General features: G+C 38.4%; 1 protein-coding gene and 1 non-coding gene across 4 annotated transcripts; both read left to right on the top strand.

Annotated features, from left to right (window-relative positions):
• The first annotated feature begins 45,310 nt into the window (after nt 1–45,310).
• Nucleotides 45,311–45,414, top strand: LOC116858374. The gene has a single exon (XR_004380901.1). It is a non-coding gene; the product is annotated as a U6 spliceosomal RNA (small nuclear RNA).
• Nucleotides 45,415–48,528: 3,114 nt separating this feature from the next.
• GABRA5 (gamma-aminobutyric acid type A receptor subunit alpha5) lies at nt 48,529–133,671 on the top strand. Of its 3 annotated transcripts, none has more exons than XM_032843104.1 (11): nt 48,529–48,602; nt 50,147–50,206; nt 50,628–50,787; nt 64,872–64,993; nt 66,847–66,914; nt 67,025–67,245; nt 97,961–98,043; nt 120,686–120,829; nt 123,902–124,054; nt 126,898–127,109; nt 132,380–133,671. In XM_032843104.1, the coding sequence occupies exons 3-11, from the start codon at nt 50,702–50,704 to the stop codon at nt 132,680–132,682; spliced, it is 1,392 nt and encodes a 463-aa protein (XP_032698995.1). In that variant the 5' UTR covers nt 48,529–48,602; nt 50,147–50,206; nt 50,628–50,701; the 3' UTR covers nt 132,683–133,671. The 3 variants fall into 3 exon arrangements, with proteins under 3 accessions (XP_032698995.1, XP_032698996.1, XP_032698997.1); XM_032843105.1 differs by lacking the exon at nt 48,529–48,602 and adding an exon at nt 48,670–48,875; XM_032843106.1 differs by lacking the exon at nt 48,529–48,602 and adding an exon at nt 49,028–49,127.
• Nucleotides 133,672–144,179: the final 10,508 nt, after the last annotated feature.

Raw genomic sequence — 144,179 nt, 5'->3', positions numbered from 1 at the left:
GAAATATGTCATTTGCAAAAATCTTCTCCCATTCCATACGTTGCCTTTTAGTTTTTTTGATTGTTTCCTCCACTGTGCAGAAGCTTTTTGTTTTGATGTAGTCCCAATAGTTTATTTTTTGTTTACTTTCCCTTGTTGCAGGAGACATATCTAAAAAAAATATGGCTATGGCCAATATCAGAGACATTACTGCTTATGCTCTTTTCTGGGATTTTTATGTTCTCAAGTCTCACATTTAGGTCTCTAATCCATTTTGAGTTTATTTTTTTGTATGGAGTAAGAAAGTGGTCCTTTTTCATTTTATAGATGGGTGTCCAGTTTTCCCAAAACCATTTGTTGAAGAGACTCTCTTTTTCCCATTGGATATTCTTTCCTTTGTCAATGATTAATTAACCATATAATTGTGGGTTTATTTTTGCATTTTCTATTATTTTCCATTGATCTATGTGTCTATTTTTGTGCCAATACCATAGTGTTTAATTACTGCAGTTTTGTAATATAACTTGAAGTCTGTAATTGTGACACCTCCAAGTTTGCTTTCATTCTCCCCCCTCCCCCACCAAGTTTGCTTTGGCTATTTGGATTCTTTAGTCATTCATATAAGTTTTAGAATTGTTCTAGTTCTGTGAAAAATGCTCTTGGTATTTTCATAGGAACTGTATTGAATCTTTGGGTTGTATAGGCATTTTAACAATATTTGTTATTCTAATCTGTGAATGTGGAACGTCTTTCTATTTCTACTGCTTTTTTTCCCTTTTGCTCATTTGTTTGTTTTTTTGTTTGTTAAATTCCTCAAATGAGTGAAACCATGTGGTGTCTTTCTGTGACTGACTTATTTTGGGTATTAACTCCTTCAAATGTTTGGTAGACTTCACCTATGAAGCCCTCTGGTCCTGGATTTTTGTTTGTTGGGAGGTTTTGTTTTGTTTTGTTTTTGTTTTTGTTTTTGTTTTTGTTTTTCCTGATTCAATTTCAGTGCTGGTTATTGGTCTGTTCAAATTTTCTATTTCTTCCTTTTTGGTAGTTTACATGTTTCTAGAAATTTGCCCATTTCTTCTACATTGTCCAATTTGCTGCCATATGGTTTTTCATAATATTCTCTTAGAACTGTTCATAGTTCTGTGAGTCTGACTAGAGGTTTATCAATTTTATTGATTTTTTTCAAAGATCCAACTCCTGGGTTCATTGACCTATTCTATTGCTTTTGTTGTTGTTGTTTCTATATTATTTATTCCTGCTCTAATTTTTATGATTTCCTTGTTTCTTCTGCTTTTAGGTGTTATTTGTTCTTTTTCTAGCTCCTTTAGGTGTAAAGTTAGATTTTTACTTGAGATTTTTCTTGCTTCTCAAGGGAGGCCTGTATTATTATAAATTTCCTTCTTAGAACCACTTTTGCTGCATTCCATAGGTTGTAGGTTATTGTGTTTTCTTTTTCATTTGTTTCTATGTACTTTTTGGTTTCTTCTTTGATTTGTTGGTTGACCATTCATTGTTTAGTTGCGTGGTATTTAACCTTCATGTATTGTGTTGTTTCCAGATATTTCCTTGTGGTTGACATGTAGTTTCATATAGCATTGTGGTCAGAAAAGATGCATGGTATGAATTTGATCTTTCTGTATTTGTTGAGGCTTTTTGTTTGGTGTAATATGTGATCTATTCTAGAGAATGTTCCATGAACACTTGAAAAGAATGTGTATTCTTCTGCCTTAGGACAGGATGTTCTGAATATATGTATTTAGTCCATCTGGTTGAGTGTAATTCAAAGCTATTGTTTCTTTTTAGATTTTCTGTTTGGATGATCTGTCCACTGATCTAAGAGTGTTAAAGACCCTACTTTTATTTTATTATTTTTATTTATTATTTTATAATTAGTTCCTTTATGTTTGTTATTAACTGTTTTATGTATTTGAGTGCTCCTGTGCTGGGTGCATAAATGTTTATAATTGTTCTGTATTCTTGTTGGATTGTCCCCTTTATTATTATATAGTGTTCTTCTTTGTCTCTTGCTACAGCCTTTGTTTTAATATGTATTTTGTCTAATATAAGTATTGTTCCTCTGGCTTTCATTTGACATCAATTTCATGATAGGTGTTTCTCCATCCTGTCTCTTTCAATCTGCGAGTGTCTTCAGGTCTAAAGGCAGCATTTAGATGGATCTTATGGCTTTTGTTTTGTTTGTTTGTTTTTGTAATATATTCTGTCACCCTAGGTCTTTTGATTGAAGCATTTAGTCCATTTAAATTAAAAATAATTATTGATACATATATATTTATTGTCATTTTAAAATTTGTTTTGTGGTTGTTTCCGAAGATTTTCTTTGATCCTTTCTTGTCTTTCTCTCTTTCAAGGTTTGCTGATTTTCTTTAGTGATAGATTCGGATTTCTTTCTTTTCATTCTTTGCATGTTTATTAGTAGGTATTGATGTATGGTTATTGTTAAGTTTGTGTATAACATCTTCAGCATATAGTAATCTATGATAAATTGATGGCTGTTTAAGGAGTACTTTTTAAAATTTTTTTTTAATTCCTTGATGGATTTTTTACAGAAATATTCATTTTTACTGCTTTTGTGTTTCCAAGGTTTATACTACCACTTTTGGGCTATCCTTTCCACTCAAAGATTCATCTTTAATATTTCTGTCACATCTGGTTTAGTGGTCATGAACTCCTTTACTTTTTATTTGTGTGGAAAACTCTTTATCTCTGTTATTCTGAATGATGCTAGATACAATATTCCTAGCTGTAGATTTTTCCCATTCAACATGTTGAATATAACATGCTACTTCCTTCTGGCTTGCTGTTTCTGTTGACAGATCTGTAGCTAGCCTTTTGGGGTTTTCCTGATAAGTTACTTTCTTCTTTTTGTCTTGCTGTTTTTTAAGTTTTTTTTTCTATATCATAATATTTTGCCAATTTAATTACAATGTATCTTGGTGTGTGTCTGCTTTTGTTGATTTTGGTGGGAGTTGTCTTTGCTCCTGGGATCTGGATATCTGTTTCTTTCCCCAGATTAGGAAAGTTTTTAGCTATTATTTCTTCAAACAAACTTTCTACCCCTTTTTCTCTTTTTCTTCTGAGACTCTTATAATACGAACATTATTACCTTTGATAGAGACATTGCATCCTCTCAATCTATTTTCATTTTCATAACTTATTTTTCTCTCATTCAACCAATTATTTTCCATTTCTCTGTCTTCTAGGTCACTGATTAGTTCCTCTGAGTCTTCTATACTGTTGCTTATTCCATCAAGTGTGTTTCTCATTTCATTTATTATACCCTTTATCTCTCCTAAGTTATTCCTTATCCCTGTGTTATGGGGCTCATTATGTCTTCCACTCTTTTCTCAAGTCTAGTAAGTATCCTTATGTTCATTACTTTAAATTCTCTATCAGGCATGTGACCTATGTCTGTTTTGCTTAGATCTCTGGTTGTGGCCTTGTCCCATTCTTTCATTTCAGATAAATTTCTCTGTCTCCTGATTTTGTTTGTCTCTGTGCCTGTGTCTCTGTGGTAGGAAAGTCAGCTATATCTCCTGTTCTTGAGGGTAAGGGCCTTAAGAATATGAGGTCCTGGAGTGCCATGCAGTGAGCCCCCTGCTTCCCAGGGCCTGGCACTTCCAGGAGTGTCTCTGATGTGTTGCAGCAGGTGCTCTGCTGTTTTGTCCTGGCTGCTTTATCCTTTAAGTCATTCATCTGCAGAGGCTCTTTTTGCCTGTTGTAGGCAATGTTTTGTCCCTAGCCTGAATGTGGTGATTTTTGTTCTGTTTCAAATATTTTATTTATTTTTTTGACAGAGAGAGAGACAGAGACAGAGAGAGAGAAATCGTAAGTTGGCAGGCAGGCAGGGAGATGGGAAGGCAGGCTCCCTGCTGAGCAGACAGCCCAATGCAGACCTGGATCCCAGGACCCCAGGATCATGACCTGAGCTGAAGGCAGAGGCTGAACCCACTGAGCAACACAGGCGCCCTGAATATGGTGTGTTTTAACTAGGTACACCCTTGTCTGTTTGTGAAATTAGATCTGTTATCACTGCCATTGGAACTGAGATTTCATAAAACTCCTGCATTGAGAGACACTATGTTGGCAGGGGTTTTGACTGGTCTGGGGGAGGAAACCCATCATCCTGGGACTGTGGCGGTTCCACTGGAGCATGGCGGGAGGAGGAAGACAGTGGCATCGTGTAAGCAAGTGAGGTAGCAAATGTCTGCTGCACTGGTTCTCACAGGCGATCCTGTTCTTATGCTGAAGGGTGTGGGAGGAAAACATACCTGTCAGTTCCTTTTCCCAGACGTGTCTCTTTTGAATGTTTCCTCTCTGGGATGTGCTCCAGGATGATTGAATAACCTCCCCACTATATGTCCAATGTGCTCTTCAGATTACTGTTTCCATGCTGTATGTCTGAGGATTGTTTGCCTGCCTTGTCTCCAAGAGGAGCACAATGCCTCTGGGCTCTGTTCCAGCAGAGCCCACTAACCTTTAAAATTCCATGCTTTCTTTTGCCAGAAGTCATAAAATTCAGCTCCTCTTACTTTCCAAGCCAGTTTCTATGGGGATTCGTTTTTCCATGTGCACTCTCCTGAGTGCTGATCTGTCTCTTACCCTTCTTCATGATTGTGATTCCCTCACCCACAGTAGTAGTCACAACCCATTTCTCTCCCAAAAAATGTCTCTGTACTTTCTATCTTCTTTCATATGGCCTCCTCTCTACCTTTAGTTGTGGAGTTTGCTCTGTCGCTCTGCAGGACAATCTCTCAGGTATTTAGGGTGATTTCATAGTTATCTAGTTGTATTCATGGGATAAGAAGCTTAGGGTCCTCCTACTCTGCTGCCATCTTCCTATCCTGATTCTTATCAGATTTTTTTTAACCTTCCTTATATATAATACTGTAGGTTCTTTAAGAATAAATTTCAGAAAAAAATTACAGGCCAATATCCTAATGAACTTAGATGCACAGATAGAATGGCTATCACCAAAATGACAAGAGATAATGAGTTGGAAAGGATGCGGAGAAAAGAAACCCTTGTCTCTTGATGGGAATGTAAATTTGGATGGGAATGGGAATATAAATTCATGCAGCCACCATGGAAAACAGTTTGGAAGTTCCACAAAAAATTAAAAATAGAACCACCATATGATCCAGCAATTCCACTTCTGGGAATATAACCAAAGGAAGTGAAAACAGGATTTTGAAGAAATAAGTGTACCACCATGTTTATTGCAGCTTCATTCACAATAGCCAAGATATGGAAACAACTGAACTATCAATGGATGAATGGTTAAGGAAAACATAGTATATGTGTATTTATGCAATAGAATATTATTCAACCACAAGAATACACAAGGAGGACATCCCACCATTTACAACATGGATAGAACTTAAGGGCATTATACTAAGTGAAATAAGGCCAATAGAGAAAGACAAATAATGTATGGTTTCTGCTGTATTATCTCAATTATATTTGGTATTTTTTAAAAGTTGAACTCATAGAAACAGAGAGTAAACTCATGGTTACCAAGGGCTGGGGGAGGGGGAGAGAGGAATGAGGTGATGTTGGTCAAAGGTAAAAACTTCCAGTTATAAAATGAATAAATTCTGGGGATTTAATTTACAGCATGGTGATTATAGTAAATAATACTGTATTATATATTTGAAAGTTGCTGAAGGTAGATTTTAAAATATTCTCACCCCAAAAAGAAATGATAAATTATATGATATGAAACATATTAGCTAATGCTAAAATGTTCATTATCTTGCTAAATATATGAAATATGTTGCACACCTTAAACTTGTACAAAGTTAATGTCAATTATATATCAATAAACTAGCAAAAAAGGGTATGTTTCAGGTCTTTCTTTGGTATTGGTGTTATAATTGTGTTGTGTTTAATAAAAATACCATGAGTAGGCATCATCCAACATCTCATTTCTACAGCTGAACAATTCCTGCATCTAATTCATCACCTTGCTTTCTTAGAGAATAGATACTTTCCATTTTTTTTTAACTTTCATGCCTTGACAAATCAAGGCAGCTAAATTTGATATAAGTCCCATGACATTTCTTTCAGGAATTAACTCATTTTATCGGGCTTCAATATCAAGCCACCAATATCTGACCTCATCCAAACCTTGTAATATGTTGGCACTCAATAAATTGTAAATCTCAACAACACACAAACTCTCCTGAATAACAACCTTGGTGGGATGGGGGTGTAGGCAGACTTCCTCGGACCCAAAATACCCTTGATCATGTCTTGTATGTCACAATAGATAATGAAAATAGTAGCTAGTTTCCTTCTTTTTCCCTACCATTCATCAAGCCAGAGCTGCTTGTTTTCTTTCCAAGGAAACTGAACTTCACACTGTTGTGATTGAAGTGCCTCTGCAGGATTCCTCTGGGGTTCTTCATAAAATCTGGGTGATCCTTCAGAGTGACATTTACATTTTGTGAAATGTCAACTGATTGCTGAGAATGCTCATCATTCTTCTAGCAGATACAGTAAAGAGAGAATCACGTTTTTTATTTCCACATTTGGTTACTTGTTATGGTATGTGGTCAGGTCATGTTGAATTTTTACATTGAACATGTTGTCCCTGTCCTTCCCAGCCCTTTTATCCATTTACTTGCTTACTTATCTATAGTAAACTCTTTCTCTTTCTGGGGTGTGTGTGTGTGTGTGTGTGTGTGTTTAAGCTCCCAGACATCTCTAGAAGTATTTGCATTAACATTTTTAATACAGGCTGAGATGGCTATCAAGAGGATACAACAGGTGTACCTGGGGACAGTAAACAGAGTGTGAAGCACTATATCCTGTAAGAAAACCATTTCTACATGTCTTTTGAAAGGCAAAACATGTTTACAGCCTTTCTTGTCTTAATTTCCAGGATTCTTTCTAGATGTGCAGCCAACAAATACAAATACTTATGTAAACAAATATATCTTTAAGAATAGCATCATAGTATAGTCATTGTTGTGCAATTTGCTCTTTTTAACTTGAGAATATATGTACTGCAAACAAGTGGAATTTTTTACCAATAAAAGAGTATATCTTGGATTTGCTTAAATCTTGGGGAAGGAAGGAATGAGGTGAAGGTAGAGATGCAACAATGACCATGAGTTGAGAGCAGTTGAAGCTGGCCAATGTATAAAAGACTTCCCATGTTTTCTACTACTACCATGATATATATGTGTTGGCGGATGTCTATCTGATACATATATGTGCATATATATAATTATTTTTTACATTTTAAAACATTTTATTGTAAAACAAACACATACAGAAAAATACACAAAGCAAATATTTAGTTCAACAATTTATCACAAAGAAAACATCTGTCAAGAAATAGTGTTAACCATGTTCTTGCTCTCTTGTTCAATTATGGCTTTAGCAATTGATAATTGACCTTTTCTCTGAAACAACTGTTGATTTAGTATTTCCATTTTGTTTTCTATTCCATATAGTTCTGCCCTTACATATATTATTACCTTTGTGTTGTGTTGTGTTGAATTTTAGCTAACTTCTTAAGATGAAGTCTTAGGACAAAAATTTAGACCTTTTTTTCATATCTTGTCAGAACCATTTATAGTTATAAGATTCCCTTTATCTTCATTCCACAATTTTTGATATATTGTACTTTCATTATCATTCAGCTTTAAATATTTTAAATTTTTCCTTGTGATTTTTTTACCTATGCATTTTATAGAAATGTATTATTAATTTTCAAATACTTGAGGAAATTTTCAGAAAACTTTTAGTCATTAATTACTAATTTAATGTGATCAGAGAACATACACTGTATGATTCAATTCTTTTAAATTATTGAGACTTGTTTAATGATTCAGCATACATAATATTTTGGTGAAAGTACCAAGTACACCTGCTTCTTTAATTTGATCCATTCTGATATTTTTAAATTTAATCTTTTTTTTTCAGTGTTCTTAGATTCATTGTTTATGCATCACACCTAGTGCTCCATGCAATATGTTGCTTCTTTTTTTTAAGATTTTTTATTTTTATTATTTGATAGAGAGAAATCACAAATAGGTAGAGAGGCAGACAGAGAGAGAGAGGAGGAAGCAGGCTCCCTGCTGAACAGAGAGCCCGATGTGGGACTTGATCCGAGGACCCTGAGATCATGACCTGAGCAGAAGGCAGAGGCTTAACCCACTGACCCACCCAGGTGCCCAATACGTTGCTTCTTAATACCCACCACCAGGCTCACTGATCTCCCCACACCCCTAACCTCTAAAACCCTCAGTTCGTTTCTCAGAGTTCAACCTCTCATGGTTTGTCTCCCCCTCCGATTTCTCCCCTTCACTTTTCCTTTCCTTCTAATGTCCTCCATGTTATTCCTTATATTCCACAAGTAAGTGAAACTATATGATAATTGACTTTCTTTGCTAGACTTACTTCACTCAGCATAATTTCCTCTGGTCCTGTCCATGTTGATACAAAAGTTGGGTATTCATCCTTCCTGCTAAAGGCATAATATTCCATTGTATATATGGACCACATCTTTTCAATCCATTCATCTGTTGAAGGGTATCTTGGCTCTTTCCACAGCTTGGTGATTGTGGGCATTGCTACCATTCTCATATTTTATGTTTTTTTTTTTTTATAGCAGTGTTTATTCCATTAACACTCCATTAGCTATTGATATAATGAGATTTTGGTCAGGCATTTTACAATTTGTCCCCTTTTTTGCTTGTTGTTTTTGCTTCTGTGTTCTTCCTGCCTTCCCTGCTTTTGGATTAAATATATCATTCCACTTTTGTATATCTGATGTTTTTTTAGCAAAACCTCTATTGCATTTTTTTACTGGGCACTTGGAATGTTGAAATATCATTCTCAATTCTTTATTGTCTTCTTACACTTAAAATTCTGTGACTTTCCATAAAATATACAACACTTGCAACTGCATATGTCTATTTGTCACCCCCATTATCTATGTTGCCTTCGTGATATAAGCATTTATAGACATGCTCACAAAAGTATTATATTATTGCTTTTAAATGGTCATATGTTTTTCAAAAAATTAACAAATAAACAATAGTCTTTTGTAGTTACCCATATATTTACCACATCTGATTCTTCTTCTTTCTTCTTGACAATCTGAGTTCTAATCTACAATCATTTCTCTTTCACCAAAGAATTTCCTTTAGCATTTCTTGTAATGTAGATTTTCCTGATGCCAAATTCCATTTTTTAATATCTGAAAATAACTTAATTTCACTTCATTTATTAAATAGAATATTCAGCTTTTGCTGAATATAAGATTCTGGGCTCATTTGTTTGTTTGTTTTTGCTTTTTTCCTTTCAACTCTTTTTTTTTTTTTTTCCTTTCAACTCTTTAAAGAAGTCCCACTATCTTCCAGCCTCAATTATTTCTATTGACTGCACCTAGGTTTAATATTCATTGCAATTTTAACATTTGGGAACTTCTGAAATTCTTGGATATATAAATTTCCATTGTCTACTAAATTGGGAGAATTGGCCACTATTTCTGCATTTTTTTTCCTAACTCATTCTCTTCTCTACTGTGATACTTCAATTACATATACATCAAATATTTTGATAGAGTCCTCAAGTCCTGAGGGTTTGTTTATTTCTTTTTAATTTTTTCCTCTGTGTTCTGTAGGCTGGATACTTTCTACTGATCTGCCTTCAAGTGGGCTTAATCTTCCTTCTTTATCTTTTGTCTACGTTCTTGAGTTCAATGAAATTTAATTTTTAAATTGTTGATATTAATTTCTAGTTATATAATTTTCCTCCAGAATTTCTATATCTTTGATGATATTTTCCTAACTCTAATTCATGATGCATATATATATAATATACTTCATGTATATAATATACTTCATATATATAAAATACTTCATGCCCTTGAAATTAGTTATTATAGCTGCTTTAAAATCCTTCTTTGCTGATTTCAGAATCAGAGTCATCTTGTCATCTGTCACCATTTATTATTTTGGGGGGGATTCAATTTAATCATCTTTTTAAATTTTATTTAAATTTCAAGTAGTTAATATACAGTGTAATATTAGTTTCAGATCTACAATATAGTGAGTCAACACTTCCTTACAACACCTGTTGCTCATCTCAAGTGCATTCCTTAGTCCCCAACCCCTATTTAACCTATTCCCTAACCACCTCTTTTTGGCTAACCATCAGTCTGTTCACTATAGTTAAGAGTTTGTTTCTTGGTTTTCCTCTCTCTCTCTCTCTCTCTCTCTCTCTCTCTTTTTTTTAAACTTTGTGTGTTTGTTTTGTTTCTTAAATTCCACATATGAGTAAAATCATATGGTATTTGCTTTTCTCTGCCTGACTTATTTCGCTTAGCCTAATACTCTGTAGCTCCACTGATGTCATTTCAATGGCAAGATTTCTCTCTTTTTTATGGCTGAATAATATGCTATCTTCTTAATCCACTAATTGTCTCTTCATTATCCACTAATCTATCATAAACACTTGGGCTGTTACCATAATTTGGTTATTATGGTAGATCATGCTGCTATAAACATTGTGATGCATGTATCCCTTTGAATTAGTATTTTTGTATTCTTTGGGTAAATACCTAGTGGTGCAATTGCTGAACCTTAGGATAGTTCTAGTTTTAAGTTTTTGTTTTCCACAATGGCTGTGCCATTTTGTATCCCCACCAACAGTGTAAGAAGTTTCATTTAAAAAAAAAAAAGATTTTATTTATTTATTTAAGAGAGAAAGAGCATGAGTGGGGAAGGGAACAGAGGGGCAGAGAGAAGCAAAGTCCCCACTGGGCAGGGACTCTGATGCAGGGATGGATTCCAGGACCCTGGGATCATGACCTAAGCCAAAGTTGCCCCAAAGAGGATTCCTTTTTCTACACATCCTTGCCAACACCTGTTGCTTCTTGTGTTGTTGATTTTAGCCATTCTGATAAGTGTAATGTGATGTCTTACTGTGGTTTTGATTTGTATTTACTTGGTGAGGAATGATGTTGAGCATCTTTTCATATGTCTGTTGGCCATCTGTATGTAGTCTTTGGAGAAATGTCTGTTTATGTCTTCTGCCCATTTTTAAAATTGGTTTGCTTGTTGTGGGGGTGTTGACGTTTATAAATTCTTTATATATTTTGAATACTAACCCTTTATCAGATATGCCACTTGCAAAAATCTTCTCCCACTCTGTAGGGTTGCCTTTTAGCTTTGTTGATTGTTTCCTTCACTGTGAAAAATATTTTTACCTTGATGAGGTCCCAACACTGTATTTTTTTGCTTTTTTTCCCTTGCCTCAGGAGACATATCTAATAAGAATTTGCTATGGTGAATATCAAAGAGGTTGCTGCCTGTGTTCTAGTCTAGGATTTTCATGGTTTCAGGTCTCACATTTAGATCTTTAATCCATTTTGAATTTATTTGTGTGTATGGTATAAGAAAGTGGTCCAGTTTCATTCCTTTACATATTGCTACCCAGTTTGCCCAACACCATTTGTTGAAGAGACTGTCTTTTTCCACTGGATATTCTTTCCTGCTTTTTTGAAGATTAATCGACCATATAGTTGCAGGCTCATTTCTGGGTTTTCAATTCTTTTCTATTGAATGAGGCTGGGAGGGGAGAGGGAGAGAGAGAATCCCAAGCAGGCTCCATGCCCAGTGCGGAGTCTGATTAAGGGCTTGAGTTCATAACCCTGAGATCATGACCTGAGACAAAATCAAGGGTCTGGCTGTTAATTGACTGAGCCACCCAGGTATCTTGGTTAGGTTTATTATTAAGTATGTTATTGTTTTTGATACAATTATAAATGGGTTTGTTTCATCGATTTCTCAATTTGCTATTTCATTGCTGTGTCTAGAAACACACAGATTTCTGTACAATGATTGTATATCCTGTGACTTTACTGAATTTCTGTAAATTCTGTATTAATTCTGTAAATTCTGTATTAATTCTATCAATTTTTTTGTGGATTGTTTCTGGTTTTCTATAGAGTATCATGACATCTACAAACAATTACTGTTTTCCTGATTTGGATGCCTTTTATTTCTTTTTGTTGTCTGATTGATGTGGCTCTGACTTCTAGTACTATGTTAAATATTAGTGGTATGTTCTCTGTAAACCCACTTTTTTGAGGGCTTTGATCATGAATGGATTTCATATTTTGACAAATGCATTTTCTTCATCTTATGTTTCTTATCCTTTCTTTTATTGATGTGGTATATTCAAAAGGATACATGCACCCTGATGTTTATAGCAGCATTATCTACAATAACCAAATTATGGAAACAACCCAAGTGTCCATCGATAGATTAATGGATAAAGAAGATAAGGTAGGTGTGTGTGTGTGTGTGTGTGTGTGTGTGTATAAAATGTATATTTTATTTAATAATGTGTACATATATTATATATGTAATTCAAATATGTATTAAAATATACCATATATTAAAATGTATAGAGTTTTTGTGGTTGTATGTGTGTGTTTGTGTGTGTATATATATATATATATATAAAATGTAATATTATTCAACCATAAAAAGAGTGAAATTTTGTCATTTGCAATAACATGGATGAAGTTAGAGGGTATTATGCTAAGCAAAATAAGTCAGAGAAAAACAAATACCACATGATTTCACTCATATGTGGAATTTAAGAAAGAAAACAAACGAGTAAAAGGAAATAAATCAAAGAAAGAAGCAAACGACGGAGCTGACTCTTAACTATGGAGAACCAAATGATGGTTACCAGGCAAGAGGTAGGTGGGGGGAAAGTTAAATAGGTGATGGGGATTAAGGAAGGGTTTGTATGGAAATGCTGAATCATTATTTTGTGCTCCTGAATCTAGTACTACACTGTATGTTAACTAACTGGAGTTTGTTTGTTTTATTTTATTTTATTGTTTTTTTTTTATTTTTTATTTAAATTTGATTAGCCCACATATAGTACATCATTAGTTTTGGGTTTAGCATGCAATGATTCATGAATTCAAATAAAAACTTACAGCAATGGCCTTTTAAATCTCCTGGAAGTTACTTCAGCCAGAGGCCCAGGGATTTGAAACAATAAGGGCAGTACAAAAGCCATGGCCTGTACTTCTTTACTGGCACCTCTGTGATCAGGAGTAGCAATCAAGATCAGAGTACATATCCTCAATATTTGGAGGACATGGTGTTTTTGGCCCATGATGGCTCTTGCAAGCTATGTGCAAGTTACTCCTGGAATATGCACATATGTCTGCCATGTGGCTGAGGGATGGGAGATGAAAGCTGCCATTGTGCCAAAAGTTGAATTGACCAATATACCAACCAAGTTTTTCCCTGGAAATTGCAAGTCTTAGATCAACTCCAGAGTTCCAAAATAGTTACATCAGACATATTCTGTCAGTTCAATTTTGTAAAGGCCAAGAAAGATTTCTGGTACTTCCTACTAGTCATCTTCCCAGAATCTCCTTCTCTTAATTGAATCTTTTAGAATCAATTCTGTCAACACAATCCTGTTGGCATTTTGAATGAGATTGCATTGAATTCTAAAGAACTTTGGATAGAATTACTCTTTTACAATGTTGAATCTCCCAATCCATAAATGTGGTTGATTTCTATGCTTATTTATGTCTTTTAAAATTTTAATGAGTGATTTATTATAACTTCTATAAAAAGACTTTACACATCTTCTGTTATGTTGATTATTGAGTATTGGAAAATTTTTCTTTTTAAATTTTGTTTTTTAAATTGTATTGGTGGCATATGGAAATGAAAGCTAGTTTTGTCTTTCATTTAACAATTTTTAAACACATTTATAAATTATAATAATTTACATTTAGATACTTTGGATTTTCTATGGACAGGTAAGTGATGACAGTTTTATTTCTTATTTTCTAATATTTTAATTTCATATTTTTTGCCTTATTGCATAATGTTTAACAGAAGTGAGAAATAACAACTCTTTTATTGCCCCTCAATTTGAAGGAACTATTTTATCTAAATATGAAATTTCCTACTGTTTTTTAAGAGATTACTTTCAAATTAAGTGAATTCACATTTTTGTTTATTCACTGAGAATATCAGATAATTTTTCCACTTTATTATGAAGTGAATTATATTGACTGATTTTCAAATTTTATGCCCAGTTTGAATTCTAGAATAAGTTTTAACATTAAGTATTATATTGAGTTCTCGAAGTCTAACGATAATTGATATATTTGCTTTTTTCCAGGCTGATCTCCATGGCCTGGATGACTATAGGTTGATCTCCTACCCCAGACTGACCTTGTTATTCTTCAGTCCTTCTTTATCTCCTTTAGCTTTGCTATTGATACTGCACTATTAGTACCTTACTGCATATTATTTTATCCTTTGGTTGTCTGTTCCAGCTCTTTATTAGATAGTTCTGTTATTTATAATAGCCTCCTATTTAGGTATGTATGTGTATGAACAAGGTTCATGATTTTTTAATAATTAAAATGGTGAAATTAATGATGGGAACCAGTTATTGAGTGCTTTCTATGTATGCACAATATTTCTCAGAACCTTCCAAATACATTACCTTTTTGCCTTAATTTGGTCATTGAGATAATTTATTAGATGTTCCCATATTACTTTTTGATAGGATAACTTAGAAAGCTGACAATTTGTCTCCTTATCCAGGAAAGAAAACATATGTTTTGGAACTGTGAAATACTTTGCTTGCTTTTTGAAACCTTTGTGTAAATTTTTATTTTAATTGGGAAAGGACTACTCTGCACAACATTTGATCAACACAATTTTAAACATAAAAATAAGGTTATGAATTAAACTAAGATAATCTTCTTCCCAAATGGAACTAAATTAAAATAGTTATATATTGGAGTGCCTGGGTGGCTCAGTGGGTTAAAGCCTCTGCCTTCCGCTCAGGTCATGATCCCAGGGTTCTGGGATCAAGTCCAGCATCGGGCTCTCAGCTCAGCAGGGAGCCTGCTTCCCCCTCTCTCTCTCTCTGCCTGCCTGTCTGCCTACTTGTGATCTCTGTCTGTCAAACAAACAAAAATCTTTAAAAAAGTAAAAAAAAAATCATAAATTTTAAAAATGTTACTTCAAACACACACACACACACACACACACACACACACACACACACACCCCTAAATGGAACGAAAGTAAAAATAAGGTACAAAACTATTCCCAGGAAGCAAAGATCTGAACACTGCAGTAGATGGAGCAACACCAGTCTTGTACAGCTGAGTGACACCAGGACAGTGCTGTATCACAGCAGATGTTTTCTGATGGCATAAGAATGGCCTGCTCTCTACTGCCTTCACCTCATGACTTTGTTGTTACTGCTCTTTCCTCACTCCCAGACAACAAAGGATCTGAGAGGGCAGATGATATTACAAATCTAAGGACTAATGGCTGAGAAATGAATCTTACTCACCATGCCAGTTCTATAACCTGAGACCATGCAAGCACTCTTTCAAGACTATCCCCCTTCTACCTGACTACTGATCAATAATAATTTAATGATAATTTAATTTTCAAAGAAGTATAAAGTTTGGAAGGGCAGAAAAGAGATTTTTGTAGAATAAAGAGCTAATTTTCTCACTATATATTTTGTTAAGAAATAACAAGGTCTTTGTCTTTTATGTTTTGTTTTCAACTCACTTCTCACTGTGTGTAAAAGCATGACAAAGGTTTTTCTTTTGTTGTAAGACTAAAGATCTTGCAACTTGAAAATATTTTTTTGGTATTTTCTTCATCTGTAATAGCTATTGACTACTAAATGTTTTCTCTTAATATTACAGGGTATATTTATACAAAGATGTATATTCTCAGAGCGTAAAGTGATCAAAGACCTTACAATTTTGTTTAAAAAATAAACTCTTGCACTAAGGATTTTAGTTTAAAACTATTTCTTGATGTCTCTAGGATTCAAAGTTGGGCATCTCTAAGGCAATGGTAAAGAAGGATCTGTTGAATACCTGTTATTCTGGGGAATTAAGAAATTCTATGATGCATGTTGTCGCAATGCACAGAGGGGTTATGTTTCTGGGAAAGAACAGAGCACCAAAATTAGAGAAGAGAAAGGATGCTGATCATAAGATTTCTAAGGCTTGCCCTTGGGTTTGATCTCTACAATCATAACCTTGAATATGTTGAGTGCAAGCATGAAAGGCATGTCAAAGAGTACACAAACACATAGATCCATGTTTTAATAAAAATGGACATGAAAAAGACAGCTTGTCTAACTGGCAGCAAACATCATTGGTAGTGACATAAGATGGGGTCGTTGGAGGACACAGGGAAGTCAGAAAGGGGAAGTAGAAATTGGTAGATTCTTCGAATGGTGAAGATCCCTATAAGGGTCTCTAGATATGGGCAGTAGTGCTTCTGGTCAAAGCCAGAGCCAAGAAAAGATTCGGTGACTATTCCTGGACACTCTTTAGACCCAGGGTAGGAACAGACTGAAAATGTGGTTGACAGCCTGCTTTGTCCCTAACTATTATCTTTATTTGTGCATTATAACATTTTATTCCTCAGAGAATGGCTCTGAAAGTAATTTAATGACTTCTTAATGTAGGCATTCCTCTCAGCTAATTTCTTGTGCAGCACTTTTTTTTTAAATAAAATGTATTACTATTCCCCATAATAGAAGAGTGTACATAGAAGTCCCCCAAGAGAAAATGAATTAGTAACCAGAAGCTTAACCAAGGGCTAAGAGAACTCTACCATTCTATTTGATATAGTGTTGTGTCTATTTCTCTCAATATGTTCCTCAGTCTTAAACCCACCCAGAGTTCATTAACCATCCTTATTTCAGAGTTACACTTCCTTTACTGCATGGGGTTAGTGACGTTATTCAGTTCACCAAGGCACAGTTCAACAAATGGATATTCAAAATATTTGTTATTAATGCTCATATATTTACAGTTATATGGAATTCACTATATTTTCTAGCAGAGAACTATGTTGCTATATTTACATGTAATTATTTCCAATAGTAAGTAAATGGTTTTTGGAAGGAACATCAAAGAATAAACTCTTCAAGCCAAAAGGACCCCTGAATTACAACAAAGATACAACCACCTTTGCCAGATAAATTTTGTCCTCTTCTGCCTGCAAAGCAACTAGCCTATGCCCACAAATAGGTAGTGCTTCAAAAATTAAGGGTTTATAAATATTATAAATATTGCTATTTTTAAACAGAGCTTCACGTCAGTGGACTTGTATAAAAATTTGGGAGGAATTATTATAGCAGTAGTAGTAGACATCAAGATCCAGCACTGGCTCCTATATATAAAAAGATATGATAAAGTAGGGTGATCTATGAGAAACCCATTCCCGGGGCACCTGGGTGGCTCAGTAGGTTAAAGCCTCTGCCTTCAGCTCAGGTCATGATCCCAGTGTCCTGAGATCGAGCCCTGCATTGGGCCCCGCATCAAGCCCCCCATCGAGACCCACATCGAGCCCGGAATCAAGCCCTGCATTGGGCCCTCTGCTCAGCAGGGAGCCTGCTTCCTCCTCTTTCTCTGCCTGCCTCTCTGCCTATTTGTGATCTTTGTCAAATAAATAAATAAAATCTCAAAAAAAAAAAAAGAGAGAGAGAGAGAAACCCATTCCCACCTCATAGAGAAATTTAAAGCTCCTGTCACATTCTCACTACTTAATCATGTTTCCGGTCAGAAATTATGTAAAGTTCACTGGCACTTTATCTCATTGTTGCCTTTACACATTTGTTTCATTTATTTATTTTTATACCTTCCCCTGTACCAATAAAATTTTTGATGTGAGATCCAAATTATATTATAAATTTTTATTTAATATTGATCATCTTCACTTCAGCAGTGAGATTTCATCTATGATACTATATACGACATTCATCACAACGTACACCATGCTTCACTGATTTTATTCTAAGAGTTTTTCTAATCACAATAAATGAGTATTTGAAAACTGAGAATGCTTCTTCTTTAAGTAGGTGAGTAACATAAACAGATCAATACAGGCACCTTTTACTGACACTTTAAAAGACAAAAACTTCTAAGAAAGATGACCAAAAATTTACTAAAAGCATATATACAAGACTAGGCTTTGGATCTGACCAAAGTTTCCCTGAGTTTGTTTGTTTTCTGGTTTTTTGTTTTGTTTTGTTTTATTTTGTTTTGTTTTACTTTCTTCTATGTTTAGTATTGCTTGAACATCTTTAAGGTGGGAATTCCTTGGTAGGGGGAGCTAAGATGGCAGCATAATAGGAGAACCCTAGGCTTGTCTTGTCCCTCGAACACAACTGGATAAATTTCAAATCATTCTGCATATTCAAGAAATTGACTTGAAGACTGACAGAACAAACTCCATAGGTAGCAGGAGAGGAGAGACCACATAGAGGAAGGTAAGAAGCATGAAGGTGTGGTTTGAGGGAGAACTGGATCACAGGTGCTGCAGAGAGAGGAAGCGATAGTTGTGGAGAAAGATGAGAGAGAGACAGAGAGGAGCACACAGGGAGCACACAAGGAGAACACTTCCGCAAAGCCATTGGCTGGGAAAATGACAGGAGCTGGTTTCCATGAGTTTTTGCAACCAGGAAACACAGCTTGAAGACTGAAGTTTTAAAGGTTGGCAGGCTTCCCTGGGATAGAGCCCTGAGTGTGGTGCCCAACTTCTGAAGAGAAGGCAGGCAAACAACCCAGGGTAGATAGCACAATCTGAGGAATGTCTAAGGCAAACAGGGGAGAAATTTTTTTGCTCTTCTTAGAGTGCATCTGTTAGAGGAGGCATTCATAAAGATGCCTCTCCTGGGATAAAAGAACCAGTGGATACCATTTCCCCTATGCCACCCCTCAACATAAATCCTGAGCAACCCTCTAAGGTAGCTTTCCCCAACACTGGCTGCCTAACCTACTTGTTCTAAGTCCCACACCCCTGCAGCCTTGCACAACTGCTCTTCTTGATCAAACCTGTATCAGTTCCAGCACAGTGAGACCCTACACCAGAAGACCAGCACAGAACCCTTCATATACCACATCGCTAAGGTTTGGAGTTTTAAAGTCAGCAGGCTTGACTGGCGTAAAGCCTGGAGTACACGATGCTGCTTCTGGAGACAAGGCAGACAAATAACATGGAGACAGACAGCATGAAAATGGAGATCTGAAAAATGCCTGGGATGCAAAGGGGGGAGATTGTTCACTCTTCTGGGAGTATTTCCCTGACAAAGGTAAGCACAAAAACCTCTCTCTGGGGTCAAAGGAGCTGACTGATAGGAATTCCTTCCCCCACTCCTTAGCATAAGCAGAGAGCCACCTACTGCAGTAAGTACCATAGCACTGACACTGGCTGCCTAACCTGCTTACACCAAGTCCTGCCCCATGGCACTCTGCCAGTACTGCCCTTCTTGGGCAAGTGTGCCTCAGTCCCAACACGTGGGCCTCTTTCCCAGAAGACCAGCAGGAACCCCTGCCCATGCCATGACTCCCAACCAGAGCTCTGCAAGGCTTCAGTTCAGTGGAAATAACATCAGGTCTCATTTAACAAGGAGACTGGAGCACATCTAGTTAAAACTCGCAACAGTCTGACCAAGGTCCAAACACTGTCCACTGTAGGCAAGGAGAGCCTCTGTAGGTGACCTTGGCTGGAAAATAGACCAGCCAAGACACAGTAGCAGCACACAGCAACACACACCAGAGACAATTCCTGAGGCTCCAAGCCCTAAACATTCTATGACTGCTTCTCCATAATACCATTACTCTTGAAACAGGAAACATACAGAAGATAGAGACTTAGACAAAATGCCAGGACAGAGGAACTCATCCCAAAGGAAACAAGATAAGGTCACAGGCAGAGATCAAATTAAAAATATATATACAGCAGCAATGTCTACAATAGCCAAACTATGGAAAGAACCTAGATGTCCATCAACAGACGAATGGATAAAGAAGATGTGGTATATATACACAATGGAATACTATGCAGCCATCAAAAGAAATGAAATCTTGCCATTTGTGACGACGTGGATGGAACTAGAGGGTATCATGCTTAGCGAAGTAAGTCAATCGGAGAAAGACAATTATCATATGATCTCCCTGATATGAGGGAAAGGAGATGCAACATGGGGGGTTAATGGGGTAGGAGAAGAGTAAATGAAACAAGTTGGGATTGGGAGGGAGACAAACCATAAGTAACTCTTAATCTCACAAAACAAACTGAGGGTTGATGGGGGGAGGGGGGTTGGGAGAAGGGGGGTGGGGTTATGGACATTGGGGAGGGTATGTGCTATGGTGAGTGCTGTGAAATGTGTAAACCTGGTGATTCACAGACCTGTACCCCTGGGGATAAAAATATATTATATGTTTAAAAAAATAAATAAAATAAAATTTATTAAAATATATATATATACAAGTAATATGCTTGAATAAAAATTTAAAACAACAATCATAAGGATATGTGCTGGGCTTAGAAAAGCATGGGAGACATAGGGAGACCCTTACCATAGAGATAAAAGAGTCAAAACAGTTAGAAATGAAAAATGCAATAACAGATTTGAAACAGACTGGATGTAATGAACACAAGGATGGAAGAAGCAGAGTAATGAATAAGTGATATAGAAGATAAAATGGAAAATAAGGAAGCTGAACAAAGGAGAGAAAGCAGGATTATGAATCACAAGAGTAGACAGGGAACTCAGTGACTCCATTAAACATAATATGTGTATTATAGGACTCCCAGAAGAGAGAGTAAAGGGAGCAGAAAATTTATCTGAGGAAATCATAGCTAAAAACTTCCCTAATTGGGGGACAGAAACACACATCTAGATCTAAGAAGCACAGAGAACTTCCATCAAAATCAATAAAAGCCAGCCAACATCAAGAGATATTGTAATTAAATTTGCAAAATATAAAGAGAAAGGTGGGAATTGCTTGGGAATTTGCAAATTTCCCTAACAACTACTCGACAGATTTTTTTAAAAGTATTTAAATATTTATTAAAGTAACAGGAAGTAGTATCAATTTATAGAACTACTTAAGTGAAATATGTATTTTCATTCTTATGATAAATATTTTATAACCCATTTAGTCATTTTTGTGGCATTTATACTAAAAGAGTTTAGAGTTGAGAGAACTCAGGACGATGGCAAGTTAGAAGTACCTGAGCTCACCCTATCCCATGTTTACAACTACATATCATCTACACCCAACTCAATAAACCAGAGAGCAATCCAAGACAGGCAGAACAAACTCCACAGCTAAATGTAAAGAAGATGCTTCAGAAAGATTAGGAAGGTCAGAAAGGGGAAAGGAGTCTGCCCACAGGAGAAAGGGAGCTATGAATGCAGAGAAGGCAGAACAGGCCCTTGCACCCAGGAGTTCACATGGAGAAGACTAATCTTCATTTGCTTTAAAATCCAGAGAGGCTGAATTCTGTAACTTTGTAAAACCAGTGGGACATGGAGTCTGAAGATTTAAAAGTCAGCTGGGACACAAAGGGACAGTAGCCAGCATGGAGAAAGAACACAAATATGGCAATTTACACAATGCCAGGGGCAAATGGGAGGTAGATCTGTTCATACTGATTTTGGAGTGTATTGGTTGACTTCTTTGAAAAGGAGGGAGCTGGCTGGTGCCATTTTCATCCCTCTCCCCAGGATAAGCACAGAAGCACCTATAGGAGGCAGGGCTGCACAGACACTTGTAGCCCCAACCCAGGGCTCAGAAAAAATTGTGTCAAAACTGAGCCACACATCCTGCCCAGCTGCAACACAGAGCCAGTCTGCATATCCCAAGCCATTGCAGTGCATCATGCCCATCCACCAGATGGAATGTTTTATGCCATGTACAGCCAAGGACCCCAGCCACCATCCCATGCTAGAACCATTCACACTCAGCCATCACTCATGCTGCACACAGCCTCCTTACCCATAGCCATCCAGCGTGGATATTTCAGCTGCCGCAGTGTTTTGGGGAGCCCAGCATAGGACTAGTGTCCCAATGCAAATTTTGCTATACACGTGCCTGTTCCCAAGCTCCCCAGTGAGCATACCCACTCAGAATTTTCCTGCCTGGGTCCCACTAATGTCACAGAGAGCAAGCACAACCCACAACATGGAAACCGTCAGTGCAGAAGACTACACTGAAAGAAAAAGTGAGTTGGACACAGCAGCAGGACATAAGAAACACACATAGGCTACTCCCCTGACATGCCAGTTACTGATGTACAAGGAACATGGCACTGAGGGCACGCCAGGACTTCTTCATGAAGTCACTGCTTTCAAGAGAAGACACACTTGGCTTTCTTAACACAGAGAAAGAGATGCAGAGAAGTAGACAAAATGAGAAGACAAATTTATCTCAAATGAAAGAACAGGACAAGGCCATGGCTAGAGATTTAGGTGAAAGAGATATAAGCAACATGTTTGAGAACTTAAAGCAATGATCATAAGGATACTCACCAGGCTTGAGAAGAGTGGAAGACATGAGTGAGACCCTTAACACATGGATAAGGAATAATACAGCAGAGATAAAAAGGACATAAAAGGCTTAATAAATGAAATGAGAAACATGCTTGATGGAATGAACAGCAGAATAGAAGAAGTAGAAGAATTTGTGACTTAGAAGACAAATGGAAAGCAGTCTGCTGAAAAGCAAGAACAAAGAATTACACAAAAGGAGGATAGACAGGGAATTCAGTGTTTCCATCAAATGTGATAACATTAATGTTTTAAGAGTCCCAGAAGAAGAAGAGAGAAAAGGGGGCAAAAAATTAATTTGAAGAAATAATGCCTTAAAATTTTCCTAATCTGGGGAAGGAAACAGATATCCAGAGCCAGAAGGCACAGAGAACACCCATAAAAATCAACAAAAGTAGACATGCAATAAGACATATTGTAATTAAGTTGGCAAAATATTGTAGTAAAGAAAAACCTTATAAGCAGCAAGACAAAGAAGAAAGTGACTTCTAAGGAAAAACCCATAAGACAGATAGGAGATTTTTCAATAGAAACATAAAAATCCAAAAGAGAGTGGTATAATATATTCAAAGTGCTGAATGGGAAATATCTGCAGCCAGGAATATTCTCTCTGGCAAGCCTGTAATTCAGAATAGAGAGAGAAATAAACAGTTTCCCAGATAAACGAAAACTAAAAGGAGTTAATGACTACTAAGCCAGCTTGGCAAGAAATATTAAAGGGGACTGTTGAATGAAAAGGAGAGACCAAAAGTCAGTATAAATTTGGGAAACACAAAAGCATTAAAAATGAATATTTCTGTAAAAAAAGCAAAGAACTCACAGAAACAAAGAATGTAATATATGACACCATATACCTATAATATGGAAAAGAGAAAAAAGTAAAGAATGGGTTTAAACTTAAACTATCAATAACTTAATATGCAATGCTATATGCAGAAGAAGTTATATACAAACCTAACAGTAGCCATATATCAAAAAACACAAATAGATATGCAAATAATAAAGAGAAAGAAATCCAAATATATCAGTGAAGAAAATCAACAAACCATGAAAGAGAGTGACAAGAAATGATCAAAGGTAGCCCTCAGAAACAATCACAAAATAAGTAATAAGACAAATAAATACATATCTATCAATAATTACTTTGAATGTAAGACAACTGAATGCCCCAATCAAAAGACAAAGGATGAAAGAATGGATTAAAAAAAAAAAACACACCCCCATCTATATGTTGCCTAGAAGAGATTCATTTTAGACTAACAGACACCTGCAGATTGAAAGAGATGGGATGGAGAAACACCTATCATGAAAATGGACATCAAAAGAAAGCCAGAGGAACAATACTTATATTAGACAAAATACATATTAAAACAAAGGCTGTAGCAAGAGACAAAGAAGAACACTATATAATAATAAAGGGGACAATCCAACAAGAGTACAGAACAATTATAAACATTTATGCACCCAGCACAGGAGCACTCAAATACATAAAACAGTTAATAACAAACATAAAAGAACTAATTATAAAATAATAAATAAAAATAATAAAATAATGTAGGGTCTTTAACACCCCACTTACATCAGTAGACGGATCATCCAAACAGAAAATCTAAAAAGAAACCATGGCTTTGAATGACACTCAGCCAGATGGACTAAATACATATATTCAGAACATCCTGTCCTAAGGAAGAAGAATACACATTCTTTTCAAGTGTTCATGGAACATTCTCCAGAATAAATCACATATTACACCAAACAACAAGCCTCAACAAATACAGAGAGATCAAATTCATACCATGCATCTTTTCTGACCACAATGTAATGAAACCAGAAGTCAACCATAAGAAAAAATCTGGTAACTGCACAAGGCATGGTGATTAAATAACACGCTACTAAACAATGCATGGTCAACCAACAAATCAAAGAAATCAAAAAGTACACAGAAACAAATGAAAAAGAAAATATCATGACCTAAAACCTCTGGAATGCAGTGAAAGTGGTTCTAAGGGGGAAGTTGTGGTAATACAGGCCTCCCACAAGAAGTAAGAAAAATCTCAAATAAAAACCTAACCTTACACCTAAAGGGTCTAGAAAAAGAACAACAAACAAAATTTAAAAGAAACAAGGAAATCATAAAGATTAGAGCAGAAATAAATGATATAGAAACTAAAAAATCTTGCAGTAGAATAAGTCAGTGAACCCTGGAGTTGGATCTTTGGAAAAAAAATCAATAAAATTGATAAACCTCTAGCCAGACTCGTCAAGAAAAAAAGAGAAAGGACTCAAATAAATAAAATTACAAATGAGAGAGGAGAAATAACAACCAATACCACAGAACTACAAACAATTCCGAGAGAATATTAGATGCCAACAAATTGGACAATGTAAAAGAAATGGGCAAATTTCTAGAAACATATAAACTACCAAGACTGAAACAGAAAGAAATAGAAAACTTGAACAAACTAATAACAAGCACTGAAATTGAATCAGAAATCAAAAAATTTCCAACAAACAAAAGTCCAGGGCCAAATGGCTTCATCAGTGAATTCTACCAAACATTTAAAGAAGAGTTAATACCTATTCCCAAACTACTCCAAAAAGATAGAAAAAGAAGGAAAAGCTCCAAATTCATTCTATGAGGCCAGCATTACTCTGATACCAAAACCAATTAAAAAAATTGTAAAAAAAAAAAAAGAGAACTACAGGATGATATTCCTGATGAAAATAGATGCAAAATGCTAGGAAACTGAATCCAACAATACAGTAAGAAGAAAAAAAAAATCTAGTGGGATTTATTCCCAGGTTGGTGGTTCAATATTCCTAAATCAATTAACATGGTATGTCACATCAATAAGAGAAAAGACAAGAACCATATGATCATTTCAATCAATACATGAATAAAAATCATTTGACTAAATACAACATGCAATCATGATCAAAAGCTTCGATGAAGTGGGTTTAGACAGAAAATACCTCAACATAATAAAGGCCATATATGAAAAACTGACAACTAACATCATACTCAGTGGTGAAAACTGAGAGCTTTTCCCCTAAGGTTAGGAACATGACAAGAATGTCCACTCTCACTATTTTTTATTCAACATAGTACTGGAAGCTCTGGCTATAGCAATCAGACAACAAAAAGAATTAAAATGTATCTAAGTTGGTATCACTATTTGCAGATGGCATATTACTATATGTAGAAATCTCAAGATTCCATCAAAAAACTCCTAGAACTGATAAAAAAATCAGTAAATTCACAGGAAACAAAATCAATGTAGATAAATCTCTTGCATTTCTATGCACTAATAATGAAGCAGTAGAAAGAGAAATAAGGAAAACAATCCCATTACAAAGGCATCCAAAATAAAAGCATACCTATGGATAAACCTAACCAAAGAGCTGAAAGACCAGTACTCTGAAAACTGTAAGACACTGAAGAAAGATATTGAAAAGGACACAAAGAAACGAAAGACATTCCATTCTCATGCATTGGAAAAACAAATATTGTTGAAATGTGTATACTTTTCAAAGCAACCTATAGACTTAATGCAATCTTTACCAAAATACCATCAACATTCTTCACAGAACTAGAAAAAACAATCTTAAAATTTGTATGGAACCACAGAAGACCCCAAAGAGCTGAAGCAGACTTGAAAAAAAAAAAAAAAAAAGCAAAGCTGGAGACATTACAATTCCAGACTTCAAGTCATATTAATCAAAACAGTATGGTACTGCCACAAAAATAGACATATGTCAATAGAACAGAATAGAAAACCCTGAAATGAACCCAGAACTATATAGTCAAGTAAACTTTGACAAAGCTGGAAAGAATATCCAACATGAAATGGACTATCTCTTCAACAAAAGGAGTTGAGAAAACTGGACAGCAACATGCAAAAGAATGAGACTGGAACACTCCCTTACACATACACAAAAATAAACTCAGGAGTGTTTGGGTGGTGCAGTGGCTAAGTGTCTGACTCTTAGTTTCGGCTCAGGTTATGATCTCAGGTGGTATTAAGCCCCATGTGGAGCTCTTTGTTCAGCATGCAGTCTACATAAGACTCTCTCTCTCTCTCTCTCTCCCTGCCCTCCTGCTTGTGTGCACTCTCTTTCTAAAATAAATAAATCTTTAAAAAGAACTCAAAATGAAGTAATAACCTAAATGTGAGACCTGAAACCATAAAAATTAGAAGAGAACACAAACAGTAATGTGTTCCTTGATATCATCAGTAGCAGTAGCAACTTCTTTCTAGATAAGTTTACTGAGGCAAGGGAAACAAAAGCAAAAATAAACTACCTCAAACTGAAAATCTTCTGCACAGTGAAGGAAACAATCAACAAAATAAAAGGCAACCTATGGAATGGGAGAAGATATTTGCAAATGGCATATTTGACAAAAGGTTAATATCCAAATTATATAAAGAATTTTTACATCTCAACATCCAAAAAACAAATAATCCAATTAAAAAATGGGCATAGACATACAGATGGCACAGACATACAGATGGCCAACAGACATATAAAAGGTGCTCAACACCACTCATTATTGGGGAAATACAAATCAAAACTACAATGAGATATCACCTTACACCTGTCCGAGTGGCTAAAATCAACATCATAAAAAATGACAGGTGTTGGCAAGGATGTGACTAAAAAGGAACACTTGTGCCCTGGTGGTGGGAACGCAAACTGGTGCAGCCACTGTGGAAAATGATATGGTGGTTCCTCAAAAAGTTAAAAACATAACTACCTTATGATTCAGCAGTTGCACTACTGGTTATTTACTGGAAGAATACAAAAACACTAATTCAAGGAGATATACATTGTACCTATACTAATATATACTAATTCAAGGAGATATACATTGCATATACAATGGAATATTACTCAGTCTTAAGAAAGAATGAAATCTTGTCATTTGCAACAGCATGGATGGAGTTAGAGAATATGCTAAAAGAAATGTCATTCAGAGAAAGATAAATATACCATATGGTTTCACCCATATGTGGAATTTAAGAAACAAAATAACCTAGCAAAGGAGGAAAAAAAAAAGAAAAACAGGAGAGAAAGAGAAACCAGGAAACAAACTTTGATTACAGAGAACAAACTGATGGTTACCAGAGGGGGAGAAATTGGGGAGATGACTTAAATAAGTAATGGGAATTAAGGAGTGTACTTGTTAGGAGCACAGGATGAAGTATGCAAGTGTTGAATCACTAAAATCTATACTTAAAAGTCATGTAACACTGTATATTAACTAACTGGAATTAAATTAAAATTTAAATCATAAAAAAAGGGTTTATAATTGTAGTTACTCTATATACAATTGGAGAGTGACCTCCAGTCAGATTGGAAGTATTACTACTAACTCCTGAGTAATTCATTAGATAGAATTTTCATTCTACAGATGAGAATAGCAGCTAATAAAATGTTGGTTTGTGTACAAAATACAAATGTAGTTGTTGAGGTTTCTGTCTTGCTTTTTCTTTTTTTTTTCTTTTTTTTTTTTTTCAGTTTTGAATTAACATTGTGAGCTAATAAGAAGCAAACTAAATCTGTGTGCTACCTGATCACTGTCAGGCCATGGACAGTGACAGAACTGCCACATGTTTGGGCACAGGACGGATTAGACACATGAAAGCAATTCTGTGATGTTATAGCTTAAGAATCCGAATGATCAATGCTCCGCCCAGAGGGTCCATGTTAGGTCTGCTCTTTGCTTGTGAGGTGAGTGTGATTAGGCAACACTCAGAGAACAAAAATATAATAAATGAACAGAGTACACTATTGATGACCAGTGGTCTAAATTCCAAATATATTTATCATTTTGAATACTATAACAAATTGTTTGTTATGGAAACCCCTAAATAATCCAAGATAAAATAGTCTATGAACGTGAATGGGTGCCCTGAGTTTGACGGCAATGTCTTTACATTTATGTTTTGCCTTATATCTGTGAAAAGGCTTTCATATACAACATTGCATTTGATCTTCTAGGTACATGTATGGAACAGGTGTGCCTTTCACTTTTACAGAAGAGGTGGTGGGAAATAAAGAAATTAAGTAATACGCTTAAGTTTTTGAGGTTAATTATTGGGGAAAATCCTGCACTAAAACCCAGGTTTTTCTTTGCAAATCAAGTGAGCTCTCTACTGCCTCATTTTGAATGAATTCTTCAGGCTAGGTATAATAGAAATACTACCTTAATTAATTGATTATCCAATGTTCTGAATTCACAAAATATGTGTTTTGTTTCTGAGCCCTTCAAATAAGTCAAGAAAAATAAATCTTGAACATTTTATATAATTAATGAGGATTGTCAAAAATTCTGTATTTCCCCCAGTCTACCTGGGTGACATCAGAAATGAATCCAATACACAAAGAGCAAATATTTATAAATTTTTATCTATCAGATCAATTCAAGCTCAGGCTCACCCTCAACCCATAAGCATATATGTGCAACTTTGCTTTGATTTTATAGTTCATTCTGCTGATGATCCAGTTCTACTTGAGGCTAATAAACTTAGATGTCACTAGATGCATTTTCACTAAATACAATAGAAAAGAAAGTTTTCCTTTTTATTTTTAAATAAAAAGTTTTTCCTTTTAATTTTTTAATTTTTTATTTTCCTTTTTATTTTTATTTATTTCCTTTTCCTTTTTATTTTTCTATACCATAGAATCATAAATGTAGTCCCTGAACTTGAAATCACATTTCAGGGGTTTCAAGACCCAGACTTTTCTGGTCTTTTCAATATAATTCTAATAATAGGTTATTTTAGTTGCCAACATATAACACACTTATATGTGTAATTGTCAAATTTGCATTCCACCAAGAACAGTCTTTTACAGTCAAAATTTAAATTTCAAATCCTAAAAGAAAAATTTAGAATTTATCTAATATTTACATCAGACATGAATGCATTTAATCCTTCCAATCACCTTAGGATAAAATGTAATGAATCCAATTTAGCAAAATGAGTACAAGAATCTGAAGAGGCAAAGACCACCCACACCTATCACCGGCTTTGGTTGGAGTCTTTCCCTCCTGTGTGACATCTACTCCATGCTCCTGTGGGAACAGACTCACAGTCCCTATGGCAGATCCAGGTGCTGAAACTTAAGTGTAATGGGTTTGGATCACTGGGGAAGTGGTGGAGTCTGAGAAGGAAACAGCAACTCATCAGGTCAGGGTAGATGCTGAGTGAGAATCATAGTAGTACATATAACCAAGAGCATCTGCCTGGCTGGATGCTGATTCTCCCAAACAGACTTTCTGAGCCAAAATTTTAACAAATGTATTCTTCCCTTCATATTTTCCTGAATTTTAAAATGTAATTGCAAGATCCACTAGGGAATTCAGCAGCAAAGCTAACTTCCAATAACAACCTCCACAATGTCATGGGCCTGTAACAGAAGAGAACTCCACCAGAGTAGACCGTTCTGAATGTGCAAAAATATCTTTCTGAAGCTCAAATGTGGCAGTCTAATATTTTTAAACATTCATATAGATGTATAATCATAAGAGAGAAAAGTGCATAAATCATAAGCATATAGGATGATCATATCACAAAATGAAAAAATACAATGTTACCACCAGGCAGACAAATAAAATGTTAACAGACTGCAAAAGTCCCCACATGCCTTTCCTCATCACTAATCCTTCTTCCTCCCCACAGGAAACCACTACAGAGACTTCTAAAATAGTGTATTACATTCGTCTGTTTTTGAACTTTATATAAATGGCATCACACAATAAATAGTTTTTGTGCCTGATGATTGTTTAGAAGATTTCTGCATGCTGTTACCTGGAGCAGTTATTCATTGCTGTGTGGAATTTGATTCCATGAATATACCATAATTTATTTATTCAACCTATTATAGATGGACATCTGTTTCCAGATTTGTCTACCATAAATAATGCTGCTCGGAATATTTCTGAGCCTGTCCTTTGGGACACAGATGCACCATTTATATTGAGTATTGAGAGTATTGGGTCAGAGAGTGTATGGATGTTCAATTTCAGTCAATTTTAGTAAATAATGTCAAGCAGTCTCCCAAAGTAATTATATGAATATGTATTTCAATTAGTATATAAGAGTTTCAACTGTAACACATCCTTGTTGATGGTTAAGATTGCCAGCATTTCTAAATTAAGTGCTTCTCAGGCTAGAGAGAGTTCTCTCACTGTGGTTTCATGTGTATTCCTCTGGTGACTAGGGACACAGAGCATCTTCAGATCTTTACTGACCATTCAGATTCCATCGGTAGTAAACAAACAAACAAACCCCAAACATCCCCAAAAAAAGCAAACCTGTTCACATTGTTACTGATTTTTTTCTATTGGTTTTAGGAATCTTTAATATATTTTCCACATAAGGCTTTTGACAGCTAAAATTATTGCAAATATTTTCCCCACTCTTTGACTTTTCATAAACAAAAGTTTTACATTTTAATATAGTTCAATTTATTGGTCTTTTTTGCCTTTGATATACAAGTTACTGGGATTGATTTTTGTGAGTGGTATGAAGTTGGGCGCAAATTTTTTTCAACATGAATGTCAAATTGAACCAGCAACACTTATTGAAAACACTTATTAAAAAGACTCTTTTCTCCACTGCACTATAGTGCCCCTTTGTTATATAGGAGATAATTGAGTATCGCCGTTCCCATTTGTCTGTTTCTCTGTCCTTGTGTCAATACCATATTAAATAAGTTACTATACCGTGAAGGGTTCTGGTTCAAGATGGTGAGGTAGAAAGATCCTCAATTTACCTCCTCCCATGAACACTCCAAGTCTACAGCTATATAAAGAACAAGTTCCTCTAGAGGAAACAAAATAAAACAAAACACAGGTAAAAACTGGCAGAACAACCTCTTCACATCAGGGGGAAACCACCCTAAAGTGGGTAGGAAAGGCTGAGGCATGATCTTGCTAACCTTCCTCCCACACACATACACGGTGACCCACAATCTGGAGGAAACTCACAAAACAACAGCTTCTCTCTGCAGAATGAAAGGTTTGTACACCACATCAGACACCCCAACTTTTAAGACCAGTACCTGAAATATGAACCCCTGAAACATCTGTCTTTGAAGACCACAGGGTTGTGCTGAACTGAGGAAAAGCTCTCAAAGGGCCCACAGGTAGACTAACCTGCCTCAGAGAACAGGGCAGAAGTAGCACTTTGAAAAGCACCCAGACTCCTTGTGAAAGAGATTCATTTGCTAAAGCTTTGGTCTGAAGGTGGAGGCCTGCTGAGATACTCTCTGGTATCTGAGGACAATGTGCAACATCTCCTTGATCTCCCCCTGACTTGCTAAAACTGGTGGGCAGCAGTTTTTTTTTTTTTCTTTTTAATTTTCCTTTTTCCTTTTCTTTTTCTTTCCCTTTCTTTGTCAGTTGCCATCTTTGTACTCCTTGTCTGCCTCACTCCAGCCACTAAGTGCCACCTTTGCGCTTTCCCTCTATTGCACTCCAGAGTTGAAGTATCTCCCAGAGGGGAGCTTCTACACATGTCTGGAACCCTGGTTTTTATGTCTGGTGACCCAGTTTTTATGGCTGCTACTCAGAGGACACCTCTTGATTGTCTGACTCTGGAGGCCAGGGGGTCCTGCATTCCTGGTCCCAGCACTGTAACAATCAGAGAGGCAGTTCTTGACAGACTCCCACTATCAGGACTCTACACAGACAGCAGACTGAAATACACACAAGTCTTTCTGAGAAAGAGGCCTATTTGTCTTATAGGAATTTGACCTCAGGGACAGACTTCCAGTCTTGCAAACTTCTAGGAGCCTCTGGAAGCACTCTGACAGAACAGAGACCAGTGGACACAATCTTTGCACTGCCCTTCACTGTCATCTTCCAGAAAGGATCTTATTCCTTTGGTGCATGATTTTTGTGGTTATTGCTAAGGTAAACCTCCACGTTGTCTGGCTCTGGTGGTAAGTGGGACTTATGTTTGTGGGTCCATAAATATGTAACCTACAGAAAAAAAGTTCTGTAAATGTTTACCAACCCAGGGAATAATAAGCAGCAACAGTCCCAACAGCTCAATCTTTCTGTGAAAGAGGCCTATTCACTTATCATCATATCTGCAGCCTGAAGAGCAGGCTTCTTATTAAGCACACATCTAAGAGTTGCCTATAAACCTTCCCTGAGAACATGGAGGGTGGGCGTTATCTCCACTCTCACCTACAATGCTCCAGAGTGCCACTGTCTCCTAAAAGGGACCTCTTATATGTGCCTGGTACTCTAATGTTTATACCTGGTGCCCTGGTTTTTACGGCTGCTGCCCAGGGAATATTCCTTGATCATATGGCTCTGATGGCCAGGGGGTTTGCAATCCTGGATCCCACAAAACTGTAACAATTAGAGAGACAGTTCTTGCCAGGCTACCACCCCCAGGGCATTGGACAGACAACAGACTAAAATATACCTCCAGCATGTCTGTGAAAGAGGCCCACTTGCTGGTGCTGGAGTTTTGGCCTTAGGAGCAGGCTTCAGGTTTGGCATACCTCTAGAGGTTACACTGGTACTCTCAGGAAATAAAAGCTGAGGAGGCCACCTTTGCATTCTTTCTCTGCCTCACTACAGCTCACTGGTATCCACTGAAAAGGAGCTGGCACATCTGGAGGCATATTTTTTGGTGGCTGCCACTCAGAGGACACATCCAGATTGTCTGGCTCTGGGGTCTAATGGGACTTATGCTTGTGGTGCCACAGGACTGTGAATATTTGCATTCTTTAAAAGCTGCTGTCTGAGAGTTGGGCTTCTAGTCAGCCTGAATCTAGGTGTTGACTGAGACCTTCCTTTTTCAGACACCAGCTGGTCTTGGTACACCTGAACTACTCAGAAATATTAAAAATAAAATAAGGTGTTTGGACAAGCACAGGTTTTAGAGACAACCAAAAACTAAGATAGGGTTGAATGAGAAGTTTCATCTCCTACACAAGGCTAACACTTCAAGACTGGGACGCATGGTTGTTTTTTCTAATGCATAAAAACCAACACAGATAGTCATGCAAAATGAAGAAATAAAGGAATATGTTACAAATGAAAAATAAGATAAAACCCAGGGCAGGGGGAAATGGAATGGAGATCAAGAGTTCAATGTAATGGTCAGAAAGATGCTTACAGAACTCAGGAGAATAAATGAACACAGTAAGACTTTCAACAAAGAGATAGAAAATATAAAAAGGTTCCAAACAGAAGCCACATTACTGAGGAGTACAGTAACTGAAATTAAAAAATACACTAGGGGGACTCAATAGCAGACTAAACAAAGCAGAGAAAAGAATCAGTGAAACAAAGACAGGATCTCACCCTAATCATAGTAGCAAGAAAAGGAAAATGGAAAAAAAGGAAAGACAGCTTAAGAGGTTTATGGGACATTAAGTGTACTAACAGTCACATTAAAGGGATCTGAGAAGAAGAGAGAGAGAAGGAGACAAAAATGTATTTGAAGAAATAATGCCTGAAAATTTGCCTGATATGTGGAAAAAAACAGACATCTTGATCTAGAAATCCCAGAGAGTTCCAAATAAGGTGATTCTGAGGATACCCACACCAAGACATATGATAATTATTTTTGTCAAAAGTTAAAGACAAGGAGAGAATCTTTAAAGAAGCAAGAGGGAAAAAAAAAAGTTTTTATATACAAGGGAACCCAAATCAGACTATCAGCAAATTTTTAAGCACAAACTTTACAAGCCAGAAGGGATGGCATGATTAGTTCAAAGGGCTGAAGAAAGAAAAAAATTCAACTAAGAATACTCTACCCAGAAGCGTTATCTCTCAGAATTAGAGGAGAAATAGTTTTCCAGATTAACCAAAAGCTAAAGAAGTTTATCACCACTGAACCAGCTTTAGAAGAAAAGTTAAAGGATTATCTTTAAGCTGAAAAGAAAGGACACTAATTATCAACAAGAAAACATATGAAAGTGTAAATTGACTTGTAAATGTATATTTCCTTTACTTCATTTACTTTACTATATTTAGAAAAAGTAGTGGATTAACCACTTATAAAGCTAGTATGAAGATTAAAAGACAAAAGTAGTAAAAATAACTGTAACTATAATAATTAGTTAAGGGATACTCACAAGTTAAAAATAAGCAAAACATGACATCGAAAATGTAAAATATGGAGCCTATAGGGCTTTAGAATGCATTCACATTTAAGTTGTTATCAATTCAAAACAGATTGTTATAAATATGAATTGTTATATGTAAGCTTCATGTTAACCAACAAGCAAAAACTTAGATACACAAAAAATAATGAGGAAGGAATCTGAATGTACCACTAAAGAAAGTCGTTTAACCACAAAGAAAGAGCTCAAGAGAAGAAAGGAACAGAAGAATTATAAAACAGCTTAAAAACAGTTAACGAAGTAACAATAAATATATACCTACAAATAATTATCTTTAATATAAATGGAATAAATTCTCCAGTCAAAAGACACAGGATGATTGAATAGATAAAACACAAAGAAACAAACAAATAAAAACCCAAGATCCATCTTTATGCTGCCTATAAGAGACATATTTGAGATTTAAGGACACACAGAGACTAAAATGGAAGGTATAGAAAGAGATGTTACATGTAAATGGAAACAAAGAGAGAGTTGGGATAGCTATAACAATATCAGACAAAATCAACCTTAGAACATTCTGTAATAGACAAAGAAAGGCATTACTTCATGATAAAGGGTTCAATCCACAGAGAATATAACATATGTAACATATAATGCATATAACATGTGTACTTACATATATATTGATGCACCCAACAAGCGAACATCTAAATACATGAAGTAATACAAACATACCTAAAGGAAGAAAATTACAACAATCCAATAATAGCAGGGGACTTTAACATCTCACTTACATCAATGGATAGATCAAGCAGACAGAAAGTCGATAAGGAAACATAGGCTTTAAACAACAGGTTAGACCATATGGACTTAACAGATATTTACAGAACATTCCATCCAAAAGTAACAAACACACATTATTCTCAAGTGTATATGGGACATTCTCCAGGACAGATTATGTGTTAGGCAAAAAACCAAGTCTTAACGAATTTAAGACTGAAATCACATCTAGTGTCTTTTCCAACCACGATGGTATGAAACCAGGAACCAATTACAAGAAGGAAACTGAAAGATTCACAGATATGAAGAGAGTAAACAATATGCTACTGAACAACTAATGGGTCAAAGAAATAAAATATTACCTCAATATAAATGAAAATGGAAATACAGGATATCAAAACTAATGGAATACAGCAAAAGCAATTTTAAGAGGGAAGTTCAGAGCCATAGATAACTATATTAAGAAACAAGAAAAACTCAAATAAACAATCCAATTACACCTAAAGGAAAAACAACAACTACTACTACAAAAAAAAAATGCACTCCAAAGTTAGTAGAAGAAAGGAAATAGCAAAGATCAAAGCAGAAATTAAAGAAACAGAGACTAAAAAGACAATAGAAAAGATCAATAAAACCAGACTTGGCTCTTTAAGAGATAAACCAAATGACAAAACTTTAGCTACAGTCACCAAGAAAAAAAGAGACGGCTCAAATAAATGAAACCAGAAATGAAAGCAGAAACTTTACAACTCATACCACAAAAACGCAAAGGATCATAAGAGACTACTATGAACAATTATACATCAAATTGGGAAACCAGAAGAAATTGATAAATATATATAAAAAAAAAATACAACCTTCCAAGACTGAATCATGAAAAAATAAAATACTCAAAAAACCCCTCATTACTAGTAAAGATATTGGATCTTAATAATAATAGTCCAGGAGCAAGCAGCTTCACTTGATTTCTACCAAAAAGTCAAAGAGTTGGGGCACCTGGGTGGCTCAGTGGGTTAAAGCCTCTGCCTTTGGCTCAGGTCATGATCCCAGAGTCCTGGGATCGAGTCCCGCATCGGGTTCTCTGCTCAGCAGGGATCCTGCTTCCTCCTCTCTCTCTGCCTGCCTCTCTGCCTACTTGCGATCTCTGTCTGTCAAATAAATAAATAAATAAATAATTCAAAGTGTTAATACCAATCTTTCTTAAACCATTTCAAAAAATACAAGGGGAGCAAACACACCCAAACTTATTTTTGAAGCCAGCATTACCCTGATACCAAAACAATAAAGAACACAAAAAAGGGTCAATATCCCTGATGAATATAGGTGAAAAAAATCATTAAAAAATACTAGCGTATCAAATTTAACAATACATTATAAGGATCATACACCATGATCAAATGAGATTTATTCCAGATTTGTAAGGATAGATCAAAATCTACAAATCAATCAATCAATCAATGTGATGTACCACATTAAGAAAAGGAGAAATAAAAACCTTATAGTATCCAAAGATGCAGAAATAGCATTTGACAAAATTCAACATTCATTTATGATAAAAACTCTCACCAGAGTGAATATAAAGAGGATACTCCTCAACATAATAAAGGTCATATATATATCAAGTCCAGTACTAACATAATACTCAACAATAAAATGCTGAAACCTTTTCCTCCATGATCAGGAAAAAGACGAGTATACCTAGTCTCACCAATTTTATTCAACATAGTATTGGAAGTCCTAGCCATAGCAAATAGTAAAGAAAAATAAATAAAAGGCATCCATCAAAAAAAGAAAAACAAACAAACAAATATAAAATAAAAAATGAAATCTTGCCATTTGCAATGACATGGAGGGAACTAGAGGGTATTATGCTAAGTGAAATAAGTCAATCAGAGAAAGACAAGTATCATATGATCTCACCGATATGAAGAATTTGAGAAACAAGACAGGATCATGGGGAAAGGGAGGGAAAGATGAAACCAGAGAGGGAGACAAAGCATAAGAGACTCTTAATCTCAGGGGACAAATTGAGGTTTTCTGGAGGGGATGGGGAAGGGAGAGATAGGGTGGCTGGATGATGGACACTGGGGAGGGTATGTGCTATGGTGAGTGCTGTGAATTGTGTAAGACTGATGAATCACAGACCTGTACCCCTGAAACAAATAATACATTGTATGTTAATTAAAAAGGCATCCAAATTACAAAAGAAGTAAAACTCACTATTTACAGACAATGTAATACTATATATAGAAAACCTTAAAAACTTTACCAAAAAAACAAACAAACAAACAAACAAAAAAACCAGCCCAGAATTAATGAATAAATTCAGCAAAGTTACAGGACAAATCAACATACAAAAATCAGTTACATTGCTATACACTTATAATGAGCTATCAGAAAGAGAAGTTTGTTTTTTACATCCCATCTACAGTCACATCAAAAAGAATAAAATACCCAGGAATAAATTTAAACAAGGAGATTAAAAAACCTGTACACTGAAAACTATGACACTCATGAAAGTAATTGAAAACACAAATAAGTGGAAAGATGTTATATGCTTATGGATTGGAAGAATCAATATTGTTAAAATGTCCAAACTATCCAAAGTAATCTTGAGGATAGATTCAATGCAATCCCTTTTAAAAGTCCAATGGAATTTTTCACAGAACTGAAGGAAACAATGCTAATATTTGTATGGAACCACAAAGAGTTTAAACCCTAAACAATCTTGAAAAAGAAGAACAAAGCTGGAGATATCACACACCCTGATTTCAAATTACATTATAGAGTTATATATTCAAAATAGACATTGGCATAAAAACAGACACATATATTGGTGGAAGAGACGAGACAACCCACAAATAAACCTATGCATTTGTGGTCAACTAATTAATGGCAAAGCATCCAAGAATAAACAATGGAGAAGGAGAGTTTCTTCAATAAATGGTCTTGGGGAAACTGGACAGCAATATCCAGAAGAATGAAATTGAAAAGCTGTATTCATACACAGAAATTAACTCAAAATGGATTAAACAATTAAATGTAAGACTTGAAACCATAAAATTCCTAAAAGAAACACAGGTAGTAAATTCGTTGACATTAGCCTTCATTATGAGTTTTAGGATTTGCACAAAAACAAAACCAATAGACATGAAAATAAACAAGTGGATCCATATCAAACTAAAAGTCTTCTTCAGAGCAGAGAAAACCATCAACAGAATGGAAAGGCGACCTCCCAGATGGGAGAAGATATTTGCAAATCATATATCCAATAAGTTAATAATATCCAAAAGATATAAAGAACTCATGCTAATCTATAGCAAAACATCTAATTTAAAAGTAGGCAGATGATCTAATTTAAAACAGATTTTTTTTTTTCCCAAAGAAGATATACAAAAGGCCCACAGGTACATGGAAAGATGCTCAACATCACTATCATCAGAAAAATGCAAATCAAAACCACAAAGATAGCACCTCACACTTACTAGAATGGCTATTATCAAAAAGGCAAAAAGGCAAGATAACAAGTTTTTTTGAGGATAAAGAGAAAAAGGAACCCTGTGCACTGCTGGTAAGAATATAAATTGGTGGAGCCACTGTGGAAAGCAGTATGAAGTTCCTCAAGAAATTAAAAATAGAACTACCATACCCAGCAATTCCACTTCTGAGTGTTTATCTAAGAAAACAACAAGACTAACTCCAAAAGAGAACTGCACCCCCATGTTCACTCCAGCATTATTTACAATAGCCAAGATATGGAAATAAAGTGTCCATCAACAATTGAATGGATAAAGAATATATATATATATATATATATATATATATATAAAATAAAGAAAAATATATATGATATCTTAATGATATGATATAATAATATCCATATATATGGATAAGGAAAAATATATATCACATATATGTATAAATATAAAAATAATATATTATATATAATATATTATTTGGCCTTAAAAAGAGAATGATATCTTGTCATTTGAAATGGGATGGGTGGCAGTTCCATGGTGTAATGGTGAGCACTCTGGTCTCTGAAATGGGATGGGTGAAAAGGGTAATGTATCTTCTCTTCCTTATGATTTTCTTAAAAACATTTTCTCCTCTTTAGCCTACCTTATCATATAATACAGTATATAATACATATATCACATAAAATATGTGTTAATTGACCGCCAGTGCTATCAGTAAGGCTTCCAGTCAACAGTAGGTTACTAATTGTTAATTTTCAAGTAAACTTTTGACTGCATGAAGGTTAGCACCCCAACTCTGTGTTGTTCAAGGGTCAACTGTATTACTTTTTCTATGTACATTAATTAAACTTTCTAATCAAAAGAGATAGAACAGATGAAAACATGATCCAACTATATGCTAGCTACAAGGGACTCATTTTAGATTCAGAGACACAAATAGGTTGAAAATGAAAGGATGGAAAAAGACATTCTATGCAAATAGTAACCAAAAGAGAGCTGAGGTGGCTATAGTAATTTTAGAAAAAAATATACTCTAAATTTAAAAACAAAGTTACAAGAGACAAACAAGGTCACTATATATTAATACAAAGTTAAATAAAACAAGAAGATAAAATAAATTCAAACATTTATGAACCTAACAACAGATCCTCAAAGTATAAAAAGAAAAATTGATAAGGCACCTGGGTGGTTCAGTCAGTTAGGCGGCTGCCTTCGGCTCAGGTCATGATCTCATGGTCCTGGGATGGAGTGCCGCATCAGGCTCCCTGCTCAGTAGAGACTCTGCTTCTCCCTCTCACTCTGCCTGCTTCTCTGCCTACTTGTGCTCTCTCTCTTTCGAATAAATAAATAAAATCTTTAAAAAAAAGAAAAAGAAAAAGAAATTGATAGTATTGTAAAAGAAAAAAAAACAGTTCTTCAATAAGAATTGGAGATTTCAATACCTGCTTTCAATAATAGATGAAACAACAAGATGTTGGAAAGAAAAAAATTTTCCCAAACCTTTAAGATTCCTCTAGCTAGTCTAATAATTAAATTGACTAAATTAAATTGATTAAATTAAATTAAATGGGACAGATTAACAGGAGGAAAAAACAAAGTTTAATTACATACACACAGGGAACTAACAGTGAAATTGAGACCCAAAGAAATAAATCAAGGCCAGTAGTTTTTATCCTTTCTAGACAGAGGTAATAAACTTGTGAGAAGTTGACAGGAAAAAAATAAACATATGTCTAGGAGCTTCAATTAGTAAGGAATTCTAAATAGAAATTGGGTTGGGGTAGTAAATTATTAGAAAAGTAACTAGGGTTGTTTATACAGCCTTCTTAGCTCTAATTTCCTATCTATGGTGATAGGGATGTCCCTTTACCTCCTGGCACATGGAGGGTATCTTTCACATGGGAGATTTATTTCCTGCTATCTGGAGACAGAGGCAGGAGAGTCAGAGTATTCTTCTTGTACTGGCTTTTTCTTAAGTAACTTTTAATTCAAAATAATCAATTTGCCAAAGTGGGACATTTCGGGCAGCCTGCCCTTGGCCTCTACATAGACAGCAGATAAGTAAAAAATAGAGGACTTAACATCACAAATCAACTAGATTAAAGAGCAATATACAGAACACTCTATCCAACAACCAATTGTCTCCTGTATATGGAGCATTTTCCAGGATAGACCACGAATCAAGGTAGGCCATAAATCCAGTCTCAGCAGATTTTTTTAAAAGATAGATATCATAAAAAGTATCTTATCTGACCACAAGTAGATGAAATTAGAAATCAATAATAGAAGGAAAAATTAGAAAAGTAAGATATGTGTGGAAATTAAACAACACAGCTTAAAACAACCAATGGTTAAAAAATAAATCACAATGAAATTGAAAAAATTTGAAGAAAAAAATAAAATGGAAACACAAGATCACTAAAAGTTATGGGATGCAATGAAAATAATACTGACATGAAAACTGATAGTTCTAAACACTTATTTTAAAGGACAAGAAAGATCTCAAATCAATATGTTAGTTTCACAGCTTGAGAAACTTGAAGAACAAACTATATACAAAGCTAGTAGAAGAAAAGAAATGAAGATCAGAGCAGAGATAAGTGAAATAGAAAACAGAAAAACAGAAAAAAATCAACACCACCAAAAGGTGACTCTTTGAAATGATTAACAAATTTGATGAACTTTTAGTTACACAGATTGTTAAAAAGTAGAAAGAGGGAGAACTTAAATTAGTAAAATCAGAAATGAAATGGAGACATTACTACCAATTTAAAGAAATAAAAATGATTATAAGAGGGCACTACGAACTATTGTATATCAACAAGTGGATAACTAAATGAATTTTCAAATGCCTAGAAACACAAAATATACTGAGACTGAATCACTAGAAATGGAAAATCTGAATAGACCTATAACTAGTATGGAGATCAAATCAGAAATCAAAAACTTCTTTAAAAAAAAAAAAAACAAAAAACCTCAGGATCAGATAGTTACTCTGGTAAATTTTAACAACACTTAAAGAATTAACGATCCTTTCCAAAATGTTCCAGAAAGCTGAAGAGGAAGGAACATTTTCTTACTCATTCTGTGAAGCAAGCTTTACCTTAATACCAAAACCAGATAAAATCCCTAAAAGAAAATAAACTATAGACCAGTATCTCTTATGAATATTCATGTAAAAAATCTGAACAATATACTAACAAGCTAAATTCAGGTGCATATTAAAAAGGATTATATACAACGACCAAGTGGGATTTATTCCTGGAATGCAAAAATGGTTGACATCAATCAATGCAGTACACTAAATTATCAGAATGCATAAAACAACAACAGCAAAAAAAAAAAAACCTATTGGTCATCTCAATTGATGTAGAAAAAGCATTTGACAAAATTCAACAACTTTTCATGATAAAAATACTTGACAAATTAGGAATAGACAGAAACTACTGCAACAAATAATGGCCATATATGAAAAACCCAGTTAACATCTAAAGACTAAAACTCAAAAAAAAAAAAAAAAAAAAAAAAACCCAAAAAAAAAAAAAAAAAGACTAAAACTCTTTCTCTAAGATTAGAAACAAAACAGTGATATTCACTTTTGCCCCTTCTTTTCAATATAGTATTGAAAATTATAGCCAGAGAAATTAGGAAAGAAAAATAAACAAAAGGCATCTAATTGGAAAGGAAGAAGTAAAATTATCTCTGTTCACAGATGATATTATCTTATATTAAAAACACTAAAGGTCGCACACACACACACACACAGATAAAATGACAATAAAATTCAGCAGAGTTGCAGGACATAAAAATCAACACTCCAAAATAAGTTACATTTCTATACACTAACAATGAAAAATCTGAAAAGGAAATTTTAAAAATTCCACTTACAATCATAGCAAAAATAATAAAATATTTAGGAATTAACCTAACCAAGGATATGAAAGACTACAATGAACACTACAAAATATAGCTGAAAGAAATTACAGAAGACTTATATCAATGAAGAAACATTTCCTAGTCAGTGATTGAAAGACTTAATATTGTTATGATGTCAATTCTACTCAAAGGGATATGCAGATTTTTTAAAGATTTTATTTATCTATTATTTGAGAGAGAGAGAGAGAAAACGAGAGAGATCAGCAGGAGACATAGACTCCCGGTCAAGCAGGGAGCCAATGTGGGATGCGATCCCAGGTCTCCAGGATCACGACCTGAGCAGAAGGCAGTTGCCACCCAGGTGCCCAAGGGATATGCAGATTTAATGTAAACCTTATCAAAATTCCAATGACATTATTTTATAGAAACCAAAAATACATTTTCTCAAATTCACATGAATCTCAAAGAATACTGAATAGCTGAAACAATCTTGAGAAAGAAAAATGAAGCTGGAGGACTCACACTGATTTGTGAACTTACAACAGAGCCACAATAAACAAAAGAGTGTGGTATAGGCATTAAAAAAAAAAAAAAGCCCAGAAATAAATCCCTGCATATATGGTCAAGTGACTTACCAAAGTGTGCGAAAACCATTCAGTGACAGATAAAAGTAGTCTTTTCCACAAATGGTGTTTGGAAAATTGGACATTCACATGCAAAAGAGTGACTTTGAACCTTCACCTAACTATATGCGAATATGAACTCAGCATAGGTCAAAGATGTAAATGTAAGAGCTAAAACTATCAGACTTGAAGAAAACAACATAGAAGAAAGTTTCATGAGTTTGAATTTGACATTGATTACTTGGATATGACACCAAAAGCACCAGCAACAGCAAAAAAAAAAAAAAAATAGACAAATTGAACTTCATCAAAATTTAAAATTTTGTGCATCAAAGGGCACTATCAACATAGTAGAGAAGCAACATGAATAATAGGAGAAAGTATTTTCAAATCATATATCTGGTAAGGTATTAATATCCAGAATATATATTTAAAAAACCCTATCATTCAAAAATTGAAAAAAAGAAACAACCCATTTCAAAACTGGTCAAATCTGTATAGACATTTCTTTAAGAAAGTATACAAATGGGGGCACCTGGGTGGCTCAGTGGGTTAAAGCCTCTGCCTTCAGCTCAGGTCGTGGTCTCAGGGTCCTGGAATCAAGCCCCACATCAGGCTCTCTGCTCAGCAGGGAGCCTGCTTCCTCCTCTCTCCCTGCCTGCCTCTCTGACTACTTGTGGTCTCTGTCTATCAAATAAATAAATAAAATCTTAAAAAAAAAAAAAAGGGAAGTATACAAATGGCCAGTAAGCACATGATGTGATGCTCAACATTACTAATCACTAGAGAAATGCAAATCAAAACAACAGTGGCTATTATAAAAACAAAACAATTGTAATTGGGTATTATAAAAACAGCAAAAATAGAAAATAGGTATTGTTGAGGAAGTGGAGAAATTGGAACTCTTGCTCTTAGGAACGCAGAATGCTGAAGTCACTGTGGAAAGCAGTAGGCCAGTTCCTCAGAAAATTAAACATATAAAAAAATTAAATATATAATTACCCTATGATCCAAAAATTCTACTTCTGGGTATACACAGAAAAGAACTAGAAGCAGGGGCTTGAACAGGTATTTGTATGCCAATGCTCATAGAAACATTATTCACAGTAGTTAAAAGGTAGAAATAACCCAAGTGTCCACAGATACATGAATGCATAAACAAATTTTGGCATATACATAAAATGGAATGTTATTCTGCCTTAAAAAGGAATAAAATACTAATCACATGCTATAACATGTATGAACCTTGGAAATATTATAAGTAAAACAAGACAGACACAAAGGGAGAATTATTATATGATTCTATTGATATGAGATACCTAGAACAGTCAAATCCTTTAGCGTCAGAATTAATACGCTTAAACAAGGTTAAGTGTAATTTTATATTAGGCATACCTTACCACAATTAAAAAAGATAATTCATTGTTAATGTAAAAGACAATTGAGTGACAACCTATGTAGAAGTAATGTGTGACAACAGCAAAAACAACAGAAAAATAAAGAAGTATATTATAAGATTCATATGCCATACATGAAATGGCATAATGTTAATTAAAGGTAGGCTATATAATACTTTAAAGATATCTATTTTAAACTCTAGAACAACTAGTAAAAACAAAATAAAATAGTATAACAAGTAATACAGGGAAAAATGAAATCAGAATAAAAAATTGTAAGTCTTTTTAAAAACCTCAATTGCTTCAATTGCCAAGTATTGTAAGTGAAGGAGTCAGGCTAAGTGTAAAAATAAATAGACTACATTGTTCTAAGAAGCCCATTCCCAATATAAGTGGAGTGGGGTAGGGTGAAAGGACAGAAATGTATGCCCATTAATTGTTAAATCTGCTTTCAATTTTTTTCTCTTTTTAAGAAAAGCCAGAGATCTCGAGTATTTTCTCACTCATTTCTTTGCTTACTTATTTATTTATGTGAAACATGGTTTTTAATTGTTTTCTCTAATTTATTTTAAAACAGTACTGGCTAATTAAAACATGGTCATAGTTTATATGTAGCCTTCAGATGACTGCTATGGGAGTTCTAATTTAAATAAGGTGTGTGCTCTATTTGGCAGCACATATACTAAAATTGGAATGATATGAAGATTAGCATTGCCCCTACACAACAATGACACACAAATTCATGAAGTGTTCCATACTTAAGAATGAATGAATGAATGAATGAATGAAATGAAAAGAAATAAATGATGAATTAAAAATACAGAGTATGCTTTCTGTGGATGGAGCATTTATTACATAGCACACCCCATACCTTCTACCCTTGTTCCTTTGTTCTGTCTACCCTTGTTCTTGTGCTTTTTCTGATATTTTCTGTCCGAATACTCTTTCAGAGTCCAAATCAAGTGCCATCTTTCCCTGGAATTTTCCTTCTTCTTCCAGTCAAACTTGAGCTTTCGGTTTTCTTAACAATAAAGACTGCCTTGTCTCTGTTTGGGCAAAGCACTTAAAAATCTGCTTTGAATACCCAAGAATAACCTTATTGTTCCATTAATGAAATAATTCAAACGTCTATTAAAGTCCCAGCATGGGCTGGCACTGTGATGTTCTTACCTGCTTTTAGCCTGGATTTTCCTCCTCCCAACACTTTTTCTCTATACAGGTGAAATCTCTTCTAGAATTATGTCCTTCCCCGTCCAACAAAACTATTCAGAAGCTAGTTCTTATTTGCAGAAGGAAGTTAACTCCTTCCCATTTCCTGTCTTCTTGTACCTGGCCCCAGTACATCTGCCTCATCTTACCTCTTGCTTTCTTTACCCTGATTCTTCATAAATACAAAATTACCTACAGTCCCACAAAATTGCCTTTTTCTGTACAAGTTCGCTCTTAGTTTAGGACATCCTCCACTCAACTTGTCAAGCTCTGCTTCCTCATGGTGATATTGGTTCTCCATTTCAGCCATCTCTACTACACCTGCCCACATGAACAGAGCCTCCCTTCTCGGCCTCTGCTTTGGATGGCACAGAGGGGGTGTTATTGGGGCAAGTGCTCCACCCATTGCCCAATTTCCCCATGTTCAGCTATTTTAGGCTCTCACACTGGAAACTAAATTCTTAATGAGACTGGTTAACCCCAAGGTTATGTGGAACTGGGGTGCCCTCTACTGCTTTCCAGAACTGTAACTATTTTGCTTTATGTCTTTCAATAAAAGGGAAAATGCTAATGGAACAAATGGGAATTCAGCTGATAGACTGTTATTTCTCAGGGCAAACACTGAATTTTGTATCAAAACAAATAAGCACTATTAAAATGGTAGTAAGTATTCCTCTAAATATGAGTTTCTGTATAATTTTGATATGTCATTATTTCACTATCCCTGTAGGTCCATCTAACCTAAGGCTCGGTTATATGTTCATAAAAATTAAGAAAAGAGACTGGGTTATCATGTCATCATATGGAAGAGGTAAGTATCTAAGCCACATGCTTAAATAAACTTAAAAGATTAGATTTTTTAAGATAATTTCCATTATGTTCCATATGTTCAATATGCACTGAAATTAAACTAATAGAAAGCTTACCCAAAACATAGATATTTTAAGATTGATTCATTAAAAGAACATAAATTCACTTATAGTGGATATTTCATTACTTATCAATGATATCTTGATAAGGTGTTATTGTGAAGATTTAAGGTCCATAACTCTCACTATTCCCAAAGTAATCTCTGAGTTCTCCACATTTTCTTTTCTTGCAAAAATTTCTGACTGACTTTGTTTCATAATCTGGAAAGCTTTAAATTCACTAGTCATTTGAACTCTTTCATTGTCTTATGCTGTTTAATCCTGAGAGAAAATTAGCTGTCACTGGTATACCTAAATCTAGAATTCTAACACCTAAAAGGTGAAAATTGTATTAAGTTGATTCTGATTGTTTTTAATTTAATGATTTTGGCTGTCAACAAGCCTATCTCAGTGATAGGCCTTTTGAAAAATTAGAAAATGAAGAAATGTATGTGTTCAAGTTAACCAGTTTAGGATCAGAAAAGTCTTTCAAAATGAACATCTCATCTAATTTATATTTCATGCAGAACCACTAAAATCAGAATTGTTTAATATTGTGGTAAATGTATATCCAGAGTAACACCTCCCGTATATTTGCAACATTTCATACATTCTTTTTATGTCTTGTTCAGAAATATATTTAAAATTACTCATTTTTGGAGAAACTCAGAATTTTTGAAATGTGCAAAAGTACCAGCAGGTAACTTAGATTTGGAACACCTGGTATTAGGCACAACTGAAGAATAAAGTAACTTCACACACTGAAAGATTAAAGATCCTTTCTGGAGCAGAGTTAGAGACTTGTATTTTCTCACAATTATTCTGTTAAAAGTGACTATTGACAATGCAGTGTCACAAAAGCTGTGGAACAATAGTATAAAGCTCATCATTTTCTTGGTGGTTTAACTTTAAATCTTGATCATTTTCTCCCAGATGTTTTCATAGTCAAGAGGCATCTACCTCCTGAGGTACTGGGCTTGCTTTTTGCATCCATCTTGTTTGTGCTGCTTGAAGGGACCCTATTTCCTTCCAGTTGTCTTTAGTGCCACCTCGCAGGGTCTGTACCACTGAGACAGAGACAGACATAACTCCACAACCCCAGTACTGAAACCCAAGTATGCATGGGTACCAGCAGCAGTGCAGCGCACCAATGTCCCGGTCCCAGGAGCTCTCCTTGGGGGACTTCCCGTTGCTTAACCACAGAGCTGCTCTCAGGTCTTCAGACCCACAACCCCTGCTATAGACACGGTTTTTTGTTTGTTTGTTTGTTTTGTTTTGTTTTGTTTTTGTGTGTGTGTGTCAAAAAATAACACTTCGGGGCGGGGGGGATGTATATTGCGATAAAGTAAGTGTTTAATTCTAATCTAATCCAGTTTTGCTCTTTCCTTCCCGTCGCAATGAATTACAGGTAAAAAAGGAGCCTCACTAAGGAGTTTCTTCCTCAAGAGAGGAGGAGATCAGGGCATGGAGGCCTGTGTTGAGGACTGAAGAGGAACACCAGATTAGGGAGGTACTCAAGCTTGGACCTAAAAAAGAAAAACTTGGCCCAACGACCTCTGGCTACCGCTTTGCTGACAGTCCCCCTCCACCTTTGCTGTAAAAAGGGGAAACCAGTGGTTATTACAGGAGGCACCAAATATGCTCCTGAAGGCCATCAAGAAACTTCAGATACATGGCCTTTTCCAAACCAGGCCAAGCCGCGGGCCCTCAGCCCTCCCCCTCTGCTGAGCCGGCCCGAGGGCGCATTTGGTGAGAGTCTGGCGGCCTCTACCGGAGTGCCTCTGCAGAGGAACGTTCGTCAAACCCAGAGACGACATGTGGCGCTCAGGAGAGGTGAGAGCGAGCGCGCGAGTGCACTGGGGGCGCGGGGGGATCTGCAGCGGGGCAGCGCGCGGCCTCGGGCGCGGCGCAGAGCGGAGCCGCAGGGCGGCGGCGGGAGCGCGGGGCGGCGGATCCGCTCGGCCGGGGAGAACTGGGGAAGTTCGCGCTGGCAGCATGGGGCGGTGACGCCGCACCGGCCTTCCGCGCCTGCCAGCCGGGCGAGAGCAGGCGGAGGAGGAGGAGGACGATGCACCCTCGCCGACGGCTCGCCTTCCTGGCAGCGGGGTAAGAAGATGCGGGCGAGGGTGAGAGAAAGGGCGGCCCCGGCCGGGCGCGCACCCCTCCCTTCGGCGCTCTGGAGCCGCGAACTGCATGGCCCGGGAGGGGAGGTGGAGAGCAAGCGGGGCGCCGCAGGCGGCCGGGAGCGCAAACTTTCCCTCGGCGACTGCGGGGGCAAAGCCAGCGCGGGAGGGCAGGGGCGGCCTGAGCGGTACAGCCTGGCCGGACGGGGCACCAGGGCTCACCGCGGGCCCGCTGGTAGGACTTGGGGTGTGGGGACACACGCCGCCGCCGTCCCTGGAGCCGGAGGGGCGAAATCGCCCACCTGGAGGACCCCGCCAGCCCCGGGGCTCTGAGGCGCGGGGTGTCCCGGCGCTGCTTGCGGGGTGGGCGCGGACTCCGCGGGGGTGTCGCGGGTGGGTTGGGCGGGCTGCTAGAGGCCGGGGGTCTCGGAGCCGCCGCTGCACAGCGCGCTCCTCGCCGAGGAGGCTCCGACCTGAGGCTAAAGCAGTGGAGGTGTGTGAGGGCCGGAACGAGCGAGGAAGGGTCGGGGAGCGGTAGGCGCTGGGCGCGCTGCTGCGGACAGGGCGGGAGGCGGCCGCTGCCCGGCCGCCGGCGCCAGGTTGGCTAGGCTGCGGCTCCGCAATGCCGCCCCCGCGCCCACCTGCGCCCGCAAGCCCCCACGGTGGTCTGGGGGCCGCGGAAGCGGAGCCTCTCTTTGGGGTTCCTGGCTCAGAGCTGAGGGCGGCAGGAGGCGCCGCCCCGGCTTCCCGCATGCAGCGCCGAGTGCTCGCCGCCCGGAGTACGGCCCGGGTCAGGCGACAAGCCCCAGGACGCGCCCAGGCGACCACCGCATGGCACCCTGCCCTTCTTGACAGGAGGGCTTCAGCTTCGGAGGTGGAAGTACCTGTTGTATGTTTCCCAATTCCGGAGTTCGCCAGGGGTCTCCTTGGGAAAATGTTCCTTCTGAACACGCGGTGTTCCTCTATAGTGTACACCTATTTGCGTTATGCGCATATTGAGAAATATGTGCCTTCGCTAAGGTTAGTTGCAGGGCCCAGGGACTGTGCCTGCCTGGACTTCAAATTCATTAATTAGGGCCCAGCACAGAAATGAGAGACTTCCCCAAATGTAGTGATTAAGTTATTTAGTTATGGGGACAGAATGCTGAGAAAGTGGCAACCTTCTCTTATAAGCAGATCTTATTTTATCGTGATCCTGTAGATTTGTTTCTTAAATGTGCCTTTTTTCCCCTCTTTCCACATACTTTCTCTCAGCACCTTGCAGAACAAGGAGTAGCTTGCTGGCTTTGAACGCGTGGCAAATATTTCAGAAAGGTAAAATGATTCCACTTGTGGATTTGACAGATGCAAAAAAAAAAAAAAAAAAACCCCACAATCAGATAACTTCAAACATTTATTCTAATAATAGGACCAATGGGTCATTTGATAATATGTTGAGAAATAAAGCAAAGTATTTGAAACGTGTAAGAAATAAATTAGAATGAATCTGCACTCTGACTAAAAGCGGAAATTAAGCCCTATTGTAACTCCTTTTCATGCCCCAACTTACTGCCTAGTAGACACAAATAACACAGTGGAGCTGTGTTGGTGAAGGATGGCCAGGTTCCTTTCTCTTTGTAAATTGTGCTGCTGGCAGTATGAGTTGATTTCAGGAGTTGTCACACACACACACACACACACACACACACACACAAACATTCATGTTGTATGCTTTCTCCCTTTGTGTACCTTTCAGCTTCAAGATCAAGTTGGAGAAAGGAACAGTTATTCTTCAAAATTCATCTGCTTCAACTATTATTCTTATTGGGAATGGACAATGGAATGTTTTCTAGCTTTATCATGATAAAAAACCTCCTTCTCTTTTGTATTTCCATGAACTTAGCCAGTCATTTTGGGTGAGTTACCGTCTATGCTTTTATTTTATGGGTTTGGTGCACAAGTGCCTTTAAGAAACTTTGGTGACTAGTACATCAGCAAACCGTCCCTTTTGTCTTTGCAGTCCTGTGCCCTTCCATTTGTTGTAAATAGAGTCCTCGCCCTACCCCACACTCTTGTTTTGAGGAGGGCTGTGCCACAGAGTATGTTTTCAGAAATGGAAGCAGAAGTGGTTTCAGAGGAGTCAACCGTGTTTTCTCCTACTCAGGTTAAAACAAGATTTCTAAGTTCTCATGCATGAAGGACACTTACTGATTGTCAGTGTTTTGGTTGCCTTCCTTGGTTCCATTATGCAAAGCAGTTGCCTTGACAGCAAATCCACACTCTGTGGCATTGACAAGGACTTAAGAGTGGTCCTGGCCTGAGGCAAAGGCTTTGAACAGTGGCCACCTGAATGTGGGTGCAGATACTAGAAACTACATGTGTCTGAAGATCTGCAAGACACACCTGGCCATCAGGCATTATTGATTTCTCGAAGCTCTTTCACATTGACCTTTAGTATTAGCATACTGATCTTTTTGTTTTGTTTTGTTTTGTTTCCATCAAACTAGGCATAACCAACATTCCAGGCAAGTGTTCTTATAGGTACTGATCTTCCTCCTCTCCTCCAACCTCCCCAAAATTGTTCTGACTAATCAAAAGGAGTATAACTTGAAGTTGATGGAGTATGATTAAGAAATTAAATTTCATGACAAAAGTTGTCAAGCACTTGTTCCGTAAAAATTGGTTCCAAAAGTTCCACAGTGTAGTCCGCACTCATATAAATCATGGAGGGATCTTGAGCACACAGCAGCTCTCTTACCACCCAGAGACCCCTTCCCTCTGGCCAGTAGGGAGGACCCTCCCAGGTACATAACATTCTCTGTCCTGTGGTTATTTTCTGCTCTTCTGACCTTTCCAGGTCTCTACAGAGGAGAGAAACTGTGACCATTCACAGTTGCCATGGCTGGTAAATGCCCACACTGGGACTGTAATCCAGGTCAGCCAAGGGCATGCCCATCCCTCAGCACTGTCAGGGCGGCAGCCTGAGCATGCGGACATGCACAGCCAGAGTATTCCCTTGGGACAGAGTATTCGTTGTTATCTTGCCTTGCTGATCATCTTGACTTGACACCTCCCCTATCCTGTCTTCAATTCCCTTATCTGTTCAATGAAACTTTTCCTTTCCAAAGTCTCTCCCAGCTGTCAAATCCTATAAACTATGGTGTTCTGGGTGTTCTCCTGAATGAAAACTTTGTAAGTGAACTCATACATAGTATTCACATTTCCAAGTTGAGACATGAGGTAGTTAGTATGTTTACTGACATACCGTATGTATTTAGCAATATTTCAGAAGTGAGGAGTAAGCTAGGATTGGAAACATTTTCTTTTTAAGATTTTGGTCCAATCTATTATCGTGAATTTGCATTCTGTAGGCATGAAGTTTCTACACTCCCTGGTGGCTGTTAGTCTGAAGTATGAAGTAATGTGAATATATGGAGGCTAGCCATTAGACGCAGCTAGGCTTTCTTATTTAATTTGGTGGCTTTCAGAGGTCAACTTCAAAATAGAGAGATAATTGCTAGTTTCCAGAAGCTAATACTGTACAAGTGGTATAGGACACTTCAACCTCCCTATAGAATTAGCCATGAGAGAAGTTTTGAGTTTCAGTTATATGCTCAACAGTCCATCCTGAAACAGTGCCTACTAACTGCAGAAAATCTGTGAGACACAGAATATCACATAAAAAAAGAAAATGTCCTTAACTCCACCATACAGAAACAATCATCTTTTATATTTTGGTGTCTTCTTTCATTTGCCTCTATGCATATTTTTATACAGTTGGGATGATATTGCACCTTCAGTTTTGTACTGTGCTTTTTTCATGCTTTTTTTGTTATTACAGTTTCTTTAAAATATATGATTTAAAAATGGATGAATATTATTACACTGCATGAATGCTTCATCATCTGCTACTTCTCTAATTTGGGGTGTTTACATTCTTTCTGATTATGCTGTATAAATTTTCCTATAGTGAACACATTTGGCTTTAACTGTTTCAAATATTTGAGACCATTTCTATTAGAAGATATTTCTATAAGTTGATTTTTATATCAGGTTCCTTCAGTGCTTTTAACCTGTGTCCCTGTGTGTCCAGTTGCATTCAGTGTAGTAGAGTCGCCAATAAAGTGAAAAGGTGGGTTTCAAAAACCCTGGCCAGCCACAAAAGCCATTTTAACATCTGGGAGCATATGTTTCTATTGATTTTCCTTCTTATACAAAAGCCTTCTTATACAAGGCTCCTCTCACTTGCTTATAACTTTAAATGTACTTAGGAATTAACTTTGTTAAATTGCAAAGAAAGTTTCATAGCACTCATTTGGCTTAAAATCTTGATAAAATAATAACTATGCAATATGGAACACCTATTGTTATGTTATCTGCTTTAGGTAAATCCTAGGAGGAACCTTATGAGCTAAACACTATTAGCCCAGTCTTACAGTCTGGGAAGGTAAGAGAGAGGGAGAGCTAACCCAGCCAGGAAACCAAGATTTCTTACTTAGCACTCCTCCGTGATTCAGCCCTGGTGGTCCTTGGCTACAAGGAGCTTGCTGGGCTGGTCTGAGTCAGAGGAGGGGAATGCAATTCTGGAAGGCATTCTCTGCATTGGGGTAGAGAGAGTTTTCTGTTCTGAGATTAGGGGGAGAAAAAGAGTGATGGTAAGCTCTGTCTTTTCCCCCTAAAGAACACATTTGTTTGATTAGGTTTCAGAGAAAGATGAAAGGGGCAGCATGTAAGGCCCTAAATTTGAACATTTCGGGACAAGAGAAATACTGACTTCTGCAGATGTATAAAAGAAACCAGACAAATCGTGGAGAGCAAAGAGGGTTACAGAAGACCAGTCAGGGAACAAAAGGAAAAAAGGCAAATGTGAGCTTTTGTGCATATACTTAGTGTTTGTGACAAGTATGTGGATTTGGCAATCAGAAAATTTATAAGTGTAATAAGTAAAACATATTTGGTGATTATGTAAGATAATTAATGTGAAACTGCTTTGAAAATATATGAGTATTCTTTCTTTTGCTTCTCCCGATTTGATCAGAGTCACCAGCAGCTCATTTTCAATAGCCTTTATAATTCTTTTATTAGTTTTAAGTTATATAACAGAGAATGAGTCAAACATGTAATGGGACAGAGGCCTTATTTGACTGTCAGCCTTATGCTATGTCACGTTCAGAGACATGGTATTATTTGAAGCGTTGTAATTATTTTAACAAGACCAGTAATCAGAAGAACAGAGTATCGAAAAACTAGCACAGAAACGATATTTGACTCAATGTAATGTCCAAATACATAATATTAAATTTAAACTGGAATTAATTTATTATCATTTGAAAAATCATAGTTTATCAGACTTAACAGACCAGTGATAATTATAAGATAAATTTGAGGATTATCAACTTAATAATAAGGTAAAATTTATTTTCATTCATTTATTTGTATTAAATATATTTTATGGGTTTATCTATTGGAAAACAAAAACTGCATTAGCATTTTATTACATGGGAACTACAATTTAAATATACTTTAGAAACCATGTTTTATCATTTGCAATTAAAAGGAGATTCTTGTAGAAGTAACTTATGAACATGAACAAAGTTATTCTTTATTTGTCTACCTAAGTATGCTAACCTGGACCTTTGGTTTCATGAAGAGAGCTTTCTCATACACGTTCTCAAGGACGGTTCTTTTCTTTTAACTGGAGCAGAAAGTACATTCTCTCTGAATCATTCAAGTACTCACAATGTCTTTTTAAATGGCATGTTTTCTCTTATGAATCCCCAGATGGCAAGTTCTTTCTGCACTGTAGCTGCAGGTTCATGAGGCACAGGACAAACGGTCATTGTAACAATTATAAAAACACATGGAAGCATCACCTAAGCAGTTGGGACACTTGCAGGTGATGGGATATCTAAGTGGAGGCCCCAGGGACAGCCAGAGATCAGAAGGGTAGTTCTTGTGCATAGCAAAAATTTTAAGTGACTAAGACTTTGCTACAGAGTAATACCCAACATTTTTTTTTTTAAGGTACCAAAAGAAAATACTTTCCAATCACGTGCTTTAGAGAGGAAACTTTCAGCATGTTCGTCATGCCAACAGGCAGTGAGCTAAGTAAAGCTTAGAAGGACAGTCGGCCAGCACCGACCCAGCCGACCCGGTCTGGCGATCAGCTCCAAGATGAGTCACTGGCTGGGTTCAAGGGGAGAAGGAGATTGTGGGCTTTTGGATTTTTACAAAGGTGCAATTGCATAACATGCATATTTTAACTGGTGTGAAATTTCAGAGGAAAATATTAGAATCAAAACTAAAAAGAAATCTTATAACTCTGTTGGTAGCAAGAGTAATTAACAGTGTTTATATGGGCATGTATCCTTCATTTCTAGAAGGCCATTTCAAAAAATGTGCTATTTAATTTTCTACTGCAAAAAAAATTAAAAAAAACTCCTTTTGTAGATGAAAAGAGTTCAGGCTGACGAGCACAGGGAAATGTGTCTAAATTTCATGGGAAAGTGGCAGAATCAGGATCCATATCAGGGATCAGGACCTGGGCCAGTCCTCTCCATTGTGGGACCTTCTCCAAAATGTCCTGATATGTTGATTGCAGTCTAAAGGGAAAGAACGGGGGTGGAAATCTATACATTGGAAACAAAAGAATATCCTAATCTGGAACTCAAATAACACTGTTCTAAAGATAGTGTGTCTACCACTGCTCAAGTAAAATCAAACACAAAATATCTCCTATGAAATAAAATATTATAGAGAAGTGATCGTATGAGGGAAAGAAAGATATGCCAGGAAACAGGCTTCAGTGATTCATTGAATACTCTGTTTTATTTGTATTTATTTAACAATTCATTTCAAGATCAAAAAGCAAACCTAAAAATATATTAAATCCAGAACCAGATCATTTTCAATTTTAACAAACAAAAAAAATTGGGCCATTACTCTACAATCGAATTGGCTCCTGTTTTAGGACCCCTGTCAAGTATATAATAGTGTTAGGTATCACTTTGACAGAGAGCAGTCAGGTACCTCTGATCTCTGTTGCTGCACACTTGCTGTGTGGCTGCAGAGAAATTTCTAAACCTGCCTGCAACTCAGTTTCCTAATCTCAAAGTGGAGTTATTAATGGATCCCACGTCACAGGGCTGATATGGAGGATACGTTGCCGAGTGTATGCTAAATGCTGAAACAAGGCCAGGTAGGGGGGTTGTGCTGAGTATAGGCTAGCTATCTTTTTAGATATTGGGACCAGGAGGCACCCAAGGTTTACTAAGACCTACAGGGCAAGCATGGTGCTGGGCCTAGGGCCAGAGCATGGCAAAGTCAATAACCTTAATCATGTCTGCAGAGTCTCCCTTGCCATGTAAAGTAGCACATCCACAGTCACAGTCTGGGATTAGGGTGTGAGCATCACAGAGAACATCTCCTTACTGCTGCATCAATGTGCCAGGCACTGTTCTAGGTGCTGAGATCCTGCAGTGGGCAGAGATTGCCTGCCTTCAGGGAAAGTGCATTCTCCTTTGTAGTGAAAAAATACATTCAATTGGGACACAATTGCTATGAAGCAACAGAGTAAGAGACAGTGAATGTGCTAGAGACAGATGCCTTAGCAAACATCTGAAGGCAGTGAGGACATGGGCAGTGCTGTGTAGAGAAGGTTGAAAGGTGAGAGGAGCAGTGAATGCACTGGCATGCTTGGCATGGAAAGGGCAACGAAAGCAGTATAAGGAAGGGGTGTAGGTAGGAGGCTTAATCAGAAAGGCAGTGGGGAGAGGAGAGGGTCAGATCATGAAAAAACTTGTAGGACATGCTAGGTAGACCAAGAAGAGCAGTTGGCTGTTATAGGTCATAGAAGGTCTTTGAGGGGTTTTAAGTAGGAGTGAGGTATGACCCAATTGAGATATGACAATAATGTGACTTAAAGTTTAAAGGTTGCTCTGGCTGCTGAGTGGAGGATAGAATAGAATCTGGGGTGGGGGTGGTTAGTAGAGGAAGGAGCAGAGATGGCAGTTGAGAGAAGAATACAGCAGCACAGGGAAGGAATGATTTGCTGATAGGTTGATGAAAGAAAGGAGTCAAGGATGATACCCCTTACCCCCAGGTATTTGACCTAAGAACATGACACGTTCAATTGCCTACTATTGAGCTAGAGAAGATAGCAGGAGAAAAAGTTATAGCAAAAATCATGAGTGTGGCTATAGATGTGTTAAGCCCTGTTAGATATCCAAGGGTCCAGACAGGCTATTGGACATAAAAGTCCGGAGGTCAGAAAAAGCCTGGGCCTGGAAACATAAATTGCAAGTCTTTCATCTATGGCGGATATTTAAAGCCACTAGACTGGATGAGATCATTTAGAATTGACTGTAAACCGAGTAAAGTTACCTAGACTGTGCCCTAAGTTTAGGAAGGTAAGGGGGTGAGGGCAAGCAAGAGCAGGAGGCCAGTGAAGATAGGAAGAACAAAGAGGGCAGCATCCCGAGGCCAGGTGGAGGAAGTGTTGTGAGAAGGGAGACATGGTCGGATGAGGACTGACTTGATCATTGGATTTGACAGTGTTCAGTAGCCTCCAGAAGAGAGGCTTCATTGAGATGCACACAGCAAAAGCCAGACTGAGTGGGTCCAAGAGAAGGGAGGAGAGGCAGCAGAGGTTTCTAGTGTAGACAACTTTTTTTTTTTTTAATTTATTTGACAGACAGAGATCACAAGCAGACAGAGAGGCAGGCAGAGAGAGAGGGGGAAGCAGTCTCCCTGCTGCGCAGAGATCACGATTCGGGGCTTGATTCCAGGACCCTGGGATCATGACCTGAGCCAAAGGCAGAGGCAGTGGCACTGAGCCACCCAGGCACCCCTCTAGTATAGACAACTCTTAAGTGAGTTTTGAGAAAAGGGGCAAAGAATGGAACAATAACTGGAAGAATATGAGGTGAATGAGAGATGTTTTAAAGACCTGTTATGTTGCAGCAGATGTAATTACTGATGGGAATGATTGGGAAGGGAGAGAAAACTATGTGAGATCAACACCAGGATGGTTTATGTGCAGCATAATCACACATATAGGGCATCCAGTGTGATTGGGGAGAGTCTAGGGAAATGTGGGTAGGATTAGATGAAAGGAGTATGGCCTGCAAGAAGGGAGACCTGTGTTTTACCTTGTAGGCTATAGGTTTCTGACCTGGGCTGTAGTGATAGGGATAAGAGTAGAGGCTACATGAAAGGTGCGAGCAGGGGTAGGCTAGAGCACTGTGTAGGGAGCTGATAGGCAGGAGTGGAGAGTGAAACCGATGGCAGTGGGAGCAAGCTAAGAGTTCTGGCATAATTTCTTGGCCATGACTTTGTGCACATGAGACACATTTCAAGTCCATGGTTCCACCACAAGAGGGGATGACTCTTATTTGGAAATTTGGAATTGCCTTTCATTGTCTAGCTAGTCTCTACCGTGTTTGTTATTTTCTTTTATGTAGTTTTTGAAATGGTTAAAGTAGCGTGCAATGGAAATTTCAGGAAAACATCACAAAATGGTGCCACTTAGAGGTATTTATTTAATAAGGTGAAAGTGACAAGCAAATGATCTGAAGATCTATTTCTCAGAAGTAATTAAATACTGGAGAAAAAAATACAGAAATGCAATTTAAGAAGACAGAGAAGCTGCCACTTAAAAGCAATCTAGTTCAGTTCCCAAAGTAAGTTCATTGCCATTATTGATCCCGTTTTATGTAAATCAAAAATGGCTATCAATATAAGCGGAGATAACATCACAAAGAAATGTGTCACACCTTGCCTTCCGTAGCAACATTTGTGGAACAGTTCTCAACAGATTTTTCTAAACCCCAGAAATGATGACATAACTGTTGACCTTGTAGTCTTTTTTTTTTTTTAAAGATTTTTATTTATTTATTTGACACAGAGAGATCACAAGTAGGCAGAGAGGCAGGCAGAGAGAGAGAGGGAAGCAGGCTCCCCGCTGAGCAGAAAGCCCGATGCGGGACTCGATCCCAGGACCCTGAGATCACGACCCGAGCCGAAGGCAGCGGCTTAACCCACTGAGCCACCCAAGCGCCCCGACCTTGTACTCTTTTAAGTGCCAAAATAAGACACCCTCAGGCATCACCTGATGAAATACCTTTAAAGCTGGAATCTGCAGCATATTCTTATTACTATCATTGTTATCATTAGAAATTATAATACTGGTAGATAAATAGATTAAGTTATGTTAGAGTAAAATCCTTCACAGTTCCTCAAAAAGAAACTTACTCTGAGATTGAACTATGATACAATTCCCCTTTCAGAGTAATGTGTGGATTCTACTGCAGGGTTAACTCTGTGTGATAACTGGCTAATTTGGGGGATAGCTTTCTTGGGATTCCCTTTCCTGTTGTACTCAGACTCTTCCTTATATCCGCCCTCAGAAACCTTGTTGCCTCTGTCACCACTGACATGGCCTGAGTAACTGGCCTCAATGCCTCTGGCCTTGCCTTTGCCAAGTCCATCATCCACAAAGTGCCAAAGGGCCAGAGGGAAATAAAGTGCACCTGTTTAAATGCTTTAAAGCTCCCACTACCTTCAGGACTGACTCTAGGAGTGCAGCATGGCATGTGAAGTCCTTTATGGTTTAATGTGTGCTATCTCTCCACTAGCATGCATTACTTTACTCACCAAAGATCGTTCTTAACCTCTATAAGCATCATTGTTTTCTTTCCCAAGTCCACTGCTCACAACCCCTTCAACATCCCCTTCTTTGACTTGAGAGCAGGTCAGTTCTCCTTTCTGGTGGCCCTGGACAGAGCTCCATCTCTTTCCTTTAGGTTCCTAGAATGTCTTGTGCATCCTATAGATCCCTACACTTACCATGTTCTGTTGAAATAATCTGTGAATGTGACCGATTCTTTTAGAACACAGCTGTGTCCTGCAGGTTGGGAATACTATCTTTGTCATCTTCATATACCCAGTACTCAGCGCAGTACAAGATACATAAGTGGTTGACCTTCCAAAATACATTGTTGAGCTGAGCTGGTGGAGTAAACACTGAGCCTAGTCATATAGCCTCTTGAAGACATAACAGGGGAGAGAAGCTCTCTGGTGTCATGTAGAATCACTCTGGCTGTTGGCTTAAAGAGCAGCCTTTCCATTTCTAATCTAGATAGGCCTAGAGCCACCAGGGCTGCACACGAGCATCACTTGGGGACCTTAAAAAAAATGCTGGTTCTTGTTTCTCCTGGATCTATTAAAGCCACATCTCTAGGGCCTAGAAATCAGAAAGAAGTTAATGCAGGAATCCAGAATCAAATGCCCTGAAGAAGTCAGTAAGACAACAAGGAGGGGTGGGAAATTTACACAACTGCTAAGAGTTTCTGAAGACGCTCATATTTCTTTTTCTTAAACACTCTATTAAATCCATTTGAGGACCAAATTTCTTGAGGTTCTCATTCTGACTTCATCAGAAGTCCCTGAATGGCCCAAAACTTCAAGTTGGATGGAGTTCCATTGCATAGCTTTTTGAGAAGCCCATCCACACCCCTGAGCTTCATTCTGCTGTCCTACTGCACACCCATGTCCCTGTGCATTTCACAGCCACCGCCTCCCTTTCTCAGCTTAGAATATGGGACTCAGTGGCCTTATTTCCTTATTTTTCAAACTTTCTTCAAATTTTAAAGTCATTGTAAAAGAGCTTAAGTTTAGTGATCAAGACCTTGTATATTTTGTGCGGAACAATATTTGAGCAAGGAAATCTCACGTGTTTTAAGAAGAATGGTTGGTTCTATATTTCCTTTATTTTATTTTATTACTTTATTTTATTTTTTAAATATTTTATTTATTTATTTGAAAGAGAGAGAGAGCGAGCACGCACATGAGTGGGGTGAGGGGCAGAGGGAGAAGCAGACTCCCTACTGAACAGGGAGCCCTGACACTGGGCTGGATCCCAGGACTCCAGGAGCATGACCTGAGCTGAAGGCAGATGCTTAACTGACTGAGCCACGCAGGCATTCCCTACATTTCCTTTATGATTTCCTTTCTAGAACATCAGTAATCTGGCGGTGTTGGAACTCTTCACATGGACTAGATATGACATGTTTTTGTAGACAAAATACACTAAATATAAGGAAACAGTTCATATTTTAAGAAAACCTAGTTAATTAAGATTACTACTGAAGGGTCAGCCACCAAACTTTTTAAATATTTCTTATATGTCCAAGGCTATTGTCAGTAATAATGGGGATCTGGCCTCAGCTCACAAAGATCTACTCCCCCACAGAACTGAGCCTTTAGCTTCTCCTTGAAGCATTTGTGTACTCACAGTTGACCTAAGGATCAGCAGAGATCCTTGGTTGTAGTCGATACAATTAAGAAAAACTGAATTGGAATGCCAGCAAGCTCAAGCCTGCTGTCTGACCCTAAGTGGAGTGAGCAGTCAAAGAGATGAGGGCATCTTAAGTTTCCATCTGGAGGCCTCATAGATGTAACCATGTGTTATTGCTCACTGAAGGCATAGCGTTTTTATATTATTTTGTTTTTCATGTGGTTTCAACTAACCAAAATGGAAAAAAAGCAAGCTGAGTTACTTTATACCTTAGGAGCAGTCCTCACAAATTATGCACCTTGAGAGAGGCACTCCTAAGTTTGCCAAAGATCTGTGAGATTCTCCTGTGTGCAGGCATATCACATGTGTTCTATGAGATGGGGAGGACCTTCCTCTCCATGGCTGTGGAAATGTTGCATTTCATGACCACACGCTGCAAATTAACCATTTTTGAGGATAATCTGCTACCTCAGAAGGCTTCCTGGTTGTTCCTGAGAGAAAACCTCAACTCCTGCCCTGACAAGCATATTCAGAGATTCTTTTAGAATGTTTCCTACCGCCTAGGTCCTAACTTTTGTAAAAAGAGAGAAGTCACAGAAAATCTCCAACCATGGCCTCTATTGTAAATAGGCTCTTAAATAATTACAGGAAGCAGTTATAGCAGAACAGGACCGACACTGAAATTGATCAGTAAATGGAAGGTGAGATTTGAAATGCTTAAGCCTTGCATTCATTGCATTGCTGTTGGCAATGATTTGGGTATTTGTGAAATAGGTTTCAGAGCCAGGTGAGATAGTGTTTCTTTGGAACTGTAGTGAAGCAGACAGAGTACCAGAGGGCCAAGGGAGGCAGCGGTCATGGAGATGACCCCTACAAGCACACAGTGTCTGGAACATCTTGGATGGTCAGTGATGCAGTCAAGGTTTGTCTCCTAATAGCTAGGGCTGTTCAGATCAAATGTAATTTAAGAACACGTCACAACAGATAATAAATAGCTTAGAAAAACATACTTGAAACATTGATACTTTTTCTTTTCTCTTTTTCTGATTCATAGTGATATTTTTATTTTTTTAATTAAAAAATTGAGATATAACTGATCATATGTGTTGATTTGATACATGTATATATTGCAAAAGGATTACCACTGTAGCCTTAGCTAACACCTCCATCATTTCTCATAATTATCATTTCTTCTGAGGCTCCTGGGTGGCTCAGTCAGTTAAGTGTCTGCCTTTAGCTCAGGTCATGATCTTAGGGTCCTAGGATCAAGCCCTGCGTAGGGCTCCCTTCTGGGCAGGGAGCCTGCTTCTCCCTCTCCCTCTGCCTGCTGCTCCCCCAGCTTGTGCTCTCTCTGTCTAATGAAAAAATTAAAAAAAAAAATCCTTTCTTTTTTGTGGTTAGAACATTTAAGAGAGAATCTTTTGGCAGTTTAGAAGTTTATAATATAGTAACTGACTGTAATCACTATACTGTGCATTAGATCTCCAGAACTTACTCATCTTCTAGTTACAAGTTCGTATTCTTTGACCAGCATCCCCAGAATTCCCCACCCGTAACCCCTGCTAACTGTTATTCTACTATTTCTGCAAGTTTTTTTTTTTTTTTTTTTTTTTTTTAGGTTGCACAAGGAAGTGATCTGCTTTCTCTGCTAGTGTGTATGCTGTCACCTCCCTGCTAAGGAAAGAGCCAGTGAAGGCTCCCTCCCCAAACCAGACAGTTAGACATGGCCTATAATTAAATAATCAAACTTGTTGATAAGAGTTATGACCACCATGAGAAGTGGACAGTGAGGCCAGATTTAGTTTGAGCAGTTTACTCAATTGGGCAAGTACAAAATGTCACTGTTTCTTTCTCTCACAAACCCAGGGGACAGTGGTAAGGCCTGTTGTCCTAGTGTTAGGTCTGTGATGCTGAAGGTTTCATTATTCTCAAGAGTGAAACTGTGGTGGATGTAAGAGGAAGGGAATTTGATATTTTCAAACACTAAGTCACAGAGTAAAAAAAAAAAAAAAAAGTCTGTGGGCTGTGGGCTGCATATGAACAGGACTGAATTTTAGCTTGTTAGAGTTTCAACTGTATACTTAATGGTGATGTGAAAATTAGATCAAAAGAACTTTATACTCTCTCATTCAAAAGGGAATAGCTTTAAAGCAGTAAAGAATTGATCTGTTTAGATGCAATCAATACAAATGACCAAGTTTCAAGAACTGGGTGGGGCAAGCATACATCGATTCTGCCCTCAACATCCAACTGCTGATGGTTGGTCTTACTCTCATTTCAGGGAATTTATGATAAAGAAATCGCCATTAGTAGAGCTGGGGCACTGTAAGAGACACTTCAGGGAAATCCCAGGGATCTCCTGTTCTTCTCCCAAGTGCCCAGGGTGCTAACTTCCTGGGACCCACAGCTGGCTTTCAGTGGCATAAGTTCTACCTGAAACCAAGCTATATGTGTAGGTCGAGGTCTTGGTACTTCCAAACATCTTGCTTTTTTGCAACATTTGAAAGCAGCCATAGAAACCTATGGTGGGATCCATGTTCCTGAGGTCTATTACCTTCTTCTAGACTTAGGGTTTTTTTTCCCTCCCAAATAATTTCCTCAGTTTGCCCATGTCTGCTTGAGGCAGTTTCTCATTTCCATCTGCTCCAGATCATCTACACAAATGTTTGGAACCTGGATAAATGCACTGAATTGGAAAATCCAGGACTGTTCTAGGTTTTTCTTTGAAGGTTCAGACTACTCTTCTTGGGGTTTTGCTATAAGTCTGATATGCTGGGTCATTCAGAATACTGTGCTCCCTGAGTCCCTGATCTGAGGTGATGCTGAGTAAACCGTGATAAGGGTTTTTCGTCCGGTCTTTACAATTCATGTCCCCTGGGTCATGTGCCTTGGCTGGAGCTGAGTGTGTCAGCAACAAGCAGTGCCGATGAGTGAGGAAGCCCAGAGACATTTCACAAACTTGATATTTTCTGTCACCATATGCTCTAATTCTGGCATACTGCTCATGGCACAAATGCTCCCAATTAGGGATGCAGTGAAATTTGGGCCCACCAGTCTTTGAAATTGCATCATTTTGAACATCTTTTCCACACTCCACTGCTCATTACAGGTGATTCATTAACAATATGAAAACTCGGTTTTGGGGCGCCTGGGTGGCTCAGTGGGTTAAAGCCTCTGCCTTCGGCTCGGGTCATGATCTCGGGGTCCTGGGATCAAGCCCCACATCGGGCTCTCTGCTCAGCGGGGAGCCTGCTTCCTCCTCTCTCTCTGCCTGCCTCTCTGCCTACTTGTAATCTCTGTCTGTCAAATAAATAAATAAAATCTTAAAAAAAAAAAAAAAACTCAGTTTTTCTGTGTTTAACCCAAACATCTGAACTCTCCTAAGAGTGGATTAGGCACTGCTAGTCTAAGTTTTAAAAGTGGCTATAATCCTAATAGAAACTGTGCCTCAGAATCAGGCAAAGATGGTTTTGAGCATCATGTTCTGTTGATGGATGACCAGCCCAGAACCAGCACACTCTAATGGAAATTCCAGAATTAAGGCTTGTCTGTGAAAAACAATAGCCTAAATTAGTAGAGGAGATGTTTTTCAGGTGCCCTACCTCCAAGGCAAGTCACCATATTGTTTTCTGGTTTCTGTATTTTGAGAAGAATTTGTAAAAAATATTTAATGCACGTTTGAATTCTTGTTTCTCTGTTAAAAAGCTTTTCACAGATGCCAACCAGTTCAGTAAAAGATGAGACCAATGACAACATCACAATATTTACCAGGATCTTGGATGGGCTTTTGGATGGCTATGACAATAGACTGCGGCCTGGCCTTGGAGGTGAGTAGATTCTCCTCTGCTGCAGCCCACTAAACTTGGCCTCACTCTCACATCTGCTGTGATGCAGACCATTCATTCAAGAACTTCCTTGCCAGGAGTTTGCACTGATGGTTGTTGCAAAGGCTCCCAGTATCCTTTGTTGTCATTCCCCAGGTATAAGAAGCTGGGGGACGTGGTTTCTCTGCAAACTCCCTTTTCTTCAGATCATCTATCCATTCTGCTTCACTTAGGGAGGAAACAGTTCCTCTGTGTTACTAAAGCCAAAATTACCTTATGCTAAGAAATAACGCATAATCAACTTCCTACTCTCATATTGATGCAAATCCTTTTTGCAAATCCTTTCCACAATCCATTGTTTAATGCAATTGCTCTTTATATCTTCATATATTATGTTTAATTTTTTCACTAGGACCATAATCATTGTATTTACTTTAACCCCATGGAAGTTGATAAAAATAAGTGGTGAGCAAAACATGTTTTCAGGGCACAATTAGAGCAGCTTAATTTTGTGCTGAGACTCATGTGCTGTCTCCAGGCGTGTGCAGTGCCCTTGGCTGTAGCTGATTTAGATGTGGTGCATTTGAACTTGCTCCATTAGGTAAGTTAGAGACCCTCTAGCAACTACATTCTTAGAGGAAAAAGTTCTTTTCCATTATTGCATTTTTAACAGGGAGATTCACTTAAAGCATAAATTGCCATTCACTACATTTTTGGCAGGAAATGTCCACAAAGCCTCCTTGACACTGTCTTACTCCACCCTCTGACTTATGCCCTTGGGCCTCTTATGTCCAGAAGCCCCGGTCCCTTTGAACACATCCACGAGGATCAAAGTATGTAGCGATCCAGTGAGTTGCTGCTATACAGTATTCTCTCCTCCATCCAGTATGTGGCACACTTCTGTGGCGCAGGATCCTGAGAACACCATAGAGAGCCAAAGGGTCTGGCTACTGGGGCTGGCATCTCAGTGGGCATCGAAAGCACACACATCATGCTAACTACATAACTACACACCATGCACATCTATGATTACCGTGCAGTGAGATGTCCAGAGAAAAAGGTCCCCCTCGCCACCCCCCAACCCCCTAGTTGTGACTCAGCAATGCTACCAATGGCATGGCAGTGTTTATAGTGAACTGTAGTGTACTGTTAACTGTCCACATTCATGTCCACAGGGCCTGGGTGATGCCCAGGGAGCACACACTTTTCCCCCTCAATATTACTAGCTACGTTTATTGCTCTATAAATTTCAATAATTGTAACTGATATAATAGTCTGTCATGTTAGAAATTTCTAAACAATTCAAAATGCAACATAAGGTGAGATGGGTCTTCTCAAGTGGTCCTGTCCCAAGCTACACTGTGGACACATTCTCATACAGCCTTTCCCAAAAACCACCCACTGCTGTAGTCTGGAGCTGACATTCTTTCAGATCTTAATCTCCTCCTCAGAACTGCCTCACCCTTTTAAAAGACGATGATTGGTGTGGGATAGCGGGTTACACAATGTGAGATTGGGAGTACTGTTCCAGGCTTAAGGAGGAGGAAAACTAAAGCCCACCCCAGGTCCCAAAGCCATGACCCCTTTCTTCTCTGTTCATGACTGATCCTCACCGGGCAAGAAGTACAATGAGAGCCAACACCCTTTCCTTACACGTTGGGCATTTTATTTTCCTGCTGTAGTTTGGAGCAGTTTGGCTTCCTTTGGCGTTTTTTTTCAAATTCAACAAACACATTATTAAAGCCCTGTGATTGCCAAGAGTGAGATTGGTTTCTAGACTAAGGACATAATGACGCTGTGATGGGCGGATCCGTGGGAGCTCCGTGCCCAGGCAAGAACCTGTGTCTGTGTTTCAGAACGAATCACTCAGGTGAGGACGGACATCTACGTCACCAGCTTCGGCCCGGTATCTGACACAGAAATGGTAGGTCCCAGGGCATGGCCCCACCCAGACCATTCTAAATAGGCACTGAAACAACTCCCCGAAGGGCCTTCTCTACTGACACGTCACCTGGTTGCCTTCCTTTGCATTAGGAATATACCATAGATGTGTTTTTCCGACAAAGCTGGAAGGATGAAAGGCTTCGGTTCAAAGGGCCCATGCAGCGCCTCCCTCTCAACAATCTTCTTGCCAGCAAAATCTGGACCCCAGACACATTCTTCCACAACGGGAAAAAGTCCATCGCTCACAACATGACTACACCCAACAAGCTGCTGAGGCTGGAGGACGACGGCACGCTGCTCTACACCATGCGGTGAGTACCTAGAGCTTCGGGGAGAGGGCACAGCGCCCGGGGCAGCCACGCACGCAGCTAGCACAGAGCGGGCACGCAAAGGTAGAGGTGGGGCTGCCAACAGTGCCTGGCCAGGGGTGCAGCGAGGGGTCCTTGCCGCCGCCTGTCCTGCCCTTGGGGGTCCTAAGGCTTAACGGGTACAGAGATTGTTGTGTATGTGTGAGCACCTGCATGTTTGGGATAGTTTTTGCCTTTTGACCCGTCCGTACTGATGTCCATGCGGATTATTTCCCTGAGCTGCAGTAGGCCCATGTGTTTGCTATCTGTACTTGTTGGCTCCAGATAGAAAGCGTCTTTGGAACAGTGACGTAGATAATGTAAGTTAGGGAAAATTTATTTTATACAAAATTTTATTTAAAAAGCTTTAAGGAGAATTATTTTTATTGAAGTTGTGCACCCTATAAATTTTAAAAGCCCATTTCTCACATGTTTTGAAAACATTCCAATGCCGAGGTTAAATTTTAGTATTTCTAATGTAAAATGATCAGTAGTCATTTTTAAATTCTGAATTATTCATTGCCTTCGAGTAAATCAATACATTGACTGGCGAGAAAGGCTCCTTTATAGCTTTTCGGTTTCCATGGTGGGCCTAAGTATTTTCCCAAAAAAAGATTTTTTTTTAATTAAAAAATTAAAAAAATACGTGAAATCTAAGTTATATTTTTTAAAAAGAAACAACATGTATTTATATAAACATTATTGGAATTTCTCTCTCCACCTAACTTATAGTTCTATACAATAAACTATGTTTGAAAGAAATAATCATAGTGGAAATAACACTGATGCTGCATCTTCTAAGGCTCGTGCCTTAACATATGTTCTGAGGAATGTTTTGACATATTGTGCCCAAACCTATTTGACAATAGATCTCGACTTTTCTTTTAACAGCCCAATAAGGATTCTGATAAATGAGCCTATAAAACACACCTCAACATTTTGTACTATTTTTTCACTCTTTTCTTTCTCCTACATTGATCTTAAACATGTTTTGACCATGAATGGAAACATAAATTGTGAACATCAGTGCCATGGGGCAGCCTGTTGTCCATGGAGAGAAGTATGTGGAAAAGCTACAAAATATCTCAAGTGTTGAAAATTAGTCCTTGGACATCATTCCTGTAAAAGAGAGTCAGTCTGTGCAGTGACTCCAAGGGCACTTTGTTCAGCCTTGTGAACAGAGAGCAGGTGTGGAGAGTCCCAGGTCTTAGAAGATGCTGGGTGGGATGAATGATTGGATGCCATTTATGTGGGGACCCCATGTGAGCCTGCTGTGTGCCTTCGTTCTATTCATAGAATAAAAGTACCCCTAGTCCTCACAGATTATTGACCTTGATTCACATCTTGTTTCTAACACTGAGCAAGTGTAATTAGGCCCAAGACAGTGGAATGCTTTAATCTTGGTGCATGATTGCTTGACTAGGGCTAGGTAGGCCCCTTGTTTAGAAGGGGAAGGGATAGCAGACGTTCCTCTTACTGAGTGTCTATATACCTGGCAACTTCACAAACAGCCTGGCCAGTATGTGATATCATTTGCATTAACCGACAAAGAGAATGAGGCTCAGAGAGGTTTGGTAATCAGCCCAAGGTCACACAGCTAGTGAGAAAACACCAGGAATTTGAATTCAGGTCTAACCAATTTTCTTGTTTAATCCACCACACTTGAAAATTGAAGAACACAGCATTACTAGACATATACTAGCTTTTTTCTTATTCTTGTCAAATATTATGCCCAGAAGGAAGATGACGAGAACCAGAGCAGCTTGTCAGCAGTAACTTTTCCTTGTTTTATGCAAAGGATGTCTGCTAATGATTTGCAAAGTTGATTATGAGTTTTCTCTTTCAGTCATATACATTTGGAAAGGTTACATAGTTCCACTTGAAAGGGTTATGAACTTTATGTGATAGAACTATAGCTATAATTTGATAGCATTTTACCTATTGATGTAGCAAAGACAGTGTGATAGGACTAATCACACAGCCATTGGTGTCTCAGCAGCCCCACCCTGTCAGTGTTAGAGCCTTTCTGTTTAGCATTTGGGTCACTCCTGTCAAGCCTTACAAAAACAATGGTATACTTAGATGTGGTAATTCCCATGTAACATCCATATTAAGGGAATAATTAAGAATATAGACTAATCTTTAGGTACAAAAATTTCTATTAATATGTTACTTGTGGTACCAATCATTTGGTAAAATTCTAAAAAATTATAAAATTTCTAAAAAATTCGCATTTTCCAACTAAAACTATGTTTTTACATTTTTTTTTTAAAGAGAGAGCATGAATATGCGGGGGCAGGCAGGAGGAAGAGGGAGAGGGAGAGAGAGACTCTTAAGTAGGCTCCACACCCAGCAACAGAGCTTGATCTAATGACCCTGAGATCATGACCTGAGCCAAAACCAAGAGTCAGAGGCTTAACTGACTGAGCCAGCTAGGCTCCCCAATTTTTATTTTTTTATCCAGACTTTGGACCTAATGAAAAAGATGAAATATAAAAGTGTAGAACAAACTAGGGTTCATGCGATGCTCTGAGACAAATGTCTAATAAAATACTGTTATCAATTTCTAAAAGTAACTCCGTAAAGATTATGGTACATGGATGGCGTTTATTTGTGTAAAATCCCTCCCATGCCCCAGAGATCATCTGAAGTAACATTCAAAGATACACACAGTTCTTAAGATGGAATTCTTTAAATAGGTGATTCCAAAAAAGCCAAGGGAACATTTGTTCCCAAATGTCTGCCAGAAAGTCTTAGGTGCTTGCCTGGAAGTCATTACCAATTTTGATTCTGAAGAACTTTCAACCACCAATGGGGCATCTGCTTATAGGATGTAAAGGTAAAAATCATCAGCTGCTCAGGATAATTCCATGGAGAACAACAAACGTTTCTGGTTGGGCCCTCAAGGAGAGGATGCATATAGAGTACTGAACAATTTGTTGAGGACAGTCTTTCAACAAACAGAGGGATACATGTTACAAAACTGTCCCCAGAGCTGTGCTTTAGACATTAGACAGGTGGTCAGGATACCTCAAAGGGAACCCTAACATGGCAATTTCCTGGGTCTTCCCTTGCAGGACTGGAGAAAGGGGGTGCAGAGCCCAGAGCTCGACATCAGTCCATTCAGGGACCAAAGGACTTGTCCTTCTGGTCAGCCTTGATATTTTTTTTCTTTTTTTCTGTGTAGAACTTGTGGTTGTCATCATACAGTGGGAGGTCCCAATTCCACACCCAGGCAAACCCATGCAGTATAGGATGACCATATCTCTCAGGGAACATGTCAAATCTGATGATCCATTTTCCTTTATGAAAGTGTGAGCTGGGAGACAATGCCTTCCTCTCATCTCTGCATTCCCCCCATCTTCTAATAGTGCAAACTCTTGTGAGACCCACTTTAGGGCACAGTTCCCTGGTCTTTGAGCCTCTGGCAGAAGAGCATGCCTCTCTTATTTTCTGGTGATGGAAACCACAATAGGCAAGAAAGAATTTACTAGAAAGCAGTCTCTGCTAGGACCACATGATTCTGCCTGTCTCAGAAAAACTGAATGCCATTCTATCCAAGATCTCCCTGCAAAAGGCCTGTAATAGAGACATGCGGGCAAATATTTTGCACTTCCTTTGGACCACTGCAGGGGTCATAGAATGCACTGTACATAGTAAAAGTACTGGACAGAGTCATGTACTGCATGCCACTCCACATTGTCACTTTCACACACTACATATTTGCCTGTGCTATTTTTATATGAAAAAGGCATTTTTTTACAACTTTTATAAACATCTTTATTATGTGTGTTTTTAAACACTACTCTGAATGCATTTAAAAATGGCGAACACATCTCTTCACTTAAAAAAAAAACACTGTTCTTTTCCTACCAAGCAAATACAGAACTTTTAAAATTTAGTTACTACAATTGTTTTTAAATAGTTCTTCATATGAATTATGGAAGATCTATCATCTGTTCCCTGAAATAACACTCTTCTAAAAGTTTCCTGCACATACAGATCTCATAAGCATCTTTATTACATGTGCTTTTGGCACTTATCTTAATAGAAAGGTGTATCTTTATCATTGCTTACACCCCATTTAGATTTTCATCAGTGGAAAGCCTTGCTTTGAATTGAACTATGATGTAGTGAAAAGAGCATGGACTTTAGGGTTAGACTGACTTAAGTTCAAGTCCTGACTCTGTCACTTAGTAGTCATGAGTCCTTGGTCATTTTTTCTTTTAGAACCATTTTTGTTGTGTTTCTTTTCTTACTAAGCAGTATAGCTGTAGGGTCTGAGAATTTGTTTGAAAACTAGTAGTGGATACACTAATTCCTAGAATGGCCACTGGGAGGCAGCATAGTCACATTTTTGCATAGTAATTGGTGGCATCTGTTAAAGTTAGAAGACCAGTAATTTGAAGGAAGTTATATGTATATTATACATGTTTGACTTATTTAAAGGAAATTATACATTTATAAGTAGAATTTTTAACAGTGCACTGATATGTATATGTACCCTTATATATCTGTATTTATACACACATATAGACACACCAATGCGTAGATAAAAATGTCTTTCATGATGCCAACAGATATGCTGGCTAAATATTGCAATATTTAAGATAACCTTTATTTTAATGACAAGGACCAAAACGTGAATTAAGAATTTGTAAAACATGGACAATCCCCAAGTATGGAATACAGCTATAATAACACTCAGACCAAAGGGAATCAATGTTTAAAGTTTGGTGTGTATCATGTACATGTGTTTTTATGTGTACACCTGTGTATATCGGTGTATGTCTGCACACATACTCTCCTATAGCTTTTGAGTGGTCTCACTTTCTGAAAAGTTTTTTGTAAGTAGTTTTTATAATTTAAAATATATTGAAAACTCTGCCTCACCCCCCCCCCAACATTAAACATCATTCTGAAATGTCATGGTCCATCACGTTCCATCATGTGGATATCCTGTCATTATATGGTGTCTTAACAAAAATTCATGTCCTTTCCATTTTTCCTGTCATAAGCAACATTGCCATGCGAACTCATAATTATATCTTTGGAATAAATTCCAATAACTAACCAAAAGGTGAGACTTTTGATATCCATGTCCAAATTGTCCTTTAGAAAAACTAGCAATATCCTTTTCACCAGGAGTGGGAGTGGAAATCCTGTCTATTACTTCCGTCTTCACACTTTATATGCAAAGACAAAGATGAAGTGTTGCCCATTTTTGCTACACAAGATGTTATTGGTAGCCATTGTCTAAAAGTTGACTCATCCTGAGATTTCTAGTAACATGGGCTTTCTTCTTTCCCTTTGGGAAATGACTCCCACAGGACAGCATGTGCACTGTCTTGACTAAGAAGGATCTAAATTTGGGGACATGCAACCTGACCTGCACACCACCACTCTGATCTCCATTACACACACATCCGCACCTTCCCTCAGTTTCCTCATCCATTGAAAATCAAGACTTCCCCAGGACTTCTTCCTAATGTCTCCTGCTCTCCGTCAGTCTGTTGCACCCTGACTCACCTGTGGGTCCTCTGTGTTTTGTGGCACCCTGAGTAATCTTGTTCCCTGCACCTGGCACCTGGGCTGGCCCTCAAGAGGGCCTGTGTAGGGCCCTGTTTATGCAGGGACAGTGGTAATGGAATGCATGGCACTGCCTTCTCTTAGCCTAGGTCCTCCTACTTCTCAGACCTTAGTTTGAGGGATTGAGACAGGAAACCTGCAGAATTTCTCTTTCACAAACATGCTCAGTGCATAGATTTCCACCAGTTTATAAAGACTTGAGTTGATGTTTGGCTAACAATTTGTATTTGTGGGATACAAATGAGGATATTTTAATGCATACTTCTTGCATATTTGGTTTGAAAACATGACTGGAATAATCCTGGGTCAATTCAATCTGGTCAGTCTGGACTTTTGGACTGTTAGGCACACATTTCATGAAGGACACTTCATCTTTTGCAAATGGGCCATATCCAGCACATTTTTGTCTTCTGAGGTCCTGACCCCACAGAGCCTGTAAGATACTCTGCTAGCGAGAGAGAAGCCAGGCTCCTGGTCAGCTCTTCACTTTCCTGTCCAGGCAGGGACCTTCTTGGACATGAGCCACCTACAAGCTTGGGGCCATGTCTTCAAAAGTTTTCCAGGAATCTCTAGTGACTGCTCTTTGGAGGTGATGGTTGCAAGTTCTGGGTGGAAACCTCCAGGAAACTGCTGGTTAGGGTCTTGGCTCCAGGACCCCCCAGCCCCAGGCCCCCAGCCTCACAAAGTTAATGTCTGAAAAGAAAGAACCATTTAAGCTGATCTGCTAATTATTTTTCAGAAACGTGTGGCCTTTATTGTGTGCTGGGTGCTTCAGAAACGTAATTTCTTAAAACCTTAAGAATTTAGTACCATCATTATGCCCATCGGCAGATGAGGAATTAGACTATCACTAAAGCCCAAATGCCAAATCCATCTTCCTATATCTATTTTGATATAATATCTAAGAAGTATGCAGTAGGAAACTATGCACACCTTTTTGCCACCACAGGTGAAATAAGGTCCACCAGGTGGTGCTATGCCAATTAGGATAGAGAGCGTTTCTGACCCTGCTACTTCTATCAGATTGAAGTAAAGCACTGGTTTTACTAAAACACTTTCAGGGCGGGGAGGGGGGCACCTATTGCATTTCTGAAGTGTGTTGCATGGAAATGAAGTTGGCATATCTGCAACAGAACTGAGGATGCTCAGAGCCAAGAAATCCATCCTTAGCCCCACACTTTCCCCAGTGTATAATCAGCTTGAAACTACCACCATGCCATTGTGTCATCAGAGTGCTGACTTACACGTTCAAAGGGATGCTGAAAAGGTCCTTCCCTCCCTTCACCTGGAAAAAGTGAATAACCAGCTCTCCTCTTATCAACTAGGATTATGGTCAACAAATGCTAAAATTGGTCATCTCATCTCATGCTCACTCTCTCCATGCTTTGAGTTTGAGATGATGCATAAATATTAGACAAGTGTCTTGGGTAATATTAAATTAGAGGAGTCATTGTCTTGGTAATGTGGCCAATGCAGTGAGGCTTTCTGTATTTGCCCTGAAAATAATGAGGAATTTGTCTGATGTGTATGGAAAGAAAGGAAAAGTGATGCTTGTGGAAAAGAAGGAAAAAGTGGTAGAGTCCTCCACACTTAAAATATTTCCTAGGTAGCCTGGAATCATGAGTTTTTGTTATTCTCTTTCCTATAATCTATGTTGTTCAATACAGTAGCCTATAGACACATATGGCATGTTAAATCAAATTTGAGGGGTGCCTGGGTGCTCAGGCACCCAGGTGTTAAATCAGATTTGAGGGGTGCTCAGTTGGTTAAGCCGCTGCCTTCAGCTTAGGTCATAATCCCAGGGTCCTGGGATTGAGCCCCATGTCAGGCTCCTTACTCTGCAGGGAGCCTGCTTCTCCCTCTCCCTGTGCCTGCTACTCTGCCTGCTTGAGCTCTCTCTCTCTCCCTGTCAAACAAACAAACAAACAAACAACAACAACAAAAACCCCATAAGCTCTCTCTTAAAAAAACAAATTGAAATTCTGTTCCTTAGTTGTATTAGCCTATGTCAAGAGGCCAGCAGCTAGTTGTGGAGTGGCTTCAGTATTGGACAGAACAGATATAGGACATTTAGGTTATCACAGAAAGTGCCGTTGCAGTCAGCCTGGTTTAAGAGAAGCAAAAACAGTTTTTAGTGGTCATCTTTATCCACTGGCCCTTATTGGCTTATGATGTGCAAAGCACCATAAGCCAATAGGAATGAATAAAAAACGGTGGTGCAAGGATGCTGGGACTCCTCAGATTTCAAAAATATTTTAAAATAGTTTAAGGATAGTGAAAGCATTTATGCTATAATCGTTTACTTACATATTTATTTTTCAGGTTTTCTGAGATGTAACTGACATAATATGGTGTAAGTTTAAGTGTACAACATGTTGATTTGATACACTTATATATGGTAAAATGATTGTCACCTCCATCAGATCACATAACTACCTCTTTTTTCTTTCTTTTTGATGAGAACATTTAAGATGTACTCTCTTAGCAACTTTCAAGTATATAATACAGTATTATTAGATGTAATAATTATACTATCCATCAGATTTCCAGAACGTAATCGTCTTATAAGTTTATACTTTTGACCAAATCTTCCCCTTTCCCACACCAGCCAGCCCCTGGCAACCATCAACCTACTCTCTATGAGTTCAGATCTTTTAGATTAAGCATTTAAGTGGTATCATATAGTGTGTCTTCTCTGACTTGTAATATGTAACATAATGCCCTCAAAGTTCATTTATGATTACTGCAAGGGGCATGATTTCCATTTTTCTTATAGTTGAATAATACTCCATTTTATAAATATACCACATTGTCTTTACCCATTCATCCACAGAAGAGCACCTGGATAGCTACCAAGTTTCTTGACTATTGTGAATAATGCTGCACTGAATATGGGAATGCTGATGTCTCCTTGAGATCTTAGTTTTATTTACTTTGGCTATATACTGAGAAGTGTGGTTATGGGATCATATGGTAGTTCTATTTTTTTTTTTTTTTTGAAGAACCTCTACACTGTTTCCATAGTGGCTGTACCAATTTGCATTGCCACTAACAGTTTACAAGGGTTCACTTTTCTCCGCATCCTTGTCAACAGTTTTTATCTCTTATCTTTCTGATGATAGCCATCCTGACAGGTTTAGTTACTATAGTCCACTTTTTAATTTTTGCTTTTGTTGCTGGTGCTGTTTGTTGCCAAAATATCGTTGCCAAGACCAGTGTCAAGGAGCTTTTCCCATGTGTTTTCTTCTAGGAGTTTTATGGTTACAGGTCTCATATTTAAGTCTTTAAATATTTAAAAAATTCAAGTTATTTTTTGTGAGTGATATAAGATGGGTTCCAATTTCATCTGTCTACATGTAGTTGCCCATTTTTCCCAACACAATAGAAGAGACTATTCTTTTCCCAATGAGCTTGTTTAGCTCCTTTGTCAAACGTTAGTTGATTGTATATATGAGCATTTCTTTCCGGGCTCTTGATTCTGTTCCATTGACCTATGTGTTTATATTTAAGTGAGTACAACCTAGTGCTTTGATTATGGCAGCTTCACAATATAGTTGAAATCTGGAAGCGTGATCCTCTAGCTCTGTTCTTCTTTCTAAGGACAGCCTTGGCTGTTTAGAGTCTTTGGTGGTTCCATAGGAATTTCAGGATTGTTTTCTCTACTTCTGTGAACAAGTCCATTAGAATTCTGGTAGGGATTACATTGAACATATAGATGGCTTTCAGTAATATGGACATCTTAACAAGGTTGATTCTTCTGATCCATGAACACGGGATTTGTGTTTGTTCGTATTTTCTTCATTCAATTTCTTTCACCGAAGTCATGTAGTTTTCATCTTTAACATCCTTAGTTAAATTTATTTTTAAGTCTTTTATTGTTATTTCATTTTCAAATGCCTCATTGTTAGTGTAGTGAAACACAACAATTTCTGTGTGTTGGTGTGGTATTCCACAATTTTGTTAATTATGACAGTTTCTTGGTTGAGTCTTTAAGATTCTGTCTATATGAGATCCTATCATCTGCAAACAAAGAAGACTTTTACTTATTTATTTCCAATTTGGATACCTTTTATTTCTTTTTCTTCACCGATTTCTCTGGCCAGCACTCCAGTACTATGTTGAATAGGAGAGGTGAGAGCGATCTTAGAGGAAAAACTTACAAACTTTCATCATTGAGTATAATGTTAGCTGTGGTCTTGTCCTATGACTTCTTTATGTTATGTTTCTTTTATACGAAATTTGTTCAGTGTTTTTAACATGAAAGGGTGTTGTAGGTAGTTTGTCAGATAGTTTTTTGCATCTATTGACATGATCATATGATTTTTATCCTTATTATCCTATTAATTTGGTGTTTCATATTTATTGATTTGTGTATATTGAAAAATCCTTGAATCCCAGGAGTAAATCCTGCTTGATCATGGTGTGTGGATCTTCTTTTTCTAGTTTTTATTTAAATTCTAGTTAGTTAACATATGGTGTAATAGTAGTTTCAGACGTGCAATATAGTGATTCAGCACTTCCGTACATCACCCAGTGCTCATCACAAGGGCTGTCCTTAATCCCCATCACCTACCTGTTTAACCCATCTCCCCACCACACTCCCCTCTGGTAACCATTAGTTTGTTCTCTATAGTTAAGAGTCTTTTTCTTGGTTTGCCTCTCTCTTTTTTCCCCTATACTCCTTTGTTTTGTTTGCTAAATTCCACATAGGAGTGAAATCATGTAGTATTGTCTTTCTCTGACTGACTTATTTTTCTTCACATAATACTCTCTAGCTCCATCCATGTCAGTACAAAAGACAGGATTTGATTATTTTTAAAGGCTGAGTAATATCCCAGTGTGTGTGTGTGTGTGTCCATAATTTGGCTATTGTAGCTAATGCTTCTGTAAACATCAGGGTGCATGTATCCCTTTGAATTAGTGGTTTTGTATTTGGGGGGGGGTAAATATCCAGTAGTGCAATTGCTGGATGGTAAGATAGTTCTGTTTTTAACTTTTTGAGGAAACTCCATAGTGTTTTCCAGAGTGGCTGAACCAGTTTGCATTCCTACCAACAGTGCAGGAGGGTTACCCTTTCTCCACATCCTCACCAACACCTGTTTTCTCTTGTGTTGTTGAGTTTAGCCATCCTGACAAGTGTGAGGTGGTATCTTGTTGTGGTTTCAATTTGTATTTTCCTGATGATCAGTGATGTTGGGCATCTTTCATGTATCTGTTCGCCATCTGATTGTCTTCCTTGGAGAAATGTCTGTTCCTTCCTTCGGCCCATTTTTAATTGGATTATTCATTTTTGGGTGTTAAATTTTCTAAGTTCTTTACATATTTTGGATGCTAACTCATATGACATTTGCAAGTGTCTTCTCTTATCCTATAGGTTGTCTTTTAGTTTTATTGATTGTTTCTTTTGCTCTGCAGAAAGTTTTCATTTTGATGTAGTCCAAGTAGTTTATTTTTGCTTTTGTTTCCCTTGCCTTAGGAGACATATCTAGAAAGAAGTTGCCATGGCTCATATCAGAGAAGTTAGTGCCTGTGTTCCATTCTAGGATTTTTTATGGTTCTGAAACCATAAACCATGTGAGACCTGAATCTCACATTTAGGTCTTTGATCCATTTTGAATTTGTGTATATGGTGTAAGAAAGTGGTCCACTTCGTTCTTTTGCATGTTGCTGTCTAGTTTTCTCATCACAATTTATTGAACAGACAGTCGTTTTTGCATTGAATATTTTTTCCTACTTTGTTAAAGATTAATTAACCATATAATCATAGGCTTGTTTCTGGGTTTTCTATTTTGTTCTAATGACCTATGTGTCTATTTTCGTGCCAGTATCATCTTGTTTTGATTGCTACAGGTGTGTAACATAACTTGAAGTCTGGAATTGTGATGCCTCCTCTTTTCTTTTTCAAGATTGCTTTGGCTATTTGGGATCTTTTGTGGTTCCATACCGTGGTTCTTTTAATATAGTGTTGAATTGAACTTATTAACGTTTTGTTGTGAATTTTTGCATCTGTATTCATCAGGGACATTTATCTGCTCTTTTCCTTTTTTATGGTGCCATTGTCCGGCCTTGCTATCAGGGTAATGCTGGCCTTGTAAGGTGAATTTTGGAGTGTTCTCTCCTCTTCATTTTTTGGAAGAGTTTGAGAAGGATTGGTGCTTCTTCTTTTAATGTCAAATTTCACCACTGAAACCATCAGGTCCCAGACTTTTCTTTTTTCGAGGTTTTGATTCCTGATTCATTCTCCTCACTCATTATTCATCTGTTTAGATTTTCTTTCTTTCTTATTCAGTCTTGGTAGTTTGTATGTTTCTAGGAATCTATTTATCTTTTCTAGTTTGTTCATTTTGCTGGCAAATAGTAATTTATGTCTGTTGGATCCATTTGGTCTAAAGTATAGTTCAAGATCATGGTTTCTTTATTGATTTTCTGTCTGGATGATGTATCCATTGTTGAAAATGAGGTATTGGGTCCTCTACTGTTTTTATTATCTATTTCTCCTTTCAGATCTGTTAGTATTCGATTTAGGTTTTACATTTAGTATTATAGTTAGGTTTTCCAGTGTTGAGTGCATATATATCTATGATTGTTATTTTCTTGATGAATTGATCTCTTTATCATTATATAATGACCTACTTTTTCTCTTGTTACATTTTTTTGGCTTAAAATCTATTTTCTTTTTTTACATATAAGCATAGCTGTTCCTCATCTCTTTTTGTTTCCATTTGCATAGAATATCTTTTTTCATCTATTCACTTGGAGCCCATGTATGTCCTTAACTCTACACTGCACCTATATTGTAGGTCACATGTAATTGGGTCTACTTTTGTTATCTATCCAGCCACTCTATATCTTTTGAATGGAAATTAATCCATTTACATTAAGTAGTTATTGACAGGGAAGAACTTACTAACATCATTTTATTAATTGTTTTCTTATTGTTTTGTAGTTCCCTTGTTCCTTTCTTCCTCTCTTGTTCTTTTCCTTATGAATTGATATTTACATGAGGATTCCATAAAACATCTTATATATATCACAACATATTTTATGCTGATAACATTTATCCTCAATCACTACAAAATCTCTACCCTTTTATTCCACCCTTTTTATGTCTTTAATGTCAAAACTGATCACTTTTTGTACTGTGTCTATTAATGAATTATTATAGTTTTTTTTTTAATTTCTTTTCAGCATAACAGAATTCATTTTTTTTTTGCACCACACCCATGCTCCATGCAATATGTGCCCTCCTTAATACCCACCACCTGGTTCCCCCAACCTCCCACCCCCCACCCCTTCAAAACCCTCAGATTGTTTTTCAGAGTTCATAGTCTCTCATGGTTCACCTCCCCTTCCAATTTCCCTCAACTCCCATCTCCTCTCCATCTCCCTATGTCCTCCAAGTTACAGTTATTTTTAATAATTTTTCCCTTTAAGCTTTATTAACATACCACCATATTAACAGTATTACAGAGTATTCTGAATTTGGCTATATACTTACCTTTACTAGTGTGTTATATTTTTTTTGTATTACTGATCTGTGTCCCTTAATTTCAGCTTGAGGAACTCTTTTCAGCATTTCTTGTAAGACAGGACTGCTGATGAGGAAGTCCCTCAGCTTTTGTTTGCTAGGGAAAATCTTTGTGATACCTTCATTTCTGAAGGAAAGCTTTACCTGGTAAAGTATTCTTCATTATTTTGTTTTGTTTTTGTTTTGCTTTGTTTTGCTTTAGTACTTTAGGCATATCATCTCATTCCCTTCTCCTCTGCAAGATCTTTGCTGAAAAATCCACTGGTAGCCTCATGGGGGTTCCCTTGTATGAGAGATTTTTTTTTCTTGTTTTTGAAATTCCGTTTGTCATTGATATTAGTTTTATTATAATTTGTTTGAAATTGAAATTTGGGGGTGACCTACTAGCTTGTTGAATTTGGGTATCCAAATTTCTCCCCAACTTTAGAACATTCTCAGGTATTACTGCCTTAAGTAAATTCAGGTATTATGCCCTTAAGCACACTTTCCACTCCCTTCTCCCTCTCTTCTCCTCTCTGGTTATAGTATAATAACTTCCCTTAAAAATGTCCTATAAATTCCATAGGTTTTCTTCATTCTTTTTCATTCTTTTTAATTTTAACTTCTCTGGATAATTTCAATTTATTTATCTTCTAGCTCACTGATCGTCTCTTTTGCTTGGTCAGTCTGCTATTGTAGCTCTCCATTGAATTCTTCATTGTAGTCATTGTCTTCTTCAGCTCCAGTGGTTTTGTTTTTGATTCTTTTTTCCCCCTATATCTTTGCTGATCTCATCATTATGATCTTGTATAATTTCCCTGAAGTTATTTGTCTGTATTCTCCTGTAGTTCTCAGAATATGTTTAGAACAATTATTTTGAATTCTTTGTTGGACAAATCCTGGATCTCCATTTCTTTGGGCCCAATTACAAGAAGTTTATTGTGTTCCTTTGGTGGAATCATGTTTCACTGATTCTTTATGAATTCTGTGGCAAGCTCTGCCGCAAGTGGCTGTAATAGCTGCTGGGTTCTTAGCAGCATCTCCATGGTCTGTGGCTAGGGATCAGGGCATGTGGCTGTGGTGGCTAGAACCAGTGGACATTTGTTTGGAGGTGCCAGCTGCAGGTACCTGTGTAGGGGGAGGGGCTGGTCACATGTAGTGGTGGGAGCCAGGACAAGCAGCAAGACCTAGGGCCAGCTATGGACTCACTGGCAGCATGGGGGCTCTGACTGTCTGTGTGTACTTCTGGGGCTGCTGGATTACACCACAGGCACATAGTAGTGGAGACTAATGATGGAGATCAGGCTGAGACATGCTTGTGCATAGCCCAAAGGGCTAGCTGCAGTTCCTGGGCTCCAGTGGGGGCACAGTGGGGAGGGACTCAGGCAGCTGGCATCAGTGACTGTGAATACAGTGGGGCAAAAGCTGGCAGAATCTGCAGGGTTTCCATGGTTTCAGGGGCTAGCCATTGGTTTCTTTGGTAATAAAATCTGCTGGGTCTGTCCGTAGAGCAGATTACTGTGAACTGCTCTTGCTCCTACTGGGTGGCTGCTACTGGCAGTCCCTGTGTTTGTTCTCTGTTCTTCACCACTGCTGTCTCATTGTCTGTCTCAGTTGGGTCGAACTGAAGCGGGAACTTAATTCAGAGCCTCGAAAGGCCAGGGAAGTGTCCTCCTGGCTCTAAGTAATGATAGTTTGAGGGGTGGAATGATGGAGCCAAGCGAAGTTGTCTTCCTTTCCTTTCTTCTGTGTGGTTATCTGCAGGCTTTTGTTTCATTGTGTCACTAGAGTTTCTTAAGAGGACTTCAGTTCTCTAACAGAGCTGTTTTTGTTCATGGATAGCTGATTATTGATCTTTGTGGGGTTATAGATGCTGGGCTCTCCTAAGTTGCCATTTTGGTGATGTTACTTCCCTACAGTCTTTCAATTGGGGTGATTTTTTTTTTTTGAAAAGCATTTTAAAAGTATGAATAACCAAATGGACTATAAATATTTTAATAAACTTCTAATAAGGAAATAGTAAACAGTGCTAATCTAATTTTTATTATTGAAATTATTTTTGTTTAAAATTGAACCTAGCTTTTTTCCATAATGCTTTAGGCAATTTTAATAAGATCAGTAAATACACACTATTAAATGTAAGCCTAGGAAATGTTGTTTTCTGTTTGCATTGAGACACAGAAGACGAAGAACATGGGAGAATAATAGGAGGGGACTTTCATGCTGGGAGTAAGGCCAGAATGGCTTCTTTAAGTCACTTTGCATTTGTGGCTAGAAGGATGCAGCAGCATTGGGTGGGTAAAAAAAAGGGTGTGAGTAGATGTGCAGAGCTCAGTATTTTAAGGAAACGGGGGGAGGTTAATGTGGGGAGTGAGGTCCATTTTAATGTATTGGGGACCTCTCTTGTGTTTTAAGCTTAGGAGTCTGCTGCCTTGTGAAAAAAAAAAATATGGCTTAAAGAACTCAGGCTTCAAGTGGTATCAAAGAGCCTTGCTTGCTTTATGTAGGTAGGAGATGAAGACAACTCTGCCAGAGGCAGAAGCCATGGGGGAAAAATGGACAGAGTCATTTTGGAGGGAGAACTGACAGGATTTGCTGGTAGACCTGAAATGAAGTGGTCTCTGAGAAGTGTGCGAAGTTATTCCCAGATCTGTCTTGCAGAAGTTGTGCTATTCCTCAAGGTAATGATTTGAAGGAAGGAATGAATGGAAACACTTGGAAGGGCACCAGGGTTTCTTGAGAAGGTCAGAGAAAGGTTGAATTTTGTTTTAAATAGCTTGAGCTTGTGTAGTCTCTGAGACCCCTTAGTGATGATATGTAGTACAGACAAAATGCAATCAAATTAGATGTTTACGTTTGGCTCTCAGCATATTACTAAAGACTTTTCCTGAGTGTGGGGCAGCAGAGACCAAGCTCTGGGCACCAGGCAGTCAGTGCACTGGTGCTCAGACTTGGCGGGATGGCAGACAGGCATGAACCTTTCCTTCAGGGCTCTGGGTGGTGTCCACTGCACTGGTGTTTACCTGCATTGGGTGCCCTGTCAGGCCCCAAGCATACAAGCTATGCTTTGCTTACCTAAATAACCGAAATTTTCAAATGCTTCTGAAGGACGTTCTCCTTCCCTCTCCTTGCTCTACATTCTTGGTGCAGCTGAGCTAGAGAAAACATCCTTACAGAAGGTGTCAGTGCTGAACTTGGAGCAATGTGTGAGCACATGTGTGTTGAGGGGTGGGAGTAAGAGGATAGGCCTTAATCTCCCGACTGAACGTATATTACTAAACAGGGAGAGGAGTGTCAAGACAGATCTGTTTGGACAGCTCTCCCTGAGTGTTAATTTAAATAACTAAGCAGTGACCCTAGGAGCTGACCCATAGTCTGACTGCTTTCCTGCCTTCACTCAATCCTTCACTTAACCATCATTTTCTCTCTACTTGCTGTATCCCTTCAGCAAGGCAAAAAAACTGCATTGAACACCATCCGTAGAACCTGGATGGCACCGAGATGGAGGCTGGCAGATTTGGGAATATAGCAGTGAGTGAGGGGAGACCTGGCTCTGTAAGTGGGAGAGGAAGGAGGAAGGAGTTCACAGAAGTCATACCTGAGCTAAGTCTTGAGGAGGTGCGGCAGTTGGGGAGGAGGTGTGGAATTGCAGGGGTGTCTCAGATATAGGGACAAACATGTACAAATGTGAAAGTATCAGTTGAAAAGTGTATCCTGCAGCAGGAATAATACCTAAGTGATGGACAGGGACCAATTCAGAGGATCCCTGTATTCAGAGCAGTTCCTTTTGCTGTGGGCTGAGGAAAGTTTTAGGGCAAGTATCGGAAGAACCTTTCCTGACCACCACATAGACCACACATCTACTTTTCTACTAAGATGTCTGTGGAGTGGGAGGACTCACTGTTTTCATTTAACAGGAGAGGACATCATGAGGTCAGAGGCCATGTCAAAGCCACCAGCTAAGAAAGTCCTGCCCTACACAGCAGGCGGCAGGAGGTCTGGACCCCTGGCCTGCGGACTGCCATGAACAGCTGCTATAGCATTCACTTGGGAAGAAAAAATCAAAATAAAAAACCTTCTGGAAGGGATCCATGTCTCCATGTAATAACTATGATTCTGTCTGAATACTTGGACTACTTAAAGAGAGACTAACCATGTGCCTCAAGCATAAACCTTGTTCATCAGACCCGCTGGCAGGGATTTGGCTCTGTACTTCACCAGATGCTATCATCTCTTGGTCTCAGTTCCCATCAGACAGATTAGAATGGTCACTTATAGCATCTTCTTGAGCTGGGTGATCACCAATGAGATGGTGCAGGCAAGGCTCCTAGCACAGCACCTCCCTGGGTTCCAGCCTCACACAGGAGGTCTTCTGTCCACACCCCCATCCTATGCGTGACATTATGTGTTTTCTCACAGCTTTGGACTGTTGCACTTCCTTGTCTTCTATTTACAATAAGTGGTCCAAGGTGGCCAAGGATCTTTTCCCAGTCACATCCAGATTCCCTCAGTTTCCCTTCATCTCCATCTCTTGGCCTCCAGAACACTGAGGCACTAAAGCATTTGTTGTCCTTCATGGCATGAGCCTTTGTTTTCCTGTAATCTCCTCTCTCCAACAACGTTCCTTTCCTCCCTCACTACGAAGGATGCTAAACCGTGTTATTCATGGCCACTCAAGGTGTGTTTCATGCTCTCTCGAATGGAGGTTGGACATCTATTTTGTACTGTTTTGTACATGATTGAACTAAGGCTTGGCCACGTGGACCTAGAGAAAATAGGGTTCTTATAGTGTTTTGTCTTCTGGCAACACTCTTGGGTTTCTTTGAAAATTCATCTGCTTCTGTGGGTCCAACTACTCTCTGTCTACCTATATGCTTTAAGACACAGTCAAGCCCTGATTAATGGCCTACCGAACACCTCCTTATGCACATTCCACCAACATTTGAAACTCATTCCAGTGTTCTCAAATAGTGACTGTTTCCCTAGTTCTTTGTTAACCAGCTGGTTTTGAATATCACTGCCTGCTTTTTTATTATTTCTCTACCGTACTGCACTGGCCCTTCTGGGGGCCACCTTCTACTCAGCTAGCATGGTGCAGAGCAGTCATCGCCACTTGTAGGACATTAACTGTGTACTGGGGACATAACTAACCCATGGAGGGCCTTTTTACTGCTTTTTAAAAATTACGCTGCTAAAAATAACGCACCATTTCTATGTTGATGACCCTTTACTGAGTAGCCTTGAACTCAGTAATTTGAAGAGTAGTGAGAGAAACCTGAAATCTTACCTGATTCACAGAAACTCAGAAACTCTAGATAGTCTAGAATATTTGTCTGGTTTTGTGGGAGTGATAGACTGTCACAAAATGAGTTACTGTGCATTCTACATATAAGTGAAATGATATGGTATTTGTCTTTTTCTAATTTGTCTTATTTCACTTAGCACAGTGCCCTCTGGGTCTATCTATGTTGGCACACATGGCAAGATTTCATTGTTATTTTATGACTGAGTAATTGATATTTCATACACACACACACCAATATTCTTTATGCACCAAAACAAAATAAAAGAAAACAATAAGACAAACAAAACAGAAACAAACTCTAAATACAGAGAACAAACTGGTGGTTGCCAGAGGGAGGTGGTTGGGGAGATGAATGAAATAGATAAAGAGAATTAAGAAGCAGGGAGTTGAGGGAAATTGGAAGGGGAGGTGAACCATGAGAGACTATGGACTCTGAAAAACAACCTGAGGGTTTTGAAGGGGTGGGAGGGTGGGAGGTTGGGGGAGCCAGGTGGTGGGCATTAGGGAGGGTACAGATTGCATGGAGCACTGGGTGTGGTGCAAAAACAATGAATACTGTAAAGCTGAAAATAAATAAATAATCTAAAAAAAAAAAAAAAGAAGAAGCACAAACTTCCAGTCATAGAATACGTGAATCAAGGAGATGAAAAGTACAGCATAGGGAATAAAGTCAATACTATGATAACTTTTTATGCTAACAAATGGTAACCACCACATTCATACATTTCATAATGTATAGAATTGTTTAATTATGTTATACACTTGAAACTAATAAAATACTGTACGTCAACTACACTTCAGTAAAACAAGGAGGTCACCAAAGTAGAAAATAGAGCATTTTGAAATGTGAAGTGTAAAGAAGAGATTGAGAGCAATGACCCTGAGTGGCAGTTCTAGATGGAAAGTCAGTGTCAAGTCTCTGAGTATGGAAAAGGAAATCTCCTCTGCTCAGTGAATAAAGGTCAAGAGAAAACTCAGTGCAAGTCCTTGCATTTTGAGGACTTGCCACTGCCACTCTGATGTGGCTGCCCTTAGATCAGTCTTCTTAGTCTCACTTAGTACATCAAGTGTCTGTGCCCGCACCTGCTGCAACACCATGCTTTCTATTAGCTCCCCAAAAGAAGGATGTGGTGTCATTATTTGAAAGATTCTGGGTCTTAAAACATGTTAAATAACATTCTAAAACCAGCTGAAATGTCCCATTCATCATCTTTAACATTCAGAAATCTGGAAGAAGGGATTCAGGAATTGAAAACAGCACCAGCTCAGTACTTAGCATGCCCTATGCCCTAAGACCTCTTTGTAAGCTCAGTGGACTATTGTTTTTCTGTTCTTTATATAATTTATCTTGTCTTTAATATTTCTTTCCTTCAATTAGTTTTAGGTTTAATTTGCTTTTATTTTTCTAGTTTTTTAATATATGAAATGAGATTGTTTCCTCTTTTTTAATGTAGACATTTTATAGCTCTGAATTTCAACCTAGGGACTGTTTTTGTTGCATCCCAAAAGTTTTGATATGCTGTATTTTTCATTTCCGTTCATTTCAATGTAATTTTCTGATTTCTCTTGTGATTTAGATTTGTTACTTAGTAATGTGTTTATGAAGTTTTCACTTTTCCTTCTGTTACTGATTTTTTATTTTATTCCACTGTGGTCAGAGGAGATACTCTGTATGATTTCAGTATTTTTAAATTTATTGAAACTTGTTTTGTGGCTGAACACGTGGTCTATCCTAGATAACATTTCATGTGCCCTTAAAAAAATGTATATTCTCCTGTTGTTGGATGGAGTGTTCTGTATATGGCTGCTTGGTCTGGTTTGTTTATAGTGTCTTCTCTTTAAGTCCTCTATTTTCTGACTAATAATATGTCCAGTTTTTCTAACCATTATTGAAAGTGAAGTATTGAAGTGGGTTCATGTATGTATATAATTCCTCTATGTTATGATACATTGAGCCTTTTATCATTATATAGTGTCCTTCTTAGTCTCTTCTAACAAATTTTGTCTTATGTTCTCTTTGGTTTGAATAGAATGTCTTCTTCTATCTTTTCACTTTCAACTTCTTGTGTTTTTGGAACTAACATGAATCTGCTGTAGACAGTATAGTTCATATTTCTTTATTGATTCTACCAGTCTCTGCCTGTTAATTGAAGTTTTTATCCCATTTATATTTAATGTAATTACTGACAAGAAAAGACTTGGCTTTTTTCCCCCATTTGCTTTCTATTTGTTTTATTTCTTTTTTGTTTCTTAATTTTTCTATTAGTATCTTCTTTTGTGTTCAGTTGATTTTTTTTCCCTAGTGTACCATTTCAATTCCATCTCATTTCTCTTACTGTATATATTTTAGTTACTCTCTTAGTGGTTACTCTGGGTATTTAAATTAACATCTAAATTCATGAAAATCAAATTTGAATTAATACCAACTTAGTTTTAGTGGTATCCAAAAACCTTGCTTGCATAGCCCGATTCTCTTATTGTTAATCGTAAAAAATTACATCTTTTTACCTAGTGTAGCCACTAATGTAAATTAATAATTCTCATCTTATGCATTTGTCTTTTAAATAATATAGAATAAGAGAGGGGTTATAAACCAAAATATAATACTGGTGTTTATATTTATGTATGTTGTTAAAATCTGGAAGAGTTCCCCAAAAAATGAAAACTCTCAGTCTTTGCAGAAGTTTTGTATGTGTTGGGGTGCTCCTTCAGCACCTAGCCAGGCAGTTTACAACTTCCACAGCTTTCATTCCCTGCATTTGAAGGGCCCTTAGCTTAGCTGGAAATGAGAACTCAGTCTTCTTAGGTCTTTTCTGAACATGCATCCAGCCTTGGGCATGCACATGTTTTTCTAGATTATCTGGAATACATGGAGTTTTCAACCCTTACTTCCCCAAGTTTCCCTTTCCCTAGCCTTTCCTTCCTAGACTTATCAGTCTGTCTGTTGCTTGCCCCAACTGTATACATTGTCCCATGGCAGTGGTGAATATATTTGTGTTTATATGTTTTGAACAAATGGTCCTTTAGAAAATCCCTTAGCCTTGGAAAACTCTGAGTCAGTTGAAATGAAAGCATACCCTGAGTCAGTCCTTCAGGGACCCACCTTCAGCTCCTTCAGCAAACTGCAGCAGGATGTGGGCTGCCATTTTCAAAGTCACTGCAGAGCTAGAGGTTGGGGGCTGATAGCAGTAAGTTCAAATGCCACAGAGCTTGCTCACTGAAATTCAGGTATTCTTTTTCTTCACTAAGCATTCTCCTGGCTATCGTAGGTTCTTTATTAGATTCCAGTTTTCTAAAGAAAAGAAAAAAAAAATAATGCTGACAGTTTTTGTCAGCTTATTCATTGTTTTGTGGATGTTCCCTAATTCACAACTTTTGCTGATGTCACCTTTACTTCTTCCCTAGTATTTTTAAGGCATCTATTATGTGTCAAGCTTTGCATTATATATTTATATTCAGGACTTAAAACAGCACTGTAAAATAAGCTTTATAATACCCTTTAGAGGATAGTTTGGGTCCAGGAATGTTGAGTAACACAGCAAGTACACAGACCTGAGATGACAGTTCAACTGGGGTCTCTTTAATTCTACTACCTCTTTTCTCTGCTTTCTCCTATGTTACAGTATTGGTTGCCTTATGGTTTATGATTAAAGACACACTTGAATTTCATTTTCAGAAAGGAACTTCTTTGCATATTTGTGCTATTCCTTTTTTTTGCAGTTTTTTTTTTTTTAATTGTTCAAGCTTCTTTATTTTCCACATTTGATCTAATAAGAATTATTGCTGGGCATGTGAATACATACAAAAATTTAAAGAAAATATTTCCACTACCAGGTTAATCACTACAGTGCCTTCCTAAGAAATAGGAGTATTATGAATAGATACAGCCATGTAAATCAAAATAGATCAACAAAGTTTGTGTTCCCTTTTGATAAAAATATGCTAAATTTGAAAAATTATCACACATACACTAGTTTTCTCAACATAAGTGAGAATTGCTGACCTCTTCTTCCCAATAGCTGAAGAGGAATGCTAACTTCAGAGAGAATTTTTAACACAGCATAATTCCAATGGTTGGTCTCATGTACATTCTTCTTACAATAAGAGTACAAAATGAATAAATTAGCCCTCAACTAACTAATGAAATCTGTAATTCAAGCTTGAAATAAGTTGTAGAATGTATCTCTGTTGCTAAAAAGAAGATATTCATTATGTTAAAACACATTTTTTAAGGTGTGAAACTCTACAATTGTATAAATCAGAACATTCATCATTTCAGTATATTCTTATTTCAATTTTCAGATAGTCTCCTAATTTCTGCTTTTTACAATGTTTTCTTCCACTAAATTCAAATTCTATTACATTTTAAGCAGGTCACTGCACACTTGATTCTTTTAGCTCTTCATTGGCTACTCCCCATTCCCATACCTCACTAACTCCTGACGAACTTGGTATCTCATCTCTTGGTGATCTCAGGCAGAATCCCTGCCTGTGATTTGGGTAGGGGCAGGGTTAGTGCTATGGTGAAGATCCCTTAGAAGGCTGGCTAACCAGGACAAGCACAATGGCCAGGACCTGAAAGAGGCTAGGCTTGCAGTTCTGATCTGGACCAAACACAATTGCAGTAGATCTACAATCATCACAAAAGAGACCAGTACACACATTACAGTTAATAAAAAGGCAAGGGAATGGATGACCCTGGCAATGACCTTTGGGTTCCAGCATACACCGTTCCCAACTTGACAATGTTTAGATTCAAAAAGTTCAGTTTTTACATATTTGACTGAGTTTTAAAATACATTTTTCCTCAAAACATTATTATAAGTTATAATTAGGTTCCCAAGAACTGGTAATTCCTAACTAACCAATAGTATGCATGGTATATCATGTTAGTGATTGTTAAAAACAAGCAAATACAAGCAAATGAATGTTGCATTCTTTTATTTCATGAAAAAATTTGCAGTTTTTTTTTTTCCTGAATGCAGGCATACAAGGGAGAAAGCTCCAGTGGGGCAGGATTTTAGCATCAGGAAGGTATCAAAGGGAAATTTCTGAAGGAGAAACAGGACTATATGTATTCCTAACACTAGTAACTTTATGTAATTTATACTTAAATATAATATATTTTCATATTTTTGTTAATAATAATGCCAATTCTCTGTAATTGAATACATGAATAAACTTCTCTGCATTTGTCAATCTAGAGGGGAGTCAAATATAAGAAGAGGAGGCCTATACTCCTCAGAGCTGGGCTTGCTTTCGACCACCCCTCACAGTAGAAGAGGTCCTCCTTGAATGCAGTGGGACTCTCCAGGTCCATCAACAGTGTGGATGTGACTTAGCTGTAGAGCAAGGAGAGCTTTGCAGCAGCATTCCTCCTAGAGGGATGAAGGAGCCCTTCACAGCCCATGCAGGTAGGAATAAGCCAGAGGCAGCACAATGAGGCTACAATACAGAAAGGATGCTACCTGCAGGAATGCCGGGTGAACAGCACCAGCGTCACTCTATCTCAAAACCCTGCAGCCTTTCAGATGGGAGCAACTGTGGCAAATAGAAAGTTATCTACATTAAGCATTCATCTGTTCTTTACAAGGACTCATAGGGCTAGAAACGTATCATTACCAAGTGAAGGCTTATTTCTTTCATAACACCAATCATTAGATGCTGTGTTAATACTTAATTCTGAGTCCCCAAATAAATTTCATATATTGCCTGAGAGTCACTGTAGCATCTTTACAGAGAGGTTATGTTTCCACTGAGTGACTCTAGCTGAGGCATGATGTACAGCTCACAAACTGACCAAGGCAGGACACTTTGCACAAGATGTTATTTCATTAGCAAGGTCTGGATTTTCACATTACCTAACACTTTGTGAGCTATTTATAAATTGGCTAATATTACCAAATTTCTTTCTTAACTTTGGAAAATGATTTCAAAATATACATGAGGCTCCTATTCAGCACACTAAAAACCGGCCATTTGACTTGTAATACTATTTTTTAAGGGAAACTACTGTATTAGTTTTCCATTGCTGCTGTAACAAATTACCATGGACTTAGTGACTTAAGACAACATAAATTTATTGTTCACTGCTCAGGAGACTAGAAAACATTTGGCAAGATTGTGTCTCTTTCAAATTCTCTAGAGAAGACTATTTCCTTGCCTTTTACAGCTTCTACAGGATGCTTGCGTTCCTTGGCTCATGGTCTGGCATCACTCCTTCCATCATCTCATCTCTTTCTCTGACTCTGAAACTCCTTGGCTTTCTTCTTATAAGTAGCCTTATGATTACATTGGGATCAAACCCAGATAACCCAGGTTAATCTTCCCATCTCAAGAGCCTTAATACCATCCTAATCTGAAAAATTCCTTTTTGCTGTGATAGGTAGGGAGGATTAGGACATGGCCATCTTTGGAGGTTATTATTTTGCCTACCACAGTCTGTCTTCTGGTCCTCCCCAAAACTCATGTCTTTCCCACATGCAAAATATATTAACCCCTTCCGAGTATCTCCAAATGTCACAACTCATAGCATTGAATTAAAGACCATATTCTCAACTAAATCTCAGCAGCTCAAAAGTTCCAAATATCATTATTGGAGATATCTAAATAAGCTATGCAAGTTGATTGGGTATGATCTGCCCTGAGGCACCGTTCCTTCCCATTGTAAATTTGTGGAACTCAAGAAACATGTTTCTGCTTCCCAAATCAAATGGTTGGACAGTCATATGATAACAGTTACAGATATTCTCATTTGAAAGGGGAGAAAATGTCTAAAAAAAAAAAATGAAGCACTCTTCCCTCTCCACCCTTTTCAGTCCAAATTGGCAGTGTTTCTGCCGGTAGAAAATTCTCAAAAGTTTTGTAGGTCTTCTATGAATGTCTCGAGAGTTCACACCACTAGACAAAAGGCTCCTACTTAAATCTTTCATGGATAATCTAATCTTTATTCCCTGCTTTTATACTGCATAGTTGAGTGGTACCATGAGTCACTTACCTAATCTCATAGAGTTTACTGTGTAACTGAACACTCTGACCTACTGATACTTTTGAGGCATTAGTTTATCCAACCACACCCTTATCTTTATTTTAAGAGCATTCTTCCCTGGCAGTTTATCTCCTCTAAATATACCATCTTTTGCAACCTGGATAGACTGAGAATTTCCCAAATCAAGTCCTGGTCCCTTCAGTTGGCAGTTCTTCCCTCATCTTATCTTTTTCTTCTCACATTTTATTATAAGCAGAAGGAAGAAAACAGGCCACAACTATAACACTTTGCTGGGAACTCTCATCTAAGTATCCAATTTCATTATTTTATCAGTTGCATATAACACCCAGAATTCTTTCTGGATTCTCTAGAGGAGAATCTGTTCCCTGCTCTTCCAACTTCGAGAAGCTACCCGCATTCCTGAGTTCATGGCCACATTGCTCTGATCTCTGCTTCTGTCATCACATCTCCTTTTCTTACACGGATACTCCTGCCTCTCTTTTGTAAGAACCCGGGATTATACTGGGTCCCTGTGGATAAACCAGGATAAGCTTCTGTGTGCCAAGGGACTTAATTTAATCACATTGGTAAAGCTCCTTTGCCACTTAAAGTATCTATAGGTTTGGAAGTGTGGAGAGTTAGGATATGGGCATCTTTGTAGGGCCATTTTTCTACCTGTCACCACCATACCTTCTGCAGCACTGTTGTAGTATTTCCATGTGAGTGAAGAAGGCTCAAATCTAAAGAGATTGATTATTGGGTAGACATCTGGAAACTAACCCCCTTTTCACACTTATCAACCAATTTTTTTTTCTTTCAGAAAATAAAAGTGGTAGTTATTTTCTTTCTTCTTCAAATGGGATCAGAGAAGTTAAAAGACAGTTTTACAAAGTTTACACAGTTAGTTAATGGCAAATTCTAGCTACCCTAGAATTTGGCTCTTTTAACCATCTTAAAGTGATCCCCTGTGAGCTGTGCCTGGTCAAGCAGAGAACTCCCTAGTGAGTTCAGGACCCTAACCCCTTGATTAGTGTGATACAAATCCAAGTTGAAGCAAGTAGTTTATCACACAAAATGCCCTTTCCTAACCCTAAAGAAAAAACTATTGAAAATTGGGACATGTGTTTCAACAAGTTAATGCTTGAATGTCTTAACAGAAATGGGAAGCATAATAGAAATTTGACCTCTGGGGGGAAATGCTGGATTCTTGGATCTACCAGTAATTCAGTGAAGTTTTTCCATAAGGCACATTTCTTAACCTTTTAGGTTTTATTTCCTTCATTTGAAAAGTGAAAGTTTCTAGTAGGTGGCCTGGCTGGCTCCTTTGAGCTATGCCAATCTATTATCCCTTAGAGTGCTTTGATCTCACTTCTGTATGAAGGAGGTTGGTTGTGTATCAAGGCATTCTACATTTCAGGAAAACCATCAATGGAAGGCTTCCTCTTATCTAGAGATATTTTTTGAGTATTGCAAAAGCATAGGCCATTTTTGAAATGTTCAAAGAGATAAAAAATTTGAATGTTGTTCCCCTACTGAGGCTGAAACATTTGCTATTGGGGGTTTAGCTGAATAATGCATTCATCCTTTAGAAGAAAGATGCTATCATAGATGCATATTTTTCCAGTGTTTGGAATTCTACTTCTAAGGAGGTATGTTAAAATGGGAGAACAATCCATGAGGCTTTAATGATAGCACTTTTTGAAAGGGTAATTGTAGAATTACCATCTTTATTATTTTTTTACTGGAATTATTTTTTCTTTAAACATGTTCTTTTTCTCAGGTCCAGCTAAATCCTGTCTGCTGGTCTCTTCCCACCATGACTAAACTCTCTGCTCCTGCAGCTATATTCTGAAAGCAGACTTCTTAGTTTATAATCCTTATCATCTTTATATGTCAGTGCAGTAACTTTCAGGAAGTAGCCAGCTCTCAGGGCCAAACAGCCAGAAGAAAGCAGGACATGAGATGAACTGAGTAAGTAAGAGATGAGAACACCATGACAGAAAGGAACACTTCTCATCGCTCTTGTAAATACATGGTGCTGGCCAAGAAAGAAGGAGGGAATGAGGAAAAGGGGGAAAAGCCAGGAATGGGCAGTGTGCCCAAGGTGGGAGGTCAAGTCTCCATGAGGGGATCTTCTCTGACAAGTAGGGGCAAACACTAGAAATGCCAGGTGGCAGTGCCTCCAGTGGTCATGGGAATGGAAGCAATGTACCACCATGAGCACAGAGGGAAGAGGAATTAACCATGATTCATGACACTGTCAAGGACTCAGCCAACACATCTGGCTTCAAGTCAGCCTCCAGACCCAGTAGGCAGTAGAGAGTTTCCTGGGGGACAGAAGCTCAGGTATATGAGCTGGCAGACATGGCTGTGTCTAGAGAGAAGCTTTCTCCATGGAGAGACCATCTCCACATCACACTGATGATGGGAGTGGGTCTCATAAAGTTGTCAGCATTTTGGGAGGGCAACTTGAAGACTGCCGTGCTGGGTCTGCTGGCTCAAGTGTGTAGTACCTGTGGCTGGACTAAGACAGTCAGGATCACCTGAAGCATCCCTGCTTACAGCCTACCTCACACTGGTCCCTCTGCCTGAGCCCAGGGCCGTCTTTACACCTGCATCTGTAAACTGAACAGAGGCTGTAGACCAGCACAGAATCTCCAAATCAAACCTGTTCTCCTTTAAGCTCCTGCAGCCCTGCTCTCTTGTGTGCTGCTTCTCACATTTATTGCTTTTACCTGGCATTGCAGCTTTATACATACTTCCTATCTTCCTACTAAAAAATTTGCTTCTGAAGAAAAATTTTACATTTTCTGAGCTCATTGTGACTTTACTGTCCAAAACATTTTTGACTCTTTTAAGTTCTCTGTCCCACTATTTGCTTTACTTTAAAAATTTCTTTAACTTGTTAACAAACAGATAAAGTTAACATTATTTTCTTTTGTGTTGGCCGAATGCTCTCTTCACAGGCTGTGATTTTTTTTTTTCTTAAAGATTTTATTTATTTATTTGACACGACAGGGGTTGCACAAGCAGGGAGAGTGGCAGGCAGAGGGAGAGGGAGAAGCAAGCTCCCTACTCTGCAGGGAGCCTGATGTGGGACTAGATCCCAGAATCCTGGAATTTTGACCTGAACCCAAGACAGATGCTTAACTGTCTGAGCCACCCAGATGCTCCCAGGCTGTGATTTTTAAGTCATAATTTTCTTAATTCTAATAAGTTAATACCTTATCCACTTCATGGTCTCTGATAATAGTCCTTTTACATAATTTATGTTTGAAGAATTCCTTTGCAGATTATTTATGAACTAAAACATTCTAAAAGTCTAACAATAATTGTTTAAATATATATCCATTATTATATTATATGTGTATCTGTATATAATATATATAATATATATAATATATACATTATATGTATTGAATACATATAATGTATATACATTATATGTGCAGTACATACATAATGTGCAGTACATATATAATATGTATATATATATTATATAATGTATATTATATAATGTATATAATATATACATATACATATACATATACATATACATATAATATATACAGATACATATACCCACACATCTGCATCCTAGAATTAAATAATTCATCTTTCAAAGTCATGATTATATAGAGATTTTCACATGGGAAGTACTCTGTTCCTAATGTTAGGTATATGAAAGACTGAACTTTGTATGCCAAGAACAAAAAGAAAATATACGTACATGTCAGAAAACTCTGGACAAAATTTACCAGGTAAAATTATAAGTGAAATGATATCTATTTATGGTTTTCTCCTTTACAGTTCTCCTGTACTTTCCCATATCCTTCTTTGAACATATACAGTGTATCATTTTAAATGCCATCTCCCTGCTTGAATGTGGTATGTGGTGCTATGTTCTAGTCCATGTGCACTCCCACCTTTTAAGCATTACTCCATCCTTGGGGAAATGGTGCCTCAAACCAGAGGCAGCAGATGATTTCTACTCTTTGATGGACACAGACATTTCTTGCACTGGCTCATATTTTTGTGTCATTCATTCCGGGAATACATACATTAACTACTCTGTCTGCAGTTATAAAGTGTGATTTCTGTACGCAATTTAATAGCCAAAAGTTAATCTGTTTTAACAAGTGGAAGTAGTAAAGGCAAAAATGAGTGTTTTTACGTTTTTATTCTCACCTTGGGCTCATAGGCAAGACCCAGATTCAATATAAGAAGGAAGGACCAATAGTGTTAATACCATGTCAAATTAACATTTGTATAAAAATGTAATTATAACATCTGTTTAAAGGTGAATGTTTTCTATTATGATTTCATTCTGTATAATTTCATTTTAAATAGTAGAATAAGAAACTTAAACAGATTAACTCATTAATGAAATTTAGATTCACTACCTAATTAGTAAAGTCTGTAGAGGAATAAAGACAGGACAGTGTGGCAACATTGGAAGTGTGCAGAACCTGTTACCAATTAGTATGTGGTAGACATGCCATTACAGAGACACAGTAGAAGTTAATAGTTCTACATCCTTGTCCTGATCCTTTAATATCTGTTCCACACTTTCCTGCCTTAGAAACTGGGATATTAACAGCAGCAAATCTCCTAAAGCTATTTTGATTAGTTGTGTTAATTCAGCTAAGCATTTAACACAGTGCCTGGCATAGATCTGGTGGATATTATGTCCATTACTGTTTGAGACATTGGTGACAGTGGTCATAGATGGTGGTATTATTATCTGGGAGAACAGGCTTGGATTAAAAACAATTAGTTGTTCCAGAAAGTTGCTCTCATAACAATTTCACCTACTCTTTAGTGTCATGTCGTCAGTCCAGTACACAATAATTGTAGCCAGCTTCTGGTTAAAATGTGGACTGAGCATTTATTACACAATTATGTTTTTAGAGGTTATAAAGTATTTAGAAAATACATATATTTTCAGCCTTGTCAAAGGAAGTTTTCTTAGATTATTCTGAATATGGGACGGGAAACAAAGAATAAATCATTTTTAAAGGCATCTGAAAATTGCTTTACAAGTGGTAATGTATGTACAGACACACACACCAACCCGCGGAACCGATTAAATTTGACTTAAGCCTTATTTCTAAATGCATCTTCAGTGCAAACCTGTACAATTTGGTGAAACAGTTTAGACAATTTCATGAAATATGGTAATTAGAATAATGAGGGACATACTTAATATGGTTTATTGGAACAAGGTGTCTGCTCAGTAAATAGCCAGAATTGGTGAGTTATTTAAAGATCTTCATCTCTTACTTTTCAGCCTGACCATCTCCGCAGAGTGCCCCATGCAACTTGAGGATTTCCCGATGGATGCGCATGCTTGCCCTCTGAAATTTGGCAGCTGTAAGTTGTTTTCACAAGTAAGAACCATGGATATACTTTTGGGGTTATTTCCACATTCATTCAGAATTTAGGTTCTGTATGCGAATAAGCACAATATGTGGTAGTCTGCTTGAGAAGACTGGAATGTTGCAGATTACTCATACCTTTGTCCTTGTCTGCAGCCTCATCCTCACTTCTGAAATGTTGGAAGGCAGGGTTAGAACCAAACTGTTCCCTTCTTTCTTTATGCTATCCAGTTGTGCTTAAGTTATGTGAAGTTTTCATGTTTGAAATCAGAAGAATGTGCTCTTTGAGACTGAGCATCAGGTTTGTATTAATATACTACAATTTTTATAACTGATGAACCAATATTGTTACATTATCATTAATTAAGGTCCATAATTTATGTTAGGGTTCACTCTTGTGTTGTATATTATATAGGTTTTGGTAAGTGTATAGTGACATGTATACACCATTATATTATCATACTAAGTGGTTTCACTGCCCTTAGAATCTTATGCTCCACTGATTTACCCTCCCATCAGTCCCTAAAAACTACTGATCTTTTGTATCCATAGTTTTTCCTCTTCTAGAATGTCATATAATTGGAATCGTATAGTATGCAACCTTGTCAAATTGCTGCTTTTACTTCGTAATATGTATATGTATAAGTATATGTATATGTATATGTATATGTATATGTAATATGGTTTCTCCATGCCTTTCATGGTGGAAAAACTTATTTCCTTTTAGTGCTGATTACTAGTCCATTGTTTGGTTATACCATAATTTATCCATTCACTTGCTGAGGGACATCTTGTCATATCCTTGTTACATATGATACTGAATAGCTTTTCTTTTTTTTAATTCAGTTCAATTAGCCAACATATAGTATATCATTAGTTTTTGATATAGCATTCAACAATTCATTAGTTGCACATAATACCCAGATCACGTGCCCTCCTTAGTACCCAACACAGGCTACCCAATGCCCCCACCCACCTCAACTTTTTTCCCAGAGTCCAGAGTCTCTCATGGTTTATCTCCCTCTCTTGAGTTCTTCCCATTCAGATTTCCCTCCCTTATCCTGTGGTCCTCTGCACTATTCCTTATATTCCACATATGAAAGGAAACGTATGATAATCGTCTTTCTCCAACTGACTTATTTCACTTAGCATAATCCCCTCCAGTCCCATCCATGTTGATGCAAATGGTAGGTACTCATCTCTTCTGAGGGCTGAGTAATATTCCATTGTATGTATGAACCACATCTTCTTTATGCATTCATTCAGTTGAAGGACATCTTGGCTTCTTCCACAGTTAAACTACTGAATAGCTTTTCATATGTTTATTTGCTCTCTGTTCATGGTATTTTGGTGAGGTGTTTGTTCAGGGTGTTTGCCCACTTTTAATCTGCTTGTTCATGTTCTTATTGTTTAATTTCAAGAGTTCTTTGTATATTTTCTGTACCCGTTCTTTATAAGATATGTGTCTTGCAAATATTTTCTCCAAGTCTACAACTTATCTTCTCATTTTCTTGACAATGTCTTTCATATAGCAGGCATTTACAATTTTAATGAAGTCTAGCTTATGAATTACTTCTTTAATGGGTCATGTCTCTGAGGTATATAAAAATAAGGTTATCTATATTTTCTTCTGTGTCATCATCTAGGAGTTTTATAGTTTTACATTTTACACATAGATCTGTGATCTATTTGAGTTAATTTTTTGTGATGATACAAGGTCTCTTTCTAGATCCTCTTTTTTTCTTTTTTTTCAGTTTGCATGTGGGTGTGCAGTTGTTTCAGCACCATTTGTTGAAAAGACTATCTTTAATCTATTGTATTGCCTTTGGTCCTATGTCAAAGATCAGTTGGCTTGGTTTGTGTGGGCCTATTTTTGACCTTTCTAATCTGTCCCATTGGTTTGTTTGCCTATTCTTTTGCCAATACTACCCTGTCCTGAGTACTATAACTTTTTTTTTTTTTGAATACTATAACATTTTTTTAAGAATATTTTTATTTATTTATTTGAGATAGGGTGAGAGTGAAAGTGGGGGAGCATGACTGGGGGGAGGAGCAGAAGGAGAGAAAGAAGCAGGCTCTCCACTGGTCAGGGAGCCCAACTCAGGGCTTGATCCCAGGACCCCAGGATCATGACCTGAGCCAAAGGCAGACAATTAACTGACTGAGCCACCTAGGTGCCCCAAGACATGAAGAAAACTTAAAGCTATATTGCTAAGGGAAAGAAACCTATCTGAAAAGGCTACATACTGTGTAATTCCAACTACATAACATTCTGGAAAAGGTAAAACTATGGGGACAGTAAAAAAGATCAGTGATTGCCAAGGGTTAGGTAGGGAAAGAGGAGCCACAGAGGATTTTTTAGGGCAGTAAAAATTATTCTGTGAATATTATAACATTTTATACTCAGTTGAAGTTGGGTAGTGTCCGTTCTCTGGCTTTGCTCTTCTCCAATGTTATGCTGGCTATTCTTTTGCCCCTCCACATAAACTTTAGAGTCAGGTTGTTAATATCCACAAAATAACTTGCTGTGATTTTTATTGTTATTGCATTCAATCTATAGATCAAGTAGGGAATAACTGACATCTTGACATAATTTAAGCCTCCTGTTTATGACCATGAAATAACTCCATTTGTTTAGTTTTTTTTATTTCTTTCATTAAAGTTTTGTACTTTTCTCTATATAAAACAGATTACCTTGGCCCAAAACCAAAGTTATTGCAAAAATGACAAAACTTTACATCAGTATCCCTCATGTATAGAGACCTAAAAAAAAGGTCCTTAACAAAGTACTAGTACATTGGATTCAATAAAATGAATAATACAGATAATACACTATGACCAAAACCAAGTAATTTATTCTAGAGAAGCAAGACTGAGTTATAATCCACTATTTTTTTTCACTATTTTAACATTCTAAACAAGAAAACCAACATAATAGGGGCGACTGGGTGGGTCAGTCAGTTAAGTATCTGACCTTTGGTTTCAGCTCACGTCATGCTGTCAGGATTGTGAGATCAAGCCTCATGTCAGGCTCTGCACTGGATATGGAGCCTGCTTGGGATTCTCTCTCTCCTCCTCCTCTACCCCTACCCTGCTCACACACTCTCTCTGTAAAAAAAAAAAAAAATCTTTAAAAAAAAGGAAAAAAGAAAACTAACATAGTTATATCAATTGATGCAGTTTTCTCAGAAAACTAATAGTAGAAGAGACATTCCCGAATTTGATAAAGTACTTCTACAAACAAACAACCACAATGAAAAACTATAATTATAATAGTACACTTAATGTTAAAAAAAAAAAAAGACTGAATAGTTTCCTAAGACTGAGAATAAGATATTGATGTCTTCTTTCACAACTTTTACTCAACATAAGGAAATTCTAGCCTTTGTAGTAAGACATGTAAGGGAAATAAAACTGTACAGATTAGAAAAACAAGAAAAACAATGTTTTTTCTTGTTAATCTTTGTATCTTTTATTTGCTTGTCTTGTCTTACAGCATTAGTTAGGACTTCTAATTTTTTGCCTGGTTGTTTCACACCAGTTCTTGGGAAAGAGGTATTAAAATCTCCAAATATAATTGGGCATTTGTGTATTTCCACTTTCAGTTAAATCAGTTTTTGCTTTACATATTTTTCAGCAGATATTTGGTAAATATACTTTTGGGATTGCTAGGGCTTCTTGGTGGATTTGCATAATATTCTTCACTGTCTCTGGTATTTTTCTTTGTTTTGAAGTCAGCCTGATATCTATGTAGCCATTCTTGCTTTCTTTTTGAATAATGTTTGAATGATAGATTTTTTTTTAATTTACTCTCAACACTTATATATCATTATGTGAAAATAAGTTTCTTATAGATGGCATATAGCTAGGTCTGATTTTTTAATTAACTTTGTCAATCTATGTCTTTTAATTGGAGTATTTTCATCATTTACATATAATGTATCTATTGATATGTTAGTGCTTGGGTCTGCCATTTGTTTATTTTTTGTTTTGTTCTCTATTTTTTTCATTTCTCTATAATCTTTTTTCTGCTTCCCTATTGGTTAACTGGATAATTATTATGATTAATTATTGTATTATTATTAAATTTTATTTACTTACAGTATTTTTCTATACAGTTTTTCCTCAACTCATAAAGGGATTACATCTTGATAAACTCATTGTAAGTTGAAAATATTGTAGGTTGAAAATGCATTTATTATACCTAATCTATAGAACATTATACTTAACCTAGCTTATCTTAAATGTGCTCAGAATACTTGTGTTAGCTGACAGTTGGACTATATCATCTAACATAAAGCCTCTTTTATTATAAAGTGTTGAATATCTCATGCAATTTATTGAATATTACACAAAAATGGAAAACAGAATGGTTGCATGGGCATAGTATGGTTGCATGGGCATAGTATGGTTGTAAAAGTTGTTTACCCTTGTGATCATGAGGTCGATTGGGAGCTGTGGCTCAGTGCCACAGCCCAGAACCACATATTGCTAGCCTGGGAAAAGATCACAATTCAAAATTGGAAGTGTGATTGATACAAAGGGTATGTTGTTTTTGTAGCATCATGATGAAAAGTCATAAGTCAAACTATCTTAAGTTGGAAACTGTCTATGTGTATTTTTTGTATACCTTTTAATTGTTGCTATAGTTGTTTACATACAGTTGACTCTTGGACAATATGACAGAGGCACCAACTTCCTACACAGTTGAAAATTCATGTATAACTTTTGACTCCCCAAAACTTAATTACTAATAGTCTACTGTTGACTGGAAGCTTTACCAATAACCTAGTCAATTTACACATATTTTGTATGCTATAGGTATTACATACTATATTCTTATAATAAAGTAAGCCAGGGGAAAGAAAATGTTATTAAGAAAACCATAAAGAAGAGAAAACATATTACAGCATTGTACTATACTTATAAAAAATCCCCATGTATTAGTGGACCTACATGTTCATACCCATGTTGTTTAAGGGTCAACTGTATACATAGCTTATCATTTAACTAGATCAAATGAAAAATAAAAATCTTACCTCCCTTTTATGTGCTTATCTTCCCAGAATTATAATACAGTTGCCTAAAGATGTTCTTTTTGTACATCTAGAACCATATCAGAGAGTGCTGTAGTTTTTATTTGAACTGTCAAACTTAGTTTTACAAACTCAAGACAAGAAGGAAAATTCTATTACATTTACTCACATTTTTACTTACTGTGTTTTTTTTAAGTGTTCCAAGATTTCTTCTTTAAAACTAAGTTATTTTATAATAAAATACTAATAAAAATTTAATAATAAATAAAATAAAAAATAATAACATGATAAAATATTTTAAAATAAAACTTATTTTATAACTCCTTAGCAAACTTCTGTTAGCCATTTTTTTAGGATAGACTTGATTGGCTTTGCTCCATTGATTGTCAAAGATCAGTTGACTTGGTTTGTGTGGTTCTATTTTTGAGCTTTCTAATCTGTTCCATTGGTGTTTTTGCCTGTTTTGTCAATACTACTCTGTCCTGAGAAGTATATCTCAAGCAATAAATTCTCTTTGTTTTCCTTCATCTGAAAATTTTTGATTTTTCCCTTCATACCTGATGGATATTTTCATCAGATATATTGTGTTCTGATAGTTCTTTGACACTTGAAAAATGTGTTGCTTTATTCTTGCTTTCTTGCTTACTGATACCATTCAAATCATTTTTCCCTTATAGGTAAGATATCATTTTTCTTTGGTTGCTTTCAAGATTTTTTTCTTTGCCTTTAGTTTTCAGAGGTTCAACTATAATGTGTATTGGTGTAGATTTCTTTGAGTTTATCCTGCTTGGGTCTTCCTAAGCATCTTGAATCTAGATTTTTGCCAAATTTAAAAGTTTGAGCAATTATTTTTAAATACTTTTTCTGTCCCAGCCTCTTTCTCTTCTCTTTTCCTAAATCCAATGTCATGAATATTAGATCTTTTGTTGTTGTTGTTGTTATACCCCCATAAGTTTTGAAGCTCTTTTCATTTTCTTGGGTTCTCTCCATTTTTCATATTTCTGTTCTTTAATTTCTGTCATTTTATCTTTGAGTTTACTAATTCTTTCCCTTTTCCCCTCCATCCTGCTTATGAATTCATGTATTGAGCTTTGTCTTATGTTTTTCTGTATTTGTCAGTTCTGTCAAATTTAATTTGTCTGTTAACTTGACTGGGTCATGACATGCCCAGGAATTTGGTCAAGCATTATTCTGGGTGAGGTCTGTTAGGATGATTTTGGATAAATTAATAGATTGAGTGAAGTAGATTGCCTTTCCCAGTGTGGGTGGGACTCATTCAATTAGTTGAAGTCCTGAACAGAACAAAAAGTTTGACCTTTCTATTACAAAGGGAAACTTCTCTTACCTGACCACCTTGATCAGGACCGTTGGTCTTTTCCTGTCTTTGGATTTAAAGTGAAACATCAGCCCTTGCGTCTCTGGCCAGCCAGTTCTGAGACTGGTACTACACCATCAGCTTTCCTGGGTCTTCAGCTTGCTGACTACAGGACTTCTCAGCATCCATTTTCACATGAACCAATTCTTCATAATAAGCTTTTTTTAAAAAAAGAGTATCTACCTATGTTCTATTGGTTCTATTTCTCTGGAGACTAATACATATATTGGTTCTGAGAAGTGGGTGCTGCTGTAGCAAATACTTAAATGTGGATGTTTCCTTTAAAAAGTAAAATAAAATGTGTGTCATTAGAACTGGATAATGGGTAGAGAGGGTGGAGAGTATTGTGATGCAAGATAGAAAAAGCCAACATTGCTTAAAGGGACTTGGTGATTCTGGTGAAAGATGAGAAGGTAAAAGGAGAGCTGGAGAGAAAGCCTTCATCTTCTTAGAGAATCCATAAATAATCATGAACAGAATGCTCGTAGACATGGCTCTTCTGGTGAAGTCTCAGTAAAAATGAGCAACAAGTTACAGGAAACTGGAGAAAAGGCAATCCTTGTTATAAATTGACTAAGTTGTGTCCAGAGCAGTTGGCTGAATTGTGTTCTAGTGTTCCATGGAAGGTAGAACTTGTGAGCAATAAAATTGGATATTTAGTTGAGATTTCTAAGCAAAGTGTTGAGTTCCTCATCATTGCTCATAGTAAAATATGAAAAGCAAGGGATGGATTTGAGAACGAATTATTAAGCCAAAAAGAATTAGAATTTAAAGATTTATAAAATCTTTAGCCTGCCCTATTCTGAAAAACAAGGAAGCTTGTCATGGAAAAAACACCAATGGTGTGAGTAGACAATTGCTTCATAAAATTGACGTCCATGATGTTGATTGGCTGCCTCAGCAGAAACCAGAAAGAGTGACTCCAAAGGCAATTTAGAGATGACAAGGGCTGCTGGTACCATCACAGGCCTCAGTTTCAAAGGGCAGAACTGCCAACCAGCAGAACTGTGTGGACAGAGTCCTTGCAAAGAACCTTGACAGCAGCACCTCGAGAGCAGTGGGGTGAAGCTACCACCCCACTGGGCCTGGATGGCAGACCATTGAACCAAAGAGGAAGATTCTCAGGCCTTAGGAGTGTTCCTTGCTAGGTTTTGGATTTGTATGGGACTCATCACCCTTTTCCTTCTGATTTCATTTTTGGAATGGGAATATCTATCCTCTGCCTGCCCCACCATTGTGCTTTAGAAGCACATAATTTGTTTGGTTTCAGAAGTTTACAGCTGAAGAATTTTGCCTCAGGATGAATTGAATCTCACTCATATCTGATTTCGGTGATATTTAGATGAGACGTTGGGCTTTAGATATTGGAGCTGATGCTGTTTTTAGTTAAGGTTTTGATGCTATTGAGGTGGAATGGAAATATTCTGCATGCAAGAAAGACATGAATTTGAGGGGGGCAGTGTCAAAGTGCTATGTTCTGAATTGTGTCTCCCCCACACATTACTATGTTGAAACCCTAATCCACAATGTTACTGTGTTTGGAGACAGAGCACAATTAAATGACAAACACATAACACAGACAGAGATTAAGATTAAGTGAAGTCATAAGGGTGGAACCCTAATCCAATAGGATCGGTGCCCTTAGAAGAAGAGGAAGAGAGAGAAATCTCTCTTTTTCTGCAAATACATGCAATGAGGAAAAGCCACATCAACACATGGCAGAAAGGCAGCCATTTGCAAGCCAGGAAGAGAATTCTCACCAGAAACAAATTTGCTGGCACCTTGGTCTTGGACTTCCCAATCTCCAGATCTGTGAGAAAATAAATCGTTAATTTAACAACCCAGACTATGCTGTTTTGTCATGGTAGCCCAAGCAGACCAACATAACTTATAAAACTTCTGTTTGGTCTTTCCTTATCTCTTCTATTTCTTTACAGAGACCTTATAGTTTCTCATTTGTTTCAAGCATATTTGTAATTGGTCATTGCAGCATTTTATTATGGCTGCTTCAAAAATTCTTTGTCAGGTAATCCTAGTATCTCTCATATTTGTTTTGGTATGTATTGGTACATACCAAGATCAGTTTGATCTTCCTAGTTTTTGGTATGATAAATAATTTTCTGTTGGAACCTGGACATTTTGTGTATTGTGTTATGAGACTCATTCAAGTCTCCTGTTTTAGTTGGCTTTTTTTTTTTTTTTTAAACCCTGCTCTAGCAGGGAAGGTTGCAGCATAGCCTCATTACTGCCAGGAGTGGGTAGAAGTTCAGATTCTCCACTCAACACCCATGACACAGGGTATATGGGGCTCTTTATTCCTGCTGGGCAGGTGCAGGATTTCCAGCTGCATACCAGACCTCCGCAGATACCAAATGAGGTAGGGTGCTTCACTAGCATTGTGCAGTAGCAGAATTCTCAATTTTTACTAATTCTCTGCTGAAACAGCTCCAGCAAGGAGCAGGAGGGACCTGCTACTGCTGGATTAATGTGGACCTCCAGGCTCCCCACATGGTTGCCAGCACACTATAAGGAATGGGTGTCATTACTGCCTCATCGGAGTGATGGTGCTAGTTCCCTTTTCTCTGATGCCACTACGTTGGTGGGTTGGGAATCTGGTGAGACTGGAAATCTGGGACCTCCACTTTCTTCTTGGTCAGGCAGAACTGCAATTTTTCTGTGGTGTTTGACTAGACCTCTCTAGTTACTGTCTAAAAGTTTTCTGTCTTGATACGCTGACCCTTTCCTGGTCTTTGGGCTAGAGAGAGTACAGGCTTATGGTGGTGGTGTTACTGTACTTTGTCTATGCCTTATGTGTTTCTGGGTTGCTAAGCTTCTTGGGCTCCTGTCTGAGATGTACGAGGTAAGAATAAAACCATAGAACCCACTATTGAGTCATCTCTTGGGTCCCAAGACCCCAAGACTTGTCTGCTTATTCTTTCTACCTTTCAGATTCTTCCTATATTTTATGTCATGTCCGGGTTTTCTCACTGTATTTAATGGGGGGAATAGGGAAAAATACATCTCCATTTTCCTGGAAGCAGAAGTCCCCTTACATGTGTTTTTATTTTTATTGATACTTCCTAGAGTTTGTTAAACCTTGAATATATAAATTTGTCTTTCATCAAATTTGAGGAATTTGATGGACAGAGACCACTCTTTCTTCTAATATTTTTCTGTTTCATCCTCCTTTTTTCAATCTGGAGTTTTAATTATACTCATTTTTTAAAGAATTGTTTTCTTTCTGTATTCTTTATATTGAATAATTTACATCAGACTGTCTTCAAGTTCACTGACTTTTTAAAGAAAGATTTTTATTTATTTATTTATTTTTTATGAGACAGAGAGCACAAGAGAGAGAATACGAGGGGGAAGATGCAGAGGGAGAAGCAGACTCCCCGATGAGCAGGGAGCCTGATGCAGGTCTCAATCCCAGGACCCTGGGATCAGATCACGACCTGAGCTGAAAGCAGATGTGTAACCAACTGAGCACTCCAGGCTCCCCCAAGTTCACTGACTTTTATGTCATCTTCAATATGCTGCTTAATTCATAAGTAAATTTTTTATTTAATATCTTTGTCAGTTTTAGAATTTGTATATGGTTCTTTTAAATAGTTTCAATGTCTCTGCTCAACTAACTCTTGGCTTTTCATTACAGAACATTACATTTTTTCCCTTTACACTCTTAAGCATAACCATTTAAGCTGCTTTAAAATCCTTGTGTGCTAAATCCAGGATTTAAATCCTCTTGGGGTCATTCTACATTGATTATATTTTCTCTTAAGTGTGGGTCTGTTTTTTTCCTATTTCTTTTACATTTAATATTTTGAATTCATTCCTGGATATTTCGGTGTTATATTGAAGAGACTGGATTATATTAAACTTAGAGTATCACTTTCTTTTTAGCTAATTAACTTGACCAAAGGAAAACTCCAAACTCTGTCTTTGGTGCAGTAGGCAACAACTGACATAGTCAGGTGGTTCCTCTACCTTAGTTGGGCTGACAGGATTATGCTCTAGGAATGCATAATTAAGGGGTAAGTGTTGATAGTGTAGAGTTCACATACATCCATTACATCAAGTTTGGGGCTCCTCTGTAGCTCTTTTTCTTTCTAGGATTTTACACCGCATTTTTCAGATGCACTATTTTGATAGCTCTAGACTCTTTCTTTAGGTTCTTTAAACCCGTAAGACCAAGGGATGTATGTACGCTTTAGTCACCTCACAGCTCTGACTCAAAGCTTTTTAACTAAAAAGGCATTCCCTTCTTCCAAGTGGCAACTCCTTCCAGTTTCTTCCTGTTTGTTCACTCTCCAGGGCCTTCAGAGAGTTAGTTCTCTTTTACATGGTGTCCAGAGCTAATAGCTATTACCTGATTAACAAACACTGGCAGGAGAATTTCATTTGATTCCAGGGGTTTCCTTTTGTATTGCTTCTATCATTTCAAAGAGATGTTTGGAATTAGGAGAGGTGACTGTGTGTGATGAGCCAAAAGTTTAGGTTGGATGGAAATAATATATATATATTTTTTCAAACTATGAACCTTCAATGCCATGGAAGAATTAAACATTTTTATTGAGGGGAAGCAGTATAAGGGAAGGAAGCTTTCAGGAGGATTTATTTAAGTCATTTGTTGTCATGAGGTAGCTGTGCACACCAGCGCTTGACAAGACTTCAAAAGATCCCTACGGCATCTTATTTGGCAATCCCTGATTCATGTCCCTGACGGGAAATGAATTGTGCATGTCCCCAAGAGGAAAATGAGTTGTATGACTTAAAATTATACCCTCTTTGCATATGAAAATTATGCTCTTGATCAAAGGCAAAATATTGAAAGTGAAACTGTCATTTTTTTTCATCATTAATCAAATAAATTCAAGTTAATGTGATGTTTAAATATAATGACAATGATATGCAGGACAGGCAGCACAAAAGCAATTTTTTGGTGAAAGAAAATATATGACCCTCTAAATCCTTCTTCACTAAATTTTCTCATATTCAACAGCTAACCAGCTGCAGTTAAGTCATTTATTACATTCAAAGATAAAATACACATCTGATAGGATCTCATCACTTCTACAGTCAGTCGCACCAAATGAGATCAATTAGTGTATGTATATGTGTATGTGTATGTGTGTGTGTGTATACACATATAATTTGAACTCAGTAGAAAGCCTAAAATCAATATAAACACTTCTTGAATTCAGTAGAGATTTTGAACTCTCATGCTAAATTCCTTTTTTTATCTGCCTGATATTTTGAAGATTGGTTTTAGATGCTGGTTGTATCTTTATATCTGCTGTTAATATCATTACTATAATATACAAAGCAATTGGAAGGATTTTTTTTAAGATTTTATTCATCTGAGAGAGAGAGCAAGAGAGAGCATGAGGTGGTGGCAGGGAGAAGGAGAAGAAGCCTCCTCACCCACCAGAGAACATGATGTGGTGCTTGATCCCAGAACCCCAGGACCATGACCTGAGCCAAAGGCAGATGCTTAACCAACTGAGCCACTCAGTTACCCCAGAAGGATTTTGATTTTCTTAATACATCATGTTTATATACAGTTGTGCAAGGGCTAGAAAACTGCAGAAATTTCACCTTTCTTCAGCGTATATGGTTTCAGCACAGGGCAAAATAATTTTAAGAGAAGAAATGTTATATAAGTTTTTTCTCTTACTTATCTTTCATCTTTTTTGATTTACTAAAAATAACTGTTTGGCCAAGTAGTTCACTTATACCATGGGCATCTAAGCATGATGCAGAGGCTAAATGTGATAGTATAATGAGTTTCAAATTACCCAATCTAACAGATCTCTGCTATTAGGAGACAAAGGAATGCAAATAGGTGTCATTATTCTAATGAGCCACATGCTCTGGCTTCTCTAATGCAGAACTGAATTAACAGACATTTCTGTTATTGCTATCTCTACTCTCAAGAATTGAAACAAATGTTGAAATTAGCCCTACTTTACAGAGGGATGTTTTCTAGTCCATAAGGAAATTCTGAGAAGATAATGGCATGGCTTATATTTGGAAGCAAATGCTTAAATCAAGACTTTTATAAAAGAAAAAAAACTTAATTTTTTTTGTTCATTTTATTTGTGGAATGATGCATTAAATAGTAAATTAAGTCATGAGACAACATCTGGATTCATGAAAATATATGCTAAATTAGATACAGATGCCTCTTTGGTAAACATCCAGTGGAGAGAATTTCACAAAATCAGGGTAAATCTCACTGTAGTGAGCTATTAGTTCATTCAAACATGTGGAATTATGACACTATTAACTACATTCATCATTCCCAGCATGTAGCGACTCAGCATGAGTGTGGGTGATGTAGAACACAGATTTCAGATTATCTAATGAGGGTACGATAGTCTGTGAGGTCTTAGAAACACACTGAAGTTCTGTCTGTGTTGTGTCTGAGTTTAGATGCACTAGTAAGCCTTGGTTACTGTTTAACAGATACACTGGCTGTGTTCTTCTTTCTGCTGGGTGCAGTTAAGAATTACAGAAGCATGAGTGGTGCTCTGCTCCCAGTGAACTGAAGGACACATTGCATAATAAGATTAAATACCATTGTACAGCTGAAAGCCAGTTGGAATTCAGACAGGGAAACTCATCATGGGGATGACACTTTAACCTGGAAGGATTTGAGTAGAAGGCATAACCAAGATAAGGGCAAAGCGCAAAGGACTAGGGGTCAATTAGTGGAGGGGATGAACACCTCCTCTGGGGAAATGATGGGATGGCCTTAATGACTCAAATGTGAAAGTATGAAAATAGTAGGCAGACTGGGAGACGTTTGTGGAGCAAGGGGAGAATGTGCCGGACTCACTATTAGGGAGGTGACACCCAGAGCTAGGAATTAGCCTGAAGCGATAGAAATGTGGAGAGTTGAGAGCAGGGTGGTGGCCAGATGTGACAAGTGGATATGAAGGCTTGAAGGATCAAGGATGACATTGAGATTTTAGGACGACGTAACACAGGAAATCTATTTTCTGTGAGGAAATTGAAAGTAATTAGAAGGGACTACCAGTTTTAAGGTTTAGAAAAGCTGGTTGGTTTATGAGATAGTGGGAAACTACATGAAGGGATTTTTTCCTGTTACCTCTAGCCTTCTGCTCTGCTTCTCACTCCTTTCCAAAAGGGGAGGGTCTTTTCTGCTGGGTGGCTGATAGTCCTTAGTCCCTCTTTCCTGATTTGTTCCCATTTAAATCCAAGAACATGGAGAGTGCAGTTTTTTGACTCTCTTTCTGAGTCAAGCCATTGACTCTGTAATTTTACAGACTGGACTGTGGAGTGGTTATGGGCCATTTGACTGGCAAATCTCAACCTTCCTCTGGAATTCCTTTGGTAACAGGGCAGAAGTATTATCTGTCCATCTCCACCTGTAGATAGCTGTCTCAGTTGATTCTAGGCAAGGAAAAAAGCATGGCAAAGCCCCTCTTTTAACTTTTACCTGGTGACTTGAAAGCAGGGATACTGGGTATCTAGTAGGTTGTTAGAGATAATGTATGTGCATACATTCATATCTTACAAAGTTTGTAATCTAGATTGTAATCGGTAGGTCAGGTGTTGACTTGGATCTCAGCTCAGAATACTGAGGTTTCGGGAGGTTGAGGATCCTGCAGAAGATCCCGCAGGTGATGGGTAGTGGGATTTTCTGAGGCAGTTATTCTGTTCATTCCCATCTTCCATTTCAGAGAAGAGAGGAAGGCTGAGGACATGGCTATCGGAAGTTAAATTCTGTATGCCTAGATTGCCAAATTCTGCTTTTTGGGTACAGCTTAATCAACATTTCTTCTATCATCATATGCAATGAGTGCACAGAGTAAAACAGATTTCCTACCTGGTTATTGGCAGTTCCTGGGTTCCCAGGTGTCCATGTAGCCTGGCAGATAAGGCTAAGCAGTGGTCTTCACACATTGGGTTTGCTTTTGATTGACAGAAAATGAATTCAGGTAGAAAGAACTTTTCATAGAGCTGAATCTGACACACACCAAGAATCCTTCCCACTGTATGGGTACATTCCTAATATTTATTAAACACCTACTTTGTCAGGCATATGCTAAATAGTTGACATTGATGAATATACTTTGTCCTCACAGTACCCCTAGGAGATAGGAGTTATTTCCCCCAATCTACAGATGGGGAAATAGAGGCTTAAAGTTCATGCTGGTTGTTGAAGTTCAGAGTTGTGTCACCAGATTTCTCTCATAGTTTGGCGAGCACTCATTACTTTTGAAAGACCTTGTAAATAAGGATTAATCATGACATCACTACCTCCTCATCAGTATTTGTAAAGCTAGACCTTAGGAAAACATAAAGTGTCAACCCAGGAGAAGGAGCCACTCAGGAAACTGTGATGAATTCCCCAGTCAGTTAAGAGTGAAAATATTTCAGACCTTCCTGCCTTGCTCTGCTGATATATGGTCAACAGGAGGTGAGCACTGTGTTTCTCGAGCTCTAAATCTTGACAGATGATAACAGAACAAACCTGATTGCCTCATTTACTGTTGTGTCTGGCTAAGAGATTGAATGCCACACAGCTGACACAAAGAGGAGAATTGAGTGCTACTAAATACCCAAGATGAAATGCACAGGACTGATCATTTATTCCACCCTTAGTTTGAGGAAGAGAGCAGAACTCATCAGTGCTGCACTGTCATGCCAGAGGTCATACTGCCTCTTGTTGTTACTGTTAATGCAATTAACATTATCAATACCACATTTGATACTTACTAACAGTTTGAAAAGTAAGATGATGTGAATTATTAGTATATATTGTGACACTCATATACCACTTTGTGATTTTAAGTAACTTTTAAATTTTAAGTAAATTTTAAGTAAATTTTAATTTTAAATAATTTTTATTTTAAGTAAATTTTAAATTTTAAGTAATTTTTTTAAATTTTAAATTTTTTTAAATTTTTAAGTAACTTTTATCTGGTTACAATTATTATTGTGTCCTTATTATAAGATAACTATTACAGACCCCCCATACACACCAACAATGGAGAAAGAGGCTTGTGTGTCCAGCAAGTCTGCAGGTATCAAAACCAGCCTTGTCCCCAGCCAGCGATCCCTGCAGCACAGACTTCCCTGGTCAACATGCTACTTAGCCTCAGGGCCCAAGGAGAGCCATCTGTAACTGTGTGCCATCTCCAGTCTCCCCACAGAAAGTGATGTCCAGCACTGCAGTCCGGAGAGCAGATGGGGTGGGGTCTGTGCCTTCCATAGGCCTGCTCCAGTTTCCACACCTACCTCCATGGCTCCACCACCCCAGGACTCACATCTGCATCCTCACTTCCTCACTAAGCCTCCCTCCAGGCCACCAGAGGGGACTTGTGCCCACTAGACCTCTGTCACTTTCCGGAATGCTCCATGTGTCCTGATGTCCTTTCTCTCCTGACTCTCATATGTTTTTTGCTTCCTTTCCCTTCTCTCTTGAGCAGATCAGGCACCAAGTAGACAACTCCAAGAGGGAAACATTGTTTCCTGTTTTCCGCACTCTTTGTAGATACCATCTGTGTTCCTAGATGTTCTTAACTCTCAGAACTGACCCTGATGACTCTGACCTGTTACCTTGGGATTTGAGCTCACTTATGAGCTTCCAGATTCATATTTTCCAACCTACCCATATTTCCCAAGGGGTGGGGGTGGGGAGACCCTTCTCTTGACCAGAGTTAAGACTCACAACTCCCTTGTGAATTGGGAAATGCAATGAGGAGGTATTAATGGGACACCTGCAGCCCTCCTCACTGGAAATAGAGCCATGGGGAGGGTGCAGGGAGACAGCTTCCCAGTATGAGACAGATGAGCTGGGGATAAGATACAGGGCAGGTGTAACGACAATAGAAATGGAAGCTGCCTGAGTCATTCTGGGGACAGTAAGAAGCCAAGGGATCCTATCTCATCAACATCTACTGTCTGCTCCACACTCACAGCCTTGGCAAGAATCCACAGGGTGCTCTGTTCAAGTCCATGTCTGAGTGCCACAGCTCTTTAATATTCAGGGTCCTATAGCATTTACATAGTAGGAAGGAGATAAAATCTCACTGTTATTTATATGGACCTCAGGGCATCTTCACAATCTTGGCATATGCCCAGTGGTGCCTATGACTAGACATTTGGAAACCAGCTTGCTAAGGGACAGGGCATCATCAGCCCCTATATACATTCTCAGTGCCCAGAGCCACCCATCTCCTCAGCAGAGAAGGGAAATTACAGCAGAAAGCACTTGTGTCAGGGGAACTCCAAAGCTGCCCATGTGAAAAATACACTTCTATATTACTTAAAACTTAAAAATAGAAGGTCATGTTAAAAACAAAACAAAACAAAACAAAACAAAAGAATACCACTCAACATTCACCTGCAACGTGAGTTAAGTCTAGCATCCATTTTTCATCAGTTGCTATAACAGTCTATTTACTTCCATTTCACGTCATTTATATGCAGATAAATCTCAGAATTATATCAGTAATTCTCATGGTTCTGCCCCAACCTTGCTTAGCAACTTTCTGACAAGTTGGCCTATCATTAGACCTTTGCTCAGGGATAGGGAGCACTGGTTATTGGAAAAGACTAAGTATCACATATCTACGGGGAGAAAATCTAGCAAAAGATAGGGAATGGTATAACCTTATTGAAAAATATTTCCTTACAGAAGACTCTTTTAGGTACTTCCCAGCTTATCAATAGTGATGCTGTCAGCTAGGAATGTTGGGCACTTGCCTGGCCATATTATTTGTAGTGAAGTTTCTCTGAGCGGAGCCAGTGCCCTGGTGGGATCAGCCCTGTGTTTCTCATGATGATTGCAAGATGCACCTCAGCAACAGCCATTAGGGAACTTTGAAAAAAAAAACCATGTATTATTCACCTGCATGCCCGGGACCACAGGTAGAGAGAGGGAAAGAGAGAGCACAGACCTAGGGTCTTTTTACTGGGGACTAGGTTGGGGTGATGAGGGTTTGGCAGAGTTTCACTCTTTATTACTGCCAAATTTAAAACATAAGAGCAAGAATTAGGGCACAGGAAAGGAAAAGTGGGTGACTTCAGTGGCCAGCTATCTAGGTCACCCCAGGCTTTCTAAAAAGGGGAACCTCATGGGTGGGGCGGCCTTGCTCTTTATTTAGTTGTGTAGCTGGCAGTGTGATCAAGAGGGATGTCTTTGAAGGGAGTGCCTCCAAAATCAAAAGCTTAACATCAGGTGCTTGTAGGGGCTCCTGGGTGGCTCAGTCGTTAAGCATCTGCCCAGGGTCCTGGGACTGAGCCTCGCATTGGGCTCCCTGCTCAGCAGGAAGCCTGTTTTTCCCTCTCCTACTCCCCCTGCTTGTGTTCTTTCTCTCGCTGTCTCTCTCTTATCAAATAAATAGATAAAATATTTTTAAAAGTCAGGTGCTTATATTACAATAAAAAAAGCTTATTGTCAGTCACTTTCACTACGGAGACCTAAATATGTGGAAAGATACTTCATGTCCATGATGAAAAAGATATGATTCCAGAAGATGTCATGTCTTCCCTGGTATAATCTGTAATAATACAGATCCTGTTCAGTTCCAATATAATTCTCATCAGAGTATTTTTAGGAAAGTTGATTCCGACATGCATCTGGGTGAGCATAGGACCAACAATAGCTGGGGCCCCCTGAAGTAGAAAAGATGGGGACCTGACCCTTCCAGCTCTCGGCATCTTCCGAACAGGACAGAAAAAGGGAGCAGAGCAGAAGATCCAGCAGAGAGAAGACCCCTGGATGACAGAAACCTCACTTGGTGGAGCAAAGTCTGCAAATGAGCAGGTGGGAGAGATGACTTGATGAGGTCAGTGGCAACACAGAAAACCACATGGAGAAAATGCCACTGGATACCTTAAATACAATCAACTTTTGGTGATTAAGGCCCTAAGGACAATGCATTAAAACTTTGATTATGCACATGTAATATATAGTGTGGCCTCAGAACAGGGAGAGCCTCTGAAATAAGATGAGGAGAGATGAAAAGATGGATAAATTAGACTAAAATTAATGTTTTTCAGAAAAGAAAATAAAAGCCAATGATACAGTGAAATAGCCACAAATGTGAAGATCTGTGTAACACATAGAACAAAATGTATCAGAATATATAAAGGAAACATGAATCAAATGGATAAAAACATGAACATGTAAAGCAGAATATGAAAAATAATTTCACAAAGAAAACATAGCAAAGCCGGGAAAAAAAAAAAGAAAAGAAAAGAAAAAGGGGGGGAAAAAAAGCTTCGTTTAATGACTTCTGGCCGGAAAGTAAAACTACAAAGCAAACAATGCAGTGATTATCATAAAATTCAGTTACCACCTTGTAGGGAGGAGTGGAGCTTACAGTGAGTCATGCACAGAGGGTCTTGAAGCTTCTGCTGTTTTCCTCTGTATTAAGCTCAGTGTTTCACCATACATGCTGATTTCATTATTTTTGAACTGTTATAGGTACTCTACTGCACATAAATGAAGAATAAAGGTAGTGATCTACATTAGCAAAGAAACATCTGCACTTTTTAGTAGAACTCTTGGTCATTCCAGAGACCATTCTCCTGGCTTCTATCTGTTAAGATCTCTGATCTAAGGGGATAGTTTTGCTGGTTCAGCCTAACAGCTGCAGGGGTCCTTCACGGTGCAGTGAGCTAGCCCCTCCTGGTGGAGAATTGCAGGGCATGCTGTCCTACTTAGGGAGGCCTCCCCTGCCAGCAGCCGCAGCAGACGCAGCAGACCTCTGCAGCTCTTCCCCTCGTCTCCTGAGACATCTACAGATTCTTCACCTGGGAAGGTGCATGGTTCCTTTCACCCTAGAGTGAGGGTCTTTCCCTGTTTAAGTAGCTGGGAGCAAAGCATACAGCTTTGTTCAAAAGGTGTCAGAGTGGTTGGGTGTGGCATCTGTTCATACTCATGGACTTGATGATGGGACAAATGTGTTGGTTTACTTCCAGAGACCTCAAGAGACAGCTGGAACAAATAAGCCTGTCAGTTCCTCAAAGCCAGCTGCTCTTGCTGAGGTGGCCAGATTCTACTAGGTCCTGGGGCCACTCCTGAGCCATCAACTGAAGCCTGTGACACAGGCCTCCCAGACAGGACATTCCCCATGCCCTCCCACGGAAGTGCCTGCTGTTCCAGTGGCTTTGCTGTTCTCCCCTCAGCTTTTCAGACTCCAAACCCTGCAGCACCCTAGGAAGGCATGCCCCACCCTTTCTTTTTCTCCACCAGCACCCCTCAGGTGATCTCACCAGCCTGTGCTTCAGTTGACATCCATATCCTGGTGATGGGAGAAGTCACATCCTCATCTGGGACCATTCCCATGATCTAACTTGTACAACTGTCCACTCAGCATCCCTAAGGAAAGCCCTCAAAGGCCTCAACTCTGACATATAGGCACCTGCATTGCTCCCCTTTCACTGGATGCCTTGTCCTTCCAGAATCTCTGCCATCCTCCCGCATGCAAATGACCTGTCCAGATGCCCAGGCTGGCCACCTTCTCCCTCTCACAGCTCACATGATTTGTTAACACCTGGATGACCCTTTCCTTTAACATGGATCCCTAATTTCTCCTCTTTGTACCCTTGCCCACCACTATCATCTTCCACCTAGATTATTTTAATATTGTCGTAGGCAGTCTCCCATTTCTGTCTGGTTCCCACCTCTGTTCTATTCTCCCATCTCAGCAAGATGGATCCTTTTATTTTTTTTTAAATCTCTAGATAAATGAACAAGTTTATTCACTAAATGTTCATCAAGTTTTATGAAAATTATAAAAAATTTATGAAAGTTATAAATTGTTCATTATTTTCTACTAAGGAATGTAAGAAAAAATTCTAGAAATAAATATACATTCAGGTGCCACCCAACTGACTCTAGTTAAGCATAATGAAGAGTATAAAATCTATGTCAAAGTTAAGCAAAATCATCATGAATTCCATATCCCTCAATATTTGATATTTTCAAGGACAAAAGTAAAATAAAAATGTCTATAAAGTGAATGTCTTTATTTCTTAATTTCTCTTTCTGGTGCTTCACTGTTGGTGTATAGAGATGCCACAGATTTCTGTACATTGATTTTGTATCCCGTGACTTTATTGAATTCAAATTATCAGCCCTAGCAGTTTTTTGGTGGAGTCTTTCAGATATTCTATATAGAGTATCATGTAATCTGTGAATAGTACAAGTTTTACTCCTTCCTTGCTGCTTTGGAGGTCTTGTATTTCTTTTTTTTTGTCTGATTGCTGTAGCTAGGACTTTCAACACTACGTTAAATAACAGTGGTTCATTACAGTTTCTTCTTTCACCTTATGCTTAAAATTAAATAAAAATTATATTGTTAGAACCTACAGTTTAAAGTTATAGAATCTTAGTAACATTTGGCTCAACTAATTACTTAAGCCAGAGGATCCTTTTAAAGCATGCTAGAATATGTCTGTGTCTTCTGACTAGCTCAGAGCAAAAGTCAAAGGCCTAAAAATGGCCTTGAGGCACTGTTTTTAAAAAAGATTTTATTTATTTATTTTCCAGAGAGAGAGAGAAAGAACATAAGCAGGGGAAAGTGGCAGGCAGAGGAAGAAGCAGGCTCCTTGCTGAGCAGGGAGCCCAATGCCGGACCCAGTCCCAGGACCCTGGATCATGACCTGAGCCAAAGGCAGACCAATTGAGCCACTCAGGTGGCCCAAAGCACTGTTTTATCTGGTCTTTTCCTCTGCCCCCTGCCTGGCTTTTCTCCAGGCATTGCAGACACGCTCCTGCCTCAGGACCTTTGTAGCATCCATTCCTCAGATGTTCTTCCTCCTGACAGCATGTGGCCAGCTCCTACACACTTCTTGGGTCTCCTAAATTAGGCCTTCCCAGACAACGCCATTTAAAATTATGCCTCCTCCTTTTTCATAGCTTGTAGTTCTCTATAGCATTAACACACCTGTTACATGTTTTATGTGTATTTGTCTCCCTCTTCCCTTCTCTGTTCCTCATCTACCTGTCCTAGTTTTCTATTGCTCTATGACAAGTTATCACACACTTAGCAGTTTAAAGCCATACATATGTAACTAACCTTATAATGATAATTGTTTCACAATTCATACATATATCAAATCTTTACATTGTATACCTTGAGCTTACATACTGTTACATGTCATTCATATCCAATAAAGCTTGGGAAAAGAAAAAAAAGAAAATAATATATTTTCTTAGAGTTCTATAAGCCAGAATATAGTGTGTTTGCCTGATATCTCTGTGCTGGGTCCTACTGGCCAGAGTTATAGTGTTGGCAGGGCTGCATTTCTTTCTGGGGGGTGAATCTACTTCTAGCTTCATTCAGGTTGTTGGCAGGATTCAGTTCTGTATGGCTATAGGTTTGAAGTCCCTGTTTCTTGCCAGCTGTCACCGGGGGTGGTCATTCTCACCCTTTAGAATCTGCTCACATTCCATGTCCCCTCCCTCCATCTTCAAAGCCAACATTGATGGTCAAAGTACTTTCTTCATGCTTCAGATTTCTCTGAGCTGGGTCTCTGACTGGCTCCAGCTGGAGAAAGTTCTCTGTTTTTGAGGGCTCAAGTGATTATATTGGGTGTACTGGAATAATCCAGGATAATCTTCTGATTTAAAGGCCTCTAGTCTTAACTCCATCTGTACAGTGCCATATACCATATAAGGTAACATTCATAGACATGATACCGGGGGAGGAAGTCTTACCTACCATGCCACCCTCCCACCAGAACAGCATTGGACAACGGGACGATAAGTACCAGTTGCAAAGTGGAATCTTTATCATAACTAATGCTCTCAGGTGCTGCTCATGTGCTCAATGCATTAGTGAGTTATGGAGCTTGTATCATGACAGCAGAAACCCCAAGAAGTAGCTGCTGTTACTGCCCCATTTTACAGATGGAAAAGATGAGGCACAGAGCATAGGTAACTTTCCCAAGACCACAGAGCTGGGAAAGCCCCCAGCACTGTGGTCTCAGCCCATGCAATACTGTACTCTACAGAGAAAATACATGCTAGGAAGCACCAGGCACTGATTGCTGACCACCCAGATCTTTAGGAATGAAAAGGACCTAAACAGTGGTGACATCTGCCCTGGTCTGACCACCAGGACCTTTAACTTTGACCTTCCACTCATCTCTCTTGCTATGTTTATAAACATCTTTGGTTGTGCAGGCTGAAAATAATTCCTTGTTTTTATACCACCTTCTGCTTACCCCCCATACAGATGCATATCCTAATTCTGAAGTTGTCTATGTCTGGACTAATGGCACAACTAAGTCAGTGGTGGTGGCAGAAGATGGCTCCAGGCTGAACCAGTACCACTTGATGGGGCAGACAGTGGGCACTGAGAACATCAGCACCAGCACAGGTGAGACCAAGTGCATGTAGAATAACAAACCCTGGGAGAACTCGGTGCTCCTGCGGTATGTTGGTGGGGAGGATTCCCCTCAGGCTCACCTCAGTTCTACTTAGCAATCTGGGGCATGGCTGTTGCTGTGCAGTGCTGGCCTCAAGGACCCCTCCAATTCAGGTCCCAGTTCCTGCAGTGGCCTACAGAGACACCAGCTGCAGTGACTGGAAGTATTGAGAGCCATGGGAGGTGTAATCTCAGGTGTGTTTGCCTTCATGTGTGCACACCCCTGTGATTGCATGTTCTGCCTGGAAGATGCATGAACCTGCTTATATAACAGCTCCTGCTTCAAGCACTGAGACCCAGAGGCAGTAGTAGTCTCTGCAGGAAAGGTATAGACAGCTTCCTGTAGGTACTCCTGTTTACCTGCTCCCCTACCTCCTGTTCTGAACATTTCTAAGATTTCCCAGGGGTTGAATTTTGCACAACAGCATCATAGAAACAGCTGAGGCCTCACTGAGAAGGAAGGGGCTCTCATTCTCACATGCACAGGGCTGGGCTGAGTACCTCAGGCCCAGTACAACCTGGCTTCAACTGACACAAAATGGGTGAGGTGTCCAAAAGAACAGAGGGGGTTCTACTTTCTGCACTTGAAAGGTGTGTCCCCGGTTGACTCCTGGCCACTGCCTTAGCAATCAGGAGGCTTGGCTGTTAGCAGAGAGGAGATTCCACGGCCTCAGAAAGTCTCCAATGCAGAGAAGAAAAGTGTAGCCGGGGTGGAGTGGGCCCTGTAGCAGGGATGAGTTGCAAGCCCCAGAAGGTACCCTGGTCAGCATCATTCTTTGTCAGCACTGCCAAACCTCAGAGCTGGCAGGAAGTGCGTGCTGCTTCTACATACAGGCTCCCAGATCCTACCCACTGGCCTTATTGCTGGACATCCCAGGGAGAGAGAAGAGAGCCTGGCAGGACTGTGAGGGTGGTAGCCTAGTTTTATGGGAACAAGTGAAAAGGTGGTATAGCAGATGTGTGGGGTAAAGAATTGCCATGCTAATGGAGGATGCTACAGTCCGGAATTGTTTCATATAGTTCTTTAAAAATGTATAAATGGGGTTTCTGCCTCTATTTCTGTTCTAAAAAGATGGTCTTTTTAAAAAACATTACTTGATATTGCTACTTTCAACTCAAAAATAAAACAAATGGGTGGGGTGAAGGGATGAGCAAAATGGGTGAAGGCGAGTGGAAAATAGGGACTTGCTATTAAGGAATGAGTAAGTCACAGGAATAAAAGGCACAGCATAAGGAGTATAATCAATTATACTGTTTAGGGATGTATCGGGACAGATGGTAGCTACATTTGTGGCAAATACAGCATAATGCATAAACTTGTTGAATCACTATGTTGCACATCCAAAACTAGTGTCACATTGTGTGTCAACTATACTCAAATTAAAACAAAACAAAACAAAATGAGAAGAACAACAATAAAAGCATTATAAGTAAGAGAGTAATCTCAAACCCTACTGCAAAGAAATAGAATGGCATTTCCCCTCTTTTCAGATGTCAAGGAGAGGCAAAGTTGGATCATTATAAAGATCCAGTCCTTGCTATTAAACATATCTCATCCTCCTTCTCTTTGTTGCTGCTTCTTTCTGCTGTGATGGAGCCCACTCAGCCACTCTCCTCTGCTCTGACCTGCCTTGGAACTATGGGGACAGTGTGGCCTGTCTCTGTTGGCATGTCGCAGGCACTCCTAGGGGTTTTGATCTCTTTTTCTGTAAGGGGGCAGATTTTGCTGCATGTGATCTTAATGGTTCCCTCTGCCTATGACATCTGGCACGCCGTGAGAAAAGGCACGTAGGGACACATCCACAGCTGGCCATGCTGAGCTCTGGGCTCTGATTCCAAAAGCAAGCATCAGAGCTTGTTATCTGGCTCAGATGTCCCAGTGCTCCACATTGGTCTCCAGCAGACCACCCCCCAAATAGACAGCTCCCACTGGGTCTGCTTTTGGGGAGGCCTCAAGCCCTTCTCCCCACTTTGCAGTTCCACCCAGCCACGCCATCTACTCCTTGCAATTCAGCAAGAGAACTCTTGTCCTCAGATCAGCTTAACTCTGCTTCTGCTTCTCAAAGCAGCCTTCCCATCTCCCCATAAGCAGTCTCAGAGATGAACGGTGCAGAACAGGAAATACTCAATAATATTGTAATAATGTTATATGGTGCGCAATGATGGCTACACTTATCATGGTGAACATTGAGTAATGTACAGAATTGTCAAATCAATATGTTGTACACCTGAAACTTTTATAACATTGTACATTAACTATACTTGAATAAAACAAAACAAAACATTCTAGCACTGGAGATTCTCCAGCTGACAGCCATTCACACACCCTCCGACCACAGCCCGTCTCAGCTCCTTACCAGTTCACCATCAAGGCAGCATCATTCTCAGCAATGAACGGAAGGTCCCCACTGGCCTCCCACACTGCCAGGCAGATCCAGAGAAGTCCCTGGGGCATTGCCAAGGAAATGCCCCAATCTCCCTGGTAGGCGGCGGCGGGAAGGGGGGCTGCCAGGACCCGTGGCCTCCTCCAGCTGCAGTTGCTCACCCTCCACCTGGGTCTGGCAGGAAGCAAGGAGCAGGGGGGTGGTCACCCCTAGCTTCTTCCAGCCTTCCCTGGCTGGGAAATAGGAAGAAAATTTCTCCACCTGCAACAGGGCTCTGTGATGTCCTGAGTTATATCTGGAGAGGCTAAATCCTGAAATCCTGATGGCAGTAGCGGTGAGGGGGTGGGCAGAGAGTGGCACAGATTGTGACCAGGGATTAGGAAAACACACAAATCTGATTTTCCCCAGGAAAAACATCCACCAGTAAAGGCTCTTCAGAGGATGAGGCTCAGAAGACTTACTTATAAAATGACAGTTAAGAAATCCCTGTATCCTCCATTCTTTCATTCACTCCAACTATACAAATTAGTAGTTTTCCAAGGGGGAGTTGGAGAGAAGGACCACCTCTGGTCCAGGAGCAGGAAAGACAGGCAAGACTCTAGGACAGGTGGCTGTCCTGCATTAATTTGCTTATTTGCAGGGGAATACACAGTCATGACGGCTCATTTCCATCTGAAGAGGAAGATCGGTTACTTTGTCATCCAGACCTACCTTCCCTGCATAATGACCGTGATCTTGTCACAGGTGTCCTTTTGGCTGAACAGAGAATCGGTCCCTGCCAGGACAGTGTTTGGTGAGTGTCTCCAGGCGTGCACTGGTGTCTTGGGACTGCTTCTGACTATCCCCAAACAACAAAATCCTCTAAACTCCTAGTGATTACTGTCTGTTCTGTGACCTGGAAAACAAACAGACCTATTAGCTAAGAATCCAGTGTTAGGGAGGACATGTATTGCATGGAGCACTGGGTGTTTTATGCAGACAATGAATCATGGAAAACTACATCAAAAACTAGTGATGTACTGTGTGGTGACTAACATAACACAATTAAAAAAAAAAGAATTCAATGTTAAGGATTAGGAGTTAGGATGGCTCTCTAACAAGGGTTTAGGAAATGATACATGATCTATTTGATCATTGTTTCCATTTTGAAAAGCCTTTGCTGGTAGCATTTTTTTTTTGTTTAAGGTTTGAAACTGCCAGTACTCTGTCTTATGTGAGATTTTGCTACAGTATTTTCATGCTTCTCCCAAAGTACTACTTTGTATGTTATCAGGCAGTTTTCTTTGAAGCGTGCATGCCACTTTAAAATGAACTCCCAAGGGCATTCAATCCATCATATCTTATATGATAATAATAAATCACATATCTATATATCATATAACTATCATATTTATGGGGTATATGATATGAATATGTGGACATTTGCATATTACATAATGCATATATATTATACATAGATATTCACATAGACTTATTTGCAGATACACATATATATGATAAGAATCTACAACAACATCATTTGACATCCCTAAGACATGCGTTAGGTTTAGCAAGCTCTAGTTCAGGAGGTACCTTGGCAGAGCCCACATAGTTAAGCATTTAACTCTTACCTTGAAGCTCTGCTTCCTCACATCTGAGTTGCGATACTAAAGGTAGTTTTGCAGGTCAGTTGTGATAATGGATGCTGACATATTTCTAAACTGTAAGGTACATTTCACACCTCAGCTCTTAACTACTGCGAAGAAGGAAGCCCTGACCTGCGTTTTATGTTACCACTACCTAGTCTGTAGGGAGACTAAGAGCCCAGAGAGTTTCTAAGTGATGGCCCAGGAGTGTTCCTGTCAGACTATTTCTCTACCTATGTGGCCAGCTACACTTGCTTCAGGAATGTTTCAGAGGGGTATGGAGGTTAGTTCATGGCTAGGCAGTGCTTCCCCAGTAGTTTAGGAGAATATTAGTAGGTGGGTAGGAAAAAAAAATAGTTTGGAGAATGCTGCATATTAGTTTCTGTTTCTTCTGGGAGATTCGGAAAGCACTTTGGGATGTTCAAGGACCCAAGAAGTGCAAGAAGCCTGTTTCAAGGTCATGCACAGAACCTTTTCCCCCAGCACAATGATTAAGTGGGTTTCTAAGAAAAATCAAAGTTGCCTACTGATTTTTCACTACGCATTAATCCCACGCATGGTACCATGCTCAGTGAGTACATATAAATACCTTTGAAGGATGACGTTGGATGAAAACTTAGCTGCTGTGACCACCGGTGACATGACATACTTGGTGCTCTACTGATTTCCTAAGGCTCCATAACAAAGTGCCATGCCCTGAGGGGTTTCAACAATGGAAATTACTTGTTTCAATTCTAGAGGCTACAAGCCCAAAATCAAGAGGTTAGCAAAGCTGGTTCCTTCTGAGGGCTGTGAGGGAAGGGTCTGTTCCAGGATTAGGGTTAGGACAGGTAATTCCAGTGCTCGCACCCTATGTGCATGTCTGTGGCACCAGTCCTATTGGATCAGGACCTGCCCTAACAATCTCATTTTAACTTGATTACTTCTGTAAAGGCTGTGTTTGCAAGTAAGATTACATTCTGAAATTCTGGTGATTAGGATTTCAACATATGAATTTGGGGGAACATATTCAACCCATAACAAGTGCATTGTGCCCACACGCCCACACAAAACTGTGGTAAGGAGGAAGGCACAGCCCATGTGGTAGCTGCGTGGGCTGTAAAGGGTCCTGCAGACCTGGATCTGAATACAGGTTCTCATTTGCCAGCTAGTGAAATGGGGTACATTGCTAAGTATTTTTAAATCTTTAAGCCCGTTGCCTGTGAATTGGGATAATGAGAATGTGGCTTAGATCAGTCTGGCATTGAGTGGATACTAGATAGGTAGCTCATAATCAGCCAGTCCTCAATGTCCCCCTCCAGCAGTCTGGCCTTGCTACATGGTCATTGCAGAGTTTCCACAGAAGCCAAGGCAGACAGCCACAGGCACCTCACACAAGGGCTTCGAGGGGACTTTGTTCCCTCTTGGGTAGAGTGAAGTGCTGAGATCCAGATCCAGATTCAGACACGTTCTTCTCTTGCACTTGGCTCCTCGAAGTTTCCTGGAGGTCTGCAAGTTGGGTTAATCCATGTAGAAGCAAGTCTGTTTCTAGTTTGCCTTGAGCCCAATACTCACAGGGTGTATAGCACATTTTATTGAAACTCTTCACTAGATGCCATGTGAATGTCATTGCCTTTTATCTATTGGGTATTGCCCCTTTGCCGCAGAGGAATATGACCTATTTAACACATCATTGTTGAACATGAGCTATCTGCTGGGCTTGGTTCGGGATAATGGGAACACAATGTATGTATATATATACCAGACCCAGGCCCTACCTTCCTCAGTTTATATTCTAGAGGAAGGAACCAATTAATAAGATAAATCAAATAAGCAATATTATAAATGCTATGAGTTTGTTAAATGTTAGGAAATCAGGAGAGAGAGGCAGGTTCCCTCTGGGGATAAAAGTAACCAGTTCCTTTCCTGTATTCATCTGTCACAGTTAAGGGTATTACACTGGGGTCTGGGTGCCGATATTGATTCTTGTTTCCATTCTTCTTGCCTTACCCCCCGTCACTAACAACCACAGGGGTGACCACAGTGCTGACCATGACAACTCTCAGCATCAGTGCTCGGAACTCTCTGCCCAAAGTGGCTTACGCAACAGCCATGGACTGGTTCATAGCTGTGTGCTACGCTTTTGTGTTCTCTGCGCTGATCGAGTTTGCTACCGTCAACTATTTCACAAAGAGAGGCTGGGCCTGGGATGGCAAAAAGGCCTCAGAAGCCGCCAAGGTCAAGGTAAATTTTCGCCCTTCATTTTCCTTTTTTCCAGAGAAAATAGCAAATATAAGACAGGTGTTTCTCCTCCCTGTCTCCCATCCCTCCAGTGAAAAAATGACCTCTTGCTTTATGTTTGAGGTCCCTATCAAGTCTTATTGCAACAGGTCCTGTTTCAACTTTGTTTTGAATCATCGGCTTCGATCAAGCAAGAGGTCTCATGCCATGTGAATGGCTTGGGCTTGCGTAGATTTTATTGTGTAGATACTATTTTCGCTAAAGTGTCACCTGTCTGTTCAGTCATTACTTGTCCAGTTTTGAATTATACATCTTCTGTTCACTCTTTTGTCGCTTCAAAGCAGTAGATCATCTGCAGGGTGGCTTTAAGGACATGAGGAGAGCATGCGACCTACTAGAAGCCTCAAAAGACACTCTGTTCCACTGAGGAGATGATCCGGTTCACTTAAACAATGCACAGTAATTGTGGAAAGCGTTACTCTGTTCAAAGCAATTCAATATCGGGTATTTAGAAGGTGATCGGTGCCTAAATCTAAGGAATTGTTGAAGAAAACAGGTCACACAGAATTCCAAGCTGCTGAACCATGTCCTTGGTGAGATGAGAATAACATATATGGAACAGAAAATAAAACAGCACATGATAAACTGTTAATTATACCATGCATTAAACAAATAGGCAAAGCTTTTCCCCTGAGACAAGAGCAGGCCAAAGTTAACAGAGTAGACCTGAAGTAAAAATCTGTCCTTGAAAATCAAAGATCTGTCCATGAGAACTCCGCATGAAGGGAGTCCTGGAAGGTATTATAGAAGACTAGAATTGTATGGCCTGACCTCCCAACCAGGGCCACAAACCAGGAAGGGCAACCCAAGATACTTTCTACTGAGAACATACAGCTGTGTCTCACTGATGGCCTCATACTTGCTTTTTGCATTTAACATAGCTATTTCCTTCCTCCTCCTTACGAGTCCCCTCCTATGCCAGAGTTTCAGTCTGGGAAAGCCATTTCCAAGTCCAGCTTTCCTGTCTGGCCATGTTGGATCCATGCTGGGCCCTCTCAGGGGAGAAGGGACAGCAGGGAGGGCCCTGACAAGCAGTAACCCCAGGAGCGGCTGTTTTGGGGGTTGGAGACCAAGTGAGGGAGTAAGAGTGAGATGACCACAATGGGTGATTGATGGTGACCTGGGAAAACATTTGTAGAGGCAGACTAGGGATTCTTGACCAAAGCATCAGACTTGATGATGAAGATAAAAGTAGCCATGGAGGAGGTTTGCAGGGGGAACACATGAATGGAATTGGGAGAGAGGGCTTCCCAACACCCAGCACTATGTTGCCAGAAGTTAAATGATTGCTAAGGGCTCGGTCTTGGTGGCTATGTGACAGTGGACTGGAGATAGCCAAGTCTGAGTAGGAAATCAGGTGAGAGTCTATTACAGGAATTGAGGCCTCAGGCTCATATCTTTGAGTTTAAGAGATAGGGATGAGTGGAGAGCCCCAAAGTCTCATATAGGCTCACCATCCTTGTTAGCCACCACTTTCACACTTGGCTCCACTGTTGTTACTACTTGCCATAGATCCAGATCTGAAGGGAGAGGGAGAGATGATGTTAACATAGATTGCCTAGTCCTAGATTAGCACTGATCTTTTAGAATAAGCAGCACACTTCAGTGTCTTGTGCAATTTCAAGACTACATGTTGTTCTCCAGAAGGCTGTGGTGCTGGGGGTCCTACCATTTAGGACTGAAAGGGGTTGTGCAGCTGAAGCATCAGGGCATCTGAAGGCATTCAGGCAGGGAAGTCACACATGATTTAGTAGTTAGTGCACATGAATTAGTAAACATAGTATTAGCCTATTCGCATAAACTGACTTTTACTTAGAAGTAGATAGCTTGAAAAATAATCTAGCTTCATCATTGTCACATGTTGGGATCTCCAGAGGCAAACGTCAGCTAAGGGTTTGGGGTGAAACGTAGTTTTTAAGGGTGAACAGCAGTGAAAGAACAGACCTTATTTAGAGCAACATTCAGTAGAGGAAGAAGTTGAAGTCCACCCTGAAGGAGTTGGAGTTGAAGGATGTCTCCCAGCCACTCTGCCCACAGTTGGGCAGCAAGTCATCCTGAAAAGGGAACTGGGGAACATCTCTGGGAACGCTACAGCCATTGTGACTCTGCTGTGACTCTGCTGAATCCTGGGCTGCTGCTCATCTCCCCAAGTAAAACATGCATTACCAGGACATGTCTTCTGTCCATTTTTTGACTAAAGATTAGTGTCTTCTAAAATGTCTGTTCTTTTCTTGGCCCCACCAAGAAATGGGAGCCATTGAAGGTAGTAAATTCATAGTTGTTTCTTCTTGCAGACCAGTGTGGGTGCACACATGATCATTGGTATATGGAAGAGCTGTAGTATTTCTGAAGAGTGGCCCAGAGGGTCCCTACTCTGGCCCAGGACTTTGTAGCCTACCTCACCATGTCCCCATGTGGTCACCATGCTCTTTGTATCTGGTTCCACATTTATTCTACCTCCCTTTTCACTTGCTTCCATTTTCTCCTTGTTCCATGTGTTTCCTTTCTACTTGTTATCTTTTCCATAGTTTTAATGGTTGATATATTTCTTTTAATTTACTCTCCTATGTTTTCACAATTAAATTTTACTTAATGGTGCTATATTAATGGAACAGAAATTTTGCAATGTTTTATTATGTACATTTGCAAACTGACAGCAATGTTTAAAGAATCTTACAATGAAAATCTATTATGAACATTTTACTATGCATGTGTCACTACTGTCTCTTTGTCCATCATCTATCTATCCATGCATTCACTCATCTTCGATCCATCTTGCATTTTTATCCATTTCAAAGTAAATTTTAAAGGACAATACATTTCCCAGTAAATATATTTATATACATGTAAATTTATGTATGTCATTAACTAGAGTTCAGTATTTATTTACAGTTTTATTCTTTCAAAGAAAAATTTGCATAGTGTATAATTCACAGATATTAAGGATACATTTGCTGCATTTTGATGAACATGTTCACCTGTGTAATGAAAATCCCTTTCAAGATAGAGAACTTCACTAGTACTCCAGAAAGTTCACCATGCCACTTCCCAATCAACAGACGCCTTTCCAGTTTCCACCTCAACAAAGACAACTACCATTCTGATTTTTTTTACCATGAATTATTTTGCCTGTTGTAGAATTTCTTTTTATTTCCCATTTTATTTTATTTCTTTTCAGTGTTCCAGCATTCATTGTTTATGCACCACACCTAGTGCTCCATGCAATACTTGCCTTCCATAATACCCACCACCAAGCTCACCCAACCCCCCACCCTCTCCCCTCCAAAACCCTCAGTTTGTTTCTCAGAGTCCACAGTCTCTCATGGTTTGTGTCCCCTTCCAATTTCCCCATCTCTCTTCTCCTCTCCATCTCCCAATGTCCTCCATGTTATTCCTTATGCTCCGCAAGTAAGTGAAACCATATGATAATTGACTCTCTCTGCTTGACTTATTTCACTCAGCATAATCTCTTCCAGTCCCATCCATGTTGATAAAAAAGTTGGGTATTCATCCTTTCTGATGGAGGTATAATACTCCATCGTATATAAGTATATGGATCATACCTTCTTTATCCATTCGTCCATTGAAGGGCATCTTGGTTCTTTCCACAGTTTGGCAACTATGGCCATTGCTGCTATGAACATTGGGGTACAGATGGCCCTTCTTTTCACTACATCAGTATCTTTGGTGTAAATACCCAGTAGTGCAATTGCAGGGTTATAAGGTAGCTCTATTTTCAATTTCTTAAGGAATCTCCACACTGTTTTCCAAAGTGGCTACACCAACTTGCATTCCCACCAACAGTGTTAGAGGGTTCCTCTTTCTCCACATCCTCTCCAACACACGTTATTTACTGTCTCGTTAATTTTGGCCATTCTAACTAGTGTAAGGCCATTCTAACTGGCCATTCTAACTGGTGTTATCTCAATGTGGTTTTGATTTGAATCTTCCTGATGCCCAATGATGATGAACATTTTTTCATGTGTCTGTTAGCCATTTGTATGTCTTCTTTGGAGAAGTATCTGTTCATGTCCATTTTTTGATGTGATTATCTGTTTTGTTTGTGTTGAGTTTCAGGAGTTCTTTATAGATCTTGGATATCAGCCCATTGTCTGTAGTGTCATTTGCTAATATCTTCTCCCTTTCTGTGGGTTGCCTCTTTGTTTTTTTGACTGTTTCCTTTGCTGTGCAGAAGCTTTTGATCTCGATAAAGTCCCAAAAGTTCATTTTTGCTTTTGTTTCCTTTGCCTATGGAGACATATGTTGAAAGAAGTTGCTGTGGCCAATGTTGAAGAGGTTACTGCCTATGTTCTCCTCTAGGATCTTGATAGTTCCTGCCTCATGTTGAGGTCTTTTATCCATTTCAAGTTTATCTTTGTGTGTGGTGTAAGAGAATGGTCAAGGTTCATTCTACTCATAGCTGACCAGTTTTCCCAGCACCATTTATTGAAGAGACTGTCTTTTATTCCAATGTATATTTTTTCCTGCTTTGTCGAAGATTATTTGACCATAGAGTTGTGGGTCCATACCTGGTCTCTCTATTCTGTTCCACTGGTCTATTTGTCTGTTTTTGTGCCAGTACCATTCTGTCTTGGTGATCACAGCTTTGTAGAAAAGCTTGAAATCAGGCAACGTGATGCTCTCAGTTTTGTTTTTCTTTTTCAACATTTCCTTGCCAATTTGGGGTCTTTTCTGGTTCCATACAAATTTTAGGATTGTTTGTTCCAGCTCTTTGAAAAATGCTGGTGGAATTTTGATCAGGATGGCATTGAAGGTATAGATTGCTCTAGGCAATATAGACATTTTAACAATGTTTATTCTTCTGATCCTTGAGCACAGAATGGTTTTCCATCTTTTTGTGTCTTCTTCAGTATCTTTAATGAGTCTTCTGTAGTTCCTCGAGTACAGATCCTTTACCTTTTTGGTTAGGTTTATTCCCACGTATCTTATGGTTGTTGGTGCTATAGTAAATGGAATCAGTTCTCTAATTTCTCTTTCTATATTTTCATTGTTAGTGTATAAGAAAGCAACTGATTTCTATTATAGAATTCTTTAGTCAAGCCTGGCCACATGGGGTTGTAGGCTTAGAAGTCTGTGGAGAACTGCCTTTCTCAGAGCTAAGTTGGTATTTCTCTCTCTCTCTCTCTTTTGAGAGATAAACTCTTCAGTTTCCTTCAAATGTCATGCCCTTACAATCTTATTATATTTTCCAGAAAAAGGAGCGGGAACTCATATTAAATAAGTCAACAAATGCTTATACCACTGGGAAGATGACCCACCCCCCCAACATCCCAAAGGAACAGACCCCAGCAGGGACCTCAAATGCATCTTCAGCCTCAGTAAAGCCTTCTGAAGAGAAGACTTCTGAAAACAAAAAGACTTACAACAGCATCAGCAAGATTGACAAAATGTCCCGAATTGTATTCCCAGTTTTGTTTGGCACTTTCAACTTAGTTTACTGGGCAACATATTTGAATAGGGAACCAGTGATTAAAGGGGCTGCCTCTCCAAAATAACCCACCATACTCCCAAACTCCAAGAGAGCCATACTTCCAGCAGAATGGTACCAAGGAGAGGTTGAGCTCAGAGGGAATTTCCATATTCGGGCACTATCTTTCAGGAAATTTTTGCATGTTTAATAATATGTACAAATAATATTGCCTTGATGTTTCTATATATAATGTCAGATGTTTCAAAGATGTCACATTGATAAATAAAGCAAACAACTTTCTAGGAAAACAGGAGACAATGGCTCTGACACTCAGATACTCAGTATCTTACACTGATAGTTTACAAACAAGATAAGTATATTTTTAACTGTTCCAAGTGTTACCTAACAATGTTTTTTATACTTCAGATGTCATTTCATACAAATTTTCCCAGCAAATAAATATTTTAGGAAATGCTCCATGATTATTACTTGACCAACTCTCTTGCAAGAAACAAAGATCACAAAGAGCACATTTTTCATTAAAAAGGAAACTGTGGGCATTTATGTACAAAACTAATTGCCTTTGATAATTCTTACTGTTCTGAAATTAGAAAGTACTGCATGATCTTACATTAAGAAATAGATTAGGCAAATATTTATGCAAAGAAATTTAATAACAGAAATATATGGTATGTTAGACTAACAGATAAATTATTTCCCCAAGGAAAAATTTAACTGCTTTAAAAATCTTTTTTTTTTTTTTTTTTTTTGAAAAGAAACATTTCTCTCACCCCACCCACCTCCCTATCCAACTGAATACTGATCAGAGAAAGAAAAGGAAGTGTTAAAACAAAAAGTGATGTGATGACAGTCTTGGCATTTGGCCCATGCATTCACTGGCTGAAACATTGACCACCTCTCTCTGCAGCCAGCGTGTAGTGCTTCAGTGGTGAGAAATTGTAATTGAGTTATTTTCCATTTTATTTCCTTGTACTTATTTCATGATTGACTTACTGCTCTGTAGCTTTTGTATATGAACCTTAAATGTTCATTAAAAAATAAAAAATGAACCAATCTTGTGGATAAATGTCATTTTTTGAAAAAAGAAATCCTTATTTCGGTGGGCTCATTTCCTAAAGATGCCATAGAGAAAACCAATCATGAAACTGCTTTGAAAAAAAAAACAAAAACAAAAAAACCTATTGGTTGTTCATGCCTGTTTCAATTTATTCTCTGGAGTAGGGTAGTAAAAAGAAAGCAATTTCAAAAAGGGTAAATGAGTAAGACCAGAAGTTCATTGCCATGACATACGTCACATGCATCCTACCTGAGGGTGTTGCACAGTGGGTTCTTTCCATGGGCAAAGTAACTGCTCAGTCCTTGCTCCTACCATTTGATCTTCGTGAACAGTGATGCAAAGTACTGCATTTGGACAATCTACTTTCTGTTGAAGGAAGTATCTGGGAATGACAGGTATAAAATAAACACTTCCTGCCTCCTCTGTGACTCAGTTGGAATTATAAAAGGGGAATTATGATGGTTAGCAAACAGTATCAAAATTAGGCCTGCCTAAATGGACTACATATAATGGTACACAATTCTTTAATACCAGTTTACTTCACTGTGTTTGGTAGACACAGCCATAGCCATGGCTGTGGACACACCCATAGGCAGATATTCAGCAACGTCTTTCATCCTGAATAACCATGTAAATGCCCCCAACATCCTTTCATTGAGGACTCCAAGTATTTATCCTGGAAAGGCTTTTCATGGGGTTTAGTTATCGTATTTGAGTAGTATGAGAGATCATTTTGTTCTTTAAAAAGATGCATGCCCATTTTTCACTATCTCTGCCTGGTTTCAGGATATCACACATAGAAAGGTAAAGGTCAACAAAAAGGTGCTCCTAAATCTTCAAGCAAGAAGCATTTCTTGGTTATACATGGTACTATATTTGTAGAATTAATATGTGTGTTTTTCCTATGTCACAACACAAAATCTGCCATAACAAAAGGCAAACCCAGCTCAGTATGAAGCTTCTGTTTTATCAATTGTTTAGTTATAGTCTGCCTATACAGTCCTCACAGTTTTGCATTGTATTGTAGTTTGGAGAAAAATATACTCTAATTTAGTTCTAGATGGCTATACATACAGACACCTTAAAGGTCTAATGGAAAATTATGTCTTCCACATCAAGTTGCAATAATTTTCTTGACAGTTCTAGCCTCTGTTACAGAGAATCCTAGGAGCTGTGCTGGGTGAATTCCAGTTTGAAGATATGCCTATTGCATTTACATGCTGCTCAGTCTGAAAAAGGATTAATATTTAGTGAAAAAGATCACATTAGTTTTCTGCTCTCTGATTTTGTATGGTAGATATTTCAGTTTGTTATTTTTAATGAGGACGTAATAAAGAATCACCTTGGGAAGAATGATAACAAGGCAAGAAATAAAATTTTTTTGGAAATAATTATAAATTACAGTGTCCTACTTTTAGAATGAGGGTATGTATTTCAATGTATTTTTTTTACATTACCATAAATAGAATATTATAATAAGTGAGAAATCAGTATTACTTTTGTATTTCTCAAGAATCTATGGATCTATCTAGGGCAGACTTTGGCTAAAGATGGCCTAAATGCTTGTATAAATAATTGGGTTCAAATGCTTCTAGAGTAACCATCAAAGTTTAAGTGGTAGAGCAAACACTATCCTACCTCACTGAAGGTTAACAAAGAGGTTATAAATCTTTTTTTTTTCATTTTATTTTATTTATTTTCAGTGTTCCAGCATTCATTGTTTATGCACCATACCCAGTGCTCCATGCAATACATGCCCTCCATGATACCCACCGCCGGGCTTACCCAACCCCCAACCCACTCCCCTCCAAATCCCTCGGTTTGTTTCTCAGTGTTCACAATCTCTCATGGTTTGTCTCCCCCTCCAATTTCCCCCAACTCACTTTTCCCCATCTCCCCATGTCCTCCGTGTTATTCCTTATGCTCCACAAATAAGAAAAAACATATGACAATTGACTCTCTCTGCTTATTTCACTCAGCATAATCTCCTCCAGTCCCATCCAATTTGATATAAAAGTTGGGTATTCATCCTTTCCAATGGAGGCATAATACTCTATTGTATATACGGACCATATCTTCCTTATCCATTCGTCTGTTGAAGGTCATCTTGGCTCTTTCCACAGTTTGGCAACTGTGGCCATTGCTGCTACAAACATTGGGGTACAGGTGGCCCTTTTTTTCACTACATCAGTATCTTTGGGATAAATACCCAGTAGTGCAATTGCAGGGTCATGGGGAAGCTCTATTTTCAATTTCTTAAGGAATCTCCACACTGTTTTCCAAAGTGGCTGCACCAACTTGCATTCCCACCAACAGTGTAAGAGGGTTTACCCTTTCTACACATCCTCTCCAACACATGTTTATTCTATTTGTATGTGAATGCCTTAGAAATAGTGTTTAATGTCTCCTATGGAACAAGCTATTGGAAGTAGGCATAGTAAATGAGAAATCTGTTTTACAAATAAACATTGAAACCCAAAGAGGTTAATCAATTAACTCAAATCATGTCTTATGTTAGAAGAAAATGCAGGCCTAGATTTTAGTTCTCCTAGTTCCTAACTCCGAGTTCACAAAACCATGTGATTGCTTCCAGGTGGAAGTTGATTTAGATAAAAAATGTAACCTAAAATGAAAAATCTTGCTTTGTGATCTGGTTGAATGATTATCTATTAAGAACACAGTAGAGGATATTTTTGGTTTATATTTATTTTTGTTTTTGTCACTGAAAGAGCGACCTTTTTTTTTTTGCATGTCAGTACTATATTTTATTTATTACACATTCATATGTAATAAAATTATAAAAAGATACAGGAGGATCTTTTTGATAATTGATGTGTAATAGTGCATACATGGGAGGTAGAAGGTGAGGAACGGAATGGGATAGAATTTACAGGTTTTAACTGCATCTGTAACATTAATTTTTTAAAAGTTGAGGGGTACCTGGTTGGCTTAGTTGGTTAAGTGTCAGACTCTTGATTTCAGCTAGGGTCTGATCTCAGGGTCATGGGATTGAGCCCTCAGGCTCTGTGCTTAGCAGGGAGTCTTCTCAGGATTCTGTCTCTCTTTCTATCTCTTTCTCTCTCCCTCTGCCCTCTCCCCTGCTCATGCTCTCTCTCTCTCTTTTTTAAATTTAAATTCATTAATTAACATGTAATGTATTACTGGTTTCAGAAGTACTGGTCTGTGATTCATCAGTCTTATATAATATCTAGTGTTCATTACAACGCATACTCTCCCCAATGTCCATCACTCAGTTACCCTATTCCTCTACCCCACCCCCCTAGCAACCCTCATTGTACTTCGTATGATTAAGAGTCTCTTATTGTTTGTCTCCCCCTCTGATTTCATCTTATTTTTTCCTCTCTTCCCCTATGATTCTCTATTTTATCTTTCTCTGATTGACTTATTTCACTTAGCATAATACCCTCTAATTCCATCCACTTCGTTGCAAATGGCAAGATTTCACTTTGATGGTATTCCATTTTGTATATATACCACATCCTTATCCATTCATCTTTCAATGGACATCTGGGCTTGTTCCACAGTTTGACAATTATGAACATTGCTACTATAAACATTGGGGGTTCAGGTGCCCCTTTGGATCACTAGAATTGTATCTTTGAAGTAAATACCAGTAGCTGAAAGCATGACCTTTAAGTCTATACCTTTTTTATGTAAAAATTCTGTGCTTCCATGATCTTAGAAACTCCTTTTGATGGAATGGACCTGTCAGTGCAGCACTCTCTATCTCACCTCCCCCCATCTAAAAGACAAAGAAACAGCAAGTGAGGGAATTGGTAGAGAGAAGTGATAAGGAAGGAGGAAGCAGGGAGCAAATGGGTGGAGGGAGGAAGGGAGGGGAAGGAGAAGCCCTGATTGACTGGAGCAAAGTATCTTGATGTGATTGCTCCTTCCAGAGTACTGATCCAAATGATTATGGTTACTGCATTGGGCAGGGTCTACCTCAAGGAGAAAGCATAACTACGATGACTTCAAGTCTTCAATCAACATTAGTTTCCATTGTAAGAACTGGTTTCAAATCAAAAAGAACCATTTTTAGAAAATTGGAAATGCCTTAGTTCTCTGAGTGAAAACAGTGTTTTAAATACTTAAAAATTAGTCTTGGGACCCCTGGGTGGCTCAGAAGTTTAAAGCCTCTGCCTTCGGCTCAGGTCATGATCCCAGGGTTCTGAGATCGAGCCCAACATTGGGCTCTCTCCTTGGCGGGGAGCCTGCTTCCTCCTCTCTCTCTCTGCCTGCCTCTCTGCCTACTTGTGATCTCTCTCTGTCGAAAAAATAAAATATTAAAAAAAATTAGCCTTGCCTACTTGTGATCTCTGTCAAATAAATAAATAAATCTTTAAAAAAATTAGTCTTAATGTCTTTTTTTACAATATTAGTCCATCTGGGATAATCAATGAGCAAACATGTTGAGAATTTGAATATGAATAACTCTGATCATTGCAATTACTTGCCAGGTATGCAGTGATATAAGGTAATGCTTTTGAAGTGTGCAAAAGTTCATTTCATCAAAGGTTCACGTGATTATGTTTGTCACTGTTATTTTCAATAGAATTTCTCAATCCCAAACTCAGATGCCCTGTATCTTCTCTTGAAATGATAATGGGTTCTTTATGGAAAACTGTGATTCAAAAATATTTACTGCTTAGAATTTCCCTAATATAAAAGTCTGAAGAAATGAATTTTTTAGCTTTTCTGAGTTCAAATTGAAAGACAAACAAAACCAAAGATGAGATACTCTATTTTATAATGTATAATCTTAGCAAATTTTGAAATGAGCTGTAATTGACACAATACTAATTCAAGTCCAATTTATTCTATATCCTTCATGTTGCTACCGCTGCCTCTCTAGCAGCCAACACTATTCCAGAGCACTGGCAGATGCTCAGTGAATGTGAACTGCTAGAGGGAGTGAATACTGGAAAGTGGATGGACTGGATGTCATGAAACCTCTTTGAGTAAGGGTGGTTGTATCCCACTCAAGGAAAATATTTTCTTTAGAATGTATAAAATAAAATTCTCAGGGTTTTTATGAACTTATCCATATTTTCACATAACAACACTACTGGAAGCACAACCCCACATGGCAACAACTGGCTTGGTCTGGCTAACCCTTTAGGTAGAGTGCCTATAAAATTTATTATCTAGGGGTGAGCAGGTGGTAGAGTGAGCATCTCAGTAAATTATCTCCTATCAAAAAATGACAACACTGGCAAGATTATCAAAAACAATCATTTCACAACTCTGGAAATTTAACCAAAGGCATACAACAAATTAAAAGTACTTATTGAAGAAAAATTACTGAACCTAATTTGAAACAGAGAAGTCTATGCATTTTAATTTAGGGTTAATTCCCATCTTCCTATCAACTCATTAGAATGATAATGTGAAGACCAGAGCCTTGCTGCCACCAGAGGGAGCTAATGTGATTTGGAACATCACCAAAAAAACCCCTGTCCCTAGGGCTTTGTCACTATTTGACCTGACTTGGAGCTTCATGGGAAAATTTTATTCCCAGGGTGTAGTTGATAACAGTAGAAACCAGTAGTAGTTGGCTACTTTATGAACCATGGCTTCATAAAGCTGTGATATTAGCTGGGCAAGAAGGAGCCCAGAAAAAAATTTAAAAGGAAGATCTATTTACATAATTACACATCCATGGTGTGCTAGGAATACCTCTGACATATTCCTGGGGGATCTGGAATGCTGTTTGCATGTTCAGGGTTTTATGAACAGTAAAGGAATTGCTGAGAGATCTCTGCTGATGCATCAATGACATCTAAGAAGCCATGACTAAAAATTAACTAAGAATTAAAACAAACAGAGACTTCACACTACATGGGATACAAACACTACTGACTTGGTCCTAGGAAGTCACTAAACAAAAGAGAAATCAAATTCCCAATAACAAAAACAGCAACAAAAAGTACAATAACAACAAACAGTGGTGAGATGGGAGGGATTATCAGATTCCAAATGGACTAAAATATACATATAGTATGTTTAGTTTTCAACAACTATTAGGAGGTTTGCAAAGAAACAGGGATGTACAGCCTGTATACAGGAAACAAAATGATCCAAAGAAACTGACCCTGAGGGTGCCTGGATGTTTGACTTAGTAGGTGGACTTTAAATGAGCTTTTATAAATATGTTCAAAGAAAAGGAAATTATAAAGAAAAGTGGAACAACAATATTTCACCAAATAGGTAATAGCAATACAGGGAGAAATCGTTTTTATAAAGAATCAAATAGATTCTGTAGTTCAAAAAATAATAACTGGAATGAAAAATTCACTGGAGGGTCTCAATATCAGATTCTAACAGGCAGAAGAAAGAATTAGCAAACTTGAGGACAGTTTAATAGAGATTAATGTCTGAGGAACAGAAAGAAAAAGAATGAAGAAAATGAACAGAGCTTAAAGTACCTAGGGGACACCATCAAATGGACCAACATGTGCATAATGGGAATTCCAGAAGAGGAAAAAGATAAAGATATTTGAAGAAATAATGATCAAAACTTTCTAAAATTGATTAAAAAACATTAATCTACACATCAAAGAGGTCCAAGCAACTCTAAGTATAGTAAACGTAAAGAGATCTACACCTGAACACATTCTAATCAAGCTGTTGAAGGCCAAAAACATAGGAAGAATCTCAAAAGCAACAGAGAAGAGACTTCTCATGTACAAATGATCCTCCATAAGCTTAACAGCTAACTACTCCTCAGAAACCGTGGAGGCCATAAGGCAGGGTTAAAAGGGCTAAGAAAATATCTCTCTTAGATATTTAGATATGTACTTAGATATGCACTAGAAAATATCTAATACAAAAGAAGGGAAAAACAAGAAACACCGGGACAAAGGATGTAAGAAAACAAATAGCAAAACAGAAGATGCAAATCTAATCATATCAATAATTACATTAAAGGAAATGTATTTAGTACTCTAATCAAAAGTCAGAGATCATCAATTGGATTTTTTTTAAAGACCCAACTATATGCTGTCAACAAGAGATAGGTTTTAGATTCAAAAGCACAAATAGGTTGAAAGCAAAGGATGAAAATGTATAGCATGCATACATACAGTAATCAAAAAAACACTGGAATGATTATACCAATATCAGAAAAAATAACTTTAATACAAAAAATATTACCAGTCAAGGTGAGACATTTATAATGATAAAACAGTCAATTTGTCAGGCATATGTAAAAATTGAAAACAGACATGTACTTAACAACAGAGCCCCAAAATACATGAAGTAAAAAATGACAGAATTGAAAAAAGAAATAGATAGCTCAACAGTAATAGTTGGAAATGTCAATACTCCACTCTCAACAGTTGCTAGAACAACTAGCCAGAACATCAGCAAGGATGCAGAAGACAAAACAGCACTATCCTTAATCTCACAAAACACACTGAGGGTTGCCGGGATGGTGGGGGGGGGGCGCGAGGGGGTTAGGGAGAGAGTGGTGGGATTAATGACATTGAGGAAGGTATGTGCTATGGGAGTTCTGTGAAGTATGTAAACCTGGCAATTCACAGACCTGTACCCCTGGGGCTAATAATACATTATATGCTAATAAAAAATTATAATAAAAAAACCCAGCACTATCAACCAACTTGACTTGACTGATGTCTATAGAACGCTTCACCCAACAACAGCAGAAGATACACATGTTCTTTTCAAGTGCACAGGCACCATTCTCTGCGATAGCACATTTTCCATGCCACAAAACATAAAATCATAAAAGTTTGTTTTCAAAACACAGTGGAATTAAATTAAATATTTATTGTTCAAACCAGGATACTTTTAAAAGGGGCTCAATACTGATAATTATACCATAACTGACATAAATGAAAACTAACAAGCAAATCAAGGCATGATCTCATTCTTCCTTTAGCAGGGAATCAACTATACTGTCCCCCATAGTTCTCTCTCTCTCTCCTTCAGTCATCTCCAGTGTGAAACTTACCTCACTGTAGACTTTTGAGTTTGTAACACATCTTCTAGACCAGTTTGAGTTGGAGTATTTCAGGGTTCACGCACTTTATTTTTAAATGAATTAATCTTAAGTTCAGCATGCCTATTTAAAACAATTTTTCAAAGACAAATTTAGTTTGATTTTTTTAGTTTTAAATTAAATCCACATGACAAAGGTGGGCTATGGGAAATTATAAAAAAAAAAAAAAACAGTTTGGCTTTGTCCCTTTGTTGCATTTGGCTTCAGACTCAGTCTTGGCCTTTGGGATGTTTAGCATTTTAGAATGGTTGATTTCTACTTATTGTATCTACCTGGAAATTCCATGCTTTACTAGAAATGTATACCAATCTTAACCTCAAACATCCTAAAACCTTGATATGGTAAATAAGAGATGGGAAAAGGGATATTTTCCACTTCTTTCACCTATTATTTCGCTTACAGTGGTGAGCTAATGGAGTCTGATTATATGGAGGAGATTTTGTTAGTAGTCATATTCTGACCTACATGTCTGAGCATAAAAGGGGCAGACAAAGTGTAAATATTTGGTCAAAACCACTATTCTTCTCAATTCCTGACCATTGTATGTGACAGAAAGCAGTTTGAATATTTTTGTGATCCTTTTATTTTTATTTTTTTAAGATTTTATTTATTCATTTGACAAAGAGAGAAAGAGATCACAAGTAGGCCGGCCAGGGGAGGGGGAAGCAGGCCCCCTGCTGAGCAGAGAGCCTGATGTGGAGCTTGATCCCAGGACCCTGAGATCATGAGCTGAGCCAAAGACAAAGGCTTAACCCACTGAGCCACCAGGTAACCCAATTTTTATTATTTTTAAAGATTTTATTTATTTGACAGAGAGAGAGCAAGAGAACACACAAGCAGGCAGAATGGCAGGCAGAGGGAGAGAGAGAGAAGCAGGCTCCCTGCCAAGCAAGGAGCCTGATGTGGGACTCAATTCCAGGACCCTGGGATCATGATCTGAGCCAAAGTCAGCCGCTTAACGGACTGAGCCACCCGGGGTTCCTTTTGTGGTCCTTTTAATTTTCTACTAGAACTAACAGTATACCTCCAAATGATTTTTATGATTTTATATTTGTCAATGGTAACAGAGAAACAAATCAGCTGGATATATATAGATATAAATAATATAGATATATAATTACTTACACAATGTAGGGGATGACTAAGCAAATTTAAAGTCTATAGGGCAGACCACCAGGATGGGTGACTGGAGACTTTAATTACATCTGCAAATCCCTTCATAACAGCACCTAGGTTAATGCTTGATTGAATAATTGGTAACAGTAGCCTAACCAAATTCACATATCAAAATGCCACCACAGTCTACCCCTTGTCAGATTAGTACCCTCAAACTGTATCTAATGTCTCCTTAAACTGTATTCATTCAGTCTCCTGATAAAGATAATAACAAAGGGGCACCTGGGTGGCTCAGTGGGTTAAGCCTCTGCTCAGGTCATGATCTTAGGATCCTGGGATCGAGCCCCACATCGGGCTCTCTGCTCAGCAAGGAGCCTGCTTCCTCCTCTCTCTCTGCCTGCCTCTCTGCCTACTTGTGATCTCTCTCTCTCTGTCAAACAAATAAATAAAATATTAAAAAAAAAGATAATAACGAAGTTCTATCTCTGCATAACATGATACAACTAACCTATCCGCAACCAAAAACACACCAACATTTTCCCAAGATGAGTACGCAAAGTCTTTGGAGCTGTTCATTCATTCTGATCTCTCATATCTTAAATAACGAGATAGAAAATTAATTACTATCAACACATTTTCTATTAGATGAAGGCATAATAAAGAGAAAAAAAAACAAAAAAATATTTGTATATCCATACAAAAGTATTCACACCAAAATAAGAAATATTTATAATTATTAGTCCTCATTTCTGAAATCGCCCTCATGGTTTGAGCTGGCATTTACAAATACCTCCTTCCACAAATCATTTCATGTTTGCTTTACTCTCAGCAAGCATTTCACCTGAAGGGGTGAACCAGGTCCATTCCTGAAATGTGTCTGTTATTAACAGTCCTGCCTCTTCTGGGTTGTTGAAGTCTTCCATTGGCTTTAATTGTAGGACATGAGAGAACTAAATGATGCCCTAAGAGGTCTCCTGTATTCCAGACACACTCTTTCCTACCTCTATTAAGTGACAGTAGTCCAGTTTCTCCTTGGTAATCAGGGTCAGTCAATCTACCCAGTGGTGACTCTTTTTTGGCCTATTGATTCAGAAGCACAAGAACCCCAAAATGCCTGGTTGCCAGTCTCATCTTTTAGTTTTCAGTGGAATCACTGTTATGTCCCTAGGTGGAAGCATTCCTGCCTTTGGATCTGAGCTCCCTAGACCAGTAGAGTCCAAGATCAAGGGGATGGGAACCAAAATTTTGCTAGGTATTGCCAATTAACCAGTGTCATAGCTGAGTCTTCAAGGGGTATTTGTCTTAGTTGGTTCTGGCTGCTATAACAAATTACCAGAGACTGGGTAG

Source organism: Lontra canadensis, unplaced genomic scaffold (genome assembly GCF_010015895.1).
Source record: "Lontra canadensis isolate GAN:19392208 unplaced genomic scaffold, GSC_riverotter_1.0 scaffold135, whole genome shotgun sequence".
NCBI lineage: Eukaryota > Metazoa > Chordata > Mammalia > Carnivora > Mustelidae > Lontra > Lontra canadensis.
Note: the sequence above shows the minus strand (reverse complement) of the source record. Positions and strands in the feature narration are given on the sequence as shown.

Coding starts and splice junctions, on each gene's coding strand:
- GABRA5 (XM_032843104.1), top strand. CDS start 50,702: ATGGACAATGGAATGTTTTCTAGCTTTATCATGATAAAAAACCTCCTT. Junction 50,788..64,871: donor AACTTAGCCAGTCATTTTGG/GTGAGTTACCGT, acceptor TCTGTTAAAAAG/CTTTTCACAGATGCCAACCA. Junction 127,110..132,379: donor CAGAAGCCGCCAAGGTCAAG/GTAAATTTTCGC, acceptor TATATTTTCCAG/AAAAAGGAGCGGGAACTCAT.